Below are 109,251 nucleotides of genomic sequence, written 5' to 3' on the forward strand. Positions count from 1 at the left end.
CGCTGAAACGTCCTAAGCGCTGCGGTCCTTCCACATCTGTGTCCAAACAAGAACTTCCCCAGGCAGTTTATTTAACGTTGGCCACAACATCGCCCTCACTTAAGTCTATTCACAGGATGCATCTTGTTGGCGAATCTTGTGTCGCGAAACTAGGTTTTGGGAAACAGATTCCCCGTCTGAATGCGACCGAAAAAGTGGCGCGCCTCCGATAAAACTGTCGCGTCTTCCTCGCTTCTGGAGCAATTTTTCGCTGAAACCTCACCGAGGCCTGTCAATCACCCGAGGAAGAAACGCAGACGCTGTCAATGGCCGCTCGACTTCGCTATGACGTCGACCTTTGAGGAGGAGCGAGCTTTTGGAGGCGTCTGATTTTCGGCCGATTCCGTATCCGAGCCAAAGCCGAAAGAAAATAAACAAACATGGCGAGCGACAAGCGGAGAAGCGATGCGTACGGGCGATGAGTCTTGGTCCTACTCGGTTGCAGTTGCAGGTGTGTGAACGGCGCCTACAGTACGGGTTGGTTGCGCGGTGCAGTTCAGCAATAGTGGCAACGAGTGCAAGCACCGGATATAAACCTGATGACTGGGCATAACTGTATTAGCGGTGCAAAAATGTCCGAAATGCTTCGAGTGCATCTGCCTGTTCTTTGACGTTCGTAGTCTTTCCCGGGTTTGGCAGGACTAGTAAACTTAGTGAGCTGAATTTGACGAAGTTCATTGATTGGTATTAATAAAACAGACTGTCTCTTCACGCTGTGCGTACTTCATATCATTTTGATGCGAAACGCTTGGTATTCCCGGTGCAGGGGGGCTAAGCTCGCCTCCGGCGGGAATCTCTCCGATGCCACGTCACGAGGGAGGGGAGGAGCTTCTTTTGACTCCGCCCCGGCGAGTTTCCCACTCCCCCTCTTACATTTCCGACCCCCCCGGCGGCGGCGAGTTCCCCAGCGTAGCTCCGATTTTTCCCTACGCTCCGCAGTGAAGGGTTTTTATTTTATTTAAATGGGGGATCGGTGGCCGGCAGGGCTAGCGCACACCAGCTCGGAGCACGTCGAGCGAAAGGTCCGTTGCAGAACCCAGGATGCTGGGTTCAATCCTTACCCCTGCCCGTTTCGATGTTGATGAGCATCGTACCGGCGTGCAGTCATGTAACACTACTGCGGGATGGACGTTAAAGACCCCAGGCTAGCGGTTGTACGGCACTGCATCGCCAAATTTCTCATCTACAGCTGGGAAAATCTTCCCCGTTGAGGCAGACCAAGTTTTAGGCAGTATCAACATACATACAGCCCAATTTTTTTTTTAAATTTAAATCGTAAATGACAAATAAGAATAGGTAACAGCAGGATCGCTAGGTTGGACATTTGAGAAAAGGTACATGGAAGTGACGTAATGGAAAGGAGGAGCGTATCCTAGCAACACTCACGTGGCGGCTCTGCCCACTTTGACGCCGCTACGTCATTGCAAACTTGACACCTGTCACCCGTCTGAGCGACGTCCGGAGCCAACCACCGACGAGCGGAAGTAGCTACGCATTCCCTGAGGCGTCCCTACGCGCGGGATACGGGGTAGGATTTACTACGACGCGGGGAGCAGTTTCTGCGTTTAGCGAAGGAACGGCAACCAACCCTGTGCGTCGCTGGCCGTCGCATCTGTTCTAGTACAGGTAAAAGTATTGAAAAACAATCAAAACCTTTTGGGCGTTGTTAAAACAAACAGCTTTTTTGTATCCTTTTGCAATACATTTAACAATTAATTGGAGAGAAAGTTGTTCCAATATTATGCGGGATGTGCGCCACGCGCCTTCTTCAAACCAAAATGTCGGACGGGTCGGACCACGAGGAGCCGGGGGTGCCGGGGGCAGCGGAGGGGTCGGCGGGACCAACGAGGAGCGCGCGAGTGGCGGCTGCTCAGAAGGAGGAGCAACTCTCCTTCATGTGTGAGCACCCGTCGCTCGCGTGCAACGCCACTGACCTCTCCGTCGCCCTTACGCGGGATGACAAGCGGCGTCTTTGGGAGCAGCTCGCTCTGCGCCTGAACGCGCTGGGGCCTCCAACCAAGAGCTACAAGCAATGGAAGGAGCATTGGTCCCGGCGCGTGATGAAGGCGCGGAAGCGAGCTGCACAGCTCAACGAGACCGCAAGGTAATCTTTGTAGTCTGCTGATAGTGCAATGAAATTTATTCAGTCGTTTTCGTTATCAACAGAAGGACCGGGGGCGGGAGCTCCACCGTGCGCCCACTAGCGCAGTCCCTGGCCAGGATCCTGACGCTAGTGGGCACAGATTCGGCACTCGGGACCCCTGGGGTGCGGGTCCCCGGTGAACCGGGCGACCAGCAGCTACGCACTTCAACAATTACCATCATGTTAACAAAGAGTGCAGGGCAGCGGTCACCAATGCGCTGCACCGCGGAATATCAATGAGGGTGCATTTAAGAAACACGTTGACCTTTTGCAAATATTAGGAGCTCTAGCGGAAGACATTGCATCTGTCCATGTAGTGCGAAATCTAATGTTTGACACCCAAACAGGGACATGCGTCATTTTTGCCACCTCGCCCCTGGCTGTTGCAATAAATCCCTATGGTGTCTTGCTTGTAATTTTTGGGAAGATGATGTGCTAGGACTAGACATATATCCCGGTACTCAATGGAAACGTTGTCAAAAAAAGAAAGTGAGAGTGCCTCTGAGGTGGCATTCTCTAAATGTTCTCCTCCGAGTAGAATGCATGCTCGTCAAAATGTTTGGTCAACAAATGGGAAGCAGAGACAAGGCTGCGTGTTCTCACGAGTTGTTATAAATTCCCCTTCCAGGAGAGGCCAAGCAGCAGCAGGCGCCAGATGGCAGCTGAGCCGGTGCCCTCCACCTCACGAGGTAAGCTCTCTTGCTAGGGCATCTGGGACCTATCATCAGTGGTGCAGGTATGAGCACCATCATCACCCATACTCGGTTTCTTGGCAGACACAACGACAAGCTGGGGGCCGTGGGTGCGGCCCACCGTGCCTCGCGCCGCCCCCCCCCCGGCAGTCGAGGCAGGAGCGGCACGACGCGGCTGCCATCCAGGCCGTGGAGCAACAGGCCCTGCTGCTGCAGCAGAACGTGGACCAAGCTGCAGAGGAGAGGGAGTTCCGAGGCCGGGTACAGGCTCAAACTTAACCTTACACGCACTTACAACTAGCAAGGTTAGGACCAAGGTGCTGCCACGAGGCCACAGAAAGCAGTGCATGTCCACAATGGTGCAGAATGACACAGTTGTGGCATGAGCAAGGTCTTGGCAGACTGTGGGTGTATGGAAATATGCTGCCCAATGTTAATGAAACTCCTTTGCCATTTCAGGTCCTGGAGCGGATCTCGGCAAACCTTGACAGGGCGGCCTTGGGACAAGAAAACACCCACAGCACCCTGGTCCAAGTGCTCCTCCTGCTGGCCAGCAGGGCGCTGGAGCAGCCCGCAGCCCCGGCCCCCCCTGCAGCCCCGGCCCCCCCCCCCCCCCCCCCCGCAGCCCCGGCCCCCCCCCCCCGCAGCCCCGGCCCCTCGCGCAGCCCCGGCCCCCCCCCCCCCCCCCCCCCCCCCCCCGCAGCCCCGGCTCACCCCCGCTGCTCCGGCCGCAGCCCTGGCCACAATCACAACCCCCACCCCCCTGAAAGTGAACATTAGATTTATTAATTCATTTATTTTATTTAATACACATGGCCAAGCCGGCCATTTAATTTTGCAGCCCGAGATTGGCGCAATAGTCAGATTACAGCAATTGCCAAGAGCTCGGTTAGTCCTTTTTCCTTGGCTATGACCCGTGAAGGAAGTAGAAAATATTGGCTGGGCAACAACGGATTTATGCCCAAGCAAGCCATGTCTCGTGTTTGACGAACAGCGGCAGCTATACTCGGCAACAGGTTAACAGTGAAGTGGAAGCTCCTCCCACCTCTTTGCACTTTAGCAGAGCGAACAGTAGAGAGGAAGCAAGCTCCTCTCGAGCCTTTGCTCTGCTGAAGTAGGAAGAGGTGGGAGGAGCCTCCGTTTAATTCTTAACCCGTCGCTAACTATAGGAAGTGTTCTTCCATTGTCGAGAAATTTTTCATTGAGAACTTAAGAGGCTTACAGTCTAGTCATGGGTTGCAATAGCAGCTACATTCATTTTGTCTTACACTTGGTCTTTATGCTTTTCATATGTAGCATTGTCATATGTCTGACAATATGCAATCGAGAGACTATGTGCTTCATAGTGTCCTTAAAACATGTGATATATTTCTTCAGAATGACCCAGTGTTTATATGGTGCATCTCTAGTCAGAAATAAGTTTTGTATTTTTCGAGAACTTGCTATTGCAAAGCTCAAATAAGAATGTTTGGAGTAACATCTGTGATAATTCTTTCAGAGTGGTCCAGTGTTTATATGGTGGTATGCTAGTCAGAGAATATATATATATTGTTTTTCCTTTCGAGATTTAACTATTGTGCTCAAATAAGACCAGAGTGTTCAACAAGATATCTGTGATATATACTTCAGATTGCCCAATATTTTACAAAGTTCCAGTCAATGCTCAGTTTTACTTCCACGACTGAAATATTACACTCCATGTTGTCACACTTTTATTCATGAAGTCACAGGGGGTGGTGGTGGTGGTATAACTTTATTTTTCAAAAGGTTAGGAGACTGACGAGTCCCGGTCGGGGCCCTTAGTCCAGGGCTCCGTTGGTTTTTCTTTAAGAAATAAAGCAATTTTCAAAACAAACTACTTGTGCACTGTCTTAAGATAACACAATCACCTAACTTTGATGAAGTGCCATAAAAGAGATAATGAAATGGAGCAGAAGGCAGGACGCTTTGAAGCATTTGTAATATGAAACAATGTCCACGACAACAATATCCCTGGTTCAATCAGCAACTAAGAAAGCAACCTCTGCTAAAGCAAGCATTTCTTTCGAGAGGTAATCTAAATTAATTCTCAGTTCTTTGCAGGGCCAATCCAGATGACCTGTTGGTCTGGCAACTAAACCTGCGAACCTTTTCTGTCACTGTCGACTGCGTCTCGTGCCTTCTGCTCATAAAAATAAAAAAAGGCTGTATCGATATCACCGCGATGCACTCGACACGTATCCGGAGGCAGCACGCTGGCTGTGCGACGAACTTCACAAGGTGTAGGAGCTGAAGAGAGTATGTAGCTTGTGGACGGCCATGACTGTGGAGCAGGAAGCGAAGTGTGCACTTTACGGCTTCCACGGGGAGGGCTTCACTGAGGGCAAGGATGTGACGGGGTCCTTGGTGGTCAGGACTCAGGACCTCAGTCGTGGTGGCGAGAGGTTCCCTGTCGCTGGCGGCGTCCATGCTGGGCACCACCGCGGCGAGGGCGCTGAGGGGCTTCCCGACGGTGTCCCTGGTGGTCGGGACTACCGTCGTGGCGGCGGACTCCTTGCGTGAGGCGCTCCGCACGGGCACGTCTGCGGCGGGTTCCGAACCGGGCGACAAGGCGCTGCCTCAGAGCCTTCCCCCTGTCCGAGAGGCCGACCGGAAGGCCGACCGGAGGGCCGGCAGGAGCCAGCCTCTCGGGAGCCGACGCTGACCTCTCCGGGCTCGGCTCAGAACCGTCCGAGCTCGGCTCAGACTCCAACTCTGACTCTTCAGGGTCGGAGTCTGACTCCGGGTCTGGCTCGCTCGATGCAAGGCAGAAGTTGTGGAGCACTGCACATGCCGAAATAATGGCGGTGGCTGTTGAAGGGTGGTAATACAGAGCCCGGTGCCTTTGCAGACACCGGAATCTGTTTTTCAACAGCCCGATGCAGCGCTACACAACAGACCTGATCGAGGAATGCGCCTTATTAAACCGGCCGCAAGCGGTGGAGGTCGCGTGGTTCCCGGGTACAGGGGTGATGAGCCAAGGCTCCAAGGGGTAGCCGCTGTCACCTGCACATGTAGAGGATGGAACATATTACATTCTTTACTTTTTAAAATGAAAGGCAAGAAAACAGCAAAACAGCTGTGTGCAACTATGTCAACTATAATGTAACTTAAGTTTGACTTAAAAGTGTGTTAATATTTCCGCACTACGGTATCAGTTTACATTATATTTAATTAGCACCAGCTTGCCTGCAAACTCCCTGTTATTTCATGTAACTATATGTTTTCCTGGTGGGTTGTATGGGATGTGTGCACGATTCCTTAGGGGTGCTGTGTTGTATGCAAGTGCAATATTAGGCCCTTGCATCCGACAGATAACAGCTCTGTTGCATTTGTGAGTGTGGCCGTGACCTTAGGCACGGGCAGAGCAGAACACGCTGGCCTTGTTTTTGGCAAGCAAGGGGATAAGGCGCCAGTTCGACGAACCTCTTTCCTAATCCTCGGTGGAGTTGGAGATGGGGAAAAGAGAGGGGGTGGTTAGATTGGAAAGTAGTCAGGTCCTGTTGGGACACGGAGGGTCTAATAGGAGGAGCTATATAGGCAGACCGAAGAAGAAGGGTCAGGGAAAAGAATCCAGTGTGTGGGACAGAGACGACCCGAGGACAGATTTGGCGAGCTCTAAGTGGCCAAGGAGGAATTGATCCCATTACGTACAAACTGACTCAAAGCGACCAGGCGAGCCCCCAGGGATCGGCGAAAGAGCTCCAACTTCATGCAAAAACCAACCAGCAAGAGGGTACAGGCATACAGTAACAGTGAGTGGGCCGAACTGGACAGCGACTCGCACTGCGGTTGCATGCCTTGCGCAGTCTATCACTGTCGTGAGATTGGTGTAGTGTGGCTTTCGTAGCCTGCAGAGTGTGAGAGTTATGTGGACATAAACAGAGGTTAATGGCCAAACTTTGGGTGTTGTCTCACTTCAAGGAGTTCCAGCAACTGTGTCTGTGTGCTTCACAACAAGCACAGTACGTGTGGTACTGTGGCTTTCAAGGAGTGGGAGCCACCGTGTGCGTAAGGAATGAATTTAGTATGCTTACCAAGCAGGAACCGGCCGTCGCGTGGCAGCTGCCCATGCTCGAGTTGGTTTCAGAGCCAGGAAAATTGCCACACGAAGGAGTCGTGCACCGACCCGGGATACCGTGGGTCGATGCACATTATCCGGCAGTCGGCGTCACACACCTGAAAGTGAGAGAGATATTGACATGTAATTACCTGAATCCACAAGTCGTAGATTGTACTTATGGTTCACAAAGCAGTCGCAATTTCAGAACCTTTTAAGTTATTTTGTCTGACACACGCATGTTAACACACCTTCCTGGATGCAAGGTACAACTAACTACCTTGAAACAAAAATAATGTTTTTTTTTTTTTACGGAAGCTTGCACGTTTTAACAGACAAGTATTATTTTTGGGAGAAGAGTCTCACGGCTCACATGCTACGTAGAGCACACGCTCGCGCAGTTGTGAGACCCCACAGCCCACAGTCATAAAACGGCATACTTAAACCGTATCGGCAATACGTTTTTTTTTCTACAGTTTTGGGGCGCGTTTTGACAACGTAACATGAGTGTACTTACCACCATCACGTTGAGGGTGTAGAAGTACTTGCGGCACCAGTACGCCGCCTTCGTGACGGTGGGGTCGTTCTTGGACGGGCCGACGATGGAGACCATGGTCCCGTCCACGCAACCGATGACGCCGGGTATCCTGCCGAGCAGCCTGAAGCCCTTCTCCGCGTCGAACCTCTCGCTCGGCGTCTCGGGGAAGTGGATCCAGCCACGCTGGACCCCGAGACGACGCACGATAGCGACGGACACGGCGCGGACCGCAACGCTGACTGTCTTTTGGTCCCGCGCTACGTGTTCGTCGCTCGCCACCATGCCTTGGAAGCTCCCCGTGCCGTAGAAGCGCAGTGCACACAACACTTGAAGACCGTCCACGAGGTACGCACTCTCCTCACCTCCGGTTCCTCGCGAAGTTCGTCGCACAACCACCGCACCACGATCTTGGGCAGGCGGTATTGCTTCCGAAAGATCTCCTCCGGGAGCTCGAATGCATCGCGGTGTTCCCGATACAGCCTTTCAGGCGAAAAAAAAAACCTCTATTAGAGAAAAAGTCGAATTGACGAGACGGCGACGCGTCGCCGCCGAAAACATGGTGCCAATGACACCTAGTTCCGAGCAAGTACCTTTTGAAACGTACTCGGTACAAAACGAAACGTCATTTTGTTGTCACGTCCGGTAGCCGACTCCGCCCAGTTTTGCCGACTCCGCCCACATTTTTCTAGGGAAATTACGTCACTTTTGTTTCCAACCAATCAGACGTGATGACGTCACTTCCGTGTACTAAAAAAGGTACATGTACAATGTCGAACCTAGCTATCCAGTGATGCTAATTATACAAACATTGCTTGGATGTGGGCTAGTTGAATAGACATTGTGATGGTTTGCTGCGCCACGTAGATGCAAGAAAAACGCTCTTGATAAAGATATAGACGAAAAACAACATACAGGAATGGCGCAGACTAACAACTGTGTAATTTCTTTCTCATCTTTCTCCCCCCACACCGCCACACAGCCACAATATATATATATATATATATATATATATTTTTTTTTTTTTTTTTTCAGAATAGGGTGCACGTGGAGCGAAAGCTCGCGCTGCAGAACCCAGGATCGTGGATTCACCACCACCCCTGCCCTTTTCTATGTTGATGAGCATCGTACCGGCATGCGGTCGTGTATCACTAATACGTGGTGCACGTTAAAGACCCTAGGCTAGCAGTCATACTGCACTGGCTAAATTGCTTATCTACAGTAGGTGACAATGTCGCAATGTTCTGGCATGTTCTCCTGCTGTATAAACAACTAACGGCCAATTTGTTTGTCAAAATACGGTGTGGAAGAAGAAAGATGAGAAAGAAATTACACAGTTGTTAGTCTGCGCCATTCATGTATTGCTTTTCTTCTATCATCTGTTTTAGTTTGAATTTTATAAAGTGCGTTTATCTTGTATCTACGCAGCGCAGCAACCCATCAAAATAATTGTAAAAGCCTGTAGGTAATGGTAAATTGTGTTCCTGGTTGCAGATTGCCGTAAAAACACATTTGTTTCTAGGATTCACTTTGTAGAATTTGTATGTGGGATTCACGACGGGGACGACAGTCTGTTCAACGCTCCATCGCCTCAAGCCCGGTTCGCCACGCAGTTCATCGCACAGCCCCCTTAGCACGTCTTTCGAGAGGCGATAGTGTTGTTGAAAATGAACGTCGTTCATGTCCAACACATTGGCGTGGTTTAAAGACCTATGCCGACGGCAAAACACGAACGAAAACGCTGCCATTTTGGACACTTCTCCCTGATATCGCGCCCAACTCGCCCAAACTCGCCTAGGTCGGAGCCGGCAAGCTTTTCCCATCCGCGGCGGCTTCTGCCACGTCACAATGACGTCACCGCATCTCGCCGCGAGTTCCGAATATGCAACTCTCCGACCGCCTCAAACCCTCCGTTCTGACGTCACGATCTAGGGAGTGTCGGCGCGTGTCGTCATGCACGGTGCCGACCAATCGCGGCGGTCGGCGAGTTTGGCGGAGAACTCGCCTCGATCTCGCCGCGCCGAGCTTAGCCCCCCCAGATGACAAGGTTTGGCGAAATTCTCGTGAGTCAATGCGTCACAGGATTCGCGCGTCAAACTCCACGTGGGAACAGGCCGATTTCACTAAACTGTGGCGCGCTGAAAAGATGCATCGTGTGGCAGCATCCTCCTTTATGGCGCATTCACACTGGAAGCGGATCCGCGTTCGCGAAGCGGTCGCGGATGCGGTTCGCGAGCGACCCCGTTCAGACACACCGAGAGCCGGTTGGCGGTTTCTCGGCGATCACGCGTGATCTTTCGAGACTTGCGTTTGGCAACCCTGTTTTACAATCCAAAATCCACTTTAATTCAAGATCCAAAGCCAAACTTTTGCTATTTTGGCACCCGGAATATTTTTCTCCGGGATGTTCGCGCGCATCACGAGTTCAGGCAGCGAAAAAGGAAGCATGGACCCGCCAAACTCGCCTGTGATGCCCTCGACTTCGCCCACAAGCAAAGCCCAGCTAGGCGCGCCTTGCTGACTCAGAACAGGATGCCCCCGACCTTTTCTTCGAAGTGGGCCCTTCCCGCATGAATAGCTGACCTTGTTTTCGGGATAGAGGGCCAGTTTTTCCCCCCTCGTTGTTCGCTCTTATCATTTTCGAAGTTGTGAGCGGTGGGGTGGACCGTGGTGCGGGGGAATGTGTTCGGTGCTAGCCGGTCGTGGCTTCGTTGGTGGCGGACTCTCCTCTCGTCACTCGCTCGTCGATCGAGTCTACTGTTTGTTTGACATTAAGCTCAAATAGACACCGTATGGATTACCTCTGCATTGTCTGGTACGTACACTTTATTCCTTGAGTTGGTTCCTTTTATTTATTTTATTAGTAGTAAACGTTACAGGTCGAGCTAGCGCAGGTACCCTGCCCCCTCCGCGGCAGTGCGTTGGCTACGCAATCGAGCACACGACGTCTCTATCGGCCTTCGTGGTGGTCATGCACGGAGTCGAAAGCTTTCAATAGTTCACGCGACTATCTTAGTGGGTAGAAAGGCTGTTATTTAGGTCGATCAGGGGCGGGTTCCGACGTTTGTGGCACCCGGGATAATAAACAAACTCTTACCCAAACCAAATCACTGGTGCGAAGCCCGTTAAAATTACGAAGCAATTCTTTTCGCGGCGGATTCGAGTGACGGACGTAAACATCAAGTTTCTCCGTTGATTTGTCGAAAGCTAAGACTACAGCGCTAGGACTACACCGCCTTGGACGCCTCACCACCGACAGGTGCCATCTTGTTTCGAAACTCACTGACGTCACGTCAGCGTCGCGTTGTGATTGGTTACCGCTTTGCGGTTCGTGAAAGCGGTTGGGAGAAATCGGTCTCGAAGCGGTTGGCAAAAACGCGCTCCAACCGCTCGATCCCAGCCGCTTTGCGGTTGAGAACGCGCGGATCCGCTTCGCGAACGCGGATCCGCTTCCAGTGTGAACGCGCCATTACGGAGGATGATGCTGCCAGACGTAAATGTGCCGACTCTGTTGAAGACCCTGAGGACACGCTTGAAGTTGTAGGTCAATAGTCATTCTTGACAAAGCGTCAAGTGACGGCTTGGCTATTGAACTCATTACTTTCACGACTCGCGTGCTGAACGGAAGATGGCAAACATTACTCACACAAACTGACACCGGACAAATACACACACTCACACACAAATTGAGCGGGGAAAATGGAAAGGGGTAAAGAGGAACGTTGAAATTTCGGGGGGTGTTTTGACCCTTGAACACCTCCCTTGGCTACGCCACTCTACGAGTACTGTTTTGCTAGGAATGGAGATCCTTACCCGAAACATGTGCTCCAACTTTGCCACGTCGAGCCACCTGTGGATGTTTAGATCGTCCAGCAGGTGCCCGAAGGTGTTGTTGATGTGAAGCATGACCCTCGAGGTGACGCTTGATAGGACGCTCGAATGACGGCTGAAGACCCCTTCAAGGTCGACCCATCGGTTTGGATAAGCCAAACGGCGTAGTGTCACGTACAAGGCTTTTGACACCTTGCGCCGACGTGATCGTCTCCGGCATCAAAAGAGCACGCTGAAGCTCTCCGATGTGCTCCTTCCTGAATCTGAACATACTTCTAAACATTTCATCGTCTAGACAGTCTACGTTCAACAAGCCGCGCTTGGACTTGAAACGGCGGTTCGGACGGAGGTTCTTCTAGTAATGAATAGGCTTCTTCAATCTCGCGCCAGCTAAGAGCGGAGAGAACTAGCGGGTCGGAGAAGATCCCGCGGCGATTCATAGCTAGAGGCACGATGGAACGATCACGAGTCACGACAAGGCGGCGGCGTCCGAGGGATGGCCGGATGGCTGGGATGTCTACCTCACGCTTGACTGGCTTGACTTTGATTGGATTGCATTGGCCAGCGTGACTATCAGTTGTGCTCATTTATAAAAGATGCAGATATGAGCACTTTAATCAACTTAAAAAGAAATATAATACATAAATAGTGACATTAGTAAGCGATTACTAAAATTACACTAAAATAAATTATTTTACGTAAACTTTAGTGTCTGAAAGAGTCGCTTGTGGCGTTGCGTTAGCTCTCGCAACGCTATAATCCGGTAGCGGGTTGCGAAGGTTGCAAACGCGCCACTAAAACATGAAAGCGTGGGTCCGCTACGGTACATATAGCGGGGGTCCTAGCGGACTGCGGATAGCGTATCGGGAAAGCCAAAACGATCGACTAAAACTCCCTAATCTTCGCAGTAGACCAAGAACGGCGTCGCGTACGGTATGTCAAGATGGCATCGGCGCGAGCCATCCCTTTTTTCATAGATATTGGCTGGACCAAAATGGTAACGGCACAATCTTTCCGATACTATCCTATATCGGCGCAATACTGTGTGCTGCCTGGGCTGTATATTTACACCTCTTCGTTCATCTTTTGCGAGTGGAGATGCTTTTTTTTTAATTGAAGTTGATTTGGTAAAACTGACGCACGCGCGACACGAAGTTTTCGGCTCGTGTCGGACGGTGAGTTCGATCGGAGTGGCAAAAACTATTCTCTAGCACCTCCTAATCATACGCGACTTCGTGTGGTGATTAATTATACTGGATCTTTGTACCACCGTAAATCAGCAACAGTTTCACCAAAGCAATAAACATGAAATTATATGAAATCATGGGTGTATTCGACTGCCTCACCATAACGCCCCTTTCACACCGTGTGAATGAAGGGCGGAAAATTTGCCCATACACCCTTTTTACACGATTTCAAGAAACATCGCTACAAGTGGGGCGTAACAAGGGCGTGTAAGGGGTGTAAAACCTCAGCACACCCTTTTTTACACCCACCGATATTCACCCTTCTTACACCCTTTTTACACGATTATGGGTGTTATAATGTTTAGTATGTACTGTTTCCTATCTGACCCTCAAACCTCGGAAACGAAAAAAACTCGAAGTACTGATTCGCCGGTCTTATAAACATGCCCTCGGTCTCCCACCCGGCACCTTGACACCACGTCTCTTGTCTCTTGGCATTCACAATACCGTCGAAGAGCACATTGAAGCACACCCCACGGGTCAACACGAACGTCTCAAGCTAGCACCTGCAGGCAGGCAGGTTTTAACTCGTCTGGGCTATCCAATTCAAACCTTGGGCCACAGTGAAACAATTCCCTCACTGCTGTTTATCGCACCGAAATTTCTGTTGCCCCAATACCCAAAAACATGCGCCCCGAGTTCCATCAGGGGAGACGACAGGCTCGCGCCCGCGCTCTTCAGAAGAAACTTCAATATGCCCGCCACGTCAGATACACGGACGCCGCCAGTTACCCGGGTCGACTGGCCACGGCCGTCAGCGTAATCGACGAAGACATGCGAGAAGTGACCACCGCGACCGTTCCTACCTCCCTCCCACTCGAGGCAGAAGAAGCGGCGATAGCGCTCGCTATCACGTCTACCCCCCAGCTATCATATCTCTTTCAATAATTACTGACTCGCAGGCGGCTTGCCGTAGTTTTGTCAACGGTCGCCTCTCCAGATTTGCTCATCGAATTTTGACTAATCACCCCCCTGAACAACTTCCTACAGTATCCTTGATATGGACGCCGGGGCATAATTCCCTGAGCGGGAACGAACGCGCACACGCGTCAGCCGAGCTTTAACCCTCCGGGCCCCGCCACCGCAGGAAGACCCATCCGTCCTTATCCCGATCCCCCTTACCTATCGTGACATCCTTCAACATCTCCGATTGAGTCGCCGTACCCTTCCTCCGCCGCACAAATCTCTAACGAGGGAGGACGCTGTAGGTTGGCGCATGTTAGAAACAAAGTTTGTTACATGTTACATGTTACAAACAAAGACTCATTATCTGCTTTAACAACGCGTGTGACGACTATTGAAACTGATCTTGCAATCTGTAAATCGAAAGCAAACGCGGCGACTGAAATCGAAACGAAGGTTGAATGCCTTCTTTCCAAAATAGCGCTTTTGAAACGGCGCTCCGATGATGCCGAGAGTCGTTCCCGACGATCGAACTTACTTTTTTTTCGGGCTTCAAGACACTGCTAGGGAATCGTGGGCGGAATCTGAAAAACTAGTTCTCGACGTATGCAGTGATAAACTAGGCATACAGATTACCCCTGATACAATTGAAAGGGCCCATTGAATCGGCAGGTTTCATCCCAATAAAAACCGACCTATTATCGTAAAATTTTCTTTTTTTAAACACAAAGAAACTGTGCTGAGATCATGCTCCAAGCTAAAAGACACCAACGTGTCGGTTAGCGAAGATTACCCAAAGAATGTTCAATTCGCCAGAAAAATGCTTCTACAGTTCGCCCGAGCCCAGGGAGGCCCCTACAAACTTCGCGTTGACAGATTACATTTGGGGAATAAACTATCTATTTTCAATTACGAGACTAACCAAATCTGTGAGGGCAGCCCAAACGAATCGAACACTGCGTCAACAATTCTGCCACTTTGAAGTTAAAAAATGTCGCGATAAATAAACCATTTCGTTCCCAATCTTTTTCAAAAATATTTCAGTTTTGTTTACAAACATAAGAAGTATTGTCCGCAACCGCGATGACTTATCCTCCGTCATTGACGCGGTGTCGGGTGACGTTGTTATTCTTACAGAAACTTGGCTTTCGAGTGTTATTCGCGATAACGAAATTTTTGATTGTGTTCAGAGTTATAGGTTTTATCGTTGTGACCGAACTGACAGGCCGGGGGGGGGGGGGGGGGGGGGTCCTAATCGCAGTGAATATGAATCTTGAATGTTACCAAGTAAGCGTTAACACCCAGCTTGAACTGGTGTGCGTGCGTTTAATCTCTGCCCATAGAAATGTTATTTTGTGTGCCTGTTATCGTCCGCCTAATGCGTCCACAAATTTTTGTTCTGCCTTGCATGATGCGTTATGCACAATTATATCTAGGTTTCCTTTTGCACCTTTATTTTCACTTGGCGATTTAAATTTGCCCCTAATTGACTGGTCAGGAGCATTCCCAACTACCACTTGTAATTCTGCAATTTACTCTGAATTCCTCAATCTTTGCTTGGATTTTTCGTTAACACAACTTTTTGCTGAACCTACTCGAGTCACTGTGTCTTCGGCCACTGTACTAGATCTCATTTTATCCTCTGACCCTAACCTTGCCTCTTCGATATCCTACTTACCGGGTATCAGCGATCACTCCATTTTACATTTCTCGTTACTTACACCGGTGTCTGATGCTAGTAAGTCAACAAAACATTTCTTCGACTATAGTAAAGCGAATTTTGGGGCTATAAATAACGAATTAGCTGGCTTCCTTGACGAATTCCTTCCTAATTTTTCTGAACGCTCAGTTGAAAGCAATTGGTCAATATTTAAAAATAAATTAGTATCTCTAATTAACTTATTCATTCCATATAGGTCCATTAAAACAAATTTTTTGTCTCCATGGTTTAATGTAACACTTAAGCGCCTTAACAACAAAAAGAAACGTTTGTTTCGTTCTGCAAAGCTTTCTTGTAGTGACGCACGTTGGGAAATCTATCATGCAGCTGAGGATGCGTATAAACTAGCTATCAAGGACGCTAAACTAACATTTTTTTAATGTGACCTTACCCTCCATGTTACTGACCAGTCCTAAACAGTTTTGGCGTATTATGAATAGAAACAAAACGAACGATATATCGCTCACTAATAATGGTGTTGTTATTCCAAATGACCAGTGTGCCTCCATCTTAAATGACATTTTTGTAAAAGCGTTTTGTGTAGACGATGATTGCTCCCACCCTGTGTACCCTCATTATAACTTTTTGCCCATGGATGCTCTTGTGATTGACTATGACGGAATTTTAAGTTTGATTGATAACTTAAAAACATCTTCGTCTTTTGGAGTAGACAATGTCACCTCCACACTCCTTAAGAATACTAAAAATTATGTCGCAATTTACCTTTTTTAAGATTTTTGAGCAATCTCTTGCATCTGGTGTATTGCCTGAAGAGTGGAAAATAGGGAAGGTGATTCCACTCCATAAACAGGGCGATAAACAGAGTCCTCTTAACTATCGCCCCATTTCCTTAATCAGCACACCTTGTAAAATTTTAGAGCACATAATTTTCACTCTTTTGGTTAACTACTTGGACTCTAATTCCTTCTTTTCTCCATCCCAACATGGTTTTCGTAAATCCCTTTCATGTGAGACCCAACTACTGACCTTCACTAATGATGTACTTTCCATACTTGACCGTGGATCCCAGATTGACTGTGTGTTTTTAGATTTCTGCAAAGCTTTCGACAAAGTTCCTCATAAACGTTTACTCTTTAAACTCAGTCAACTCAATCTCAATCCTAACGTGCTGTCTTGGATTACATGTTTTTTAGCTAATCGTTCTCAGTTCGTTCATGCTAACAATGTAAATTCTTCTATCAAACCTGTTACTTCTGGTGTACCGCAAGGGTCTGTTTTGGGGCCCCTGTTGTTTTTAATTTACGTAAATGAATTACCACTGCGTGTATCATCATCGATTAGCCTCTTTACTGATGATTGTGTAATTTATCGAGGAGTCACTAATACTACTGACATCGAACTTCTTCAAAATGACTTACAAGCTGTGGCTGATTGGTGTGATTTGTGGCAAATGTCCCTTAATACTAACAAATGTAAAGCGATGACTATCTCCCGTCGAATTACTATATCTTCTACTTACTCAATTGTTGAAATTCCTCTTGAAACTGTACCATGCTATAAGTACCTTGAGGTGCACATCACTTCTAACATCTCATGGAAAACTCATACTGACCACATTATCGCCAACGCTAACTCCATGCTTGGTTACCTAAAGAGAAACTTTAGGTTAGCCCCAGTGTCCCTAAAACTACTAATGTATAAAACCCTTGTCCGTTCCAAACTAGACTATGCAGCAGCAATCTGGGATCCTGGTCTCTCAACTCTCGTGACTGATCTTGAAGCCCTACAGAATCGCGGTGCCCGTTTTATATTTACTAACTATCATCGCACATCTAGTGTCTCAACTATGAAAACTAATTTATCACTTCCTGCTCTTTCATTACGCCGAAAAATATCTCGTTTGTGTCTTTTTTATAAAATTTATCATTCCAATACTTCGCTAAAAAACAAACTAATGTTAAGGCCTGTTTTCATCTCGCCGCGCGTAGATCATCAATTTAAAGTCGGAATCCCTCATTGCATTACCTCAGCCTATTATAACTCTTTTATTCCAAGGACATTTTCAGAGCGGAATCGCCTTCCCGCGCAATTAGTAAACATACCATCCTTTGACTTGTTTAAAAGTGCGTTGACTACTTACCTATGTTAATATTTCTCTTTGTTTGTTTGCCTTGTTTTATACATTTCTTAATTTGTTTACACATTTTTTTTTTTACATTTTTCGTGCTTGGCTTTTAGTGTTTGTATATTGTTTGTTTTCCAAATTTGTCTTGTACCACTCCCCTCTGTAATGCTCCAGGGCCTTGAGGGTACTTAAATAAATAAATAAATAAAGTCTTTCCCCCACCTAGGCCTCTTACATGCCATGTACCCTACAGTATAACCCACAAACGAATGTTCCCTGTGCACCGAAAATGCTTCATTATATCACATCACGTGGGCATGCCCTAAGATTCAGGCTGCCCCCCACAGTTCCCAACCCAAACGCCGAGCAGTGGGAAGCTGCTGTCCAGCTGGGATCCGGACGACCAGCGTAATCTGGTTTCGCGGGCCCGAGCCGCAGCGACAGCTACAGGGGCACTGGAATAAGGGCTCCTCTCGCCTCGGAAGAGCCCAGCTAATTGTTCATTAAAAGTTTTTTTCTCTCTCTCTCTTTACCTAACTGTGTAAATTACTTTATGCCCAGAATCCCTGGCTTCTGCGGCGCGAGCTTTCGCTCCACGTGCACCAAGCTGGAGTGCGCTAGCCCACTCGGCCACCGATTCCCCCATCCGTATATGCAAACGGGTTCGTCACCTTACTGAAAAGGTACAGCCGTGGAAGAAGAAGACCAGATACCCACCCTAGAAGAAAAAAAAAAAAGGACACTGCTGCTCAACGGCCATAGCTCTAGTTGCCCCTGAAGAAAAGGCCGATAAGCAAGGGATAGGTCGGTGTTTGAACGCTTTACAGCGGAGCTGTTAAGGGCTAGTTTTCCGAGGATTGTGTCCGTCAGCAAACAAATGTCGACGCGTTTCTCTGGACAGCTACCGCCATCTATGAGCGACGGCGACAACCAGACAATCGGCTAGGGGGTTGTCTGGTTGTCGCCGTCATTCATAGATGGCGGTGGCTGTCCAGAGTGTTGCATCGATATTCCTTCAACTTTCAAATGGCTGACCAACTACACGCTGTCTAAATATCCATACAACCCCAATTGCCGCCGTCGCTCATAGATGGCGGCAACCTTTCCAGCATTTTAGAGCGCCTTGATACACACGCAGACAGTAGGCATTCTACAGCCTTTCTTTTGAATCCCGGAGACAGTCACGATGCGGATTTCGGCGCAATAGCTGATGGGATGCGGAGGAGAAAGCAGCGCGAGATGCGAAAAGGCAAGCCAACCAGGCTGATCGACGCGTGTCAAGGGAGGAAGGAGTGTAGAAGTCGAGCTAGCTTGGAACGAGTTCCTCACTTTAAAACTCAAACTGCAAGCTTTACTACAATACAGGATGACCAAGGCCAACCGGCAAAAAAGAAATGAGCTTACTGATAGCGGTAATGCGGCAGCCGAAAAATTCTGGCGATATGTGAAGTCAATTGAGAGTAGTGACCCTGTTCCGACTATCTAGAACAGGGGTGGCCAGACTGACCCGTTTATAGAGCCGCAAACAAAACCATGAAACTTCCAAGAGCTGCGGGGGGGGGGGGGGGGGGGGGGGGGCGAGGGATGCAAGGCAGCGGTTTGTCCGGAGCAATTAAAACTCGAACTACTTTTACTTTATAGATCGAAAGCAGTTCAACTGTACACCAGGAAGTAGTAGCACACGACTACCATACCGCAGCCTGTCTTTTGATTTAAAACGCGTTCCATTTTTCTTTTTGGGGAAGTGCTCGTGCGACCGGGAAGGAGGCGTAGAAGTGGAAAGGGGGGCGGGAGTGTAGAGAGGGAGCCGCGAGCCGCACTTTAGCCGCAACTTGGCCACCCCTGGTCTAGGAGGACGACACTGTGAAAGATATAGTGAATTTAGCGGGATAGTTATTGGAATATCCGGCATCGATATTCAAGTCAAGAGCCCCAGTGGTATCACCGAGAAAACCAAGTGACCTTACCGAATCACGACCGCAGGATCATGAGAGCGGTCGGTTGATCCGAAATGGGAAGTGACGACAATGGCACTTGACAGTGCAATCGCTCATATCAAGACTAACACAGCGCGCGGAAAGAATAGAATACCCTTCGCTCTTCTTAAATGCATGGACGACCAGAGTAGAAGACAACTGACATGCATCTTCACGGATATAATTTCGGGCAGCTCCCTTCCTGACGATTGCGTGAATAGTCGAGTCGTGCTGCTGCCGAAACGAGGAGGCGACAAACGACGACTGCAGGACTACCGCCCTCTGATCGTGGCAAGTGTTATCTACAGAGTGTTCGCGCACTTGATAAAAGAATGAATGGGTGCCTGGGCAGAGGGGAATTGAAAGCTGACTGGGCTTCAGAACGGCTTCTGAAAAGACCGCTGACTGGAGGATAACATCTTTGTTTTAACACATGATCATAGAGATCATGATCATATGCTGCTTCCTGGATGAAGCTAAGGCATATGACAGCGCGCCACATGGGTCCTTGTTCCACTGCCTCAAAAGACTAGACATGCCGGACCAGTGGACGCAATAGATACAGCGAATATACGACGGAGGAACTGTTACAGCTGCATTTGAAGGCGTACATTCAACGTGTGTTAATGTAAAGAGAAGACTGAAGCAGGGATGCCCTCTCTCACCTTTACTGTACATGTTGAACACGGTAGAGATGGAGCGCAAAATAATAACATCCGGTTTAGGTTTTTTACTTCGCCGCATAGAAGATGGATGCGTGACACACTGGACATTACCGGGTCTGCATACACGGATGATCTCGTCCTCATGGCGGAAGACATGAACTCGTTGCAGAGGCTAGCAGATATTTGCTTGGAAGCATCGTCCGTGTTGGGTCTGAAGTTTAATGTTCAGAAATCGGCAGTGGTGCAGTTCTCTGGGAACGGCATTGCAAATAATAAGTTACAGCTGCAGCAGGAAGACGTTGCGATGTCTGGGAAGCACAGATACCTGGGAGTCGCATTAACGAATGGGCCCAACCACTATGACGAATACCATATACACCTTCCAGAGGCAGTCCAAAGATGGCAAAATATCTTACGTCGGCGCATTATGTGGAGCTGAAACAGATATTTGATGAACAAGGAATTGTGGAAAGCTGTTTATGTGCTTGGGCTCACGTTTGCCAATAAGATCGTCTGTGGGCTGACACACAATCCTGGATAGAACGCAGGCAGAGGGATGTCGATCGCCAAGCACTCAACTGCCACGGCAACGAGGCGATTCAGCAGACAACGGGTGGTGGATGTTTGAGACACGAGAGGCATCAAGCAAGCTAGCTTACCGTGAACGACTTGTCCATATGGACAGCCATAGGTGGGAAAGGCGGGTGTTCGACTACATCAGTGTCAACTGCTAGACCCAGTGGACGAAGCGGATACACCAGCTCCGTAAGAAGTATGAATTTTTCACACAGCCAGTCATGGAGGCGGCTGCGAGCAAGTGGGCAGTGAGGGGAGGCGACAGGTGAAAGAGGCGGAGACGACTCACTGGGTTGAGGAGGCAAGCAAAAAATTCTCACTCCAAATCTATAGCGCTCACAAGGTCACAATGGGAGTGGAAGCCTACTATGATAGCACCTTCCACAGATATGAATGGTGCGGGACCGAAGGACTTGTATCGACTACGCCCCAGCCTCAAAAACGCTGGCAGGTCGATTTCAAAAAATCTTTGTTGATGAAGATGGAGAGTGGAGTGTGGGCAGTGACCACAATATGATTATACTTCACTTTGGCTCAATCCAACGAAACCGAACCCGGCCACATCGGGAAGTAACCTTTCAGTTACGTTATTGCGATATCGAGGTAGTATGTACGGACTTCGAGGAGAGTAGTACCCGTATAAATGCCCTTACGTATGAAGAATATGCCGGTGAGCTCAAGCAGGCTATTGCTACACATTCGGTAGTGACAGGCACACCAGGGAAAAGGTGGATTGTCCCGTGGTAGGACGCTGAAATCCGGAGGGCCATCCAACGTAGGCAGGACGCTAACCGTGAACATTGCCGGGTGCTAAGGACGATAGATGCCGATAGATGTTGCCAGATAGATGCCGAAAACAAAGATGCTCGAGGTACAAAATGTGACGAAGCTTTTGGGCGAATACCTCTACACCTTGTTCGGCATGACACAGGAAGGCAACGAGCCGAACAACATGCCAATCGGGAGTCCATACGTCAAGGATAGTTCGCTGCCTACATCAACACACGGCATCCAAACAGCAGTTGGACGAGTACTGGTCGACCGCGCACTGGCGCGGTTAAATCGCAGCACTGCACCGGGCCTGGATGGAATATCGGCCAAAGTACTGAAAGGCCTAGGCCCTGGCGCACGGGAGCAATTGACGCAGCTCTTCAGTCGTATATGCTGCGGAGATGGCCAGGTTCCCAGTGACTGCAGAAGCACGGTCGAGTTACATTTATTCCAAAGAAAGGAGGCAACAAGCAGCTTCAGCGTGATTATCGTCCACTTACCGTCACGGCAGTGGCCTACAGTTTTTTCGTGACTATCATCAACGGGCTCATCGCACAATGGGCTGAGGAAGCCGGCGTGCTTACAGAGCTACAGAACGGCTTTTTTGCTGGCCGTCGGCTGGATGACAATCTGTTTGTTCTGACCCAATGTATAGAGATTGCACAAGCGGAGAAGCGAACGCTAGTATGCTGTTTCTTTGATATTGCCAAAGCCTATTACTATGCCCCTCATTACATGCTGCTCGACAGGCTACGACATCTGAGCATGCCTGGAGCAACGGTGAGTTTAATCCAACGATTATGTGATGGCAATCGTGTGACAGCATCCTTCAATAGCGTGAAATCAAGCGAAGTTGACGTTGGAAAGGGAGTAAGTCAGGGCTGCCCATTGTCGCCAACGCTTTATATGCTGTATGCATCTCCCATGGAAAAGGCACTTCAAGACACTGGCATCGGTTTCTCCCTGGTGCACCGTCAACATGGCGATGTAGTGTCATGGCGATTGCCCGGACTTGCCTATGCTGACGATCTAGTGCTGACGGCGAACAGGGTGGAGGACATGAGGCGACTGCTGGTCGTATGTGAGACAGAAGCAAACCAACTCCGGCTACGCTTCAATACCGACAAGTCAGCCACAGTAATTTTTTTGGCGAAGAAGGTAGCCTGGGATCACTCAATCTGCAAAGTACAGCGTTTCCTGTGCAAGCCAACTAAAGATAGCTCGGGGTGACGCTGTCGACTACCGACGAGTATCTGGCCGAATACCACCAGGGCCTCAAGACATCTTCAGTGCGAAAGAGTAATGTAATGCTAAGGCAAAGCGTCTGGAGCTACAAGCGTTTTGCTGTCACCCGAGAGCTTTGGAAGGCTGTTGCTGTGCCAGGTCTGATATTCAGAAACGCCGTCATCTGCATTCCCAGCGAGGCCCGCAAATACCTTGAACGGCGTCAAAGAGCGGTCGGACGTCAGGCGTCGGTGTGCCACGGACAGGTAGAAAACGAGCTTGTGGAAGGCGACCTAGGCTGGTCTTCATTTGAGGTGAAAAAGGCCCGAAGCAAGCTGAAATATTACACGCGTCTCAGGTACATAGATGGAGACCGCTGGGCTGGGCGTCTCTTCATCTACATTCACCTAAAAAGTGTTAACTCGACGGGGAGAGAACGAGTTACTCGTCTTGGCACAGAGTTTGGGATTTTTTTTTTTTTTTTGGTCACCGAACTTCAAACTGGAAAGGAAGGGGTAAGTGCAGTGTGGGAGCGAGTGAAGACTATTGAGAAGGACCGCTGGATGTTAGGGATGCAGCAACATTCTACCATGCATCTTTACGCGACCTTCAAAACCAGGATCGCGCCCCTGACTTTCTGTGGAAACACGCTGGGCAGTAGGCTTCTTATGGAAGCCCGTGGTGGTGCTTTACGTACCAGACCGTACCGACAGAAGTACGACTGCAACGTGACAGACACGGTGGGCAGCGTCTGTGGAGCGTGCGAAGAAACCATCGAACACCTTCTCATCGCGTGCAAGGCACTATTGCCAGCGCCTATCATGGGATCCCGTATCATGCAAGCACTCGGTTTTACTGAATAACACAACCATACAGCCTGCTCTAAGCGGCGACTCCAGACATGGTGGAAGATTCATTGGTGACACCAGTGGTGTATTTTTTGTTTTAGTTTTTGGCCCGTCTATGCCATAGACTATTGTTGCAAGGAGATGGCGCTGCAAATATACATACCAACATACATACAATGCTAACGCTGCGTGCAGAACATCCTTGCTATTTTCTCCCGCTGGACGAAGCGAGCAGTTGTGTTTAACAATCAGGCCGTACACGTCACAGCTGGAACGAGACTGATCTCTTTTTTTAATGCCCGCGAGCCCACCCCACGGCTCGGGCCAACAGTGTTGCCCACCTTAATACCGATACAACTTCCCTTCTCTTGTAAAATAAAATAACAAAAGTAAGTCACAGAAAACACACAATTAAACAAGTTGTCCACAATCTTAGTCATAGCCTAATCGGGCCGGTTGACTTTTCATCCTCGTGCTTCGGCGAAGCCAGGGACTCGGGACGTCTGCTCCCTCTCGACGTTCGTCACATAAGATATTGCCGCGCGCTCAGCTGGCCAAGTAGGCAGCGCACGCGTGGCCTAACGGTTATCGTACCCGGCTCCCACGCGAAAAGCTAGGGTTCGATTCCTGGGAGCGGCGCATCTTTTTGTTTATTCCTGCAGACTAGAATTCTGGTAAATTCGAGAACCATGTTGGCGTGTTCGAGGTGCGAATGTTTTACACGCCCAACCTTCTACGCCGATTATTCCAGAAGCCCACACGTGTACATAAGGGGTGATCTGCATTCAGTTTCGCCCCAGCGTTCGACTCTGCTGCTACGCCGACTTCGACGCTCTGTTATTATCTTTTGTACCCTTTTATTTTTGGCACAAGTTCGCCACATTAAACGTTTATTTCTTCTGTTTATTTTCTGTTTTTTTGGTCACCCCCGTGACAACCCTTACAGAAATGTCATATCTGGACTTATATTAAAAAATACAGATATGGATATATAAGGAATTGGGCAGATATGGCCAGATATGCATAGTCAGGCCATATCTGGACTGATAAAGCCATATCTCCCCAATTCCTTATATGCCCATATCTGCCCAACTCCTTATATACCCATATCTGCCCAATTCCTTGTATACCCATATCTGCCCAATTCCTTATATGCAATGTATGGACTGCTTTATATGATCCCGTGTTTGGGCCTGGCAAATAGGGTATCCATCCCATATATAGCAATTTTCATGCGATGCTCCATCTAAAATCACATGAAAATTATTTTCATGGGGCAGGTACCCTATTTTCCAGGTCCAGACATGGGATCATATAATGCATTTCTATGAATATCCACATAATATACATTTTACTGCTATCCCACACTGCCAAACGTGTGTTTACGTATAGATATATCTACAGAATAGGCCACTGATCAATCCTTATTGGTCTGGTTCGGAATCTGTTATTCCGACTAATATGTATGCTACAAATATAGAATGCAGGCGATCGCTAGCTCGGAAACATTGTAACATATCATTCGACGTTGGAAAGTAAACAGCCCTTTGGCGGGATTCGTTGTCGAGGGAGCAGACCGAGAATATGGTTTGCAAAAAAAGTTTTATTTATAAAAGCGCCAAAACTCTAAACAAGTACTTCCCCCATTCAAGAAAAAATGGTAAGAAACAAAATTGTAATATAGCACGGAAAAACATTAGAATAGACTAAACATGTAATAGCACAAAGACACCTATTAAAATAAAACAAACGGAAGGCAACAATTAAGCTGTAAACTATACGAAAGTTTCAAAGTCGTTGATTCCTACTCACAGAGTCACAGTCCTGATTCAACTCTCCGGTCGAGCACAGCAGTTTTGACAAGGGCTAGCTTGCTAGCCTCGTCGTTGAAGTCCTTCCTCGCACCGTGTGATGTTCAAAGCCCCCAGTCGCTCCTCGCTGGCCTTGTTTTTCCGTTCGGTCGCCAAATCTTCCCGTGTCATTAACACGTCACACATGCACACAGACACCGTTGTTCGCCGCGGAAGCAATACAAGATGAAAATGTCATTACTGCTCCTTGAACACGACGAGGTCACCACTGTTTCCCGGACTAGGAAATGACGAGGGTATCATATTTTTAACTAAATCCTCATAAAAATAAAAAAATAAAATAATGAACACATAACAAACAAAAACAAAAGGACTAAATCATGAGAAAAAAATGAAATAATGAACACAGAAGTAAAAAGAATAAAAACACGAAGGACTTACACAGACAGCCACATTTGTTCAGTTAACAATGACGTTTAATTCTGATAAAAATATTCCTACTGCGCTAAAGATCACCAATATGGTGTGTAAACTAGGCCACCTTGAGCAAAGCAGGAATATTTGTGATCATAATCAAATGTCTTTGCGAACTCAAAAAGTGCGGCTGCCTGCGTAAGCCCTTCGTATTACTATTCTTCTGAATTCCGTGTTCATTATTGTGGCTGTTTGGGACCAGGCGGAACTTGGTGGTGTTTTTTTCATTCTGACCTTACTTCGGACAGCTTCGTACCCATAGAAAAACCCACCTAGCTTGTCTACATAATCCCACTCTTCAAAAAAAAAGAAAACATTGTGTGTATGTTTATACAGTCGGAAGTTAGCTTGCCTCAGTGGGCGTCTGCTGTCTCAGCTGTAGAATAATTTAGCCAGCGTGGTACAACTGCTATCCTGGCGTCTTTAACGCGCACCACGCAGAAGTGATACTCAACCGCATGCCGGTACGATGCTCATCCAGACCGAAACGGGCAGGGGCGGCGATCCACTCCTTCTCCTTGCTTCCCTTGAGGCACTGACAAATAAAAATCAAAGGTTGGGTCAATTATGTTAACGCAATATACTTCAAACACGTAGCATGAGTGCTGGCAAGATATTTGCTGCCTTCAATCTAGATAAGCTTGTAAATTTACATGCTAAATAACAAGTAAATTAAAAGCTGAAATATATTTCGATGGAACTACAAAACCCGAAGACTAGCTCTGCAAATATAGTGCTATCTAGTACACCATAATTGAGTACAATCGGATTACAGCGTCCCCCTTACAAAGACTGGAGCAAAACAAGCATAGACTCTGCCGTGTCACTACAACAGAAACAATGGTATTGTGATCTCATGGAGATCAGAGTTCGGAAAAATTGTGACAGGTTTTACCACGACAAATATGCCAATGTCATTATTCATTTTTGCATACTCTACGGTTGCAGTGCAGGGAAACAATCACACACCAGATACTCTGAAAGACAAGCACACGCGCTGAACGTATAACTCTTGTGTATTCGACTACTTCATTCTTCTCTTCAACGTCTAGGTGGACATTCCAGATCGTGATAAGCAAAAGAAATAGCACGAAATGCAAGGAAAAAAGCGAAAGACGAGAGAAGAGAAAAGGAAAAGACAAGAAAAAAGTAAAGAACTAAAAAGAAAAAAAAACACAATTTATCCCTCTCCCTCACCCCTATCGTTAAGATAGAAACTGGAACTCTTTGTTCGACAGCGCTTAGAAGGACTACTTGCACACTTGTCCTTCAGATGCTCTATTCTTTGCGCTTTCATTATTTATCTTGTCAGTAAGTCTCAAATCCCATCTATTACGGAACAATTTTCAAAATGTGCTACGCAACCACAATCCTGACAGTAGATTCCCAAATGTCCAGCGTAAGACTGTAAAAACGATTTCCTCGGCAGCTCAGGTAACAGACGGATGTGCAGACCCATTGTTCGCCCCTACTACGAATAATCAAGGCCTAAAATAATTATCTTGTATGCTTTTTAATGGTATCTGCTAATTATTCACGTTTTTCTTAAGGATGACCTACACGAGCAGTGTAAACAGTGCATAGGTAGGTGACAATTCATCATAGATTTTAGACACAGATTGAGCTGTTTTTATATATTAGCCATCCATCTGTTACATTAACTAACATAAAAATTATGTTTGTTTGTTTTTTCTTTTTAATCTGCTCTTGCTAACAGGTGAACGCCCGTTCACACCCTTGCGATCGAGTACGACTGAGAGAGACGAGATCTCTTAATGTTTTTAGAATGACGGAACACTCTGGCACTGTGGCGCCATCTATGCGGTGACCCCGGAACTGCATTTCACAAGAACGAAAGTTTTGCGGAATTTCCGAGGTCAAATGTGCGTAATACCCATAGAAAGGCTCGTTTATAACGTTGACAAAAGTTTTTCGAGCCAAGAAAGAAAGGATAATGCGCGAGAAATAAAAAAAAATATGCCGGACCGCCGAGTTTACACTGCTTAATCCCCAACAGATGGCGCCAGTGTGTTCTCCGGTTTAAGAAGTTTTAAGGAACTGCAACCCAGGTTTAAAAGGTCGCAAGAGTGTGAACGGGCCTTAAATCAGCGCGTTCTACTTGGGCCTGTGTTCGAGGTCCTTCCGCATACATTATTTCTCCCTTCTCTGATTTATACAAGTTCAGTCTGCGCTCGCTTGAGGTCTACGTGTTACTCTCCCTGTCTCCTTGGCTTTTTAAAACTATTTTTCAAGGTGTTCAATTAGTACCAGCTCACCACCTTACTACAATCATGCAACAACTAAAAACAATTACAACTTACACCATTCAATCAAGGCAGTACCACACAAAAAGCAGGGATGGGGTGAGGTATGTCTAACACTATATACTTACACTGAACAAAATATAGATACCAAAAACTGGCGAGACACTACCTTTATTGAGGACATGCATGTACATTTCCCTAGAAGCTTGTAATTAATACTTGAAAGCCTCTAAAAATACACCAGTAGGGAGAGAATGAATGCTTCACCATTTAATCAGCCTGAGTGTTTCTGGAGGTGTGAAATTTGTTACACGTGCGTTGGATCATACGAAACACGTGTACAGCAAATGATCTTTAGAGCTCGACATTTCGCAAGGAATAAATGCCAGCGTCAAAACTTATTTCGCGGGCACAAATTTTTGCGATTGGAAGTGGTATACTATGCATTAATCACCATGGGGTAAATTCATCGCGGCATCAATTTTTGGCAATTTTTTTCTGGGTACGAACTGCGAAAATGAAGGCGTCTGCAGACGACTGGGGCGGCGAAAGCTACGGACTTGCTCGATCAATCAATCGCTGTTTCTGTCGCGTCCAGCTCTCAGCACGCAAGTACGGAGAGTGGCGTCGGCGATGGAGTGGCACCGCGCTCTTCTAGACATTCTAGCTTACCAGTAAACAATACGGCGAAAGGAGGAAATAAACACCCCCCTCCTCTTCCGCCTTTGCCCCCCCCACAACTAATCCGTCTCCCAAAGAGTTCCGCCGCAACTGATCGACTTTAAGCGAGTAGACAGCCTCTGCATCGGAGAAAAAAGAAAAACAGCCTCGCATAACACTATTCGCGCACAATTAGTAATACTGATAAAAGCAAGCGATCTACAGACAATAACAAGCCTATTGAACGCAGGAAATAACCTAGCCCAAACGAACAAAACACGAACTAACTTCGATCCCGTGCCATGATCTTGGCTGTTGAGCAGATTTGACGTAGATCCACGTCCCACAGTCGCTTCTGTCTTTGTCGGACACATTTGAGACTAAGGCGAACTCCACGCATCACCACTAATGGGGTAATTAGACCGTTAGCCGGCCGTGAACACAGGCATTCAAACGCACACGGCCGGCAAAACGTGCATTACATAGGCCGTTGCTTCGATGAGATTGTATTCGTATCTTCAACACGTTTGAAATAAAACGATCAGCAAACCGCATTATAAAACTCACAAAAGACACAGGAATAATAAATTAGTGCATATGTCAATTTCGCCACAATATTATCAATAAGTCCTGAAGATGTTGCAAAATAATAAATGCGAAACTAAGCCTGCAATGGTGGAAAAAGAAATTCGGCAGCCATGCAACCTTCTTGAAAGGTAGCAGAGGTCATGCGAGCGGCGGTAGCGAATCTATCTTTAAGGAAATCTAAGGTTGTGTTGACGCTCTGGTTTGCTGAGCTTGTGGTCGTTGGTTCGACTCGCGGCAGGCGCGGACCTTTTTTTTCACTTTTTTTTATTATAAATGTTTTTTTCTCACCTGTTTTTATTCGTTCTTATTATTTGAAAAATTTTATCCCACCTGTTTGTATCCGTTTTTATAATTTTTTTTCACCTTTTTGTATTATTTTGTATTATTTTGTATTTTGTATCATTTTAAATATTTTTTCTCACGTCTTTGTATTAGTTTTTATTTTAAATATTTTTTCCTCATCTTTTGGTATTACTTTTTATTATTTTAAATATTTGTCTCTCACCTTTTTGAACTCGTTTTTATTATTTTAAATATTTGTTTATGTTTATGCTGTCGCCGGCACCGTTCTTCAGGCACCGTTCTTCCTCACGGCATTGTTTTTTTTTTGTTTTTTTTCGCGTTTTCGCAATAGGACACGTCAGCCTTGCCATGGTGGTATCAAATACGCCAGCGTCGGCAGTCATTTACGAACGATTGATCAACGCAAACATTTCCACTCGCTACATATAAATCGCCGCAGTTCGTCGGAATCTCAATGGCGTGACTGCATAGTGAAAAAGGAAAAAAAAAATAGAACGATGCCGGTCCGTAAACGGAAGTTCCCGGGGATCGCCAGCCTGGGAACAGCAAAGCGCCGATGCCTACCAGTCACTGAACTTCCATGTAAATACTGCCCATCAAAGACAGCAAAATAACAATGCCGGCCTGTTACTGAACTTCCATGTAAATACTGGCCATCAAAGACAGCAAAATACCGGTGCCGGCCAGTTACTGAACTTCCGTAAATACCGGCCATCAAAGACAGCAAAATACCGATGCCGGCCAGTTACTGGAGCCTCCATGGATAGACTAGCCAGCAAAGACAGCAAAAACCCGATGCCGGCCATTCACTGTAACTTCTACGGCTGGACTGGCCAATCTGCAAGACGAAAACCCAAAGCCGGCCGGGGCCGGTAGCTCCCCGGTGCCCATGGCCAGGCGCTGCCATTCTGTTACCATGGGCGGGCCGGCGTAGTCCCGATACCGGCCGACGCGGAGTGCTACCTGCATCTACATGTTGACTGGCGCCATATAGTGCCATATACAGGTGTATCAGGCATCCTATACTGTAATATATGGCAGCCACTGGCACCATATATGACCTTATCTGGCAATATATGTCGTCATATATGGTGTCACCTTACCATATCTGCCCTGATTTCAGCCCTTGTATGGCAATATATGACCGTATATGTCTACTCATATGCCCATATACGGCACTATATCAAATATATCTGGGTCATATATGACATTTCTGTAAGGGAATGTCTAATTCCGTTTGCGAGACGTTCTGGTTAGTGCGCTGCGGTACTTTTGGAGCGACCTGAGCGGACGTCTGGGTTTAAAGCTTCATACTGTGCTGCTCACTTCTGCTGTCTATCTCACCGTTTCTTCGTCCGGGCTTGAATCCTTCCGAGGTCTTAAGAAGATGCTGTCGGTTTCCCCGAAGTGGCCTTCCGTCCTCCGTATTAACTCGATAGGAACGAGGAGCCACACATCCTTCAACCTATTCCTTCATGCTCCAGCCTTAGTCGTCGAGGAACCTCAGAGTGTCGGCCTTTTGCAGCACCTGTAGATGACACGCAGTCCTAAAGTTCTGACTGTGCTTACGTACTTGATGAGCCGGAATTACTCCGAAATCTGGAAGTAGTCCACGGAGTCTCCTTCCCATCAGCAGTTCGCAGGGAGCCCGACCGTCCTCCAGCGGTGCACACCGGTAGATCAGAAGCTCCCCCCCTCCCCCACGAAGTCCTAGTTCATATACCTCGTCTTTTTCATAAGCCTTTTCACGACCTGAACTCCCTTTTCCGCAAAGCCTTTGGGCCCTGAGAATTTCGGGCTCGAGATAACGTGAGGAAAATTACAAATAGCTGCGAATGCTTTGAAGTCACTCGATGCAAACTGAGGTCCTCCGTCGGTACAGACTTTAAGAGGAATTCCATGACGTGCGAAAATCATTGCTAGTTTCTCCATTACTTGACGACTCGTTGTCTGAGGCATGTGCTCCACTACCAAAAAATTGGAATATGCGTCGTAAACTACCAGATAAGACTTTCCTACCTGCTCGCAGAGGTCTACTCCGATACGTGCCCATGGTTGACGTGGGAATTCCTTTTGTAGAAGTGGCTCGGCAGGTTGTCGGTATGCGAAACGTTGACACGATGCACATTTGCTTAATTTACCAAAAATGTCTGCGCTCATGCCAGGCCAATACATCAAAAGTCGCGTTAGAGCTTTGCATTTGTTTACACCCAGGTGTCCCTCGTGCAATCGTTGAAGCATTTTCTTTCTCATTGAACTCGGAATAACTACTTTGGATACCCGCATTAGAATTCCATTAATGCAAGAGATTTCTGGCGCAAATGGAACCAGCGCTCCAGCGACGCTGCGGTTGTTTTCAATAGCGTCAAGTACTTGCCGTATGTCGACGTCCTGTGGCGTCGCTTCCGTTATCTTGGACACCATTGCGTCATTGACAAGACCTTTGAGGACGCTTGTCGCAGGAATAGCAACACCCTTTAGTTCGCTTGTTGGGCAGTTTTGCCTGGGGGCCCATATTTGAGAGAGTGCGTCGGCCAGGAGCAGGTCTTTTCCGGGAATAAACTGCAGAACGATATCAAACTGCATGAACCTTAGAAAAAATCTCTGTAGTCTGGGAGGCATTTCGCTCAGGTTCTTTTGAGATATCGCCAGTAGTGGTTGGTGGCCTGTCCCTACGACCACTTGATAGCAGGTGATAAAGTCTTGGAAACGTTCGCAGCCGAAAACTATACTCAGAGCCTCTTTTTCTATTGGAGCATACCGCGTTTCACTGCCTGCCAGTACGCGCGATGCATAAGCAACCGGGCGCGAGTCTTTGCCGTGAAGCTGCAACAGCGCTGCAGCGACAGCAAAACTTGATGAATCTGTCGATTTCTTTGTTTTCTTTGATGGGTCAAAAGATAGCTAGTACAGGGGCTGTCGTGAGCAGTTTGCACAGGTCCCTCCCTTCTTTGTCGTAGACGCTGGTCCACTCAAAAACGCTGTCACGCTTGATTAGACTACGCAAAGCTCGTGTTTTCTCTGACAAATTAGGCAAATACTTTCCGAAGTAATTTACGGCTCCCAACATCCGTTGTAATTCTTGCTTGCATGTCGGAGCCGGCAAGTCTGTGATGCACTTGGTCAAGTTTTCGTCTGGTTTTATGCCTTCATTGCTTATCATATCACCAAGGAACCGTATACTTTCAACCCCAAAAACACATTTTCCAAGGTTGAGTGCCAAACCTGCGGTTTGTCCTGCCTGTAGGACTGTTCGTAGGCGCTTGTCGTGCTCTTTCTGTAAAGCACCCCAACTCAGCACATCAACAATGTTGACAGGCGTCCCCTCAAGCTCATCAAATATACGGCTCATAGTTTTCTGAAACACTTCCGGGGCGGAATAAATTTCAAATGGTAGTCTTAAGAAGCGATATCTTCTAAACGGCGTGCTGAAGGTGCAGAGTTTTGAATTTGCATCATCCAATGGAATGGGGTGAAACCTGCAGTTAGCGTCTAATTCGCTAAAGACTTTGGCACCCGAAAGTTCGGCTTTCATTTCTTCTCGAACGTGCAGTTCATAATGCTCGCGCCTTAAGCTCTGATTCACGTGTCGTGGGTCCATACATACGCGGAGACGTCCGTCTTTGTTTCTGACAATAACAAGGAGACTCACCCAATCTGACTGCTCGTTCATTTTCTTGATGATGCCCTCGGCCTCCATGCGGTCCAACTCAATGCGTAGAAGGGCTTGAAGAGCGTGTGGCATTCTTCTCGGCGGCAGATCCACTGGCAGTAATCCCTCTTTGAGAGATAAAGCGAAAGCTTGCTTAGTACACCCAAGTCCTCTAAAAAGTGAAGGAAATTCACTCACGATGTTCTGCTTCAGCTCATCGAATGCATATACTGAAAGGACGCGTGACACCAGTCTGAAGTGCTCACATGCGTGTAGGCCTAATACGGCAATCTTTCCTTTCTTCAGGCCAAAAAAAAAAAAAACGTGACAGGCATTTTTTTTTTACCAACTTGCGGGGGTTTTGTGACGGTTCCGAAATGTTGGATCACTTCTGCTCCGTAGTTAGTAAGGAGTGTCTTCCAAGGGCTTGGCGCCGTTTTATTACTAACCTCGCGGAAGAAAGAATAGGGCAACAAATTCACGTGCACCGCATGCCCTGCTGGATGCGCCATGATTACACCGTGGCCGTGATTACCCAGCTAGTCGACTCGACCAGTTGACACACCGCCGATGTTGACAGACAAGGTTTGAAAGTCGTCGTCAGATTCATCGGACGATCGCTACTGGCTCTGTTCTTCAAATGGACGGAGCTGACAGTTTAATTCTTAAATCACTGGCTTTCGCCTGCACCATGCAGCAAAGTGGTCCTCTTTTTTGCATATTCCGCATTTCTTTCCCAGGCTGGGCACTTTCTCGGCTCATGGCTTCTATTGTAGTAACTGAAGTGAGCTTGTCTGGTCCAAGTATTACGCTGCTCCCTTGAATGCTCCTGCACAGCGGTGACCTTCACGTCCTTCTTCTCCCATGTATGGTTTTTGAGTGCTGCCAACTCTGCCTTTGCAGAATTCAATCGCTTTGTCAAGCGTGAGGTCTTTCTCCCGCAGGAGCCTCGTTCTCAATTTCGTATCTGCTGTACCGCACACCAGCTGATCTCGCACCAAGGAATCTTAGAGCTCACCGAAATTGCAGGTTTGCGCCTTCAGCTCTAAGTCTCGCAGAAATTGCTCGAAAGGTTCGTCCTCTTGCTGTTGCCGTGAACGGAACACATAGAGTTCGAACGTTTCGTTTCGCCTTGAGGTGCAGTAGTCTTCCAGCTTCAACACGATGGCGTCGTAGTTTTCCTGCCCTTCTGCCGACAGGCCGAACGTGTTGAAAATGTCAATAGCTTCTTGACCCGCCACAAACAGCGCTGCCTTCTGCGCCTTGGTTTGTGGCTTTGCGGTAGGCGTGGCCTTGGAATACAGTTCGATCCATTGCCGAAATTTCTTCCAGTTTTCGGCAGCATTCTATGACAGCACGAGGCGTTAAGGCGGCGGTAGTAGGCTTTCCATTCTGCAGGAAGCTTCAAGCTAGCAGGGGAGAATGAGTGTTCACCTGAAGGCAGAGCAGGGAATATCAGCTCAGCAGGGACCGAACGCTACATCCCACTTCTCACACCATGTTTAGGAATCAGGCCGTACACGTGGCAGCTGGAACGAGACTGTGATTTTTTTTTTAATGCCCGCGAGCCCGCCCCTCGGCTTGGGCCAACAGTGTTGCCAGCCTTAATACCAATACAGTTGTCACCGCCCCCCCCCCCCCCCCCCTTTTTAAGCGCACCATTGCCATGCCAAATCCATAGCTGATCACGCTTTCGGTCTCATCGGAGACCAAAATCTGACCTTCGGAGTTTTTCAAAACTGTAGATTCACATTGCAAATAACATTCGTTTAAGTCATTGCCCAAGCATTACTCTGGTTTATTTAAAGTTTTATTAATGAAGCATAAATTACCAACTTCTATATAGGTTCATGATGTACAGTCGGGGACAAAAGTCTCCAGGACACGCGAGCTGCGACTGAAATAAAGCCCCTTGATAAAGGTGTTTTTACAAGTACCGCCAACCATTGTTGTGGAAATGCGCAAGACACGTGCCACGAGCGGGTGCTCCGCCGCCATTCGCTTCCAAGGGCCGCTCGAGACCTGGGCCACGTGCGCTCGCGCATTTGGCGCTACTTGCAAAGAAAAACGAAAACATATCGAGGGGCTTTAGACTGAAACGCATTGCTCTGCCATCTGCCGGTGGGTCGCCTGGTTTCGAGATCACACAAAAGCGCATGCGCGTCCTACTGTGCGTGCCAACATGTGCGCTTTCCCGCTTTTCTGCGGCGCGGCGCCTAACTCGGAATCAGGCGCGGGGTACCGCCTCGGAGATAGCGCTTACTGACATGGCACCTATAAAGCAAGAAGTTACGGCAACTCAACTGAGCGATAAACTCAACTGGTTATAAAGCAAGGTGCGCTGACACAGCGAAATGCGGCGCAATGCCCAAGGCGGTATCTCGTGTTTCGGAATGTGTAGCAGACGCTCGTAAGCCGCCACCGCTATCTCCGAGGCGGTACCACGCGCCTGATTCCAAGTTAGGTGCTGTGACGCAGAAAAGCGGGAAAACACACATGTTTGCAGACAGAGTAGGACGGGCATGCGCTTTTGTGTGATCTCGAAACCAGGCGACCTGCCGGCAGATGGCAGAGCAATGCGTTTCAGCCGCAGCTCGCGTGTCCTGGAGACTTTTGTCCCCGACAGTACAAATCAGCTGCACCTCTCACTTATATGCTTTCGTACTCTAGAATTGAGCAGTCCAAATACTTATTCTAAGCCACTTTATTTTTCACCAGGATGCTTTTCTTGAATGACGTTGGAACCCAATGGTCCCACACGCCGTTGTGGTGCTCTGGGAATCCTGCAGGATCGATTTCTTTGTTAATTGGTGTCACCTCTAGTGCCTTAGAACACTCGATTTTCCACTTAAGGTCCTGAAGCACTTCGGCCTGAAAACAAATATATATATCGATGAATGTTTCCCATCTGACAGCTTATATGTACGATACTTTTTCAATTCCGGCAATGTAACTGCGCCGTTCTAATCGCATATCGGTCAAATAAAAATACACGAATCTTTATAGCGTATTTAGGGGACACCAGCTGAACAAACCAAGCACACAAATGTGAGGAGAACGAGAAAGACGCATTCAACCGCTAGACTACCAACTGCATTTAATCTACCATTAGTCTACCAACTGCCCTTCATCTTTATCGACAGGCTAGGATCAATGAAACCTATACTTCGTTTAGCCTTAAGTCCGAGCGCGGCCGATGTTATGAGCCGAAGGGCCAATCAAACAGCGAAAGAGGCGCAACGTCATGGCGTGCTCTCTGCAGTTGATAGGACTAGCCGTCTCTCTCTGGGTGCTCCTCCGCCGGCTAGTCCTATCAAGCGCAGAGAGCACGCCATGACTTTGCGCTTTTCGCGCTGTTTGATTGGCCCTCCGGCTCATAACATCGTCGGCGCTCGGACATAAGGTGAAATGAAGTATAGCTTGCTTCAATTCTTCCTTTTTTTCCTAATTTTAAACTAGGGCATCCTGCTCGTCTGTCTATTTGTGGGCGGTACTTCCACCTCGCAAGAACGTCCTCTCTTCTCTGGTTAAGGTCACAGATGGTGAAGTAACACACATCTCCCCTTTCTCTTCTATGTTTAAAGCTTCTATCAACTCACGTGCAAACCGGTTTCGATGGTGCCTCATGATGTTAACTTTGTCTAAGTAGTCACGACAATGTAGGGCAAGGTGATCCGTTGCCTTCAAGTTCTTCGAAATATTGGCATGTTCCCGAGTCATATCAATTATACACCGCCCGGTCTGTCCGACGTAAAAGCAGCCGCATGTCAGGGGTATGTGGTATATAACTAGGGTTTGGGGTTTTCGATTTAAACCAATAAAAACCGATAAAAGTACGCTGAACCAATTTTCCTAAATTCGGTTTTTACCGAAAAAGGTCAGTTTCTTTAGGTTCGGCATTTTCGATTTAAACTAATAAAAAACGATAAAAGTACGTCAAATCCATTTTTTAAAATTCAGTTTTAACTGGAAAAGGTCACTTTGACCTTTCTTTGTACAGCAGAGCCATGGCGAAAAAGTGGAACGTTAGTGCCTCTCGAAATGTGTAACAATGTATGGGATGCACCTATGTCATCATGACGTTTTCGTTTAATGTGCACATCATCGATTGGAACGTGATGTCCGAAATGCCCCATGAGTTCGCCATGTACGAGCGTGTTTCCAAACTCGTTGTAAGGAGGACTGACTTGATGCAAGCTCTGCATGTTGTGTTGGGCTTCAATACGTCGCAGCGTGTCTCATTTGGTGGTCGCAATTGGTTGATTGGCCGATTTTGGCTCAGGCAGCGCTCCATCTCATCAGTCTGCCAGTGCCCAGTGTCAGCGTTGAGAGGGCATTCTCGAAGCTTAGGTTCACATCAGCAGGAAAGAAAGAGTGCGGACCAACGAGGAGAACGTGAGAAAGTTATTCTGTGTACTATAATAAGATCACGTAATCCTGATGTACAGTAGATGAAGTTCCTTGTTTTTTGGGCACAGGCTTCATATCTATGACTTGTCTTTTCTTCTGTTGTTTTTTTTTTGTTTCTTTTACAGTTGCACACATTTGCGAAATAAAGTGTTAATATCTTTTTCAATGCATCTGTGCCATTATTCTTTGAGAGAACACAAATATCAGAGCTACTTGGATCAACTGATCCGGTGTCCGTTGGTGTTTATTTCAAATTCACCGAAAAAAGTCGATAATCTTTTGTTGGCATAAATATACGGCGAAAAAAAACGGAAAGTGAATTTTAAAATAAACACCAAAAAAGTTCACCGAATTTTGAAAAATAGAAACCGAAAACGCGGAACCCTATATATAACCTCCTTGTCGCACTGGCCATAAACGGTCTTGTGATTGGTGCCACACCCCTTGCTGTTGCTGGTTTGCCCCTGATTGACCTTGCGGCACAACGAGTAGGCCTTATTGGGCGCCGAACACAGCACTTGTACCTCGTGCCGATTTGCCATCTTCTTTAACCTATGAATTTATGGGACCATGAATATATGGGACAACAGCTTGAAGCCGTTGTCCAAGTAGCGCTTGTAAGGAGCATAGCTGCCAAAGCAGCACATGAAAGAAGCCCGCAGGTCAGTGATGAAGGGATTCAGGTTTTTGTAAACCTTAAACATCAAGCCCTCTCATGTCTGAGCTTTGGACCTACCATACAAGAACTGAGAAGCAAGGACCCTAAGCTTTGCCTTTCCGATAAGGAAGGAAGTTTTGTAGTTGTTGACTCAGGGGCTTTTGGAGAAAAAGCCCTTCAAGCCATGAACAGGAATTTTGTCCCGGTTGACATCAATAGAACAAAAGCAACAAAAAGAGACATTCTCACGATATTAGAGAGAAACCATCAGGGTGGTTTGTGCTCCAAGATCAAGGCAGACAGGATTGACCAGTTAACGGTGTTCTTCTCAGCCAAAACGCACAAAGAGGGACCTCCGTTCCGGCCAATTATTTCGGAGAGGAACACGTGGCAAGCTTGCGTGTCCAAATTTCTTTCCGAAAAGATCAACTTTGTTTCAATGCAAGACCCTTTCCGGATTTCCAATGCTGAAAATGTGGTATATTTTCTTAAAGAAAAAGGGAACATCATTGTGTCTGGGTTTTCCATGGACGTTCAAGACATGTTCTACTCCATTCCTCATGCACGTCTACTACAAGTTCTTCGGTCAAACATAGAAGACCAAGGCCTCACATCATTCCAGAATGCGGTAGGGATGCAAGTGAATACCTTCTTAGAACATTTGCGCTATTACCTATCAGCCACGGTCGTGGCCTACCTAGACCGCCACTACGTGCAGAGCGTGCGGAGCGTGCGGGCGTGCCGTGCCATCCAAGAAAGCATTAAAGGGATACTTCAACGAAATTTGAAATATTCCCGTCGTGTTCAAAAATATGTTGAATATGATCCATAATATCCGTAAATGAAAATCGCACGTTTGTATTTTGGCCCCGGGTGGCTGTATTTTTCTTTATAAATGGCCCACTCTGGCAAGCGCTCGGAGAAGGCCCAGTGGAGCCCACGTGACATCCAACGCAATCGTGACGTAGGTCGTCTCAGGACGAGCACAAAGCTACGGCGAGGCTGACGTCGAGAGGATGGCCTAGTCGTTCCAGCCACCGAAGCGGCTGCTTTGGTACGAATTTTGAGTGACGGGTTAATCTTCCGTAATCTTGTAGGGGGACAATATCGACTTCTGCAACACACGAAAGGCATTCTCGGGAAGAGAGGAGTTCCTCCTGCCCCTCTTCTCTCGTCGTGGCCGGAGGCGAGACAACCTCCGTCACTAGCTGTCGAGGTTAATAGACGGGCATCACAAGGGAGGTGTTAGCGACATCCACCAGGTGCTCTTTGCTAATCGTTCGATTCGTTTTAAAATTTCTTTTCGTGATTTTTTTAACAAGATATTGGTATGTTCGATGTGATGCTGCTCCTTTGAACACATATAGACCAAAAAATGAGCGCCGAAATTTCGTTGTAGTATCCCTTTAAAGATTCGAGAATCACGTCGATATTTAGGTATGTAGATGATTTTTTTTTTTTCATTTTATGCGCTACAGAAGTGGACGATCATATCGACGGGTACCTCAACAACACCCTTCAGCAGTCGTGCATGGGGCTCACTTTCACGCATGAGCTTCCAGTCAGAAAGACCGTCAAGCTTGTTGATTTGGTTTTGAAGTTCAGAGCAGATCATGTTTGCTGGAGATACCAAGCCCGTTCAGGCAAAGGGTTTCTCCCCTTCTCGTCTCAGCATTCAAAAACTGTTAAGCAGGCAGTGACTGTCACAGCCCTGTTTTCTAGCCTGAACAAATCATGTGAGCATCACATCTCCCGAAGTTTGAGTTACAAATATCCAGACTCGAGGACGCGGGCTACCCACGACGTCTAATTGCCTCCGTGTGCGAAAGAATTCGCCGCACCATCAAGACGACATGCGGACGCAACGACCATTCCACACAGCAAAAGAAGACAAAACCGTTTGTGGTTGTTCTATATATTCATGGGATTACACATAGGTTAAAAAAGAGGGCAAATCGGCACGAGGTACAAGTGCTGTGTTCGGCGCCCAATAAGACCTATTCGTTGTGCCGCAAGGTTAATCAGGGGAAAACCAGCAACAGCAAGGGGTGTGGCACCAATCACAGGACCGTTTATGCCCAGTGCCACAAGGAGGTTATATACCACATACCCATGACATGCGGCCGCTGTTACATCGGACAGACCGGGTGGTGTATAAATGATAGGACCCGGGAACATGCTCATAATTTGAAGAACTTGACGGCAGCAGGTATTTTAGCCCTACATTGCCATGACTGCAAGTGAAAGGCAAACTTAGACAAAGTTACCGTCATTGGGGCACCATCGAAACCGGTTTCCACGTGAGGTTTTAGAAGCTTTAAACATTGAAGAGAAAGGGGACATGTGTGTTACTTCACCATCTGTGACCTTAACCAGAGAAGAGAGGACGTTCTTGCGAGGTGGAGGTACCGCCCACAAGTAGACAGACGAGCAGGATGCCCTAGTTTGAGAATGAGGGAAAAAAGAAAGAAATGAAGCAACCTAGGTTTGATTGGTCCTAGCCTGTTGATAAAGGTGAAGTGTTTCATTAAACACAGTTGGTAGTTCAGCGGTTGAATGCATCTCTCTTGTTCTTCTCACATTTGTATGCTTGGTTCTCCTCTAAATTTATACTCTTTTCTTTCCGAAATGATAACGCTGTCTCACAGGCCGTAGTTTTTTCGTAAAGTTGTGCGCGATAGTTTTTGAATATTGATAGATAATTCTGGTCTCTTGACTCTGCGAATTTACCATTTAAGACGTTTTTTGTGTTAATTTTACAAAGAAGCTCTGGAGTTATCCAAGGCTTTCTTATGCGTTTATTTGTTTGTATAAGTGTGAAATGAAAGTATGTTTTATACAAACTTAGAAATAATTCAATAAAAGTGTTTTAAGCACCGTCGGCACTAATTTCGCACAGTATACCATTCCAGCTTGCCTTTGAGACAGCGATATCGAAGGCGTCTAGTCGATCTAAAGTTTTCTTTCTGAACCAGTGTCCGCTTCGTTTTGCAGATCTCTTGCGAGACGTTTTTAAGAGAAATAAATATAGGGAGGTGGTCATTCAGATCGCAACCAATGACACCGGCCTTTATATAATCAACAGAGCTATTCAAAATGAACAAATCTATTAGCGTTTCAGATAAAAGAGTAACCCCTGTAGGTTTATTGATACCATTTGCACAGCCATTTGCACTGATTAGCAATTCTAAAGTCCTTTTAACAGTGGTATCAGCACTCATATCGATATTAAAATCCCCACCACGCATGACAACGCACTTTTTTTTTATTATCAAAAACCAAAAATATCCCTCCAATTAAAAAAAAGAAACGACTTAACGTTGCCGTTTGGTGGTCTGTAAACCGCTGCAAAAATTACACAGCATTTCGTAATTCGGAGTGATAACACTGTAATTACTTTCTAATTCTCAACGAACATACTTTGTCAGTATCGCTAAACCACCACCGCGTTTTTCTGTACGATTTATGTAAAAAGAACGGTACGAAGGCAGTCTTAGTACATCAGTTTCTTCGGTGTACCACGTTTCAGTAAGCATCATTACTTCAAAATTAAAACCAAATTCGGCAAAAAGCAAATTGAGTTCGACAGCTTTGTTTTTTGCCGACCTAACATTTAAATGAAAGCACGTCATACATGAAATGTAGTCCGCACTAAGACTACTTTTTTTTGTTTTGTGGTAGCACAAGGACTTCATTTGCCATTAAAAATCAAGAGAACATACGTATATAGTGTCAGTGTCCACCCTCGGATACTCAGTCTCTCCTCTCCAACAAATGGCATGGCATTTCCTTTTTCACAGTTGCGAACTCAATGTAATCACTTTCCAAAAAATGCAAGGAGCATATAAACCGGGTAGCGTCCGCTTTCCGAGGTGGCCGTAGATATTCTACAGGAATTGCAGCCAGCCATTGGTCCCGGTCCCGTTGGTCTTTCGGAAACTTGTGCAGACTTCTGCCGCACAATGCCACTTTTTTCGAAACAAGAGATGTGAGGCAGCGCTTCACACAACATCTTGGGGGTATTCTTTTTGGAGTCTATCACGGAAATTCACCACGGGCACTCACTACTAATTGCCAACACTTAAGTGTACAAAACAACTCATCGTGAAGTACAGAACAACGAGCGGAACAAACATAACTGCGAAGGAATCGCACGGCAAACAGTTCTCGCCACGCATGTCGTCTGCTGCACAAAAAAAAAAAAAAAAAAAAAAAACCCTTAGGGTCGGGTGTAGTTACGTGACTTCCGCCACTCTCTCTCCCCTTTCCACTTTTCCGACCCCCTTTAACGGGTTTCAGTTCCGGTTTCGAGCAGTTGCGTTCTTTTGGCTTTATTGATATTGAATATTATATATATTAAATATATTTTCAGACGTTTCAATATATTAAATATTGAAACGTCTGCTAAATGTATTATATACGCGGATGATACCAGCATATTTTTTTCTGATTCTAGGGAAGGGGTGCTCACTTTCAAAGCGAATTATTTTTTAAATGAATTAAAATCGTGGGTAGTTATGAATTCCCTTGTTATTAACACATCCAAAACAAAGGCAGTTTTATTTCAGTGTCCAGGACCACGCATTAGGCTGTCGCGCGATTTGTTTTTGGGGGATTGTGCGATAGAGTGCGTCGATAGTATAAAGACGTTGGGAGTAATATTTTCTTGTCACATGTCCTGGAATAATCATGTTGCCTATATTCATAAAAAGCTATGCAAAGTTGTCGGAATACTGAATAAATTCAGGCACATACTTCCGGTAAATATTAAAAAGCTAATTTACAATGCTCTGTTTTACCCTGTGCTCTGCTACTCCCACCTGGTATGGGGTTCGACTACAAAGGGCAACATTAACAAATTACGCCTATTACAGAAAAAGGCACTCAGGATAATCGAAAATGTTCCGCGTGACTATCATTCCCTTGCTCTTTTTGAAAAACATAAAGTCATTGATATAACCAATTTGTATGCACATAGACTGATAGCTAATTATCAACGATCCGTAAGAGAAAATAATGTCATTTCTTTAGATCTTGGTAATCTAGAAGCAAACGAGTCTGTATATCCATCGCGACGTAGGCCCCCCTGGCGTATTCCCTTTTTAAGGACAAATTTTGGTCTACAAAGATATCGCCACCAGTTACCACTTTTATTAAACACCCTGTTTTCCCATGATATTGAGATGCACTCCATTAGTCATTGTTCCATTCAAGAAGCTTTATAATAAGTAACCACCACTTTTTTGTATACTGTTGATTGCAAAGTTGAATTTTTTGTTTTTCTCGTGTTTATCCTCTGTATATGTGTATGCCTATGTATGTGTGCACATATTCGTTCTTTTTGTCTGTATGTGCCGGTGCCGCTCTTACCTTGTTCTGGGGCGCTGGGACTCGTCAAGCTGTAGACCTGCAGCTTTTTTTCCAGCGCCCCTGTCACAAATGTACCGTTTGTGGCAAAAATAAACGGATCTGAATTTGAATTTGAATTTAATAAAAATACACGTGACACTGTTGCAAATATTAATTGGGTAGTCTTCCGACATCATAATAAATCGCCTGACAAAAAAGGAAAGCAATTTTTTAGAGGGTGTCAGTGACCCTCTAAAGCGGCTCATGGCCCTTTGGTCAAGAAGGGTGCTTGCGTTCCCGAATCCTGAATTTGTTGGAGTGTTGGTCACAGTTAAAAAATGTGTAGACATGACTTTCCCTTATTTATACAAAAGTGGCGTGTTGAGAAAAATGGTGTCTAATTTTACCGTCTTTGGAAAAGCGTCCACTTCTTGCGTGTTTTGCAAATGACGAGCACGCGAGCAAATGTGCAGGTCTAGACGTTTAGAAGTTTAGAAGACTCTTGCTAGTAAATGCAGGAAAGATTGGAACCGACAAAGTAACTTATAAAAAGGACAAAAAAAAAAAACACTCAGAGGCAAGTCATTACATCCGAAGGTGCTACGCCTTTAATACATTTTGTCGCAGACCGGTTTTGCTTTTAGTGGCCATGCCGTCGTTTGTGAGGCAGTGCTCTTCAGTTTGTTATCTCAGTTTGGTGTTTGGTGATATGTACATAAGGAACGGTCACCAAATAAAAGTTACTTTTTTAAGCTTCTAAACAAAGCGCAGTTATAAAGCAAGGTGATTTGCTTCAAATGAAATTATCTGTGTTTTAATAAACCAGGCATTTTTTTTAAATTTAACATACTGTGCAGTTTTCGCAAAAAACTAACGTCATATCCTAAGGTAAAAGAGGACACCCACTAGTAAAATACATATAGAAATACTTACCCAAAGAAACGTTAAAAATTAGGGGAGGATGGAGTGGAATTAATAGACAGTTTTAACACTATATTTTGTGTAGTTTAATGAGCGCTTAGAAACAGGTCTCATGATCCTAAAAAAGGCATGAAACAACCTACACATCAGCCGAACAGTACTTCAAAGAGCGCCATTCTAGGAATGTAATATATATATATATATATATATATATATACATATATTGCGAGATCACCAACGTGTCCCATTCCACCCTTCCTCCAGGAAAGAATTAGACACATGAAAGATTGAGCCAAAAATTGTAGTAGTGAGTATTATGAGGAGACGGGTCGTCATCAGAAAAGAAACCCGATTGCAGCCGCATTTTTTTTTTCTTCCGATTGCTCGTGGTTTTGAACCGGGAATTAAGAATCGTAAACATTTTACACAAAACAATTAATTGCGAGACTGAATGCAATATGAAATAAATTTAGGTGGTACACCATAATTGCAGATTAACCTTGGTGTTGATACACTAGTCAGAGCACACTTGTTTATAATGTCACATGCGTCGCCGATCGAGCGCGTGCGTGGCCGAGTGATTAGCGAGCTTTTCAGTCGCGCGAAGGATCCGGGTTCGATTCCAGGGAGTGGAATGTTCCTTTATTTATTCTTTCTACTTGGCGTTCTCATAAGTTCGAGACCCTTCTCGTGCGATCCAGCTACAAATGTTCTACAAGCCGAATGTACCAGAGACGCACGCGGGCACAAAAGGTGCTCCGCGTGGCGAGCCCGAGTCAGTCTCGGCCCAGCGTCCGATTCTGTTGTTACGCCGACTTCGGCGCCCGCGACGCTTTGTTCTTAGCTTCTGTTCCCTTCTTGTTTTGGGCACAAGTTCGCTTCATTAAACGTTTAGTTTACGTTTCCGTCGCCTCATCGATTGTCAATCGTGACAAAAAGTGAAAGCCGTTTACATCTTCCTGTAACGTCGAATTGGAGCGTAGCTCTTGAGGAGGAGGAGGGAAGGGTACTGAGGGGAGGGTAGACCCCTCCTCCTCCTCCCCTCATTCTTTAATATGCTCCGGGGGGTCACCTGACCTCGGGGGAGGGGGTCACGTGACTTCCCGGGGTGTCACGTGACTTCGGGGGAGGGGGTCACGTGACCTCGGGGAGGGGGCCACGTGACCTTGGGGGGTCACGTGACCTTGAGGTGACCTTGGGGGGTCACGTGACCTTGGGGGCAAGTTACATGACCTGTGGGGTCACGTGAGCTTGGGGTGACCTTGGTTACGCCGACGGCGACGGCGACGCCGCTTAAGCCGGAAACGGGCCCCTAAGAGCTGCGCTCTAATAAAGAGAGGAATGCGACGCTATTTCATTCCTTCCACCACTTACTAGCCATTCCTCCCAAACTGCTTTGCACATGGTAAGTTACCAATTGTGGCAACACGTGAGATGTTAAGGTTAAAATAACGGTGGTTAAAAGCAATCTATAAACAAATATCTTAAATATTTGTTTACTACAGACTTTTGCCATACCGTTTTAGCTCAAGAATCGAGCAAAACTTATGCGTGCTACTTACTTTTCACTGCCGAAGCGGCAACCACAGACTCAAATCGTGTACATTACGCCAAGCAGGTACGCCATTAAAGTTGCAAGCACCACTACCACGGCATCATCGGTCGAGCAGTTCGTCAACGTCGTGGCACTATGCACTAAAAAATATGTGTACCGTCCCCCTCCTCCTACCATCGCATTCTTCCCAGAAAAAGGTCACATAAATATATGGGTTGTGTAAAAGGAAAATAATGTTATTTGAATTGCAAAATGTCGTAAACAATTATCACTAATTGTGACCCTATGTTGACTTTTGTCGCACAGAAAAGCTGGTCGCGGGACGTTTCCAAGGGTGAGGAAGCCGCAAGCTGACAAAGCCTTGCCGATAGCAAAGACGTGGCGAGACGGCATCACAGATCTGGCGATAACTGCGACTTAAGACAGAACGAAGTCTTAAAGAAATATAACTGTATAACGAAACAAATGATGAGGTTTGAAGTCCCAAGCAAATGACAAGACCAACAGCTTGCCTCCTGCCCAGCAATGCAATATGCATGGGGAAAGTGAGCATTGCGTTTCGATTCACCCAACTCTGTCCAAAAAAAAAAACTATTTGGGCAGAAAATTTACTGATGTTTAGCACTGACTCGCCGTTATTTTTTATTCAAACTGATAAAACGGGCTGTTTGTATAAAGCAAACCTGGGCCCGTTTGCTCGAAGCACTAACAGCGGCTAAAGTTAGCCGCAGTACCTAGGAGAGGGACTTTGAGATCACGTGACTGGCTCGGTAGGGATACAGGGAAACATGGCGGTGCCCCAGTGAGTGAGCGCCGGTCGCTTTGGAACTAATATGTCGTTGTGGTTGCAATATCGGGCGCGTTAGTCAGCAACGAATGGTGCAGGAGGCTTTCGCTTTGCCTTACCTCACTTAAACTGCAAAGCATGGACAATGACATCGCCGCATTTTTTAGATAGTGTTTCGATTCTGGGCACTCCTAAGCCCAAATGAACGCGATAATTGGCGGCATAGCAATACCTTTGGAAAGCGTATTGTTGATAGCACGCAAAAGCAGACGGCGTCCCAACAGACCTTTTTTCTAAATTATCCAAGCACCGAGGTGCATGCTACGACTGTAGTTGCACGCGTCGGACGTGCTGGCGTCTGCAGTAGCAACCGTTCTAAAGCAAAAAGTACAAAACAAATTTTGCCTTGCACGCGCGTTCGTTAAAGCCTTATTTATGATTTTTTACTTCAAATCTTTTATAAGAGGAAGCCCAGCGCGCGTGAACCGTAGATTTACACTTCCAGCATTCTCCTCGCGATGCATGAATAATTTAGAAAAAAAAAGTCTGTCGGGACGCTGTCTGCTTTTGTGTGCTATCAACAATCCGCTTTCCAAAGACGTTGCCATGCCGACAATTATCGCGTTCATTTAGGCTTAGGAATGCCCAGAATCGAAACACTATCTAAAAAATGCGGCGATGTCATTGCCCATGCCTTGCGGTTTAAGTGAGGTAAGGCAAAGCGAAATCCTCCTGCATTATTCATTGCTGACTAACGCGCCCGATATTGCAGCTACAACGACACATTAGTTCCAAAGCGACCGGCGCTCACTCACTGGCGCACCGCCATGTTTCCCCGCATCCCTACCGAGCCAGTCACGTGATCTCAAAATCCCTCTCCTAGGTACTGCGGCTAACTTTATCCGGGGTTAGCGCTTCGAGCAAACGGGCCCTGGTGTCCATTTATTCTACATCTTTCCCGGTTTTAAGAGAGCAGCCCAAGGATTTCAAACTACCGTTTCCTCCGAAAAGTTATAATGTAATGTGTGTTGTGAAGAAAAGCAACAAATATAATTCAGGCAACAATCCCCCCCCCCCCCCCCCATTTTTTATGAACCATTTTTTACTCCGAGTACTATTGTCACTCTATAACTATAAAGCTTACTTACCAGTTCTGGCTTCTTTACCAAATTGTTCGTTTCGCAGGGATCTTCCTTTATGTTAAACAAGTAGAATCTCCCCTGATGAATGTCCACAGTTGAGGTTTTGTTACCGCAGTCAATTTTGGCGTCTCTTCTCCAGTTTTCACGGTACTTCAGATGCTTCTTTTTATAAAAGGCCCTCAACGCGTTGGCAGCCATGGAGTTATTCATCAATATGTCAAGGTCATCGTACGGGCGCTTGCCTCCAACACTCTCAAACCTCTGGTCAAATAGGCTTTCGTTGTATGTTCCGTCAATCAGTTTGTAATCGCCATCCCGAATAGCAGAGTAGTTTAATCTGCCATTGATGTTGTGCACCACAGCTGTACGCCTGGATTCAGTTCCTGTACGTAATGCACCCCACATATCGACTCCATCAATACTTCCGAGGTCGTACACATTTCCTCCTGAAAGAAGCAATTCCCATGGAAGCTGCAATCAGACACCCAGTGTTGTACAATCGCCGCTAAAGGAGATCATCATAAGTCATCCACGAAATTGGGACGGAACTGGAACGCGGGGTTGCATTGTCACGAACGTACCAAAATAGAGAGCGGTTCTACCGTCCCCAAATTTTGGCATCAGGAGAGCTTCGGCAGGCAGTGATCGATCTAAACCATAAAAAAAAGACACCTTGCGCGCACTTATGCACGGTCGGTGAAAGCCTGCAAAAGTGTAGAGGTGTTCTAAAAGCACGCCTGGAAAGTGGCTGTTGTCGGCTGCCCTTCCCAGTACTACAAAAATGGCTACCGCAAGGCAATCTGGTTCTCGGGGTGTTGCATTACTAACAGCGGTAGGAGTTAGTATTGGAAACACAAATGAAGTCCCATTTGGATGTTTCTGAGGATGCCTTACCGCGCTGTCATTGGAACTTCTGTTCTTGAGTGAATATTTGAAAAGATCATTGATTATTCTTAATTAATTAGTTAATTGGGAAAATACAAAAAGAAATGCTTGACTTGCTTTAAACAATTAAGAATTTTATTCGTTTGGTTTAGTCTTCATAAAATACACCAAAATGTCTCCTACATGAATTCCGCTGAGTGAAAAGAACACATTGCAAACATTGTACAGCACACAGACTGAAGGCAAATCTCCTTCAACGTGCCTTTCCGCAATGCAGCAGCTACCGCTGCCAATCACAGGACACTTTGTGCGGTCGTTTACAATTTTTCGTGCTAAATGTTTAGTCCCGACCGTACCACGACGGCGGCGCCTATACATTTACTACAAAATATGTTATAATTTTGGGCCTAGTTCGGGCAGTGCCTCTAGCAAGAAAACTTGTCTTTATTTTCCGTAGCGCTTCGGCTTCGCGTCATTACGATATTTCACATTTCTTGCTGCCGCAGGATGGCAAAATTTTATTGGTACATGTATATGTGTGATTGAATATAACAAGAACAAAAAAGCTAAAATAAAGGTATTCTTAACGTTTTCATATGACACTAAAAGCGTGATCTGAAATTTATCTTTAGTTTACTTAAAATATGTTTAGTTTTTTTCCGACTCCCTCTCAATTATCGCGGCACTGGACGCCATCTTTGAGGGCGTTTAGTGACGCCCTCAAATTTCGTATATCGCATACGCTGCAGATTTCTGGTCTTGTGTTCGCCAGCTCAATCTGTGCTCCACGTAACGGCCAACGCTCCCGCTAGTAATGCAGAGCTGTAGCGTACGGTCTACGAAAGGTCTGTTCGTTGCCCTAAGTAGGACAAAACTGGTCGCGCAACGGTATGTCGAGCACTACACTTCGGGAATGAGTTCGGGTTTTTAGGCCGTTACAAGAAACATGACCATTTATTCCAAGCCCTTTCAAAAGACAGAATACGCGTACTTGCTTTCAGTTAATTCCAAAGCAAATAAGAAATGATCAAAGTTTTTCAAGCGCTTGTGTTAGCCAGCCGTTCGTGACGACAGTTTAGACTGGCAGTTTTGGCGAGAGGGGCCGCGACGTTGCAAATAACACGGTACAAAAAATGTGCGGTATAGTATTGAACTATTTATTTTTGATAGAGCAATAAATTAAACCCCTATACACACCAAGTCTGTTCATAAGTAGTTTTAGCATAGCGTTACCGCGCGCTACCGTTGGCTACCGTGAACACGGCAACGCTCCTGGCGCGCGCTCAAAATAGTCCTTCAAAGGCGCAGTGCGAGCTTTCTATTGTAATGCTACACCGCATGATAGCCTGCGGTAACAAACTTCCTATCAAATAACCATAGAGCAGTTGAATCACGTGTTGCAACACACTAAAATCGAGACGGTGAGCAGCGAGTTGCGAGCCTGTGGCACGAAGACATCAATGCTGTGAACACTGCTCTTGACGGTCACCTTGCGCGGCTCCCTTTTTTGGAGCACTAATTGCCAGGCAAAGCGCAAAGACGATATTTCCATCACCCTCAAAAATAATCTGCCACGAACAGTGACGGGGACGGTTCCTATAACGCGCTCGCCCACCACAAAGCTTCGCACGTTGAGGTTTCTGCAACGTTTGAATATCAACATGCTCGTTTTCCTAACGCGCAACAACAGTTCAAAGCAAGGGCACGCTCACTAAAAAGTACATTTCCGGAGGAAATAAACTGTGATATCGACAAACAACAATGACATCGTTCAAAACTTGGGCGCGGAATTTAAACGTCGGAAATGAATAGGTATAGGACACCTAAATCTTACACTTAAGGCCCGTTCACACAGTTGAGTTCGGAGCGACCACTACGCTTACGAACGAATGCAACCGGTTGGAACGACGAGTTACCATAGCAACGAAGCGCCAAACGGTCGTTTCGTTCGTGTTCGTTCGCAACGCAAGGAGTTGAGCCGGGCTGAACTTTTTCGTTACGTTCGGGAACGACGGGAGCGACAGACCAATCACAGGTCGAGGAGCTCGGTCGCGCGCGTTGCATGCCGGTCGTGCCAGGCTCCTACTATTTGCAAACATGGCGTCGGTGGTGATCGTCGACATGGACGGCGTGGTAAACGCTCATCGTTCCCCGTAAAAGCGCTATCCTTGACTGTGAATTTTCGTCGTGTGTCGTTATGATAACCCAGCACGTACTAGTAGGGAAGATCCACCTTCTTGTGCGGCGACCTCGTGGCGGCACTCTCAAGACAGCAGAAACGCCTGTGCCGTCGTGTTTGTTTACTTCGACTACAGTGGTGCTTTCTTAGCATTTGTGTCCTCAAACATCACCCGGATTTATTTTTTGGCGCATTCCTTGCGTGTGCGCAAGTTCAAGGTATTACTAGTGCGTACCGTACAAAGGATGCGAATTTTTTACTCGTTTTCATCGCCCGAAAAAGGTGATTAGGGTTAGCAATCCTGAAAGCTCGCATCGTCTGTCATTTTGTATTTCTATGTTGCTATATCATTGCTAAAATTACATCGTCTTTTATAATCGTAGAAAAGGCGTGTGGCGAGATTTGTACGGTTGGCAAAGTCGTGCATTAAAGTCGTGATCGTGCAAGACGGCGTACTGCATCTTTTTCTTTTTTTAATGCACTACCCTGCAAGCGTATCCTGAAAAAAAGAGTAATAAAGCTTGAGGTCATAGAAGACGGTCTGTCTATTTTCTGTTACGCAAGTAAGTGGCAGCGCGTCTCCTTCTTTTTGGAGGCACCGCTGAAACAGCTGACGCCAACGGAGAGGCGGTCGCCGTGCTGCCGACCCGCTGCGCTTGTTGCAGTGGTAGCAGGAGTGGTAGCGCGGCGCAGAGCGATCGTTCCGGTCGCTCTGGTCACAACGGACGCAGTCGCGGATAACGGGTTCGTTTTAGATGTCTGAACCAGCCTTTACACAGCTATTGTAGGCGCACAGCAGATCTTTGTGACTGTACGCCGTGGCCGAAATTTCGGGCTGCTCCGGTGAGGACCCCGCCACCCCGCTACCCCGCGTCTGGCACGAAACCGTCCTCCATGTTTGTAAGCGTAGCTGGGTTGCTTCCTATTGGCTAGGAGCAAGAGCTGAAGCTCGTTTCTTATTGGCTGTTGATTCGTGTGGTTGCATGTGGTTGCATGTGTGTGTACACGTCGCGCACAGTTGTCGTTGAAGTCACAGCGGTTGCATTCGTTCGTAAGCATAGTGGTCGCTCCGAACGCAAATGTGTGAACGGGCCTTTACAGGAGAGAAGTTTACCGAGAATGGGCTGTCCCTTAAATACTTGCTACATAAATTGTTGCCTCTGAGACGTCTCAGGTACCTTCTGTAGACGACGAAGGCATCCAGAATGAATGAAGTATGCCGTCTGCAAGTTTGAATCGTTTCCGTGTACGAATTTGATTGGGCATTTATTGGGTGTACATCTAAAAAGTGAAAGCTGTTTACAACTCCCTGTAACACCGAATTAGAGCGCAGCTCTTGAGGAAGAGGGAAGGGTACTGGGGGGTGAAGTGACCTGGGGGGGTCACGTGACCTTGGGGGGTCACGTGACGATGCCGATGATGTCATCAGTGACGTCACTGATGACGTCATCAGTGACGATGACGATGCGGACTCCGATGACGTCATCAGCGATGATGACGATGACGATGCGGATGTCGGTGACGTCATCAGTGACGTCACTGATGACGTCATCTGTGATGATGACGATGACGATGCGGATGCCCCCCGAAGTCACGTGACACCCCCAGGGTCACGTGACCCCGCCGAGGTCACGTGACCTCCCCGATGACGTCATCGTCACTGATGACGTCACCGGCATCCGCATCGTCATCGTCATCATCACTGATGACGTCATCAGTGCCGATGACGTCATCAGTGGCGATGACGTCATCGGGGAGGTCACGTGACTTCAGGGGGGTCACGTGACTTTGGGTGTCACGTGACCTTGGGGGTCACGTGACCTTGGGATGACCTTGGGGGCCACGTGACCTTGGGATGACCTTGGTTACGCCGACGCCGACGGCGACGCCGACGCCGCTCAAGCCGGGAACGGGCCCCTAAGAGCTGCGCTCTAAAAGACCTTTTCTGGTATATAAAAACTATTTGCGTTTGCGTTAGATAACAGGATATTGTCTGGCTAAAATCATAACACGTGTGGAGACCTGCGAAAATACACCGAGAGAAGTATCTGTTTAGAGCATGTTATCAAAGCTGCGTCAGGTCATTTTTTTTTTTAATTTGCAGCTGTTCTGTATTGAGACAAAGGAGTAATAATTTTTACTCTAACATGATTTGTTCAAAACCCCAAACTTCGTGTTCGACGCTCCCAATCTAGGTGTGCGTCGTACCTGATTGTAACCATCACACTGAGAAAAACATCTTGCTAACACTTCCCAGCGCACAAAAAAGACATACTATAAAAATACATAGACAGAAATAAATAAATTTCACGCAGCGCTGCGTGAGAATTGTTTCTTTGTGTTTATGTATTTTTATAGTGTGTTGTTTTTGTGCGCTATGAAGTGCTAGCTTGATTCACCAGCTCGCCCAAGCTAAAGTATTGACCCAAAAAAATCTAGCTGACTTTCTTTCTCTCTCTCTTTATATATATATATATATATATATATATATATATATATATATATATATATATTGTTAGGAAGGTGACGACGACGACAGGGTAGTGGCGCGCGCGACCATCTCGCGCCAGGACCCACGGGCCGGCTCGGCCTCTATAAATCGTGTGTTTGCTCTCTCATCGTGTACTGTCCTGACCTTTCTTCTGTGAAAGCGACAATCATGCGGTTTGTGCAGGCGATTTATACGGCCAGGGGAACACAGTATAGGGAGATAGTCGCATTTCTCAGTCGGCTAATTAAGTCAAATTTGTTGATTCACATTTTATTAGTGTAATTACACATATGGTTCCAATTAGAAACTTGCTGAGATCTCATCGAAAACCACTAAATCAACTTTTTTTAGAATGATATACCGCCTTGGCAGTATTTTACGGCGTTCTGCAAAAACGCTCGATTTGGACACGTTCCTAGATTTCGGTTTCTTATCGGAGCGCCTCCTATCGACCGCGGTCCCGCTCCCCGGTGGTGGGGGCGCGAAGCCACCCCCTCGCCTCCCTCGTAGAACAGAAGGAAGTAGGGCGCGCATGTGTTGCACATCTCAGCCGCTGGGGAGCAGGACCGCGGGCGCGTAGATGTGCTCCGATAAGAAACCGAAATCTAGAAACGCGACCAAATGAAGCGTTTTTACAGAGCGCCGTAAAATGCTGCCCCGGCGTTATATCATTCTAAAAAGCGTTGATTTAGTGGTTTTCGATGATGCTCAGCAAGTTTCTAATTGGAACTATATGTCCATTTGCAGTAATTAAAAAGTTAAATAACAAATTTACTTAATTAACCCACTAATAGTTGCGATTATCACCCTATACTATGTCCTCTTGGCCGTATAAATCTCCTGCATTAACCGCATAAGTGTAGCTGTCACGTTTTTTTTAAAACAAATCTGAAAGAATAAGTAAAAACACCCTGTATATATATATATATATATATATATTACAGACAGTTCCTTTGATAAAATAAATCTGATTTCAAGAAGTCGTGTTCCGTCACGACTTCTTGAAACGTGTACTGACGTGCACTTCGATGCTGAAACATTTCACGTCGTCGTCTTACGGAATTGGGCTTAACAATGTTTTCACCATTCCTAAATGTTGCGAAATAATCTCCAGGTTGGCGTTCGTGAGCTGACGTACCTCGAGCGGCGTTTAAAGCTGTGCACGGGCACTACTTCAGAAATCCCATAATAAGTTGACCCCAAAAGTAGAAGTTTCGTCTCTCATTATAAACCTAATTTAACAGTCGCGTACTCCCTCCGAAAGAACCACATAACCTACGAAGACATCGTGCCGTCCGCTAGCAAGGCAAACCCGGTTGTGAGACTTTATTACGGGCGTTTATTATCGCTTTATGGCACTGAGACGACAGAAAAGGTCTTGATAATGAGGTATTGAGAAGACAAAATGCTTGCAATACATTATTTACTATATATAAGGCAAATTCTGAACTCACGTCGAGCCCCCAATCATTTGTCTATAACAACAACCCTAGCAACGGTTGTTCGTGAGCGCAGTGCCATGTCCTCCAGTCATCAATAACGGGGTAAATTACCATAAGCATTTTGTAAAGTTCTAAATCTCGATTAGAAGTTGTAAACACTTTTTAAAAAGTCGAACTTTGTCAAAATTTGCGAGAAGTTCAAAGGATTGTCAACCAGTCGATTTCATACCTCAGTTCGAAAATGTTCGTAACATCTCTAATTTCGTGATGATGTAGCCAACTCTGATTACCTGATCACAAAATTCACGTGACCCCTCCATGCACTGGGGTAACTTCTTTTGGCAACAACAGTACATAGCATTTGTAAGGACACTCGTCTAATCTATCTCGATGTCGATGTGGTAGCATAAGACTAGAGAGCGAGACGCCCAGTTTTGAATCCCTGTCGAGAAACAAAGCATTTTCTGTATACATTGCTTCGTTTTATTTTATTTTCGTAGCAACGTTTTGTAAACACTCAATTTAGAAACCAGACTTGAAACATAATGTAAGCTCAAATCATTCAATTCGATATATGCATTTTTTGAAGAACCAAACAGCAAATATTCCATTTGTGACTCATATTACAAACACCCAAGTTATTATGTAGTATGTACAAACTGGAAATCTGAGCAAACCAATGTAGATTTAAGTTACATCCCAATTTCATAAATACTCACCCGCTGCTGAGTATAATGTCGGAAGCCAATCGGTGATGTGCATTAGTTGGCTGGAAACCCGCTTCGAGTTGTTGAGAAGAGGACTCCATATAAAAGCAGTGCCCCTAACACCACCTTCATACAAGGTGAACTTGGCTCCTCTAAGGGGCCAATTGTAGCCTCGATTTGACTGCAATCCCCAGGGTAATGCTCCGTTGTCAGTACAAAACACGAGAATCGTGTTGTTTAACATGTCCGCTTTTTGCAGGGCATCCACAACGCGACCCACAGATTGATCCAGTGCGTCCACCATACCTTAGAAGCATAAAACACGTGAAATATTGTGAACATTTTGGGCCTCATTTTTTTATCATGCAAATATACCACAATTATTTTTATAAAACTAATACATACATGAAAGTAGCATACATGAAAGTAGCATAATTAGCATTGCATTTCCATGCCCTCTGCACAAGAAAAACTGACTGCGAAGTTAACACAGCAGTTTGAACTAGGGTGTTTTCCATCTCACGACTTATACGCTGTGAAGTCGTAAGATGTCTGTGCAGAAGATACGGTCGGGTGAATGTAAATGTATTCTACATCAGTTTTGAATGAACCACGAAAATAGTTATACAAACTTTTACATGTACGTCCATAAAATGAAACATTAATGACCGCACGCGTGAGAATACGATATTTTATACGAACCTGCATATAATGTTCTGTTTTCCTCTTTAATGTAAGAAAAATTCCTAACGCCCTTTTCTGGAACTTGGAGAATCGTGGGCCCACCACTCCCGTGAGGTGCTTGATGAGTTAGGAGCAAGAACAATGGCTGAAATTGCAGAACGAATTCAATAAATATTGTTCTAATTGTTGTAATTAGAAGCCTAAAGAAACATAACATATATCATAGATTTCTCATACATCGATGCATCGTTATTATTTGGATGTCAACAAAACAATAGTAGATACGATCGATGTGGCGTATATTCTTGCGGTACACCTATCATTAAAGGTGTACCACAGGCCACGACCTGTCTAAACTGAAATCTTTATTTTTATGTATTAGTAAATTGTGCGTTTCTCACCGTTGATTTATTATGACGCTGAATTAGTTCTATGGTCTTTTGCGTGTAGTAATGTGTCGAGTATTGTTTTTTTTCTTTGTCGACCCAGTAAATGTTGTCACCATTCCAAAAATCATGTCCCGTATGATTATCCTAGAAGAAATAAAAGCAAAGTGTTAGTTCTCATACGTTAAATTGTTTACACGGTATGCTCAAAAGAAATGGCAATAATTGATTGTATTTTTAAACGTTTTATATGAACATACAAGAGTGAAGTTCTGGGTGTAATAGTCCAGTGAGGGGCCGTGGAATCCAAGAAATGTGTCAAATCCACGGTTTACGGGTACATACTTGCTATCATAGTAGCCAAGATGCCACTGCAACGAAATGTTTAATGTAAGAATTATTTCAGTATTTGATAGACATGTGCCGCACGACATGACATATCTCAAAAGCAGTGGTGAAGCGCTATTTTAAGCTGGAATACTTTGAAATTTCCTGAATTTTTTTAATATAGTGGAGCCTTCACATGGCGCTCAAAGCATAATACGAACAAAACAAAAAAACAACACAAAAGTGTCGTATGAGATTTTATAAGTCAGTCCAATGTCACATTCAAAACCATTTAAACCTATGATGGTTGATGGATATCAGATAGAGTGACATTCTTAGGACAAACAATAGTTCACAATTATTTTCATATTTTTTCCTTGAACTCCTAAACGTTAAAAATACCACTTCTGTGCAATGATATGCACAAGCGTTTAGCGCCAATGGGGCCCCCATACATTAAACTGGAATACCTTCAAAAACTTCTAAATACGAAGAAGTCCCGATGTTTTGTTTCCGTTATTCGTTTCGTGCGAGAAATCCCGAATGATATTTAAAATAGCCTTTGAAAGAAACTTCAAATTGTAACATTTTCATTAGTCGCAAAAAAATTACTCGCATACAAGGCCAAAATAAAATTTTGGAAGCCACATAAAGCGTCTGTACGAAGCTATAATTTTGGGATATAAGTTGCTCGTGTATATTTCGGCTTATTCGCAGAGCAGGAATTAATTTTTGTTAAACGAAATAATATATTTGTATAATGTAATAGTAATATGAATTTATTTTGCGTTCTCTTAACACCATCAGTTTTAAACGAGTGTTTTGTTTTAAAAACCTCTGCAACATTAAAAAAAGCCTGAATGCATCACACTTCAAAACAGCCCGGCATCAGAAGCGCACATGTTACATGAGAAAAATCCACGTGTCAGCTCAGTACGGCGTCTAAAAAACAAACCCATGAAATAACTCTTATTTATCTGAAGTGTAACGTATCTCAAACGGGATTCTGTTTCATTCGTAACCAATATTGAGCTTACGGAGCGCAAAAAACAAGAAATATGTTTATTACATGTCTTATGCCACTACCATAGAGTTATTACAATAAACGCTAGAGGCTTAGCTGGCGCTAGTGTCTACGGGACTTCCGGTTGCAAATTGAAGCAGACAGCATGTAATCCACATTTCCAGCCTCCGGAAAATAACATGAATAACTTTTCTTATTTCGGCTGTACCAGATAGTATGTACCTTCATTGGTATTGTGAAAGTGTAATTGATTTAGTTACAGCATTTTTCTGTACCACTGAACAATGTTAAACTTCGCTCTATTTCAGGCCCAAATCTCTGTTTCAAGGAAGGCATGTGAAAACGAGCGATGATTCTAAGCAAAATAACGGTCCAAATGAATGTAGAGCGTGTTAAAGGTTTGCTAGCATTTCGGTGGTGCTTATATATTGCTAATATGCCCGTCCTGTCATTGGATGAAAATGACCCCATCGTCCATCTTTACGATCGGTTAAAGAAACATTCGAATGCAAAAAATAAAGCACGTAGGCTACGAAAGGTGAGTCTTAATATTTATTTCCTATGTCGGGCAGTTTTTATCGGGCACCTGCTCTCTGGCTCCCCCTATGTGCAAAGATTTGGAGCGGCAGGTGATGATTTGAACCGAGAACAATCATCTTCGCACATATTCATGAGCAGAAAGAGTAAAGCGTGCACAAGAAGTTACTTATCTAGTGTTACTGCGTAGTTCTTGCCGTCTCTCTTGGTTTTCCACATATCCTTCGTTCGTTTGGCACGTATATCCCTTATGCTGGAAAGCGTCGACGCGTTGTTCGCGCTAACAGTGTCCGACAGTGCACATAAATACACGTACGAAGCGGTTTTAGCACCGTTTTTCATGCCACGAATTTCAAATAAAAACGCCGTAACTGACCAATTATTTCGTCTGCGTGACTGAGAAATGTTCCAATGTGCCTAGTACGTAAAAATTATTCGTGATAATTACTCTGATAATCAAGCGCAGAGAGAAAATGCACTCACTTTTTCCCATAGAAATGCATTGCCGGAAGTCAATTTCTGACTGCTTGCTGTCTGCTTCAATTTGTAACAGCAGACTAGCGCCACCTGAGCCTCTAGCGTTTATTGTAATAACTCTATGGCCACTACTACTAACCTGCTTAATTTTAAACCTACTAGGTTAAGAATATTCAAATTATCTACCTGTATTTCTTATACATACATTTATTTTTAAATTTAGAAAGAGGAAAATAACCTGCCTAAAATACATCACGGTTTGATCGAGGGGTAAATATAGCCAGTTCAATGCTACTGACGAACTGGGATCACTAAAGTACATCACGCGTTATAGCGATTTAAAGACTTGTCGCTGAAGATTTGATAGGTATCTGTATGGTTGCGTAAAAAATTAGAAATTAAAGGAACACCAACCAATCCCTTAAAACCACTGGCCCAACGTTTCAAACACGACTTGGTTCCTCTTCAGGGTCGGCTATACTTCTTTGAAGTGCAGCAACTTCTTCAATGCTGGTGGTAATATTTTCCTTTTCTTCGTTATGCGACGTAGAGCGTTTATGCATTGGGATGGTAGAGTGCCAAGGAAACTATTGTAGTTGCCCGGTGTATTTTGAATGTTCCAATAGTCAATAGAAAGTATCTACCGGAGGTTATTCTCGACGCAAAGGATGCACCTGTTCTTGAAGTCTTTTCACGAAGTCGGTGTCTGCAGGAACGGATTTGCGCCAGGTTTCTACAGACTGTCTGAAAATTCATAAGTAAAACGTTTCTCTGAGGCCCTTAGAAGACTTCTCGACCTCGCTGCTTCTAGAGCTATCCAACTACCTGCATCGCACAATTTCTCCTCTCGCTGGACAAACAAAAAACTATGTACGTAACGCCGCCACTTTGTGGAACTTGTTTCGCAAAGAAAAGTCAACGCTGAAAATACCCTCGTGCCTTTCGACGTGGTCTCTCTTTTCACAGGCGTTCCTGTTCATCTGAAAATTGACACGTCCAGAACTGCCCTGCAGTGAGATAAGAACCGGAACGGAGAGAGCAAAACTATGTGCGGATGAACTGTGCCGACTCCTCGAATTATGCCTCAACAGTACGTACAGTACTAAAGTTTTAAAAGAGAACACTTCAAGCTGAGAAGCGGAACCGCCTATGGGCACATCTACTCCCTTTACAATGGCAGACATATCCAGGAAAGACATCGAAAGGCCCAGCAGTCCTTTTCTGCAAGCCCTAGAGTGCTCCTCCTCTGCGACGATGACTGCTTTTGTGTTTTAAAGAAGTCGCAAATAAACAGCTTTCTCGCAAACCTCGACTCTATCGAGCCCGCCTTTTACTTTACCGTGGAATAGGAGAACAGCAACAAACTGCCTTTCCTCGATACAAAGATACGAAGAACTCAATATTTGTGTATACCGGAAGTCAACGTACACACGACGTTACCTCCGGTTTGACGCGAGCAATCTGACGAGTCACGAAGCATCGGTGGTATCGACACTCCTCTCCAATGCGATGGGTATCTGCTTATCCGAGATAGACAAAAAAAACGTGATAAAAAAATGGTCATGGCAGATTTAATGCTGGCTCCCAAATTCAGTGGAGCGTTGACACAGCGTTGTCCACGTGTTCAGTACCTTATTGTCTGCCACAAGCAACACTTTTGATGGTGCGAAACAAATTTGGTGAATGCTGTCGTCAGCACGCGCTTAGCGAGGCCTTTATTTATCGAGTTACCCGAAGTCAAGGTCGAACTCATCGGCGCGCTCAAGAACAACACTAAAACTACACGCATCCGCGTTCCCTTTATAAAGGGTAGATGTGAGGCACTAAAACACGTGCTGCCACAAGATGGAATTCAGCTCACCCACAAGCTTATGTCAACACTGGAACGACTAATGCCACGGCCTAAAGATCGCTCCCCTAATGAAGAGAAGCAAGGAGTCAAGTGCGGAATTCCCTACTCTGATTGCGCCGCCACATACAACGGCGAAACAAAAAAATTCTACGCAACGCTTCGCCAACACAAAAACGACGTGCGCAAATTCGACTAGGAGAACGTGCATCTCTGATGTCGCGAGTAATCCCGGCAGATACTTTTTCTTGAATCGTGCCACATTCAAAATACACCAGGGCCCGTTTGCACGAAGCCGGTTAAGTTTAACCGCTGCAAAAAGATAACCGCCCTTCCCTGCTGGGTACCTACAAGTACCCAGCCAAGTTTGACGAAGGCTGGATGAGCGATATCGCCGCATTTTATTATGGGGTGGTAGCTGGTGTCACCCACTCGTTGTAGCGAATGAAAGTGGATTTCGTGCAAATGTTCCCAAATAAGGGAACCCAAGAACGCGTGCTGAAGTGGTTTCCGGGATAAAGCGCGGCATACATCCAAGCTTAAAAAACACTTTTTGTTGATCGTGGTACAGATATTTGGTAAGATAAAACTAAATTAGCCCTTCTTTGGAAAATTTCTAAATGTTTGGCTGTCTGAAGTGAAGACAATCCTCGATTAAATTTCCCTCCGATTTCGCAATAGGACAACGGAGTGCAGTCCTAGAAACAATTGCAAAGGAGTGAACAGTGAAAGGAGGGCGGTATTCCGGCAGCATGGTTGGCCAGCATGTAAAAACTGTACATCAAACCATCACAAAGTGAAAAGCGTGTAATTCGACTCCAGTAAAAATGGACCTGTTACTAAATTGCTCAAGCATCGAGGAGAATGGTGAAAATTAAATTGTACACTCCGCGTGCGTTCCCGCTTTCCCCGTATAGAAGATTCGAAATAAATAATTATAATAGAGTTTTGACGACCGCGCGTGCAAGGCAAAATTTGTGTTAGACATAGCCTCCTTTATATTCACAAAGCTGGTAGTTCGATGACAAAGCCATAGAGTGCCCGGTCGCAGATTGAGAGCGCGGGGATCTGGTAGCACAGAGCATCAAAGAGCCATTTCTCGGGGAACCTGGACGTCAACGCTCAGCTTTCGCAGCGGCGAGGACCCGAAACACACTTGTTCGCTCGCGAGAAGTGTGTTTCGGCGTCTTGGCGCAGCGGGGCGCTAGTCACGTGGCTCTCCTCTCATTCGTTTTTAACCGCTCCACCTTTTCCCTTTCGGCGGCCGCTTCTCGTGGCGATCTGCCAGGCTTTGTCACTAGGTGGCTAGAAGGCTACAGCAGACGCCTGAACGCAACATGCACCCCGGTGCTTGGGAAATTTATCAAAAGGTCTATTGGAACAATGTCTGTGTCTGCGTGCTATCAATACCCGTACGATTGAGTCAAGGCAATCCAACAGACCGATCTCACCAAGCGTTCGGCGCATGCGTGACGCCGCCATAACTTTAGTTCACAGGAGGCAGGCAGCAGTGCACAGGACGGCTCGTCCCGCCTCATGCTCTAGACGTGCTCAGCTTCAGCGAAGTTGTCGCACGTGCAGAAACACTAAAGTTCCTCGATGCATTGCGGCAGCGGTGGCGTAGTCAAACTGGCTGGTGGGATCGGTCTATATAGTATTCCAAAGATGTTGCCATGTCGACAATTACCGCGCCCATTTAGGCTTAGAAATTACCAGAATCGAAAGACTATCTAAAAATGCGGCGACGTCATTACTCGCGCTTTGCGACTTAGGTGAGGTAAGGCAAAGCGGAAGGCTCCCGCACCATTCATTGCTAACTAACGCGCCCGATATTGCAGCTACTACGACATATTAGTTCCAAAGCGAGCGACGCTCGCTCGCAGGGGCACGGCCATGTTTTCCCCCCGTCCTTACTCTGCCGGTCACGTGACCTAAAATTCCTCCTTGTATGAAAATGCGGTTAACCATTTGCCGCAGCTAAAGTTAACCGGCCTCGAGCAAGCGGGCCCTGCAATATCAATAAATTCCTGGGCGCTTTATTATCCGTATACGTAAACCCTTTATGCCACATACCGAAGAAAAAGAAAATATCACCCCAACAGTAGAAGAAGTTGCTCTAGCTCTTTAAAGAATTATAGCCGCCCATGAAGAAGAACCAAGACGGTTTTCAAACTTTGGGCCCCTAGTTTCTAGGGAATGGTTGGTGTTCCTTTTACCCCTATAGTATAAGTAATTGCATGAGAGGTCGTTTCTTAGTTCCTGAGAAATTGTTGAATCGTATTGAAAAGCATGCACTTGAGGAAGCATATTCTTGTTTGCAGTTAATCATTTTTTGTTGGTCGTGGTCCTGTTTCTTCTTCAATTATTGGTGTGAATCAGTATGAATTCTGTGTGATTTCACACAGATTCTGCGTTAATCTGATCGTGTGATTGTGCTGGTAAAAGAATTCTCGTAATCACAATGCCAATCAAATGGCGGGCAGAATCTAACAATCGATGAGCATGGAGAATGCTGCCACTTAAATTATTATCGTGAGTACAAAATATACTACATCAAAAAGTAGATTCACTCCTCTGACTAGTACGCTTTCGTCTTGGCGTTTCTCGTACGTGAAACCTCCTGCAGATGGTAGTACAGTGTACTTGTTTATTCTGGAAGGATTTTGCGTCTGGTGCAAGATTCCGAAGAATTATGTGACAAATATTAGCAGCCGCGCATTCACATTAGGAGAACATTATTACATTTGTAAACTAGAATTCTGCTACTATCAAGAACTCGGTACTTGACACTTGAGGGCCATGGTACGCTTTGAAAAAAACAAAAGAAATAGGGTGCGGGATGTTCAAAAATACGCTTTTCGTGCAAGGCTCGTCGGGTCATGAGGTGCTGGATAAAACCAGCCTTCTGGGTTAAGTCCTTATTTCGTACTCTTTTTGTTCGCGTTCCACCCATTGAAAAGTATGCGGAAAGCGCCTCAGCACTCCCCTCGTATCGCAGTGCTGCAGTGTTCTTCCACAGAAAAAAGGCTGTCTGCTTTCATCACCGTCACCATGGCAACGAACGCGGAATGACCTTTTCGGACGGCCCGTATCACTGGGGAACGTGTTAACCCACTACCCCGCCTGGTTCGCGTGCCTTCGGGCCGACAGTATGCGGCTGCTAATTAAAAAAACATCAAACTTTGGATAGGAGACGGCGTTTGGAAAATCGGTGTCCGTTGCCATAGTGACGGCCTTTATGCTTCGGACAAAAAACGCATATCTGTCTAGCTTATTTTTTTTTGGTTTTTTTTATTGTTTAGTTATATGGTTATTTATTCACTCAATGCACCACCTGTTTTGTTTTAATATTTCTTGCTTATATATCTGCATATTGAATTATTTATATTATAGTCCGCACCCCTCCCCAGGAGCTTAGATGACAAAGGCCCTGTTCTGCTTGAATATCATTTATTCGTTGACTAGAATATACTTATTCCTTTTAAATATGCTGCTAAGATAGTTCTTTGCTTAACGTCGGAAAACGGAGAGCGAGAGTTTAGATGTTTAAACTTAGCGAACATAAACAAATTCTCTGTCAAGTAAAAACCAGTTTGGAACAATTGGCGATGTTACTCTAATCCACAAATCATTTTGATTATCTCCAATTATGACTTTTAGAAATTAAGGGGGGAGGAAGGGGAAACTTTCACTGCCAACGGTTATTAGGTTAAAAACGTTATATAGAAATAATTACGTACCTTTCCAATCAGGTGGGTTCGGTAACCGAGGCGCTTGAGGTGTTGTGGCATAAAAGTGTATTTCAGTGGCACACCCGATGGTTCCGCTGGCATGATCACAAAATGCTGCATACCTAGATGTGAGATATGTAGCTTTGGCGGCCAATAATGACGTAAAAAAACGGGCAACTATTGCACAAACCACGAGTGTTGCCACAAATATTTTTAATGCCATTCCGAGAAAGCGATAAGCTATTTGAAAACATCATCGTTTAGTAATACTTCGACAATATGCGACTTTATTAATGCGTTAGCATTCGTACCTACATGAAAGAGAAAAGCTCTCGCCGTCCCCCTGCGGACAAAACACTGGAAAGGAAAGCGCGCCGCGTAGAGAGGAGGAAAGTAGTGACGGACAAAGGCGAGAGGGAGGTGACGTCACGGGGCGGAAGCCAATGCACGCAAGGGAAGCCGGTGAACAGCGAAAGCAGCGTCAGGCAGCGCAAGGCGGGCGAGGGTGAAAGAGGAGGAGAAGCAGCGCCAAGGTCGGCTGGGCGAAATGCCTTACAAGGAGCGGCAAGCCGACGCAGGTCTGCGTGCGACAGACGCTGGGACGAAGCGTGCTCGGCGAGCCATTTTTTCGGCGGTAGAAACTAAAGAAAGATGGAGTGGTGGATCATCAGGGAATCATTAGCATGACCCTTGGGGAAACGCTCACGCTGACCCCGTACTAAACCAGAAAGAGGCAGCAAAATGTAGAAGAAGCAAAAACGAAAGCCAAGACAGAACGGTGAAGGGGTCAGCTTTAGCATTCCCCAAACTGGGACGTGTGTGGTATTTCCCGAAGGTCATGCCTCTCAGGATTCACCCGTAGATCTTCCTTTAATTTTTGAAATGCCAGTTCAGTTTTCATAATGCGCAGCTATACTGTTTACTTTATTAGCGAAACTCAGAGCACAATATACTATCAGGTTATCACATTTTTTTTTGGCACTACTTTTGCTCATGGCAACCTCAGATTACGTTTTACCGCCCCAGTTTGAAACATGTATTGGAAAAAAAAGTTTTCTTTTTCGACTCGTTGTCTGCGTGTTAATATTCGATCAGCTAAAATAGAAGTGTTGATCTCGAGTGATTTGTTTTGCTGAGTTCGTTGATTTCGACATTATCATGTTTTCCGAGACCTGGTACGCGGAATATACTGACGTATTTAGGCTACAGCTTTACGAATGTCTTTGTTCCCAATCGCACTAAAAACCGAGGGGGAGGTGTGTCAATTTTGATTGAGGAAAGCATTAAGTGTCAATTGTCGCCTACGTTTAGCATCAGCAAGGGCTATGAAGCTTTGTCCCTGCAAACTAAGCACGGTATTGTCAATGTCATTCATCGACTTCCCAGTGGCGTTTTGGCTCCCTGGTTGGATTTTTTATTTGCTATTTGTTTTAGTTTGCTAATACAAAAAAGCTCAGCATTATATCTGGTGGTGATTTTCACGTGAACATGCTAAATAATAGTGTTTCAAAAGAGAACTAGACAACTTAATAATCATGAAGGGTTCTCAGAGCGAAGTCATTTTACCAAGTAGGCTAAATGTTACTTCAGAAACGTTGATCGACCTGTTCATAACAAATTACGAGGAAAGCAATATAAGGTCTGGAATAATTAGTTACGGCCTTAGCGGTCATCTTCCTATTATGTTGTGAGTTAGAATGCTTCTTACTACTCTAGCACCCAGTTTCTGTTCATAAAAAATAGCATACTTCCTGTTTACAGCATGTACAAGTATAGACTCGCGATCAGTTTTAAGTTAGAAAATAAAATAAATGGGGATAGTTTGGTAAACCTTGCGGAGCTAAAAGCACATGCAACTTCCTACCCAACTCGGTCGGCGAAACATTGGTCTGTGCCACTGTGCCATAACAACTATTCAATGCAATCACTTAAATACACAATTCCTACTATATTGAGCATCCTAATAAAAAAATAAGATTGATATTATTTCTATTACAGTTCAGGAATTACGAACTGAACTAGTGTGGGGCGAAAACGAATGAATCGATTTCTGAAACCTGCTTAATTTTTCTAACTTACTTTGTTATGTCGGTTTGCTTAGTGTTTTTCGCCGTTGCCTTGTTTTGACTTCTGGATATGCCACTAGAAGGGAGCAAGGGGCTCCGTCAAGCTATTCTCACAGCTTCTTTCTCTTGCTTCCTCTATTTATGTGTCGAAATGAAAAATAAAGTTCCTTAAAAATAAAAAAGAAACTACAAACTGACAATGTTACACCTGATTTTAATGCTATCAGGATTACCTGAAATTGCGCGTTAGCAAACAGCGTATAAAATATTAATCCAGAAAAAAACACTTCAAACCAATGGTAGTTTCTTTCCCGATATATTAGACGATTTTCTGCCCTTCTAATTACACATGCAGCCAAACGTCACCCAGTGTACTTTACCTGTAAGGTAGGGATAGCGGCCTGTCATAAGCGAGGACCTCGATGGCGTGCACAAATGCTGAACGTAGTGCTGGTTAAGTATGATGCCATCCGCCGCCATCGCATCCATGTTCGGAGTGGGTATTTGAGATGACCCATGAAAGCTTACGTCATCCCATCCCTATGGTGGAAAGGCCTTTTTCATTATAATAGTTATTACCCCCACATATTTAATTGTTATTTTAGACATTCGATGCCAAGGGAAGATGTGTCTAACAAAGACTCGTGGGCAGTAAATGTAGCCATGATATTTGTGTCATATAAATACCAAGCAAACTGTGGCTCATTTCTTGATATCACAACGATAGACCTGTAGGTAGAAGTAAGCGTGGCACCTGTTCTATTCTGCGGAACAATCTCTATAAGGCGAAATATATAAGTGTCACAAGTCACCAGGCTCGATCTAAAATGGACATAAAAATCGACCCCTGCACGTAGCAATCTAATCTTTTCGTGAAATGTGTATTTCAAAGGCCGGTGTTTCTTATTAAATTGCAAAGTGTAGCTGTCTCTCTCTCTCTGTAAAATATAGGGCCAGAAAACTTGCCAGGGTCAACGGCGGACGGCGACGCAGACGCCGAGTCGGGTTGTGGGACGCGTGTTTGGCGCGCGTAGTGATAGATGGCGCGGGAGTAACGTTTGGGTATATCCTATGGTGTAGCCGACCAGCGAAAGAAAGCAGATGACACGCAGACGAAATTCGTTGGCAACAAAATAAATTACAGAATGTTTACTGTAGCCACGGAGAGAACGCAAAGGACCAATGATTTTTGTTATTCTTAAAATCTGTCATATGTTCGAGATATCTTACCGTTGCCTATATTATCCAATTAGAATGAGTGGTAATTTAGTTTTTGCTCCGTTTGACTTTTTTTGTCAACACATGTGGCAGTTGAAAGTGTGCGACGAGTTATTGGCGCCACGGTGCGGTTCCTAGTAGAACCATTTCGCATAAACCACGGCCGAACTGTCATAGACATTCTGTGTAGCAGCCAACCTTAGTTTCTGATCAATGGCAGTTTACCTGAGCACATTGCTATACAGGGTGTGCGCGTCACTTCCGGCCGAATTTACAGGGAGACAGAAATGCTTCCGGCTCTTTCATTTTTGCTTTGTGTTTGGGTGGGTGCGCGACGACTCTTGGTTCACTAGCGAGCAATTCAGGCGGCGCTCCATGAGACACTTAATGCTTTCGCATTAATAAAACACACAAAAAAGAAGAAAAGTGACTTGTTGCTTTGTGTTCATGAAAGTTGAAAGTTAAGCGCGGAAGCTAGATGATTCTTAGGTAGTTTCAATGTTGTCAGGTAGGGAATTCTACTTAGAAACGGATAGTTAATAAGGGGACAATTTAAAGAGGTTTGTTCTGAGTGTGACCATTTGAAATCTTTTTTTAGTATAGTCAGTGCGCCGGGATCGTCAGTGCATAGTATAGTCAGTGCATCATATGTCATGAATGACAGATGAACGTTTAATAAGGAGAACTTGGGCCGAAAACAAAAATACAAAGAGATTGCGTCAATGCGTCGAAGGTCGGCAGAGTAGCACGATCGAGCGCAAGAACGAGACTGCCTCCGGCTCGCCACGCGGAGCGCCTTTTCGTACACGCGTGGGTCTGAAACATTCGGCGTAGAACGTTCGGCGCGTAGAACATTTGTAGCTCAATCAGACAACAAGGTACTCAAACTTACGAGAACGCCAAGTTGAAAGAAGAAATAAAAGAGTCCGCTCTTTTGAATGAGACCTGGAGCGTCAGCGCAACAGCCAAGCACGGTAACCATTCAGCCACGCATGCTCTAGCTCGACAATGGGCGTGCCATTACTCCCCCCTCTCCTTTAAAGGAACACTATACAACGACATTTCGGCGCTTGGCTTTCGGTCTATACGTGTTCAAAGGAGCAGTATCACATCGGACACAGCAATATGTTGTTAAGAACTGCACGAAAAGGAATTTTAAAACAAATTAAAACATTAGCAAAGAGTACCTGGTTGATGTCGCTATAGCCTCCTTTGTAATGCCCGTCTTGGAACCTTGAACGGTAGTGAAGGCAACTCTCTCGCCTAGAATTATATAGACTTTGAACCTGACGTCATCCCGACAGCTCTACAGCCAGCGCAAGAGAAAAGGGGAGGGAGGAACTCCCCATTCAACATGATTGTCATGGGACTGTCAACGGGACTTTGCGATTGTCATTTACGGAGAATGTGGATCATATTGAGCCTATTTCTGGACACGAGGGGTATGTCTCAAGTTCCTTTGAAGTATCCCTTTAAAAGCGCATTGCCTTAATGCAACGTGCCACAAAACAAAACAGCAAAAACAAAAATGGCAGAACACGGTTTTATTGAACGTAGTACGAAAACAGTTCACAGTCCTATCGAGCGTAGTACCGCTTGAGGTGCACGACGTGGACGACTTCCGGTCGTGGATGGCGCCAGTGATGAAGTCCAAGTTCCGTCGGGCATCACCTCGTAGTTCAGGTCCCCTAGTCGACGAAGCTCCTTGTATGGTCCGAAGTATAGTTTTAACAGCTTCTCGTTGAGACCGCGGCGACGAATGGGTGTCCACACCCACACCCTGTCTCCGGGTTGAAAGTGGACGTCGCCACGCCGAAGGTTGTATCGTCCTGCGTCAACACGTTGTTGGTCCTGGATCCGCAGTCGTACGAGCTGGCGTACTTCCTCTGCTTGTTGGATTATCAACTCGACGCCGTCGTTTCCGTCGTCTGCTGGGTCGTGGGGTAGCATTGCGTCGAGCATCGTTGTCATCTTTCTGCCGTGCACCAGCTGGAATGGACTCACTCCGGTGGTTTCTTGAACTGCAGTGTTGTAGGCAAACATGACGTACGTACCATGCCTTGTGCTAAACTTCGACGTACATAGCGATCATGTCGGTGATGGTCTTGTTGTGCCGATCCGTCAGTCCGTTGGTCTGCGGGTGGTATGCCGTGGTCCGACGGTGTTCGGTGTGGCTTAGACAAAGTTTCTCCTTAATAAGCTGCGCAATGAACGAAGACCCCCGATTTGTAATAAGGACTTGAGAAGCGACACGACGTGGGACGACGGACACCAGAAATAACTTGGCAACTTCCGCAGCAGTCTCCGACAGAAAAGCATTTGTCTCGGCGTTACGTGTTACATAATCAGAGGTTACGATTATCCAACGGTCTCCCAGCGACGACTGCGGAAAAGGAGCAAGTATATTCATACCGATCGGCAAGAAAGGTGCAGTTGGCGGAGAAGTTCGATGCAGGAGACCTGCCGGCTTCGTTGACGGGTTTCTTCGTCGTTGGCTCTCATGACATAATCGGGGATAGAGGTGGACGGTTTTAGGGGAACTTGGGCTATACTCCGCGACAGCTTTTCTTGGCAATGCAGTGGAAGGTACAGGCCTGCGTCCCCTCTCCCATTTTGAGTATGCGCGGGCTCTCCTCCTTTCCCCGGAAATGGGGGAGGAGGAGAGCCTGCGTACACTCAAAATGGGAGAGGGGACGCAGGCCTGAACCTTCCACTGCATTGCCAAGAAAAGTTGTCGCGGAGTATAGTAATACTTTTCACGAATACGGGCCAGCGTCTTACTGTAACCAAGGTGTCCCGACGTCGGGTCGTCACGACATGCTTTAAATATCTCCTCTTGAATGTCGGGCGGGATTACCAGCAGCCACGGTAAGTTGTTGTCCCTGAAGTTCTCTTTGTAGAGTACACCTTGCCGAATGGAGAAGGTCTCCACGGCTCGTTTGAAAACACGTGGAATTGTACTCCCGCGCCCTTCCAGGTGTTCTATTAGTGCGCACATCTCAGGATCGCCTCGTTAATGTTCAGTTATGTCATTGGTGCTGGCTGCGCCAAACAATGGCTCGTCGTCATTATCGTCACAGCTGCCGCACGTTGTCTCGACAGGGGCTCTGGACAGGCAGTCAGCGTCGCTGTGTTTGAGGATTCACTTCTAGACCACAGTCATGTTGAACTCTTGTAGTCAGGGACTTCGTCGAGCGAGGCGCCCTGCAGGGTCCTTGAGGTTCACAAGCCAGCCTAGTGAGTGATGGTCTCTTACTACGCGCAACGGCTTCCCGTACAAGTACGGGTGGAATTTCGTGATTGCCCAGACGACCCCAAAACGATCTTATTCATTTGTGGAGTGAATTCTTCCCGCATTAAGCAGTGTGCGACTTGCATAGGCGATGACTTGCTCGGTGCCTTCTTGCACTAGAACCTGTACCGCGCCAAGTCCTGCGTTATTAGCGTCCGTGCGAATCTCGGTTTCTGCATTCTGATCGAAGAGACCAAGAATATGAGTCTGGAGTTTTCGCTTTAGTTCGTCGAATGCCTGCTGCTGCTCCTCAGCCAACTCAAACTTCTCGGCGCCATTCGGGAGGTTTGTGAGCGGTGCGGAACTATTTGCGAAATCCCGAACGAAGCGTAAATGGTACGCACAGAATCCAAGGAACCTTCGCACGGCTACTTGTCTGTCGGCGCTGAAAATGCCGTGTCGGTGTGATTCTTCTCTGGATCTGGGCGGACGTCTTCGTTACTAACCATGTGGCCTAGAACTTGAACTCATCATAGGCAAACCGACACTTTGACGGCTTGAGGGTGATTCCAGCGGTCTGTATGGCTCGGAGAACCGCGCGGTGTCGTCGCAAGTGCTCGTCGAAGTCGCTTGAAAACACTACGACGTCGTCAACGTAGACGAAACAGTTTTGCCACTTCTGTTCTGCCAGTACTCTATTTATGACACGCTGGAACGTTGCTGGCGCCGTGCATCCTGCGAAGGGCATCACCTTGAACTCGTACAGTCCATCCGGCGAAACGTAAGCTGTCTTCTCTCGGTCCCGTTCGTAGTCTTGATCTTACAGTAGCCGCTCTTCAGGTCAATCGACAAAAAATTTTGAGAGTGGCGCAGCTGGTCTAGCGTGCCGTCGATACGGGGTAATGGATAGACGTTTTTCTTCTTCGCTGCGTTCAGGTGCCGGTATTCCACGCAAAACCTAAACTTTCCGTCCTTTTTCCTAACCAGTAAAACAGGAAAGGCCCACGGACTGGTTGAAGGCTGGATTATGTCGTCATTCAGCATGTCTTAAACTGGCTCCTGGATTAACTCTCTTTCTCTTACGGGGACTCTGTACGGCGATCGATTGACAGGAAGTGGGTCGTCCTCGGTAACGATGCGGTGTTTCGCAGCGGCGGTTTGGCGCACCTTCGACGACGTCTCAGAGCAGTCGCTGTGAGACCTCGTCGAAGGTGCGCCAAACCGGCGTTGTATCTGTTCTTATCAGCAGTATCTGTTCTTATCAGCAGTATCTGTTCTTATCAGCAGCTGCTGGTATCTGTTCTTACCAGCAGTCGCTGTATTCGGCGAGGAGGTTAATCAGCTGCCGTCGTTTCGGGCACGGAAGCTTGGGGTCAATGTCGAGCTGCGCTGGCGAAGTACTGTCATGCTGAGGTGACGATGATTCTTCAGTAATCGTGGCAATTTCGGCGGAGTTCAGGAGTTCTTGACGCGGCCCACAGCGAACCTTTCGTGAGGTGTTGCGTTTCTCGTCAACAGTTCGTCACGAGGACCACAGTGCGCCCATCTTAAAGTTCAGTTACCCCTCTCGCGACGCCTATATTTCTTCCTAGGAGCAATTGAACATTTCCTTCCAAAACAACTCCGCCGCAAGTAGCTGCATCGGTCACGACGAGTACAAGAACCTCGCGTCGGCAGGTTCGCCTGGTCAGCAGGTACTCTGACGGTGACAGACGTTGGTTGGGGCATTTCTGGAGACGAAACAGGTGTCTGAAGCGTCAATCTGTTCATTTTAAGGTCGATGACGACGTCGTATTCGCACAGAAAGTCCATGCCGAAAAAGACGTCTCTGGCACAGTCTTGTAGAACGACGAATTTCACAGGACATGTCTCGCCGTGAATTCTAACCCGGGCGGTCACATTCCATCGTGTACAATAAGATGCCTTCCGGCAGTGCGTATCTGCGGGCCATCCCACGGTGCAGTGACTTTCCGGAGGCGTCGAAAAAGTTTCCCAACCAAATCGGAGTAGTCCGCTCTGGTGTCCATGAGTGCCAACGCGTCGTGGCCGTCGATGACAACGTTGACGTTGTTGGGCACTCCAGCGGAAGCGTCGTCCCGACACGTGTTGCCGTTGGAGTAAAAGTTCTCTGGCGTTCTTGGAGGCTCTTTGCATTTACCGTCTTCGGCAACACCACTTCCATGATCTGCCGCACCTATTTTTCCCGGCGGGACATGGGAGACAGGCTGTCACGGCGCGACCGTCGGAAAGGCGATGCGGACCGTCGGGGGATGGAGAACTGGAACCTCGTGGTGCTGTTGGCGCGGGCGATGGAGGTAGTCCTCGATGTCGCGAGGATGTTCGCCGTATCTTGGGCGGAGGTAGTTCGTTACAAACCCTCGGAGGCCCATTTGGAGGTATGGGCAACTCCGGTAGAAGTGGCCAGCCTCACCGCAATGGTAGCATAGCGGTCGCCTGTCAGCCGTCCCCCACAGGTCAGTTTTCCTTGCCGCAGCTTGTTCTGGGTGTACGTGCGCCTGACCTTCCTTGCATCGGGGATACTGCGGCGCTGGTGTTTCACGTCGAAGGGGGCGCCATGTACGGACGCGGGAAACGCGGTTCTCGTCATACCATTGCGAAGTAGCTTAGAGCAGGCTCCTCCTCTGCTGCTACGGTGACGAGAGTCTCGGGCTGGAAGGCTCGGTGAACCTCCTCTCGGACGACCTCGGCGAGTGAGAGTGTGAATGGGCGATCTGCACAAGGTAGGTTCTCTTGCGGAGCTCTTCTATGGCGATATCCCGGACGATCTCCCGAAGGCTGTCGACACCGGTGGTGTTGAGGTCCAGGAGGGTGGCTGCGACGGTTGGAGCAATAGGCGTGCCGGCGAGTCGGTGGTAGTGGCTTGATCGAGCCATCAGTTCCGGTCGATATTGGTGGCTTCGGTTACAGAACCATCGACAGTCGTCGGAAGATAATATACCAGGCTTCTGAAAATTTCACTTTTCACGCCACACATACGGGAGCGAAATGTTTTCTCCTCGGCGGCCTCCTTATCGGCTGGGGCACTTATGCGCAGGACATCTTCGACAAAGCTTGTCTTGCTTTCGTTAGCGCCCCGCACCCTTGTTTGAAAAATGTCCTCCGCTCGCTGCCGACGGTGGTAGTTGATAAACGTCCGCTTCAATTCGGCGGCGCATGACTCTTAGGAAGTAAAGAAGACTTCGTGGTTCTCAAACCAATGCCTCGAGGTTCCCTCAAGCGAGAAGTAGAGGTCCTGGAGGCGCTGCTCAGCCGTCCATTCTATGTGGCGGGCTACACGTTCAGAATGCTGCAGGAAGTACTCTACATCATCGTGGGCTTCGCCGTGAAACGGCGTCGCAGTGCGGGGTGTGACGGGTAGGATCATGACGGGTGGTGTATATCGTCGCGGTTTTCTTTTTTGGCTTTTGCAGCAGGGGTCCGAATTCCGGGAGTTGGACATTAGTACGGCGGCTTGCTCGGGCGTCGGCATGCTCCGCGAAGGGTAGCCTTCCGGGGCTGAGCACCTCCCTTGGCAGGAATGTCATCGGAAGGGTACGCTTCACGGCCATAGAATGCGATACCCAGCACCTCCACCAAAATGGCACGAATGACAGATGATGAGGCGACGAATGAACAAAAAGTGAACGTTTAATTTGGCGAACTTGTGACGCAAACAAAAGTACTAAGAGGTTGCGTCGCAGGTCGGCGGAGCAGCTCGATCGAACGCACGAGCGAGATTGCCTCCGACACGTCACGCGGAGCACTTTTTGTACCCGCTTAAGTTTTTAGAGCATTCGGCGTAGAATGTTCGGCGCGTAGTACATTCCTAACTCGATCAGACAACATGGTTCTCGAACTTACGAGAACGCCAAGTTGGAAGATTAAGTGAAAGAAGAGTCCGCTCCCTAGAATCGAACCTGGAGCCTCGGTGCAACAGCCAAGCACGGTAACTATTCGGCCACGGATGCGCTCGCTCGGCGGCGCGCGTGGCAATATATGGAATGAAGCCAGACAATACAAACATCTCTTTGATGGGGAATGGTAATGTAAGGTGTATAAGGAGACAAGGCTGGACATCTTAACTCTCTCCGTGAGGAGAGAATTATCAAGTACGTTCTTCAATTTCGTCATGCTTCTGCGAAAGTAATTTTTTAGAATGAAGCGAGTGGCCTTGTTTTGGACAGATTATAATTTTTATTAAATAAGATTGAGGTGGGCTCTATTTTACAGATGCACACCCTAGCTGAGAGCGTACGAGCGGAGTGTAACCAAAAAGTATTTTTTCCCACTTGGCCATCTGCAGAATTCGCTTTAAGAAGCCGAGAATTTGGTTTGCCTTTGTGGTTATATGATTAATATGTGCTTCCCAAGAGGTGTGTGATGTGAAATGAACCCCCCGATATTTTTACGCGTGTTTAACAGGTGCATCGAAGTAATAATGGTTAAATGCGACTGCATAGTTATTATTGTTACTATATATTTTTAACACTTATGTGCATCTGACACTTTTTACATACATTTTCTATACTAATCAAATTAGTTTTAAGCGTAAAGCAGTCATGAATACTTTACATGTTTAGCATACTAACTAATGATTTACTGGATACTGTAGTCGGTAAGTTATTGACATAAAAAGTAGGAGGCCCAAAGCGGTCTCTTCCGATACTCCTTACTTCACTTTCTTATAATATGAGCATTCCTGATTAGTGTGAATAGCTTTTAAGCGTTAGAGAAAAAAAATTAAATGCACTGAATTGCGAAGACGATTCTATTTGAAAAACGCGAAATTTAAAAAAGAGCCGGCGATATGATACTTTATCAAATGTCTTCTGGAAGTCAATAAAACTTTCATGGGTTTCCGCCCTAGGGCAATGGGTGCAGTATAAATTGGTACCAAATTAAAAATATTGAGTATCGAAAATACAGTCGCTTACAGACAAGTGGCTTATAACATTTGACAATATCGTATTTCTTATTACTTTGCTAGCTAAACTTCTGAGAAAAATTGATCTATATTTCGTAAGCTCATTTTTTTGGTCAGTTTTGAAGACCGGAGTGACTTTCTGTTAATCATCAATCAGTTGGTAATTGCCCTGGATCTAGGAGCTGTTAAAAAATAGAACACAAAAATATGAAACTTTCATGTTTACTGAGCTTGTAGAGCTTCGTAAATGTGTTATCTGCGGAAGAAGATTTATTTGCGCAAAGAATGTTAAATAGCATATTAATTTCATTAGATGACAGAGTGATTGAATCGATTCATGATGCAATAATATTGTATTTAGGGGGATAAATAGCAATAAAAAATGTCCTGGGAAAATATCTCGCTAAAAATATTCCTGATTTTCTCTCTACCAGTGCAGCACCTAGCTCGTCTCCTAAAGAACTATTGAAACGGAAGGACATTATGGCTTGCTTTGGGTTAACCGCCATCCAAAATTTCTGGATTTAGTTTACATAATGCTGAGGAGGCGATCATCAAAAAACTTAACTTTTGTGTGTTTTTTGTTTTGTTTTGGATTTGTTCCACGCAGGGATGGGCAGTATTTCAAATACAAGTATTTGAAATACGTATTTCAAATACTTTGTGTATTCTGCATTTGTATTTAATTACAAATTGTGTAATGTATTTGACGTGTGTATTTAAATACTAAAACGTGCGTATTTCAAATACAATTGTAATTGAATACAATTTTGTGGGCGAAAATACATCCCTCAAATTTATTGTCACGACTCATTTTGCTCATCCCAAAGCTGCTCTTTCTTCATCTCAACGCCAACGGCAACAACAAACCAAGAAACTCTTAATCTCTTCATACACCAGCCCTGCGGCAGTGCGCGTCTCGCTCACCGCGGGCGCCCGGGCACGCCGGGCGCCCGCGGCACTTGCCTCTATTACGTTAAATAAATGTTATTGCCAAAGTTACAATTCTTGTTTTTATGCATGTGCTTGTAAGATATAGTCTCCATCCTTTATTCGGCCATGGGGCTTTTTTTTTTTACCTCCGGCTTTATTTTAAAGGCACTGTCCAGAGCAGGAAGAAAACTACGTTCTGCACCGAATGCAGTGTCTCTCAATCAAGCACAAGCGTTTAGTGACTTTGTGATTACGGTGCTAGTCCAGGGCAAGAATAGAGACGAAATAGACGTTCACAGGCAGACAGACTAAATAAGTGCCTGTGAAAACTTGTGATGCTTCCCAGCCTGATTTCCATCCATATTTTTGCCTGGAACATTCTAAATGCGCGGGTCGTCCAGATTTTCGTAACTGGTGCGAGTTGCAACAATAAAAAATTCTCTAGCTAGTGCTGCGCGTCTTGGTCGTCTCGGTTCTTTGTTGGTCTATACCAAAATCTAATCGACAAAAAAAAAGCTGCTTGAAGCTCTGTACTTTTTTCACCTATTACGTCCAAGCTGATTACATTTTTGTTTGAGATTATATTTCTATTACGTAACTAGAGCCTCGCATACTTACTCCAGAGTTTGATGCAAAATTAAGATGATACCCAGAAACCCGTTGTAGGTGCCCTGAAGTCGCTGACGGAAATTTTGAGGAATGTATTTGGAGGAGACCAAATACATTTGGTTGTATTTGTATCTTGTACTTAAATGCTTTTTTTGGAAATGTAATTATATTTGTAATTAAATACATTTTTGACGAAGTATTTTGTATTTGTATTTCGATACGTATTTGCATGTATTTTGCCCATCCCTGGTTCCACGCGTAACTTGGATTTTATCGCACGCGGTCGACAACGTATGGCCGTGTGCACACGTTGGCCAAACAGGGAGATGCCTGAATGAAAGAGCAAGATGCCATAAACTCTTAAGAGAGCAAACACGTGTTCAGGGCACTCGCCTCACTACCAAAAATGTTGCTGGCCGTCTAGATTGTAGGCAGGTAAAAAACAATAAAAAACACGCAAAAAGAAAAAATATTTTGCGGCGTTTGCACAAGGAGCCTCTTGAACTTTGTAGAGTATTTGCCACACAAGTGTGATTGGGCGTGTCGCTTGTGACAGTCCTTACTTTCACTTATCCGACTCTTTCACCCTTCCCCTCTCTAACCATAACCATCATTGCCACATCAGTTTGATTCTAGGGTGGGTTTCTTCGCACTCGCAGCGTACATAGCGGCAGGCTAGCAGGCACTCTAACGTAAGAGTTTTAACGTATATGCTTCGCCTGGCACGCTGCCATCGGCGAACCTGTTTCGCGTCATTAAATCACTTAATCATCAGCCTTGCATGCGAAGGAAAATGCTCACTGGACCGTTACTACGGCTAACACCAAAAAAATGTGAGTACATTGCGCCATCAATCGGAGTAGATGCATATATATATATGTGTGTGTGTGTGTGTGTGTGTGTGTGTGTGTGTGTGTGTTTGTGTTTGTGTGTTGGTGTGTGTGTCTGTGTGTGCGCGTGTATGTGTGTGTGCGTGTTTCCGCATTAAAGTTCAGTTGATAGTAAGGCTTTGTTTGTCTCGTCTTTCTTGACGGGTTCCTTGGCACTTTCATTATCGCTGTATATCGTATGTTTATGTAATCTGTGATACATCGCTTTAACTGAACTAGCAGCACAACCTATAATCTCCAGATGTATTTACTTGTATGTGTAATCAATATACCTGGCATTGACGACACCCAGTGGTTAATACTTCGATTGAAAGAGTGTCAAGAACTACGGAGGACACAAGTGCACTAGCAACGTCCGAATGCATGGCTGGCTCCGGGCTCCCCTCGCTGTTTAACAACAATTGGTTTAAACGGCTCTCTGACTCTGAGACTCGCATCACAACTAATTCACACGTGATAAAGATATATCGATTAGTAGCGTTTAGCATTCGCGTAGCAGGGCTTATTATGAACGGACGTGCTTCGTGAAGAACAAATAAGCCTCTCCGCTTTCCAGATAGCAAAAATATCGTATTGAGCGGGCACGTCCGATTTCATGCACAACAATTCTTAAACACGGAAGCTGGCTCGTGCACTTCCAAGGAGCTCAGGACAATCTCAGTAACACCGGCGAACCCTTAAGGGGGTGGGGAAACTTTACAAAACACGTCTATGTATTTTTATTTTTTTATATTCAATGACTGGCTATCACCGTCTCTGGTTCACTGATGTCAATCATAAAGACCCCGTAAACATACAGCTGAAACCAGGTACAAACCATGTAAAGCCACAATGGCTAAGTATCAGCAACAATTAAGCTTTCTTTATCCAACCTCAGAAATTAGTACATCACAAAGCAGACCCGCTGCAACCATTCTACTTTCTGCAACAGACTACAGTCAGATATACGCACCTAAAGCGATAAACCCGAATTCGTTCAGTTTTTTCAGTATAATATGAAACATATCAAAATATTTCATACCAAATCATCTGCCAAGATGAAAACAATGTGGGGTTTGTTCTTTACAACCTTCTGTTGCATTGACATCCCAACTACGGCCAAGAGTACGAGTGCAATCATCCTGTAACAAAAACAAAAAGAGCATATTTCCCTGAATTCAGCATAGTCCAGCTATTATCTGCACTCAGCTTCTTGTAAAAATTGAAATGTCTAGCGATTAACTCAAATTTGAGATATCAATAATTGTTCCCATCTATAACAGCGTAATCGATGAGCATTTAACAATATTTAAAAAAAGCTATATTGCGGAAAGTTTGTGTAATTTTGAACATTTATTCCTTGTTCTATGTAGGAAACAAAATATTAAGCACTTTCTAGAACCACCTGGGACTGGGTGGAAACTAGAAGAACCAACATTGGTAAGGACAGAAACAGAAAAAAAAAAAATGCGTCGTTTCCTGTTCTGTTCCTGCCCCTTCCACTTTCAGTTCTTCTACTTCTCCTGCACCCACCATCAGGTGGTTCAAGAATATGGTTGATCTTCACCAGCTTACGATAGGGAAAGAGGGACTTTAAAGTATTAAGGCCATTAAATATTAAGTCAGACGCATTTAGGGTTACAGAATTTCCTACAAATAATACGAAAAGAAGGATATCAAGAGAGACAAGCTCAATCGTGAAAACTACATCGAGTAACGCTGTAGTTAGATTGTATTATATCTGAAAATTGTTTAAGCTTTACAGAGTGCTAAAAAAGAGAAGCAACCAAAGCTACACAAATTTGCTTAGTACAACTGAGTTATATGGCTGCAGGAAGGCATGTAGCCAGGATTTTCATTCGCGGGGGGGGGGGGGGGGGGGGGCGGAGGGGTGCCCATGACAAAATGCTCCATGAGGAGGGGGGGGGGGAGGGCCGGGCCCAATGCCCCCTCCCCCCCAACCTGGCTACGTGCCTGGCCAGAGGGAGATAATATAGAATGTAATCGTCCCGATATAACTCAAGTACGTATCGACATATTTTAGTTAACGTTTACACCGGTGAAGGTAAACCCATGATTCTAATCAAAACATAGTTAAGCATCATCCAAAACCACTACGCGCGGTGGCGTGTTGAAGTCTCCTCTCGTGCAATAGACGGAAAGCAGGAGTTGCGTAAATACGCCTGCACGGTTTTTCCGTATCTTTATGATTCGCCTTTTCGCGCCGCCCGAGCTTTGCCCATGTTTCACGAGTGGGAAGCTTAGTGCACCACTGCACCTTCCTAAATTGTACAAATTTGGTGGTTTTCGATGACGCCCAAAATGTTTTTGATGTGAACCATGCGTTTATTTTTGCTAATTAAACACTTATTTAACACATTTCTGTTAATTATCCAGCTTATTGGGATGACTTTTTCTTTCTATTATCTCCCCCGCGCCGCGTAAATGACCTCCACAAACCACATTCGTGTACCTATCACAGATGTTTTTTTACAAATCTGTGAAACCGACACATACACCGACACCGACACGTAGGTATAAAAGAATTTTCCGAAGGGCTGTTACCGAGGAAACATATGTTACATGTGGCGTTGTTTTAAATTAAAAACACGAGAGGCACACATAGAACTGGTAATAATTGATGTGCTATAAACATTTAAGCCCCAAAAGGGCCTGATGTTCAACGTACATGATATAAAAAAGCACTGTACGTTATTTACATATTTATAAAGCAAACATAAACAGGCCTCATAATGCCATCTGCGAGTTTACCATAACGGCGTAGCGGCCGACTCCTTAAACTCTATTCGACTCGAAACTCCGCTCAAACTTTACTTGAGGTTTGTATTGCGCTTCATTGTTTGGACTCGATTTGAAACTCCTGTCGACTGAGGAAATGATCAATAATATTCTTCAAACTATCAAGGAAGCTTCGGAGCAACATCGATATTTTCTCGAGACTCGAGTGGGTTTTGGGGTGTCATAGACTCCGGCAAAACATTCACCGAGATCGTGCAATTCGTACTCAGAACCGACAAAGTCCTGTGCCACAGCGAAGCTTTCGATTGCCACGGCGTTGTTTCAAAGACCGGCTGAACGCGATGCAGGTGTTCAACGACTGGAAATTCCTTGAAGGTAAACATCTTCGAAAGAGATTTATCTGGTTGTGTGAAATGATCAAATTAAAAGATAATTCCCCAACAACAAAGCCGTAAAAAAAGTCCCCCCGTTTCGAAGCCTACATGGCTTCTTCAGGGGTGGCCCTAGGCCGTATGGGGCAGTCACAGCTTCAATCTCTTCGTCTTTATAAATGAGAAAACATCGTTTCCACTTTTTAAGTAGGCGCTGTTTTGGTCACTGTACTTGTAATGTGACGTAGACCTTGCGCGTACAAAGACAGAAACACACTTATAGACATGTTGCTGTCTCCTGGCGTTTGTTTGATGTGCCAAGATTCCAAGAGAAGCCGTTTCCGGAAATATGTCTTCTTGTCAATCACGTGCCCATGAGCGAAGTCAATCGGGAGGTCACGCTCGTCGCCGTGTTCTGCAACTGCGTTGGGTTCATGGTCGAAGGTACGGACGTCATTCTTGAGTTGACGCATTCTCCAGTGAAAGCTCTTTGTCTCGGCGATGTATAGGTGGCTGGGCAGTCTTTGCATGGAATCCTGTAAATCACGCCCTGTGCTTTTTCCCTTGGTAGGCGGTCTATGGTTCTTGCCATTAAGTTTCGCTGTGTGGAAACTGGGTTGCCTACTTTTCGCAATACGCTTGCCGGTGCTTCGCCGGTCCCTTTAACAAAAGGTACACTGATGCTCGCGATGGGACACGGCTGCATTAATCCTGATGATCTCTGGTCTTGTCGGGCGCGACTTTGGCGACAGCCGACACGCTGAACAAAACTTCTTGTATAGCCATTTTGCTTTTTTCTTCTATCAGTCTCAGAGGAACAGATTGCCACTGCCCTGGAGAAGTGTCGACACTAGTGACGTCATGTAACTCACCGGGTGGTTTGACTTGAAATGAAGGTACCGCTTTGTGTGGTTGGTTTTCTGCGTACACTGATCCTCAATACCTCTCTCTCTGGTTTCGCCAGCTTCTCGAGGAAAGGTAAAATGTCATCGATCTCGCATTCTACGGTGAACTGTTTGGCCGGCTCAGTGGAGATGATCTACGCCAAGAAAATATGAATTTCCGAATTCTTACAGAAACAGTCATCCCCATATCAGATAAACGTTTTGGATCTGTTGGAGAACCACCGCGATCCCTCCTGTTCAACTACTTTCACCGTGAAGTTCGCTGTTGTAACAGAGGTGAAAGCCCCCCTTGAAGTGCCACTGACTTGCTTAAAGAATTCACCCTTGAAACAAAAGTACGTGCTGCTGAGTCAAAAGTCTAGCACGCGGCACGCTTTGTCCACAGTGAGACTTGTCCTTGAGGCCAAGGAGTCGTCTTTCTGGAGAGCCTTTCTTGCTGCGGCGACTGCCAAGGGAACTAGTACCCTAGTAAAAAATTACACAACGTCAAAGTACACCGTACAGTGTACCACTTTCACCGAGTCTTACTTGTGAGAAACGCTCCACAGGTGAATAGTGTTTAATACATCCGTTGACGTGCTTCCAAAAAAAAACACTAGTCTGGAGGAAATATATTGAGAGCGCCCGGACTGGAGAGATCGTAATGTCTACGATAGGCCGTAGGTAAACATTAGGCTTGTAGATTTCGGGGAGCCCGTAAAAGCTGAGTGCAGAGCCTTTCCTGCAGATGAGTGGCAGGTAAAAGCTTCTTGACTCTGGGAACTGCTTGAAAAGTTTCGCAAGCATTTTCCTCTTGTTTCCGCTGGACATGTGCCGTTGGGTCATTTTTAAGTTTTTCATATGCGGGACGGCCAAGATGATCCTGCACCTTGAGCTCACATACCGCCGTATCGAGGACGACTGTCGATGTTCACCTGTATGCTGGTAGGACCACAATTTCTGTGTCCTCACGAAGTTTGGGTAGTGCAGCTGTTTTAGCATGTGATAGAATGGGATCGACGTTGCCGTCGCGGGGTTTAAGAAAGGATGGCGATCGCCTTGAAGTGTGTCCCATCTCGGATGCTGTAAGCAAGGCGCACAATTGCATTTTCTATGGCCATGACCATTTTCGGCAAAGGCTGTCGCATCGTGGTCTTATTGCAACCACGACCTTTAGATCGGACTGCAGTCTAGCACAGAGACAGTTTGCCTCGAGGAGAAGTTCATAGCAAAACTATCGTTGTCTGCGCCTCCGTCTTGATTGGTCGTTTTTTTCTCAGTTTCGAAAGCTTCTCTTCCTTAGAAGCCTGGCGCTTCTAACCGAGCGAGTCGATAAGAAAGGCGCTACACCCGCGTGTTTAATTTGTAGGGCACTTCCCATTTAGGTGCCAGCGACACTGAGAATCTGCAAACCGCGTTGCTAAGATGTAGCGTGTTTCTCGGAACAAAGTCCTTGGATTTATATTCCAGGTGGCGATAACTCAAAGTGTTTTGCTGTCTGCTCAATCCTTGCAACATCCAGGTTGTTTTTTTTTTTTTTTTTTTTTGCTTTATTCAAGGCACCGGAATGGTGGTTGTTCCACCCCATGGCACACCTAGATAGTGGGTAACCGATTGTCCGGCGATATTTCGGATCTTATTCTCCAGTGAAGACGGTAGCTCTGTTCTGAGGTTGAAAAACACTGGTGTGAACCCAGTTGATGTATTCATGGGGTTGGCATAACAAAACCCACTTCGGCAATCCGAATCCCCATGTATCTGCATCAGTGCGACCAGCACGCTCTTCAAATTTCGCTTCCCTCTCTCAATAACCTTGGCCTGAGGATGGTAGGGTGCAGTCCTCTTGCGCTGTATTTTAAAGCCAAGCAGGAGTTTATAAAACGATTTGACGGGGGCATAACTAGAATTGTCGTCGACGAGACACTTGGACGTGTTGAAGCGCAGGAAATTATATTGCAACTGCTACCAAATCCACTCTAAAACCAGCATCCTCAGTGGATCCAGGTACACGTACTTCCCGAAATTGTCGAGAGCTATCAAGAGGTACTGGTTTCCCCGAGGACTTCTCGGCAGTGGCTCTACGCTCGCAGGTGACTTTCTCCCACGGGTAGTGATTCACGAAAAGCTGCGTCAAATACGGAGGCTTGCAAACTTTCGGCGTCTCATTTTGGTGGGAAAAACTGCTGCCAGAGTACCAATATATCTCCTGTCGCATTACTGGCCAGGTCCCGATACGACGCAACTCCTGAAAAGTCTTGCTGCAACCTTTTTACCATGCCAGGCCTCAGTCGTGCAAGTACCTGATAAACTTCCGCCGTAGCTTCTTAAGAAGACTACCTTGAAGGGAGTGTCCCTCCCCTACTCTTCGTCGATTGTTAAGATGTAGCGAAGAAACGAGCAGCCCCCCCCCCCCCCCCCCCCCCCCGCCCAGCAGATATTAATTAACCAGCGTGTCAACTCGTCTGGCAGCGTTCCCGGCATAAACTGCGATTCCCGCACGTTTTCTTAATACCCGCTGAAAAAAAAAAATCTGCTTTAAGGGTTTCGTTTTGCTCTTCCTTGCTTACTGCTTCACTCCAAGGCACGATATTTTTCTCCCTCGTGTAGTGTTTTACTGCTGCCACGAGTTCCTGTTGCTTCTCCCCACCCCTACCCCTCCCAGTCCTCTCGCTTTCCCGGGACTGCACGCTGTGTACTTTCCCTGCACCCGAACGCGCTGTCCGGCTTTTCTCGCGCTCCTCGCAATCCCCTGGTTTCGTCATCACCTACCAACCACCATCATGGGGCGCCCGAGAGACCGCGTCTGCAACCTGGCTGGCCGAGCCCTTTCGGTCCCAACTAATGCTTGCTCCTGGCGCGATCAACAAACAAGCATTCCATTCCTCCTCCCAAAAGCGGTGGGACAGCAAAATAGATAGAAGTGTCAAGGGCTGTAGTGGAACACAATGTTTTTTTTTTTTTTACTTTCTTTTCATTTCAATGTATGAATATCAACTCGCGACATACGGATATTTGTCCTAAGATACTATTAATTAGCATGCCTGGCAGATAGACAAAACGCTGCCTCTTTCGTCTGCCGTCAAGGCTAAGGGGAAGGTGATACTGCGCCTTGCACCACTGCCGATTCCGCCACTCTAACTTCGCGTATATCAAGCGCTCTGCTGCGACAGACTTCGGACGCCATGTCGCCGATTAGGGAAAGAGTCTGGCCAGTGTCAATACGCAAAACACCTTACCACCGATCTCGACACGAAGTACGTCTCTTCCAGGGGTATCAAATTCGGAGCCCGACAGATCAAGGAGGCCAAAATAAACGAAATGCACCTTGCGACTTTTGCCTTATGGCTGGGGGTGCAGAGAACCTGATGACTGACGCCCGTTTCGCGCGTTTTCCTGGGAACACTGGAAATTCGCCAGTGCCCACGTGCATTCGCGCTTGATGGGCCTAAGCTGTTTATACCTGTAGTACTTGATCTGCACCTGATAGTCACGCGCTACATGGTTACTGCTGTTGGCATGCTGTGCATGACTCCACATTGTTGTAAGCGCGCCTGTCAAAACAAGGTTTTCAACCGCACTGGCGTTTCAGTAGCCATTTTATGTAGCCAAAGCTCCGCCTATAGTCTGCGTTGGCAGCCTGCGCTATTTCTCAAAACGAAGGGATCCAGGGCGCGAGGCAGGGCGACTACGCTGTTCTCGCGCACCGCGACGGCGACGTATGGTGCACGTTCTTTGACACACATGTACGCTGCCCGTCTCGTCCACGCGCATCCTGGCTCTAAGATCTCCGAGTCCCTCGGAATGGTGCGATTGTGTAGCTCATCAAGCAAGCCCGATTTAACTGTATGCGCTTCTCTGACCAGTGCCTCCAGGTACGCGACGTCGCGTTCGTGCAACTAAAGGCCGGTTCACACACTTGAGTTTGAGTGCGTTTCACTGCGTTGCGTCGAGAACCGGAAGCGAGTCACTGGCATATCTGTGCTTGGTATGAAGCGTGCAATCCGATTGAAGGAATCATCTTAGCACGCAATATAAGCAGCAGGGATGTCCTGGTTTCTCCCTGCCGCAACGCAGTCAAACGCAGTCAAACGCAGTCAAACGCAACTGTCTGAACCTGGCTTAAGGAATCAATCAAGGGCGACACTGGCGTTCTCAGGATTGGTTGCGGAGGAGTCTCCCTCCAGTAGAGCTCTTGGAGCGTGAGGGCGCTCCACAAGGCTCACCTTCGGGTGCTGAGTACGGCTCGCTAACTTGTCTTGATCTCATGTTATTTCATAACATTATACAATTCGCCGGCACGAACTTTTTTCTGAATCCTTCCGAAAGTTCGCCATTGATTGGAACGACGTTTGCAAGCACCTCGAACGCGCGGTGTCACCCCTCATTGCGACAGGCATTAATCGGGCCAGTGCCGCCTAGCCCGGTGTTCCCAAAGCAATCACGTATGTGCATATTTTTCTGGAGGAAATCGCGAACCGCTCTTCCGTTGTAGTAGCCCATCGGTATAGTCACACTGAACCGGCTAACGCACAGGCGAATCCGCGGCGTTATTGAGGACCTCTATGAAATCTTTACCTTGTCCTGCGTACCGCACTCCCGGAGCCTTTAGAGCACGCTTTTAAGCGCGCGCCCGGTTAATAGTGTGAGCGTGGGGCGTGCTATTAAGAACACATACTAAAGGATCTCGGAGTGCGGTACGTGCAACGTTGTAACGGTTTCCTAAATGCCACTACTAGCTTTAGGGTCTCTCCCTGTTTGTCGCAAAAACGCGTCGTCCTTATGACGAGCCTGATCTCCGTTACGTGTCTCCTATCTGCCGCTGGAGCTGGTAGCTAAGCCCTAGCCTCCAACATACCTTTTGAAACTTACGCCATACTACTTTCAATCTGAAAATACTACGAAGTACAACGGACAATTGGGCAAGTTCATCGACCAAAAACAGCGCTGTTTTTCTACGATGTACTGCTAAGTGGCGTGCGCTAAAAGACCATAAAAATGACAAGTATATCAATAAAATACAGTCTCTTGGAAGTGAGTATTACACCAGTTATAGACTTTCCAGCATGTTAATGTCTCTTGTGCACACCACTTTACAGTATATTCAGATGAACTGCAAAGGAGCGTAATTTTTTTAAGGCGTCTATGCACATTTGCAAGCGCGGCCTCAGGGCATCGCCATCTTGCTCGTATGAGGTGCGACTAGACGCGACCATAATGCGATTAGGACGCCTTGATCGTACTTGCACACCTGATGGGGCTTGTGAGCCCTGGGTTTCATTCGCACGAGCGCCACCAAAACGAGTGCGACTTGTAGCGTGTGTGCGACTCCTGAGGGACGAACTCAAGCAACGTCTTTCCGATCGGGCACCACGTTTGGGAACGCCAGAAAATGCGGGATATTCGAACCCGACCTGAGCGCACTCCGTTCATTCACCAGGAGATCACACAGAACCGCCAAGTGGCTCGAAAAGCTCTTTACTTACCCGACCGTTCTTTTGCCCTCGTCGAAGAATCTGACTCGCGAGCTCGTCCCTTGGTTCCTTGCCGCGTGCTTGGACTGTTTTGGCGTTTTCTACCTTTTCCACTGCACAGGGGTCTTCATTAATTTGTAAAATGTTATCGTTTTTTGCATTCTGTTTTTTTGTGGCGACCTCAAAAATTGGTGCGGTAAATTTGAATTGACAAAGATTTGTACCTGCAAAAGCTTTTAGGATTTTTACAAATTTATCCGAAAACACGAAACCCCATCGATAATGCTTATCATTTCGCTCCGGCTTCGTGCTTAGTATCCCGACCATTAGTACAGGAGCCAACGCCTCCTGTACTAATGGCGAATTCCACTGGGCGTTTTGGAGCGCGCCGGGATCAGTCGACCAGATCCGGATTGGAGCACAAGATCCGAAAGGGGTCGCGCCGCCTACGGATCCCCAGTGGAACATGACCACTGCTCCGGGATCGGCGGATGCCCTCCTGTCATTCAACTGCCCGGGAATCCCCTTTTCGCGGCCGCCGCGGTCATTTCGAAGACGTTTTCGCTACGCGGCGCTAACAAGTGTTCGACGCACGAGTGGCAGGACTGGCTCAGGCGCTTCTAGCAAAGGTTGCCGAAATGCCCGTTGCGCGGCAAATACCTTCTCTTCTCCTTACTGGAAAACGAACCGGCTGTCGAGCCAATGGGCAAGCAAGCGGCCATTTCGGCCGGTTCGTTTTCCAGGAAGGAGAAGAGAAGAGAAGGGTTTTGCCGCGCTATGGGCATTCCGACAATCATTGCTAGACGCTCCTGAGCCATTCCTGCCGCTCGTGCGTCGAACACGTGTTAGCGCCGCGATTGTGAAAACGTTGATGCTTGGAACTTGGATCCAGCCGCTACCAGACACCTGATTTGTTTCAAAAATACCCAGGACGTTTTGGGGCAATGAATCGATCACATAGCAGGCGGTAGACAAGTAGACAGCGTTGAAAAATATTTATTCCACCCATTGTTATGAAGGCCGATGGTGTCGGTGTCGCAGTTTTGAAGCACTGTCAGTTCAGCTCAACACCACGTTACAAAAGACGGTTTGGGGTACTGCCGGTGCTAACGCAATTTCACAGTAGAAATAGGAATTGCATGAAAGAACTGGACAGAAACACTTCATACGGTGGCGTAAATGCCAAAAATAATCAGCGATGTCACTTTTCTCGGTTAGGGCTATCTGCTTTGTCAGCGAATAAAGAACATCTCAATAAAATAAGGAGCGGAAAATACTCCCGAGTCAAGTTTTCTAATTTCAGCCACTGGTTGATGTCGTACCGTGGTAATTCCCGGCCCTTCGAACGCACTAGCACTTTATAGAGTCACATTTCCAGCGATTCCGAGCCGCACACGAACGAAGGTAAGCAATCATGGTGGAGGAGTGTTCCCCGTGTTGTCCTCGCCGTCAGCGCGGTGTGACAGTGTCGTCAGACAACAAATCGGGCAACACTGTTGCCGGGCGGCAGCATCATGTTGCCCGACCGTTGTTGTTGCCGCGATGTGAGAGGGTCGCCGACAACACGACTTACCCGTGTTGCCGGATAGAGTTGTCCAACTGTCCCCTCAGTGTGACAGGGCCTTTACCCCTTGGCTCGACAGCCGGTTCGTTTTCCAGGAAGGAGAATAGAAGGTTTTGGGGGCCGCGCTACGGGCATTCCCGCAATCTTTGGTAGAAGCTCCTGAGCCATTCCTGCCGCTCGTGCGTCGAACACGTGTTAGCACCGCGATTGCGAAAACGTCTTCGAAACGACCGCGGCGGCCGCGGAAAGGGGATTCCCTGGCAGTTGGATGACATGAAGGCAAATGCCGATCCCGGAGCGGTGGTCATGTTCTATGGGGATCCATCACCGGCGCGACCTCGTTCGGATTGTGAGCTCCATTCCGGATCTGGTCAACTGATCCCGGCGCGCTCCAAAACACCCAGTGGAATTCGCCATCGGATCCAGATTGAGATCTGGAGCAGAAGCTAATCCAAAACGACCAGTGAAACATGTCGGTCTCAATCCCGATCGCCCAGTGAAATAGGCTCGCTCCAAAAAAGTCGATCCCGGCGCGCTCCAAAACGACCAGTGGAATTCGCCATAAGATGCCTGTCATGAGAGCGGCGCGCGTCCTGCCGAATCCCTCTCCCTTTTTTCTCCTCCCCTTCACCGAAACGACCGCGAGGGGCGCTGCCAACTGGCACTATCCAGAGCCTATAGACCGTTTTACTGAAAGAGGGCGAGAGAGAAAAGGGGAAAGGGCTACCGGCGCTTTCCTCCTTTCTGATTGTGTAGAAAGAGTGAAAGTCCCGGATGAGAGGCTTCGCCGGTGTTGGATGTCTGCTGTGCCCGAACTTTGTTCGCGCTTTCTTTCCTGTTTTAAACTCGCAAACTTAATTAGAGCCAGACGTTTCGATGGCAAGAGTCCCCCGGTCATCGGGACACCATTGCTGGGTCATAGGGTGCAGGAATAAAAACAGAAAGCATAGAATACCGTCCGAGGACATGTACCTTGCAAGGAACCCGGCAAGGCGAGAGCGGCTGCAATGTCTTTGAGCTCCATTGCTTTCCACATGACCCCTGTCTCCGGCGGCAGTGGATTGCGTCCGTAAACCGAAAAGGCGTTTCCTCAACGCCATCCTCTCGACTTCGCTCGGAACATTTCGTGAATGGAGCGCGCAGCGAACGCTGTACCGCCGATGAACATGGTGTACGCTCGCAATGTGCGTGCGAATTTTCTCATGATAACTGCTGTTTCGGCTTGTAAAATTTCGTAACTGAATTTATCTTAATAGTGATAATTTGCAGTGCTGACTGACTCGATTTTATCATCTACAACACTTAGTTGAAGGCTCATTTCCGCCGCCGGGTGAGGCTGGAAATTGTTGAAAACGTAGTTCTATTGTTTCGATAAGGATCGATAACTGGGCGAGTTGGTGAGAGTTCATGTTGAAAAACAGCGCGACTGGGACGAGGACACACAGAGATGAAGAGAAACACAAGACAAAGCGCTGACTAGCAACTGGTTCGTTATTACAACATAAGGAAGGATGACAATGAAATGAAAAACATGGAATCAAATGTTCGCGCGCTTGCTTGGCGCCTCGTGGTATATGCCCCTTTCTTCTTTTTTTCTTTTTCATCCGATTGTTGACTTATGTTCTTCTTTTTTCCTCCGGAGCTTGGGTTACCCTGAATTCAAAAACTTCATTTCGCTGGGAGTCATAGTCACCGAAGGTTGGCTCACACACGAACTGTTGCTCTTCATGATGTTGTAGGCTTTTACCATCTCTCGACTTGTTTGGTCGTGGTGTTGAAATAATATGCTGGTGTTTTCGAACTGTGGTTCGCAACCGCAATCTCTGCGATGCACCACTAGATGTGAATTAGCGGTGCCTTTCAAGGAGCTGTGGTGCTCTCTTAGTCGGATGTTTAAGCACCGGCCAGTCTGCCCGATATAAAAGCGCCCACAAGAGAAAGGAATGCGGTAAACCACGCCTTTGACGCACGACACGAACTTTATCCCATGGTTTACCTTACATGTGTTATTTTCCGATCTTGCTATCCCCTCCCTGCGTGCACGTATAGCGGAACATAATCTACTGAGTTTGTTTTTGGCTGAAAAAATAACGTTCACCTCGTATCTGCACGCGACTTTTTTAAGTCCGTGTGAAATGCGGTGAAGATAAGAAATGACCGAAACTTTATTTTTTTTTATTTTTTGACTGCTTCCTCCAGCATGAAATTGGAACTAATCTTTACGAGTTTTATTAAACTATCGCATGCTGATGAAATAATTGAGTCTGGATATCCTGAATCCCTAATCCTTTGAATCTGGGAAGTGAAGCTAACGCCCATTGTGTGAACACATGATTTTGTTAAAGCGGATTTCAAACAGGAATACACTATTCCTCTTTTTACGAGCTTCGAATGCGCTGACTGGTAGTTTAGCAAACTCTTTGATGTTCTAGGATGATACAACCAGCAAATGTGTTCTATTGTAAATTCAACGAGGAGATCTAAAAACGGAATTCGACTCTCTTTTGGGGTCTCATAAGTAAACCTAAGGCCTTGGCCAAGCTCATGGAATACTTTAAGGACGTAGTCTAGTGTTTTCTCGCAACCGGAGGCTTCAACAAATACCAAAAAATCATCAACATATCTAAAGATCTTAATGGTGTGATTTTCCAATTTTTGAACTAGAGCTCTACCTATTTCTATTGTTTATTTGTTTGTTTTTTAATCGCGATCTCCTGTGCGATACCAGAGAGCCGGCAAAAGCGCTCCTTGAAGTGCCGCTGGTGGGTTGTTTCCTTTGACTAAGGCGCTTTGAGGCGCTTGATAGTCGCTGCAGGAACGTCTCGTGTGTTGCGATCTGCATTTTCGAGCCCAGCGTGCACGTTTCTTTGTTTGAGTCATGGCATCCGCCAGTGTGGCGACGGGGGGAACAGCGGTAGCGAACGTGCCAGCGATAGAAATTGGAGGTGAGTACTCAAAATAATGCATCAAATAATAAAATAATTCGTGGCTGCTTCGAGGCTTTCTGCGGCTCGATAAAAGTACATCTAGAGCGTCTTCGTCGTTCATTCAAAAGGAGATATAAGAACAGGGACACGAAGATAAAAACAGCACAGCAAGACGATATGTAGCAGCTCCGGGCGTTTACAAAGTTAATTGAGGTTCCCGTTTCGTGTATCGCTTGTTGATTACAACTAAAAGCGGCTACGTTGAAATAGGCCCATTGCAAGCAAAAATGTATAAATGGTTCATCATTTCCAGTCTTGCGGAAAGCAATTGAGCTTAAAAACATGCCAGCCGTACTTGCCTTGCCGGATTCCATGCAAGCTACATAGGTCCTCGGACAGTATTCGACGCTTTCTGTCGTTATTCGTGCACCGTACCACCCACCAATGGTGTCCCGATGACCGGGGGACTATCGCCATTGAAGACCATGCCTCTAATTAGGTTTGGGAGTTTGAAACGTAGAAGAAAGCGCGAACGAAGTTGGCGCACTGCAGACGCCCAACACCGGCCGTGCCTCTCATCCGGGACTTCCACTCTTTCTACACAATCAGAAAGGGGGAAAGCGCCAGTAGCCCTTCCCCCTTTTCTCTATCGCTCTCAGAATGGCGCTACCCACGATAAAACGGTCTATAGTCGGATGCAACCTAAGAACAATCTTTTAGCTCCACCCACAAGCGCATTGCGCCCATCTGAAGTTCCTCCGCCGTCGAGAAAGTAGTTCGCTAGCAACGTTGCTTTTTCTTCCTCCAGGAAACCTGTCTTAAACTACTACAACATTTATTTAATTCATTCAGGACATTTAAATAAGTTAGAATACGTTTTTGTCAACGAAATAGCTGTTTAGTAAAGAAAGAAAGTCATGTCCAATGTACCGTCTTCACAATTCATTTTCTGTCCAAGATACTGTCTAACATACCGTCTTACATACCTCTCAGCAGTGCTAAGCCTCGCGCCCGCTTCGAAATTTTCGTTGGCGATAGCGTCGCTGGATTCTCACGTTGTCGCGCAAAAACTGCTGCAAACGCAAGCCGATACCATCAAGATTTCGTGGCGTAACCTCGGGCACGTAAAACACGGTGCAAAAAAGCAGAATAATTGTCACGAGAAACTATAGCATCGCGTTGCTAAGGCCAGCAGCCATGTTGAGCTTTTTTTTTTTCAAAAGGATCGCGATTGGTCCACAGAATCGTGACGTCATGAAAACAATTGGCTGGCGTTTCTCGGCGTAGGATTACATTTTCCTCTGAGAGGCATTTCCGGTTTTTTTCTTAGCTTGCAACCGACTATAGAGCTCCTCGATATGCTCCCCCGAACCCCGAAGGGGGAGCAGAGTTGCGCATTTGTTTTTCCCGCGCCGCTACGCCGCTATTCGCCGAGATCCATCACGTGAGAAGTAAAGCATCCGGCGCCGTGCAAGAAAGCCAACTTTACGGTCCCTCCGCCGACGTTGCTCGCGCCCCGACGTATTTATTTATTTATTTATTCATATTACCCCTAAAGGCCCTCGTGAGAGGGTATTACATAGGGGCAGTCTTGTACACGTTACTAAGAAAAAGTAATCGATTACAATTACTATTACTCTTGGCTATAAAGTATTCGATTAGATTACTTGATTACTCGACGGCAAAAGTAATGGGACATTACTTAAAGATGTAATCGTTACTTTTCCGATTACTTTATTGTGTGAAGACACATCTTTAGCGCTCATAACAATGAACTACTTCCAACCTATATTTCACATTTGCACAAGTATTGAAGAAGAAAAACTGGCTCCTTCTTCGTGGTCTTTGCACCTTCACAATGCGGACACAAGCATAGAATTCGTTTGAAGACGTTTAATGATTTGGGCGTTCGCCAGTGTGTGTGTGTGGGGGGGGGGGGGGGGGGGGAGGGGGGGGGGGAGCGGAGGGGGTTAGGTTGTCGCTCATTTTATTATTCACATGTGGATGAGCTCGCATGTTATACGAAAGAGCAACAGCTCCAGGATTTGAAACGGATCATGTGTAGTATCCATTAGCGGAAGATATCGCCCCGACCACTTCTCAACTCGAAACATTGCTTGTCACAAAGACCACGTAGGGAAAACGGGGAAATATTTCAACTGCCTTTGTTATATTTTGCATCCGCTTTAGACATTCTTCGGTTCTGGTTCTCCTACGGGCTGCGAGTAGGTACCCTAAGCAGGATTTTTTTAATTTTTTTTATTTCTGTGTGTGTGTGCGTGAGGGGGCTAGTTTGAACGAAGGACTCACAAAGCTACATTCTGCTTCGTCAAACTTCACCCTGAATGGCCTTTGTCACGCACTGTGTCTTCCCTGGGGCTTCTCACTCCCAGTCCCAGCTCGAGAAAAAAAAACAAAAAAAACGGACATTCCACAGAAACTGCATAGAAAGAGATTGACCTCGTTTCCAACAGCTCCGCAAAAATCTTTATTTTTCCCGTTCGAAAAAAAAAGCAAATTTTATTTTTGTCATTTCATAAAAAAAAAAAAGAGGCGTGTGTCCGGGAAGGGGGGGGGGGGGGGGGGGGTTCCGTGGACAAATTGTAACGGTTACAAGTAATTTTATTACTTCAAAAAGTAATCAGATTACTCTTGTGATTACTGCCCAATAAAAGTAATCAACTGATTACAAAATTACTCCAAAAAGTAATCGATTACAAGTAATTTGATTACTTGTAATGCGTACGGTACAAGACTGCATAGGGGGGGTACATAAATCGTTCCAATAGGAGCTAGTGCACATTGAACAACATATGAGAATACTAGAAAACAATCAATGCACTTAATAATAAAAAGAAAATAAAGGATACACTCAAAAACGAATAAAAAACATACACTCACTCATCACACTGTAATAAAGCTGAGTCAAGGTAAAAACAAAATAGTACACATTTGCTCTGCACGTTCCGGAAAAGAGGAAACAACAATGTAAAACAGCAAAAGTTAGATGGCATCAGTATTTTGAATTTGTTCTTGAAACTTCGTGGTGTCTTTTTCTGAGGCAATGTGCGATGATAGATTATTCCAATTGATTGTGGTGCGTGGAATGTACTTCTGCTTTCGCCTTCTTCTCTTTTTCTGTCTTCCATGCGCGGCGGCGCGCGCGGCGCCGCTATTCGCCAAATTTAATCACGTGAGGAGCAAAGCATCCAGGGCGTGCGGGAAAGCCGGCGCTACAGCCACCCACCGAGGCTGAATGCGCAACTCTGCTACCGTAAATAGCTACATACAGGAACTCTAGCACTATCGCTCGCGGCCGCAAGAGCGCGGGAGATTTGACGTCTGCTATTGTGATACCAGTAGGGTGTGCGAATAGTGCTTAAAATCGAATAGTGCAGCGTCATCCCCGGCATTAACAGCGCCGAGAGAGCCGGTTGCATCGGGCTTTCCCGACTGCATCTTCCAACACATTTCAAATCGGAGACATGTGGAAGAAGTTTATTCACTTACGCATACTAGGGTTAAGTTTGTTTTATTAATGAGTTTCGGTTTAAAGGACGAACAAGCGAAATGGAACCTGCGACGTTTGTTGAGAGATTCTGAGCTATTTTCAAAGGTCGTTCATCCACCAGGAGCGTGCCAATAATCCACGATGGGTCCCCTTGAGCGACGCTGCTCACCGCAGAAGTCTCCATGCGTTTCGCCTTGCTTAAAGGCCCGTTCACACTCTTGCAACCGAGTGCGACCGAGAGAGACCAAACCGGTTTTTAAGCCTCTTGCGATCTCTTAGGACCAGCTCCGCTCAGTGCATCCGGTCCCAAGAAGTCTTTCTCGGTCGTACTCGGTTGCAAGAGTGTGAACGCGCCTTTACTGTCAACTGATGGGTACGACTTGACGAGCATTCCTGTGACTTTCGTCGAACTCTGTGCTTGAAATGCGCCTCTTCTAGGTGTCCCTTGTAGAAAAATTTGCACGTGGCTTTAGCCGAGCTTGGATTCATCAGGTGAAGGCATACATGTGCAAAGGATACAGGGTTTCTTTGATGTTTTCGCCCCATTACTTGTGGTTGCAGTGTAACTGGGCACTTCACCTTGTTTCCGCATCTGGAGTTGCTGGCTGGCGGCAGACTTTGTCTTCGATGCGAGAGTGTAGGTGCAGTCGAAGGTGATGTTCCGTTCCACTAGCAAACATTGAAGGTGGGAATACTTGACGCCACAAATAAATCAGTCCCTCAGCATCACCTCGAGCGGTAGCACAGCAGAGAGTTCTCTCGCTGGGGCTTGTGGGACCTGTCGAGTCTCTCGTGGTGAACTGGCACGGGCACGGCTGTCGTGGGCGTTGCCCGAGAGGGTGTGGTCGGTGTGGCCGTCACTGTGGTGAAGTTGCAGTCGGCAGCGATTTTTCGCAGTGCGGCCCCGTACTCCGAGATGGAGTCTGTCGGTGTTTGGTTTGTTCCATTGATGGAATTTGAACCGACTGAGCAGTTTCGTCGACTTGGGAGGCGCTTGATGATCTCTTCAAACTCAACTTCCGAAAGCTTTTTGGGTGCGAGAAGGGCTCGTACGGTGTCATAGATCAATTAATTGCAGAACATCGGGAGGACGGCTTGCATTTCAATCACTAACTTCAGTTTCCACCAGAGGAAAGCTTCAGAATTCATCTGTGATGAGCGGGCAGAGTTGCCAATCCTCAGGGGTCCAGAAACTTTGTTTGAAGTTTGGATTTAGTACAAAAGTGTGTGTGGGTCCGCAATTCCTTACTCGAAGACCCTTGGAAATTCTTTTGACAGTCCTCGAGTCTGTAGGAGTGACTCGGCTAATTGAAGGACACTTTGAATAGTAGTGCTTTGTGTTGTGTTAGACAGTGGACAAGAGCAAGGCTGTCCTTTCTCAAGCGTAGACAAAGAGTGTTACAGTTTGTCGTCTTCTTAAAGCCCCCCCCCCCCCCCCCGTCTTTCTCTCTCTCTCTCTCTTTCCGAATGCGCAATAGACCTTTCCGAAAAATCCGATGAAACCTTGCAACAAGGGGAATTGTGGAACTCTTCGAATGTATGCTCGTGCTGGCTCGAACGCTTCATATATCGTGGTAGTAGCGCGATTCTCTCTTTATTATCATTAGGAACTGAGAACACGCAAAAAAATGAGTGTGCGGTAAAAAAAAAAAGTTCATCGCACCCTCTGTTTTGCTTTCCTTCTGCCTTCTCCGCGTTTTGAACGTCAACTTCGTCTACGCTTCTTGGATAATTCCTCGTGTCGTACATCTGAACGTCGCAGTGCATGAAGTAGACGCTGGGGGCACCACATATTTGCGGAAAGGTCTGTTGCTCGTGCATCAGAAAGCTTATCGAAAGCTTAAAACCGGTTCCTTCCGAGCAGTCTTGCTACACGTCTTTTTACGATCAGCAACGGTGGCTCACGCTCCTTTCCCTTGAACCGCGTGGAAAAATTGACGCATCTCAGAACCACCAACTTCCGTTGTGAATATGTTTGTAGAGCGGTTTAAGTTTAAGTCTATGCTGCTTTTACAAGACGACATATTCCCTTTAGAACATTTGTGGACCAAGCAGTTCTAGTGTCAACTTCTATGCAGATGGGAATTGCATTTAGTTGAACTTCGACAATTTCTGCCCCTGTTCAATGAAGTTAAGGCTCTGCCTTTGACCTGTTTTATTCCAGACGATGACTGGATCCTGCTTTTGGAGCGGGGTGCTTGGATATGGCCAACTTCTGACGGCATGCATGTATGATGTGTCCGTTTCCACCACAGAAATGTCATGTTCAAAATTATAGCTACTTGTGCCGTGCGCAACATTTTCTAGCTGTACTCGGAGATGTCTTCATTGCGCCAGGGTTGTGGCTTGGCATCGATGAGCCGTTTCATGCCTCATGTGGGTCGTGTTTGTCAATGTGGCGAATCTCTGCCGTCTCCGGAGCCCGGAAGTGTGGGGTTTCTCGTTTGTGACATACTCCGCAGCAATCACAAGTTGTTGAGCCCTGTCAAAAGTGAGATCTGGTGTGGCGAGAAGGTGTTGCCTGAATGGCCTCCTTGCGTACCCCACAATCTAACCGGTCATAAAACTTATACGAAAATGATGTCTGCTCGCAGTGCTGAGCGACACGACGCAGCACAGCAATGTAGTCGGGCACAGACTCGCCGGCAGCATTTGTTGAGCATGGACCGGTGATCAGTTACGAATGTCTTTAGCCCTAAGTCTCTTCAAAAGCGGAGAAAAAATAAGACATTGAAAGAGGGGCATACACGGAGGGTTCACATGCGTGGCAGAAGACTGCACGCTTCATGTCGTCGTTCACTAACTCGTCAGGCAGCAAGTAGAATCAAAAGTCCAGCTGCTCTCTAATGTGTTTTCATTCTTCTGATGTGAATGCTGGGTGCCTCCCCCGTTGTTTACGCTCATTGCCACAAGTTATGTACAAAGGCAGAGGTTACATCCATTCAAACTGTCTAGATTAATGAAAGAAAAAACACAGCTGCTCATTCGAATAAATACAATCGAACATCTGCTCTGTGTCAAGGATTGTTGGGTGCGATTTCGGATCCGACGCGAGTTTTTAAATCTCTGCTTATTTTGCAGCCGTGTCAGTCTCGGGCTCTTGCACACGAAGATTTGCGTCGCCGCGAGCAACGGTGATGCGATGACAACGTACAGGCGAAATAAAAATGCTGGCAATACTTCAAATTGAGTTTGTGGGTCAGCGTAAGCGTTCGTGACGACAGAGCATCTTTTCGTATCGGAAAAGGCAAGCGTTCATGCATGCCATGGCTCACATCCACTCCGTCGGCGACGAACCTGCTCAGCAAGAATAAAGTCTACACCAGCGGCGACATCGAGAGAAGGCTCGACTTCGGATACAAGCGGTAGGCGTTGGTAGCTTTGTTCTTATCAAGCGATATGAGTTGGGAAGGCTAATAAAAAGTACAGGGTGTCACAAAAGAAAATTTACATGGTCTTTTTTACCGCAAAAATCAACTAGGCATCGTCGAACGCTCATTCTCCGCCGAAAGGTAGAGCTAGAGGTCACAACCAGATGCCAAAGTTTCAGCCCGATCCGATAACTTAATCAAAAGTTATAAGTGATTTTCTGAAAATTTCAATGGGAAAATGGCCGCCGACACAGTTTTCAAACACATGGGGCTCTATGGCACCAGAAACCGAAAACGGGCAAAAATGGGCTCCATTTTCCCATTGAAATTTGGAGAAAATCCGAGATACCGAGCCACTGAAATTGGTGTGGACGAGCCTCCACAAAGGCCAATGTTGGGGAGAAAGACAGAATAAAATCTAGGATGGCAATGACCTAGCTTGCTATGGTAATAATAAAGTGAAGTAAACGTAATTTGAAGAAACAAAAACTGAACATCAGTTATGGCGGCGCCCATGTACAGCTGCTGCAAAGCGTCTATAGCGGGGCAGTGAGCCATCGATTATTGGATAGATGCGCCACCCAGCGCTGCAGGAAATAGAAGGTAAAAGAAGTACATTGAGGGTTTTCAGCACACCATGAGTTTACTGCAGCCTGTCTTCACTGCATGGAGCTCAATGTGCCGTGCTTACGGTGAAAGAAACATATTTCGGTGTTGACTGGCCGCTCTTCCCGCATTGAGCGCGCGAACAGATCGTGTTCAAAGCTAGCCTCGAACCAGGAGTGGTTAGGTCCGCGCCGCCGCGGAGGGCGCTGAGGTATGAGTGGGATTAGAGTTCCTGCATAGACGCTTTACACACGCGCCAGAATACAGCCGCCATTGCTGACCTTCTTTTGTTTAACCGAGATACCGAGCCACTGAAATTGGTGGGGACGAGCTTCCACAAAGGCCAATGCTGGGGAGAAAGACAAAATAAAATCTAGGATGGCAATGACCCAGCCTGCTATGCTAATAATGAAGTGAAGTAAACGTAATAAGGGGAAACAAAAACTGAAGGTCAGTTATGGCGGCGCCCATGCACAGCTGCTGCAAAGCATCTATAGGCTCCCTAAAAAATTGGGTTGTGTGTGTGTGTTTATACAGCCTAGAACTTGGTCTGCCTCACAGGGGCAACGAGTCTCCCAGCTGTAGATGAGAAATTTATCCAGTGCGGTACAGCCGCTAGCCTGGGGTCTTTAACGTGCATCTCGCAGTAGTGATACAGGACCGCACGCCGGTACGATGCTCATCCAGATCGAAACGGGCAGGGGTGGGGCTCGAACCCAGGATCCCTGGGTTTATAGGCTCCCTCCGAGAGCCAGAGTTGCGCGTCTGTTTTCCACATGCCGCCGCGCCGCTATTCGCCGAGATCCGATCCCGTGAGGATCCGGATCAGATGCCGTGCAGGAAAGTAGACGTGGCACGCGCCCCGACAGTACGTTCCCCTGTTTTTGAGCGCGCCGCGAGCCTCAAACGCGCGGCGCCGCTATTCGCCGAATTCAGTCTTGTGAGGCATGCCGTGCAGGAAAGACGGCGCTACGCGGATGAACGCGCAACTCTGGCTCCCGTAGGGAGCCTATAGACGCTTTGCAGCAGCTGTGCATGGACGCCGCCATAACTGACCTTCAGTTTTTGCTTCCTCTTATTTCGTTTATTTCACTTCATCATCACCATAGCAGGCCAGGCTATTGCCATATTAGATTCAACTGTGTCATTTTCTAAAGCATCGGCCTTTGTAGAGAATCGTCAACGACCGTTTCAGTTGCTCGGCATCTCGGTAAGACAAGAGGAGGTCAGCAATGGCGGCTGTAATTTGGCGCGTGTGTAAAGCGTCTATACAGGAACCCTAAGTGGAGGAGGTCCCTCCTGGGTGGCCACGGTGTCAGCTGCGTAGCGTGCTCGCATTTTTAACGGTATGGTGGTGTGGTGGTGGTGTACGGCCAGTGGATGGCCTCGTGTTTTGCTTTGGAGCTATGTCGATCACAAAGCAAAAAACAAAGTAGTCGTTAGTTGTTTATACAGCAGGAGTTTAGTCTGCCAGAACATGGCTGCATTGTTACCCACTGTAGATGAACAGCTTAGCCAGTGCAGTACAACTGCTAGCCTGGGGTCTTTAACTTGCACCACGCACGAGTGATACACGACCGGACGCCGGTATGTTGCTCATCCAGATCGAAACGCGCAGGGGTGGGGATTGAACCCAGGATCTCTGGCTTCTGCAGCGCGAGCTTTCGCTCAACGTGCTCCGAGCTGGTGTGCGCTAGCCTACTCGGCCACCGATCCCCCGTGTGTGGATTACTCGTGCCATTATCATGCACGAAAGTGAACCTTAGCCCGGAGAAGAAGAAGAAAGAGAAGAAGAGGGAAGAGAACACAGCTTTATGGACTGCTACTTGGTGGCGGCGTCGCGGCGGTGAGAGTACAACAAGAAGCAATGAGCGAGGGAATTCGGGACCCCTGCTGGGAGAAACAACCGTAGCGGTCGGTTTGGGAGGTATTCTATTGTATTGTATTGTATCCTGCGGCGCAATCTCTTTGAAACGAGAGTCGAAGTTCGACACGCCAAAAACGTTAAAAAAGAAAAAAGAAAAAAAAAGAAAAAGGTGTAAGACCATGTGTTGTTGGCTGTTATTGACACAGAGCGCTCCCGGTAGCCTCCTGTCTAAACGCCATGTTTATTCTATATCTCAAAAACCCCTGTCGTTCTCCTCTTCTTCAGCAAAGCCCTAACAGCACATCTCACCCCTTTAAAACTGAAGTCTATTTACAGGTTTTACAACTCTTCCACTTCGTGTCGTGTACTCAGTCGATCCGATGTCTGGTGCTGCACTTTTATCGGTGTCTTCACTCCTAGGCACCGGTGTAAGACCAGTCGATCTTAAATATCGGGAGGGACCTCAAATATCGGGAGGGACCCGATATTTGAGCGCCATCTATTTCCGTGCGAGTGAAGCGCTCGGTGCGCCAAACATTATGTGGCCGCCGCGTCGGACAAGGAGTTATCAGCTTAATGTTTCTTCCACCGTGGCCGTGGCCAATTTCGTTATGGCTGACAAGGGAAATATTCATTCTGTATCACTTCCCGACAGTGATCAACTATGAAGGTATTTTCTTCTTTGGTTTTCATGGTGCGGCGGAGTGTCGTTGTGGCGCTGGTGCGGTCACGTCGATGAGAGAGAAACAAGCGGTAAGACACAAGTCGGCCGTGTCTTTCCCACGCAGCTGCGGCTAATATAGGTGAAATGTTTGAGAAGAGCGATGAGAGGAAGAACGTCTCAGGGTACATGGATTGCGTAGATACATTAAAACAACTGATAAGACAGCATTCAACAAAGATTCATGGTGGCCGAAGGCGACGGCAGCGATGGTGGGATTAGGCAATCCAATTGCAAAAAGAGGTGAATCGGCAGCACCGTTTCGCACTCCACACAGGCTCCAGCCACGAAATCGCAGAAAATTAAAACATGTACCAGGAACAAAAAAAAAAAAAAAAAAGAAAAGCGCTACCAAACAACTGCTACAAAAGAAGCTGGCTGCTGCAGACCTAGATAAAAATTAGGGTAATACGGTCAACTGGGGAAGATGCGCCAAGGAAGTTTCGGAAATACCTGGGAACCCTGGACGGCAGGGATCGAACTCCAGTGATTATAGACGAACGCACAGGATTTCTGGTGGATACTCTTGACCAGTGTTTCACAGAATATTTGATGGAAGTGTTCGCACCACACGAAACGGCGCCGCACCAAACTATCACCACAGACAGCAGCACGGAATGTACTCTCGCCAGTCCCGACGAGAAGATTGGCCTGGTGTCATCTGTACGTGCTCTGACCCATGTCAAAAGTAGCACGGCTCCGGACTTTGACGTGACACCAGCATTCGTCCTCAAAACACTACAGAAGGATTCGAGAGAACACCGGGCTGATATCTTCACCGACATTCTCGTCGGAAGACAGCCTGTACCTAGAGACTGGAGGCGAGGAAAGGTTGTGCTTGTTCCGAAGAAAGAGGAGATCGGCGCTACCTCCGGAACTACAGGCCCCTTACTATTACCAGAATTATGTACAGGGTTTGCGCATGCATCCTGAAAGAGCGCATGGCAACATGGGTGGAGAAAGAGGGTCGTCTCACCGAGCTCCAAGGAGGGTTTCGTCGTGGCCGGCGACTGGAAGACAACGTGTGCACCCTAACACAGTGCATTGAAGTGTCTCGAAAAAAAGGAGAGAAGACTACTATGCACCTTCTTAGATGTGGCTAAGGCCTGTGACAGCGTTCCACACGACCAGCTTCTATCAAGGCTCGAGCAGCTCGATATGCCGACAAAGTGGACGACCGAGCTTATTAATCGCTTATACACAGGCAACATGGTGACAGCCCAGGAGGGAGTGGTCAGATCAGAAGAGATCGTTGTAAGACGTGGATTGCGCCAAGAATGTTCACTCTCGCCGCTTCTCTACATGCTGTATGTCGCGTGACAAGAAGAGCGGTTGATAGAATCGGGGCTGGGCTTCTCGCTACTGCACCTGGAAAATGGAAATACCGTGAAGCGGGTCTGACCTTCGCGGACGACATTGTGCTGACGGCGGGCTGTGAAACGGAAATGCAACAACTTCACGACATATGTGCTGATGAGGCTGCCTTGCTTGGTCTCAAGTACAACACATCCAAGTCCGCGGTGATACAATTCCCGGGCACTGAGAAAGAAAATCTCGACACCCTCAGATTGGGCCTTGGCGTATTACCGGTACTGAACAAGTATAAGCACCTAGGTGTTGAGTTGTCCAGCGAGGCAGGCTATCTGAAAGATCATTACGCCCACCTCCGTCAATCCGCGACATGGGGAGCTAACATCCTCCGTAAGCGCAGTATATGGAGCTGTAATAGATTCATAGTGAGCCGCGAAATGTGGAAGCCGGTGGTGGTGCCGGGTTTGAAATTCGCCTACGCAGTGGTGTGTGTGTACCGGGTGACATAAGAACCACATTGGAGCGCAGAGAACGAGAAGTGGGACGCCAAGCGCTGGGCTGCCATGGCACGGTTGCGAATCAGACAGTGCAGGGGGGCTGGGGCTGGTCGTCTCTCGAAGCGAGGGAGGCGACAAGCGAGGTCTCCTACGACGGGCGGCTTCGATCCATGGACCGGTGCCGCTGGGCGAAGAGGCTGTTCGTATACACTCATATGACTCCTTCTCAGAGTCGTTGACGAAAGCGTCTTTACCAGCTTGATGAAAAGCTTGGCTTCTTCACAGAACCGGTAGAGGCGACCACAGAGAAAAAAAAAATGAGAGTCGGTGGTGCGCAAGAGTGTTCGCGAACAGGAGAATGTGCAATGGCTGGAGGCTACCAGAAAAAGGCAACCCTGACAATGTATATGGAATTAAAACAGCAAATCACGGCAGAGACGCGGCTGTACGACAATAGCTTGGGCAGCCGCCTATTGTTCGAGGTTAGTGCGTGTGCCCTGCGCTCACTGATGTACAAACAGCGCTTCGACAATTATGTGCCGTCGACTGTGTGCTGAGTATGCAAGGGTGACAACGAAACAGCGGAGCACATCATACTCTGTTGTGGTGGAATCTGACCATCTGCCACTTCTCCCGCCGAAGAGGCGAACCGACTACACGGAGGTGTCCCGCATTTAACGACAGCGCTGGGCTTCTCAACAACAAGTGAGAGAGCCAATAATACTGAGGCCTTTCGGAAGACCATCGAGCGGACGAAGAGACGACTGGAGGATTGTTGGCATCAAACACAACACAGCGGGCACTAAATTCAACCCCAGGCTTGGGCACGATTAATCGAGCCCGCCCGTTATAAAAGAAGCAGCCGCAGAATCATCATCATCATCTTTGATGGTAACGCTGCGTGCTGAACATCCTTGCCATTTTCTCCCGATGGACGAAGCGAGCAATTGTCACCCTTCCCCCCCCCCCCCCCCCCCCCCTTTTTCTAGCCCACCATTGCCACGCCAAATCAATAGCTGATTGAGCATTCGCTCTCATCGCGTGGACCAAACTATGACCTTCGTAGTTTTTCGGAGTAGTATACTAGCATTGCAAATAGAATTTCTTTGAGTTGTTGCCCAAACATTACGCTGCTTCATTTAAATTATTAGTAATAAAAAATAAATCACCGAACCTCTAACTAGGTTCATTATCTACAAATCGGATGCGCCTCTCACTTATACGCTTTTGTACCATATAAATGAGGAGGCGAAATACTTATTCTAAGCCAGTTTATTTGTTACTGTGATGCTTTCCTTTAATTACGTTGGAACCCAATGGTCCCACACGCCGTTGTGGTACTCTGGGAATCCTGCAGGATCGGCTGGTTTGTTAAGTGGCGTCACCTCTCGTGCCTTAGAACACTCGATTTTCAACTTGAGGTCCTGAAGCACTTCGGCCTGAAAATATAAACGTATATATTTATATTCTACATTTGACAGCTTATAGTATCTGTACGTTTTCGATGTCTAGAAAGTAGTTGCCCCGTACTAAGCGAATATCGGTCAAATAAAATACCCGAATAATTATAGCAATTCTACTATTAAAATAGTGTATATAAACTCCTCGTACATATACGTAAAGCATTAGTTCAGACGAAAATTCGTGCCTATACTCAATCTCATAAAAATCTACCTTGCAGAGAAAGGCATGGGCACGAGCGGGTGGCTTTGGAAAGAGCTGTGCACCAGTTCTCGTGCAAACAAAAGCATTCTACTCAGCTAGGCGCAGGCGCCCTTGTTTTTGTTTTTACTGAAAACATTTGGGAGATAAAGTATAATTAGAGTATTTACTTCATTCAATCCGGCTATATGCATACTTTTCTCACAAGGGCGCCACCATTTTGAATGGCGTCCCTTCTAGTATAGGGGAAGACGTTTTGCCGTGGGAACGGCGATACAACGGCTGGGAACGAGAGTAAACGTAAAATGTCGATAGCAGAAGAGAATTCTAATTTAAATTTTCACCAAAATAGTCCATGGTATATATACACAATCTAGACTTATGATTATATGTATATTTGGGCGGGAAGATACGCCCAGTCTTAATTCACTTGAAATCACTGCAAAAATGTTCCCTAAATTCGACTGCTTTTTCTTTCATTTTGTCTCAGCTTATTGGCATACAAGGAGGATCGGTGGCCGAGTGGGCTAGCGCACACCAGCTCGGAGCATGTGGAGCGAAAGCTCGCGCTGCAGAACCCAGGGATCCTGGGCTCAATCCCCACCCCTGCCCGTTTCGATCTGGATGAGCATCGTACCGGCGTGTGGTCGTGTATCATTACTGTGTAGTGCACCTTAAATACCCCAGGCTAGCAGTCGTACTGCACTGGCTAAATTGCTTATCTACAGTGGCTAACAATGTCGCCATGTTCTGGCAGACTAAACTCCTGCTGTATAAACAACTAACGACTAATTTGTTTTTGTTTATAAAATAAACGTACCTCTATCTTTATGTAATCCGCGAATTCCTTTTCGGCAAATTCACCAACCCCCTGTTACCTATCTAAAGCTGTATGCGTCGCCAGCTCCTTCTTCAGCTTATCCTTTGTTTTATATTAATGCAACTAGTACTCGACGCTACAGAGGTTAAAAAGAACCACACTTTAACAATACATCATACAGTGCAGCTTTGGACTTCCTTCTTTTGAAACAATTGCCCTTTTCAACATGGCGAATGAAAATGGCGTGATACATCACAGCCTCTTCTCGATACTCGAGTGGAGCCTTGCCTGTGTGATCAATTTGAAGCGGTGTGGAGTGTTGCTACTTTTTTTAGGAAGGTAAGCATTTATTTTCGCTGGTGAGCGCAGGCGCAAGATAAGGGCATCAGCCATTTGGTGTCCGATTGCAAGCGAAACAGAACGCGAATTGAGTGAAGGAACAAGAAAAGTATACATGGGTGCACGTGCACGTAGACCGGTAGGGAACAAGACAGGATCTGAAACAGAAAGACTGAAATGTTGATTTTGCGGCGGCGAGCATTTTCGTCCGAAATATTTTTTACCGCCTGAGTTTGGAGACCGTACAAAGCCTTGTCAACTTGAAAAAAAGGAAATAGGAAGTCATAGGGGATAGAAGCTGCGTCATGGAAGCTTTTTGTTTTGTTATTTTTCTCACTTGATGTGCTCTAGAGATTACTCATATATTCTGTCTGGAGTAAGCCATAAATGTAATTTCCATAGTCTCACCGTCACCCTGAAGTCAATGAAAAACAATGCAGCTGGGGGGAAGTGTTCAAAGGAATAGATAGAAAAAATGTCGGAAACCGTTTCCACAAGGTTTTCATGTACTTACACTCAGAAGTGGCCAATTTTCGGATTTGTTGAGTTTTTACAACAAATTGTGCACTGACCAAAATATTAAGCTGCTTCTTTGACAAAAACATATAGTGGCAAAAAGATTTGGCTTATGAAATGCATTTTGACGTCATGAAATTTACAGTATACTTTTTCAGAATGTTTTCATGGAGTAACCCAATAAAATATTAAACTGGCATGTTCTGAAGTGTGATTAAGTAATTTAAAGCCTTAAAAATTAAGAACAAGGGATTTAAGGTATAAAACTTATATATAAAAAAAACTTTAGTTTAATTTAAATGAATTTATTTACCATGTTTTGTTATGTCCATGGAGTAACAGAGAATGTCTGCCACTCAAGCAAGACTTGCCAGCTTCCATTACTTGTGGTGCAAGGCGCTGGATGCCACTTGCTTGAATGTAAGTGGTTTGGACCACTGGGCATTAAGGTCAGTGGCATTCACGAAACCGCACACGATGGCAACATTACGCAGTTTTTACAGAAATTTCAGTCAGTCTTTTCCGAGACCATCAGTGGTCATGTAAGAGCACCAATACACCTGGAATTGAGAGATGAAGCTCGACCCAAGTTTCTGAAAGCCCGCGGCCCGTTACGTTCTCTTTGCGCACCGTTCAGCCGTCGAGACGGAGATTAACCGACTGGAACAGCAAGACGTTTTGGAGCCTACGCAACAGTCTGACTGGGCCACGCCGTTGGTGTTGGTGACAAAGAAGGATGGAAGCATTCGTCTCCGTGGTGACTATCGCAGCACCGTGAACGAGGCTACGGAAAAGGCATCATATCCTTGGCCAACAACGGAGGAAGTGTTGAGCAGTCTGCGGGGAGGAACTACATTCAGCACCCTCGGCCTAGCGCAAGCCTACTAACAACTTCACGTGACTCCAGGTACGGCCGAGCTGCTCACCATAAACACAGTAAAAGGAGTGTACAAAGTGAAGAGGCTTCCTTTCGGTGTGGGAGCAACGCCAGAAATATTTCAAAGGTTCATGGAGACCACCTTGCTTGGGCTAACCGGTGTATGTGTGTACCTCGACGACATTATTGTCAGTGGTGCCGGGGAGCAAGAACACAAGGAACGATTGTCAGCCGTGGTACAGCGACTGGCAAAGGCAAACTTGTGGCTCAACAAGGCTAAGTGCCGCTTCAGTGCACCGGCAGCACATTTTCTGGGCCACAAGGTTGATGCTAAGGACATACATACCACAGACGAAAAGAGACAAGCGATAGTGAAAGCACCCGCTCCGACTAAACACAGTGCACGGAACACACACACACCACGCACAAGCACAGTATCCAGTGTTGAGTGCATCGGGAAGTTCCGGCGGGCAAGCGGTATCCGAATTGTCCAAGTATTGTCGCCATGCGCACCAGCGCATCCAGATGCCGAGCCAAACTGCAATGGGTCGGCAGCTTCACACTATATAAAGATTCAAAGCCGAGGTCAGTAGTTATCCATCCAGGGCAACGATAGGCGCGTCAGTATCCGTGCGCCCGCAGCGCGAACGTCGCCGCCGGGCGAGCGCCGGCTGGTAGTCCGACGGGAGCGAAAAAGA

At 46.5% G+C, this 109,251-nt stretch overlaps 1 protein-coding gene across 1 annotated transcript; it reads right to left on the reverse strand.

Annotated features, from left to right (window-relative positions):
* Positions 1 to 35,780: 35,780 nt before the first annotated feature.
* LOC8033667 (arylsulfatase B-like) lies at positions 35,781 to 79,619 on the reverse strand. Its single transcript, XM_040214397.1, has 9 exons — positions 79,521 to 79,619; positions 67,074 to 67,233; positions 64,637 to 64,749; positions 56,943 to 57,053; positions 56,698 to 56,829; positions 56,315 to 56,441; positions 55,625 to 55,918; positions 47,915 to 48,354; positions 35,781 to 35,957 (listed from the first exon to the last, which is right to left on the reverse strand). The coding sequence occupies exons 1-9, from the start codon at positions 79,617 to 79,619 to the stop codon at positions 35,781 to 35,783; spliced, it is 1,653 nt and encodes a 550-aa protein (XP_040070331.1).
* Positions 79,620 to 109,251: the final 29,632 nt, after the last annotated feature.

The sequence above is a fragment of the Ixodes scapularis genome, unplaced genomic scaffold (genome assembly GCF_016920785.2).
Source record: "Ixodes scapularis isolate PalLabHiFi unplaced genomic scaffold, ASM1692078v2 PGA_scaffold10__122_contigs__length_95168666, whole genome shotgun sequence".
In the NCBI taxonomy this organism is placed as follows: domain Eukaryota; kingdom Metazoa; phylum Arthropoda; class Arachnida; order Ixodida; family Ixodidae; genus Ixodes; species Ixodes scapularis.

What these genes read in the sequence shown, in the direction of transcription:
- LOC8033667 (XM_040214397.1), bottom strand. Translation starts at nt 79,619, where the DNA reads ATGATTGCACTCGTACTCTTGGCCGTAGTTGGGATGTCAATGCAACAG. An exon ending in CCGCTATCCCTACCTTACAG is followed by an intron (nt 64,750 to 67,073) that starts GTAAAGTACACT and finishes TCTCACATCTAG; the next exon opens with GTATGCAGCATTTTGTGATC. An exon ending in GACATTATACTCAGCAGCGG is followed by an intron (nt 48,355 to 55,624) that starts GTGAGTATTTAT and finishes TGCTTCTTTCAG; the next exon opens with GAGGAAATGTGTACGACCTC.